This window comes from Triturus cristatus, chromosome 4_1, assembly GCF_964204655.1.
Source record: "Triturus cristatus chromosome 4_1, aTriCri1.1, whole genome shotgun sequence".
NCBI lineage: Eukaryota > Metazoa > Chordata > Amphibia > Caudata > Salamandridae > Triturus > Triturus cristatus.
In genome coordinates, this window is record NC_140585.1 from 292,542,303 (window position 1) to 292,686,481 (window position 144,179).

The following is a 144,179-nucleotide window of genomic DNA, read 5'->3' on the forward strand; positions in this document are numbered from 1 at the left end:
GGGCTCATTCATAAGGTAAGTATATGAACCATAGCTATCTAGGTAGATAATACCGTGGAAGTGGACCCCACCATTAATGGCAAACCTCGAGACAATGTTGTATTGATTTCTGCAAAATACATCATGTTTCTCACCCCTTAATATTCGGATCAGGACCTCATGAGATCAGTGAGGGCACTCGGGAACTGTGAATAAGAAGAGGCAAAGTCAATAGTGTAAAGAGGCTTCATTGTTCCTTACTGTTGTAGTTAATAAAGTTTTTGTTGAAAACAAAGCTGCTTTGTTTTGGAAACTATAGAACTAAAAAACTAATGAGCTAAAAAGCCGTTATGCAGAGTCCAGGGACGATCCCTCACATGTTTGGAAGGTTTTACACAGAGAACACCAGTACATGAATTGCTCAGGTTTTGTTTTTAAGAAGCAGTTGTTTTCACAGGCTAAGCACTTTAAAACCAGAGAGATGTTCCCTTGCATTGTGAAAGGTTTCCCCTTTCTCTTTTACTCACAGTTCTCCCGTAGTAGCAGGGCCAATCCACCTGTGTGCCTCTCCCGGTCTCCGCCGGTAATGTGAAGGTGGCCCTTGCCCCTTATATAGCGGAGGTGTGTTTCCAATCAGTGAGTTAATTACATGTTAATGAGAAAGTGTGTAACGTGATGCATGGGCGCCATCTTGTAGTGGGGTGTTTGAGTAATTTTTGTTATCAAGCTATTATTAACAGCGGTTGTCCTATAATGAATTTTTATTATTTATGTGTAATTCTTGTTATCAAGCTATTATTAACAGCAGGTGTCCTATAGTGATTTTTTCTTATTTAAGTGTGATTAAGGTGGTAAAGACTTAGGCAGATAGGTTGTTAGACCACGCGCGCCATTTTTGAGTGGTGTAGTTGGCAGGTCGATTGCTTGACCATGGGTGCCATCTTTGAGTGGTGTAGTTAGCAGGTTGATTGTTTGACCATGGGAGCTATCTTTGAGTGGTATCGCCATTTATTAACTATCACTATAAGGTGTGACTGGTCAAGCCCCATTTCTAATATTTAACATGTAGGATTTTATTCGCCAAGGGGTGTCTAAGATGGCAACATAAGGGTGTTTGTGTTCGTGTGTCTCTATGGTTTACACAACATTGTGGTAATTTTGTCTGAAAAGTTGCAAGGAGAAGAGGCTGATTGTCATTAGCCTACACTACCTCAATCCATGGTATTTCATCGTTTAGACCATGGGTATTTGTCCGTAGGCGGTAGACCCATCTTTGTTCTTTTTGAAATAATGTCCTATTAGACCATGAAGTATTGGATTCTATGACAGTCCAGGTCATATGATCTGGTGTATGTCCTGTTTCGATATAGTGTCTGCTCATTTTAGAGGTGTTTGAAAACAAAGATGGGTCTACCGCCTACGGACAAATACCCATGGTATGGCATGGTGAGCAAAGAATGATGGATTTAACCCAGATCTCTTGACTGGGGTGAATGTTTTGATTTGTTCTGCATTCCGTCCATCAATTGTGTGTCTTTTGCTTTCTCGCCCTATGTGCGCCAGGTATGCCCAGACGTGGGTCCTGGGCTCACTGTGCCACTGGAATCAAGCTATCCTGGCTGAAGAGGGGTAAAACCCCGAAACCAGTCCTAGGATGCTTGTTTCCGGTCCAGGAAGGCCCTGGCTTGGCAGTTCGGGCTGGACTGTTCCCATGAGGCACAGGGTCAAGACTGATTTGCATATGGCCAGGTCTAAACTGGGGTGGCATGGTGAGCAAAAGAATGATGGATTTAACCCAGATCTCTTGACTGGGGGTGGATTTTTTGATTTGCTCTGCATTCCATCGATCAATTGTGTCTATTTTGTTTTCCCGTGGTTGAGTTTATGTCGTGTTCTCGTTTACGGACTTCCTCCTGAGGGATGACTGGGGAATATGAGGCTACTAGTCTCTCCCACTCCTATGTTGTAAACTGAGAGATGTTGCCTGGTTTGGAGGTTTCCGTTTGATCGTGGTCAGGTTGAGTTGTCTGGTCTGGGGCCTGGTCTGTAACGGTGGTTGCCACCGACCTGTCGACATTGGATCCTAGGATTTCTGCTATTTGGTCAGAGGCGTCGAAGTCCTTGGTTAGTGGTTGTCTTAAGGCTTGTGGCTCAATATTGTTCTGCGAGCTAGATAAGACGGGTTTTTTGTGTTTGGTGAGCTCGTGATTGTTGTACTCAGCCCCTATTTCAGTGGATGTTGTTGGCCACGGAATTGGCAGGATTGCAATCTTCGGCTCAAGCGGGCAAACCCTATCATTAATGGCTCTATTACCAGTACTATAGTTTTCCCCACTGCAGTCAGTGTTCGTCATTCCTGCTTGGGTGGGGCTAGTCGTGGGTATAAGTGTGTTAGATCCGCCCACTGCCAGTTCCTTGCCCTCAATGCCATTTCTTTGGTCTTGTCCTTGTCCAGCCCTTATAAAAGTACCTCTTGCGTCTCTCGTCTTATCTTATATTGCATTATCAGTATTTTCGCCATCAGGGACAGTGTTATGCACTGAAGGTACGGTTCCTGTTGCATCCTCTCCTTCCCTTTGTGCTCATTTCTCGGGCTCCATAGGAGAGGGGAGTCCCTTGAGGTCGCTAATTGAAGCGCTTAAGAATGAACCAGTGTCTTTCAAGACAGAACATTTGGAGTAAATCTTTGGCTGGAAGCCCTTAATTGCTGTTCTGTGCAGGATAGCAGAGTCTGTCTCTACCAGTATCAAATGTTCCAATGGAGACTGCTCCTGTACCAATACTTTGTTTATTTTGGTTGGAGCGTTGCTTTTCATGTTTCCTTTCCTTTTAGCAGGCGCGTTGTTGGTTAATTTCCTCACTTTCACCGACTTCATAACTCACCTACGAGGGTTGCAGTTGTGTTATGTGGAACCCCCGAACAGTTGCTTGAATATCTTGCCCGAGTAGTTAATTGATTGATTTGTAGTGTTGTTTAGCTGATTTGCCTGATTGCATTTAAAGTAGGATCCCTGCGGCGTTCTGGTTGTTTCTGGCACCTATTCACCTTCTTCCAGTGCAGGGTGCGAAAATGCAATGCAGGCCACGAGAGAGCCTGTGTTTAGACGCTACGGGTGGACTGGATATATTTACCAGCCAGGCCTCCCACCCCAACCCCAGCCCCCTCTCCCCTGCTTCTCGCTATGCTGTTGCTGCCACCTGGGGGGGCTGAGCTGAGGAGCCCCGATAATTTGCCTGTGCAATCTCCTTTGCACTCTCCCTACTGCCACTTGCCTGTTTGGTTGCTTTTTCTCTGCTGTTTTCTGCTCTTCTTGCTTCCCTTGCTTCTCTTGCAATGACACTGAGCCGGTGTTTCTTAAGGCCCCTTCTCAGCTCCTCATTCCTAGGACTGGGAAGGGAGCCTAAGCCGCGGGTTATACAGCGAGCCTCCAAGCCGCCTCCTCAGACCGCCGAGACTCCCTTGTGCTGACCGTCTGTTAATGCTTTCCCCTTTCCGCTATTTTTTTTTTTTCTCGCCCCCGGAGCCTCACAAAACCTGATAGATTCAGGATTCAGGATACAGGACGGGTGCAGGCAGGTGCGGCTGGTGGGCGGGTGCGGGTGTAGGTGCGGGCAGGCTGACTGAACCAGCTGTACCTGCTAAGGCCTCCCAGTGATGCGGTAAACCAAAAGCGGCAAACTAAAACTATGACCGAAACCGGTTCCCTTATGATGTTCCCTTTGTCTCCTCCGTCTCTGTCTCAGGCACGTATCCGCAGCTTGTGCTCCGTAGCTCCGTAAACTTAAGCTACCCGCGGGCTTGCGGGGGCTAACGGGGGCTCGCGGGGGTCCTCACTGGGGCCGGGGACCAGCGATATCCGGGGCTCAGAGCTCAGAACGGAGCTCACTGCTGCTCCTTGCTCTCGTGACAACTGCAGCAGAGTTCTGTCTAGCAATCTTTGCAAAGGTAACACATGAGGACTGTGAAATGTAGTATTGATGACAAGATACTAATACCACTATACTTTTGTCCTACACTTTTCTCTTTTCAGAAACGCTACTCCTTTCTACAGATTTGGCATCACTGTTATTATACATGCACCTACGCCAACCTATAGCGATAATACTCACGCTAAGGGTAATGCGCACCAGGCCCTCCAATGGATGACCCGGACAATATGAACCTACCATGAAAAGATACTAATGCCACTACACATTTGTCCTACACTTTTCTCTTTTCAGAAACGCTAATCCTTTCTACAAATTTGGCGGCACTGGTTAGTTCAGGCCGCCACTTGATACTAAAATTGAACTTCCTTTGGTCCTGAAGAAGCCCTTTGGATCTCCTTCTGAGGCCGCATACAGAGCGAAACATGTTGACCGTTATATATGTCCATTAGGGACATATACCCAGCTGCAAAGGGACATAATATCCACTAGACCAGCACCACACACTTTGTTTTAACAATGACAGAGGGATCACCCTAATAAATAGTACCCACCCTCCCTCCAGTCATTTTTTAAATACACCACTTTAGACTTCACTGCCACTTACACCCTCACACCCAAACGGCTTCTCATCAAAAGATCTCCGATAAAGTGACCCTTCGGGGGACCCGTAGGGCATTGCAGCACCGGCCCGACGAGGAGCAAAGCCCAAATGATGAAGCATGACATCCTTCGGGGTGTGTGAGGGCATTATGATGAGGACACACTGTCCCCCACAGATAGAGTAGCACATGACAAAAGTTTCTTACTTTTACTTCCTCTACAAGGAACAGTGACTCCCTTTGTGCACTAGTTACAGGTGATTTTAGTCATAAGCGAACAAGAAGCGTGATTCTGACTCACAACTCTCACCATACAATAAATGAAGGTGTTCTTGGTCGTGTGCCCTTTCCTGACAGCAACAGCTTGTAGTGATCATGGTGAGCCGAGGGAATGCTATCTGCATTGCATAAACTCCCAAAGTCTAACAGGCTTTCCCCATTAATCAACCTCTACTGATAGAAGCCCCTTCTGCCCTGTTTTTTCCCCACAAAAGTGAAAAAGCTTGCATTTGGTTAAAACAAAATGGGGGGTGGGGGGAGTGAAATAGCAGCACACCTGTCTAGGAGCTCTGTGATCCTCTGAAGCTGCCCTGGTGATGCTCGGTGTCTAGACTCCGGAAACAAAATTTTCAAAGCAAGGGCAACATCTATGAGCGTAGAAATGTATACAAAATAAAACAAAAATCTTTTGATAGCCAGTACAATGTCCATTGCGGCCCACAACGGTGCTGTAGTGAAAACATGAGGGTGAGTGTGAGGTGCGTGTGAGAAGTGCAAATGAACAAGGGAAACAAAGATTGCTTCAGAAGTGTAATTTCATAGGCAGGTTTCTGGCTGTGAGCACTGAGTGGTCAAACAATGCCATATATCGGCAGCTTAGTTGATATCTGAGAGACCTAATACATTGGAGGCAAAAAAGCCCAAAGAAATAGCCTTCTGTAGACAATATACGTTTCCACCCCATAAGCCTAAATAAACAGGGTCTTCATCAGGACATACGGGACAGAATCATTGGGCCATAGCACCCCATACAAAGTACAAAGAAAAATACAGAACAGTGACCCAAAGAAATGCAACATGTGAGTATAAGCTGACATACCAACAACAACAAAAATCGAATTATGCCAGAGCAGTTAACTGCTAGGAACAAAAAATGGTCACATTGAGTAAAGGACCCCTGGCATAAGGCTGTTGATATGACCCTTCTACCAGTCAGCAAGGAGCTTCCTTTCACACTTTAGGTGGCAAGCTACTTTTGGAAGGGGGTATCATGTTCCTGGGTTTCCATCTTAGAAGAGATGGTTTGGAGGTGGGATACACATCTTTCCAGCTCAAAGTCAAATTTCTAAACAATATCTCCTTTAATAGTAACAAAGAATGCTGCAAACAGGTCCAGGGGAAGATGTGGAGTCCACAGAGCTGGTCCTCTGGTGAAGTCATGCATTCCTGAGACAGGGAGGGCATACATCTGTTAACTCAATCTATCAGAACAGCCGTGGGAGCAGAAGGCATGCTTATGGGAGCTCTGCGTGCATTTGGCATTGGAGGTATTGGCAGACCACCACATCATCAGAGATTGAGTAAAAGATAAGCATTTGAGATATTTGGTACCACCACCACCAGACCACCGTCATGGAGTTGCCCCAAAGTCAGGCATGCGCGAGGCGCAATTTGGGGCATGCGCATGGTGGAATTTGGGAGGGGGAGAGTTTTTTGGGGGGGGGGGGGGTTAAAAGCAGGAAGCCACATGAACTTCCACCAGCTATTATGAGTTTTGTTTCACTTTGATGGTCAGCATGTAAAGCTGGCACTTTTCAGTGTCTGACATGAGAGACCACCCGGTGAGGTTGGGGGAGGACAATCATGTTGGGTGGCGCAGCTGCAACATCTTTTGTCTTGACAACATCTGTGCATAAAGTGAGTTGCCCAACAGCCCTTGCTGCTCAAGGGCAGTGCCAGAAAGTCTTTCTGCTCAGAGACTTTAGTATAGAATAGAAGAGGGACATTGCAAGCCTCTGGAGAATGAGCACGGGGTTCACAGGCGGGGCCTGGACTGGGGCACTGTAGCAAACTGATGAGCGATGGGTTTTTCAGGTTATTTTCTATAGCTCAGCACTTACTCTGACCATTTGCTATTTTTGGCAAATGCCCCTTGTTTGTCATCAATCCTTTCACTGGCAGCGTTTGTTTGTAACTTCAATAGCGCGGAGAGAAGCACCACTAATCTTCCCTTGTGTCTTGTCAGTTATCTTTCTTTCTTTCTCTCTTTCTTTCTTTCTTTCTTCCCTTTTCTCTTTCAGTCTTTCTTTTTCTCTTTCTGTCTTTCTTTCTCTATTTTTCTTTATTTTTCCAGTTTTCTGTTTTTCTTTTTCCTTCATTGTTTTTCTTTTTCTCTTTGTCCCTTCTTTTTTCTCTTCCTCCCTCACTTTTCAGGTCTTATGCCGCAAGAGAACATACAAAGATGCACTTGTGCTAAAATAGTACATGCCTCGGAAATATGGAGGTTTGCAGGGTGAAATCAGGGGCAAAGGAAAGTCTGAGGGACAGCACAGTGTGGTGCTCTGATTGCAACCTCTCCTATGCCCCTAAAATAATGTCAGGACACACGAGTGGACTGACTGCGGCAACTTGTGTGTAATCAGCTGATCACATCTTTGTATTCTGTCTAGATCACCAATCCTTTCCATCTACTCTCCTTTTGTGAACAGATGAAGTATTCATCTGTGTAGAAGGGTGAGCAGGAGTGGGTGCTTTTGAGGGGAAGGACCTTTTTTAACAAACATTTTCCATAAAAAAGGTCTATGCAATTCGTTGTGTCCCGCCTTAAGCCTGGTTAACCGCTTTTGTGTCTCACTGGTATAGAATTTAACGTGTTTGCGTCTAATGTAATCAGAAGATGTGGACAACCAGTTGACCAAAGAATTATGAGTCGTGAATGCTAATCCAGTCTTCTCCGCTTGACCAAGTTGTGTGATCCTTGGCAAATCGCGACTGCCTGTTTCTCAACCCCTTTATCTGCCCAAAAAAATGATGTCTTCGAAGCAGGCTAAATGCCCTGCACTTTATGTCATATGCGTGATTAGTCCTTTGGGTCAGTAGTCCTCGCCTAGTTTAAACTTTCTGGGAGAGGAGTGCCACGACCTGCCTGAAATCCTTCAGGAGCTGCCTGTATGTAAGTGAGCTGCAAACAGGACCGGTTGCCGTGGCTGCGGATGCCTGCTCTTGACTTTGATCAGATGCGGTGTTGCAAATTTGAAATAACCCTACTTAAATCTTGGAATTGGGTTGTGGCTTCTTCCAGTGCTTAATTTGTTTTAAAAAAAAAAAAAGTGCCAGTGCTGTCGTCAGGAGGTCACTGCAGGTTGCACCACCCATTGCCGGCCTGCCAGCGCTGCCAATGACAGTGCCAGCACAACTACTAACCATCACACTACCTTCCATGCCATCGCCTGTGCCACCTCACAGATCCTAACATTACTGCAGCCTTTTGGGTGACAAAGAAACAGGATGCCCTCTTCTGCCCCCCACTCTAAACCCCTGCTAACCTCACCCCTCCCAGGTATCAGACTGCTCTTGACAAGCTGCCCCGCCGAGCCAAACATGCCGGAAGGAGAGTACGCGAGCTAATCTTAAACCCCCTCCTCATCTGTGCTCCCGGATTCTAAGTCGAGGTCACTGTCAGCCTCTGCTTCGTGCACTCACACCGCACACTGTCACAGCCCTGTGAGCAGGCAGGTAAAGGATGTGATTCAACCTCTTGCAAAGTTACCAGAGTGGAGCTTGTTGCGTTTCCTCACCTTTTCAACTGTCTCTGAGGAGAAGCAAAAGTGAAACACACCGACGACCAGAGAAAAAGAAACTATGAAGAAAGAAACGTTCTTAGCTGCTCCAGAACAGCGTGGCCATGTAAGACCAGCAACCCTTCAATAGAACGAAGGGATGATGTGAGAGGGAACTCATTAGACAAGATACTCAGTGGAAATCCGTCCTTGCCACCTGTTCTAGTGCAGAAGAGTTCTCGCTGAAGGCCTAGTTATCCCTTAGTGCCACTCTAGGTCTGCTGCCCTAGAACAGCCCCTCTCTATGGTATGAGCGCGAGCTTTGGAGCATATATGATCTATTGGCTGGGGCACTGCAGTGTGCTCTACAGTGTTATCATACATGGTAGGTTTATAGGGTTCAGAATTCTTGCTCTTGAAGGGAAAGAGCCTTTACCACGCAGGCCATTACCACGCCATGCCTCTGTCACGCATTGCCTTTACCACGCATGTTTTTTTACCACACATGCCTTTACAACGAAATGGTAAGTATATGTGGTAAGTATGTATATATCTATGTCTATCTATATATATGTGACCAAGACCAAGTGAAACGGTCAAAACGCGTAGACCAAGTGATACTGTTGAAAAGTGTTATCTGTTTCTGCCGGATTAATAGAAACCTTAAGAATATCAATTGGTGTGGCTCGTTAGAATGATATATATATATATATATATATATATATATATATATATATATATATATATATATATATATATATATATTTCAGTGTGGATATAATCCGAGCAATCTCAGTAAATAATCTAGCGGCACACCCAGGAGTTGCGACTGAGGCTGGCACCGGCGTCGATAGGAAGGAGAGCGGAGGTTCGCAACAATCTTCTCGTAAACATATATATATATATATATATATATATATAACACCAGGAATCGCCTCCTCCAACGCGCACCATCAAAGCGCAGAGACGAACACGGACCCAAAGTAAGTGCTGGAAGTCTTTATTTACGGACAAGAACTTTACACAGCCGCCATGACGCGTTTCGGCCTACAAGAGGCCTTGATCACATGACGCTGCTGTCAGAAGCCTGGCCTTTTAAAGTGCAAGTGCATGTCAATTTCAATGACGTAAAGGCAATGGACATAGAAAACAGCTTGGGGATAGCGCTGTAGGACAAATTAACATTGTAAAATGCCTACATCAAACAAACATGTATTTTCATTGTTTAAAAAAATCCAAATTATGTCTGTAAAATACACATGAATAAGGAATCAAACATTAATTTCAAAACACAAATTTCATTTTGAATGCATGATTATTCCCCTGCTGTTAATAAGTAAGCGGGGCAACCTGCTACAATGTCTGGTTAAATCCAGTGCCAAATAACCCGCAACTTGCCCCCAGGTTAACCTGACTGAACATCAAGGTTATCCAAAGTTGGTACATCCAATATGCCTCTAGTCAATTATCACGAAAATCCTTTTTTCTTAAAACTTTTTTTGTGCAGAAAAATGTGTATAAACTGTGAAAAGAGGAAGCAAAAAACATGAACGTAAACTAAAACTTTAAAGTAAAAGAGAAGACAATTCATCCTGTGTAGTTATCAATCACATCTTAATAGGTCATTCATTGTATTTTTATCTTTTCTGATCATTCTGCTTATAGGAGAAACCTGAGCCCCACTGTCTAGTTGATAGATGACAGGAAATTCTTAAATTGATCAAAACAGCAAGAACATATAGTACATGCGGACATCTAGAGCCAAGTAAAGAAGTCCTCACTAGAATTCAGTCTATTAGGGACCTTGGAGTCAAGCTCCAAAATATACCTGGTCTCTAACTTTCTAAGAGAGGCTTCCCTATCACCACCCCTCCTGAGTGGAGGCACTGCATCTATGACAAAGTAGCACAGATGTTCCAGGCTGCTGTTATGTTTGTCACTGAAGTGCCTAGCCACCGGATATGAAGCATCTTGATTGATGATGGCTCTCATGTGCTGGAGTATACGTTTGTGAGCCTGCAACTTGGTGCTCCCAACATATTGCAGGCCACATGTACACTCCAGCACATAGACTGCAAAGTCTGTCTTGCATGTGAGTTTCCTGTTGATCTTACATGGGGTACTGGAGAAGGGGGATGTATAGGATGTTGTGCTCCTCCCAAGAACACATGCCTTACAAGAGGAGCATTTAATGAACCCCTTGCTGGCCTGTAGCCAATTACTGGTATTACTGCTCAATTCTGGACTACTTTTGACCAGCATATCGCTCATCGAGCGTGCCTTGCGAAAGGTTATGGCAGGAGAATTGGACATATCATTGCCAATAACCGGGTCCTGTCGAATCAAGGACCAGTTTTTATTAAAAATTCTACGCAAGTTAGATTGCTGGCGACTAAAAGTAAGTATCAGTCTTGGTACTTCATTCTGCACAGAGGGAAGGCTAGGAATAGTTACAACCTTAGATGGACTCAAAATCTGATCTCTAGCCAGAGATCTGGTGCGAGAAATGGCCTTATCAATAATTGCCGGGGCATAGCCCCTTGCAAGAAATCTAAGCCTACTCTGCTCCTGTGCTTCCCAACAATGTAAATCAGTACTGCAAATGCGCCTTATACGCAGCATCTCCCCATAGGGAATACTGCGTATGAGATGACTGGGGTGGTGACTAAGAGCATGCAGTACAGTGTTCCCTGCAGTCGCTTTACGGAACAATTTGGTTTGAAGCTTGCCCTCAAAAACAAAGACCTCAACGTCCAGAAAATTCACGTGTTCCTGGCTTAATTCAGCTGTAAATTGTAAATTTAGCTGGTTCGCATTGATGGCCTGAATGAAGTCAGAGGCTGCTGTCTTAGACCCCCTCCAGATGACAAAAAGGTCATCTATATAACGATGCCAGGCAATGATGTTATTTGCCATGACATCGCTATAATCATCGCGGAGGACTTGCTCCTCCCACATGCCCATGTGTAAACACGCGTAGCTTGGGGAGAAGCAAGCCCCCATCGCCACGCCTCTTAATTGTTGGAACACAGTGTTCTGGAACAGAAAAAAGTTATTGTTGAGGCAGATAGTGATCATGGCTAGAATCATTTTACAATGGTCCATCATGTACATAGGTTCTTTTCTCAAAAAATGTTCCACTGCCTTAATCCCATCCTGGTGCTGGATACTAGTGTACAACGCAACAACGTCAAGAGTGATTAGCCAGTAATCTTCATGCCACTCCATACCATTTATCCTCCTCAAAAAGTCATTGGTGTCCTGTATGTAGGAAGAGAGACCCTGCACATGTTTCTGTAAAAAGAAGTCTATATACAATGATGTTTTCTCCAAGATGCTACCCCTGGCCGAAATAATTGGCCTCCCTGGGGGTTTAGCTAGGTTTTTATGTACCTTGGGGATAATGTAGAAGACTGGCATCACCGGGTGGTTTACTTTCAAAAATTTGAATTCATCTGAACTCAAAAGGCCTGCGCTTTTCCACGCAAGCAATTTGTTAAAGAAATCACCCCACGCCGCTTTCACTGCCTTCCATTCACTCCTTTTGTAGCATGCCCTGTCATTCAGGTGGGACAGGGCCTCTTCCACATACATTTGTTTGGGCCATAAGACAACATTGCCTCCCTTTTGACGCACAATTATGTTATCGTCTCCTTGGATCTTTTTCATCAAGTTGCCGTAGCCCTGATTCCAATGTAGCTGATTTCGCCGTGTGCTCTTGACGGTTTTACACAAGGTTTTTAATTGGCCGGTCACCATCTCATTATAGACCTCAATGTTGTCGTGAGCCATGACAGGACTGAAGGTGGACTTTGGTTTGAATGCCGTTGTTCCTGGTGTGTTGGTGATGGGAGCAACCTCGCTAATTGTGGAATCGCCAGTGTGGCGTGTATATATATATATATATTCACTTAAAAAACCATAGGTTTCACACATGTTATAGTTAGCTGGACATTTCACTCGTAAAAAAACAATGAAATTCCCCCGTTATAGTTAATGCAGGCAACTATAACTCACGCGACCGCAATCCTCTGCTGATGACATCAGATATTACATCACTGATGACATATGTGTCTTTATGAAAAATAAATATTTGTAATATATGTATAGCTAAAGATTAATGGAAGAAGACATGGGTAAATAAGTGTCTGAATACAGTGATGTAATATATGACGTCATCAGCAGAGGATTGCGGTCGCGTGAGTTATAGTTGCCTGCAGTAACTATAACGGGGGAATTTCATTGGTTTTTTACGAGTGAAATGTCCAGCTAACTATAACATGTGTGAAACCTATGGTTTTTTAAGTGAATTTGCAAGGTTTTTTAAATGCTAATTCGTAACTATAACGTGAATATATAAACATATAAATATAATCTGCATATCTATATAAATATAAATTCATGCAAACATATACATATATGCATACATATGCATGGTATGTACATGAAAGTTTGAAAAACTCTAATACAAGCAAAGCTAAAAAGCCACCTAATTACAAACAGAATTGCTTTAACTTAAACGAGGGCGAGACCTATTGCATTTTCAATGCTTGTTTACTTTGATTCCATCAAGAAGGCATTCAGATGTGTCCCACATTTTCCATAAATTCTGAATAGTAGCACTCTAGTTGCTCATTAGATCACTGTAGTAAAGCTACTGCTCACCAGGGAAGTCTGCTGCTGGTATTGAAAGTGCATGTTTCAGTCTGCATGTCAGAACTTTTTAATGAAATAGAAGAGGATTTGAGAAGTCAAAATGTGCCCTAAGTTTTCTTTCTGCAGCACTAGTCATAATTTCTATGGCAAAATGAACCCCCTCATTTTGTTCCTTTGCAAATTAAATGTTTTAAATGTTACCACTTTATTCCAATCAAGATGGCTGCAGGTGTGCCATACTTTTGTCATAAGTAAGACTGTTAGCGCTCTAGTTGTTCTTTAAAACACTCTGGGATTTCTGTCATTGGGCTATACTTGGGCTACATCTCGGTGATATTTGTGCTACATTTGGGCTCTTTTGTCTCTGGTGGCCATCTTGGGAGACTTGTTATGAAGTTTCCTAATTTCCTCATTTACTGCAGTCTCCTCAGTAGGCATACTGTCAGTTTTTTACTTTGATTCAATGAAGAAGGCATTCAGATGTGTCACACATTTGCCATAAATTCAGAATCTTAGCACTCTAGTTGCTCATTAGATCACTGTAGTAAAGCTACTGCTCACCAGGGAAGTCTGCTGCTGGTATTGAAAGTGCATGTTTCAGTCTGCATGTCAGAATTCTTTAATGAAATAGAAGAGGATTTGAGAAGTCACTCAAAATGTGCCCTAATTTTTCTTTCTGCAGCACTAATCATACATTCTATGGCAAAATGAACCCTCACATTTTGTTCCTTTTTAAATTAAATGTTTTAAATGTTACCACTTTATTCCAATCAAGATGGCTTCAGGTGTGCCATACCTTTGTCATAAGTAAGACTGTTAGCGCTCTAGTTGTTCTTTGGAACACTCTGGGAAGCTGCAGTAGAACACAAAGGAATCAACTGACAGTCTCTGCCCTTGTTGGATATACATGTTTTACTGAGAATGTCAGACTTCATTCTCACATGACTGAGAAAGATAATGTGAATTTACAGAAAATATGCTCTCAGTTTAGCTTATAGATCACCTTCCAAACCTCTGTGGGAAAAGCATGTGAAAATAGTTTTCTCTCAAACATGATTCATGATATCCCAGCAGAAGGCTTTTTCACATGGTAAAATCACCTTAGAACATACTACAATTCCTAAAATGAGTATGGTACCATCAACAAATGATTTATAATGTAACTAAGGTCTTAAAACCTTCTATTAACTGCAATGCTTTTTAATGAGGTGCTATCATGTATATTGATCCCAAGATGGCTGCCAACACTTCTTGGATGAAGTGCTGATAGCCAATCAGATCTCACAATGAGATGTGTGGTTAGGCTCCGCCCAGATATGTATATGATTTTACTTTTGATTTTCTCAGGAACTACTGAACGAATTTACACCATATATGCAAAAGGCACATGCCTGACCTGAGGACTACCTCTTTGCCAAATTTCAAGTAATTCTGTTCAGCCGTTCTGGCTGTAGCTGTGTCTAAAGGTCCTATGGAAAAATGCATGGGGAAAACGTGTTTTGGGACCCCCCTTTTTTCTCGCCCCCCCGCTTGACGAATCACCCCGAGACTTTCAGGGTAGGAGCTGAACGGAGCGCCCCATTAGTTTTGAAAATTTCGCGAGGATTCGTCAACCGGCGCCAAAGTTATTCAAAATAGAATTTTGAGATTTCCCATGGAAACTAGGTTGTAACTATAACTATCTACTGGCGACCGCCAGTAGATAATATATATATATGTATATATATACATATTTATATTACCTACTGGCGGTCGCCAGTAGGTAGTTATAGTTAGGACCCCTTTTCCATAGGAAAACCTCAACATTCTATTTTGAATAACTTTGGCGCCGGTCGATGAATCCTCGCGAATTTCTCAAAATAGGTGGGGCGCTACGCTCCGCTCCTACCCTGAAAGTCTCGGGGGGATTCGTCAAGCGGGGGCTGAGATAAAAGGGGGGTCCCAAAACGCGTTTTTCCCATGCATTTTTCCATAGGACCTTTAGAACGAGCTACAGCCCGAACGGCTGAATAGAATTACTAGAAATTTGGCAGAGAGGTAGTCCCTAGGTCAAGGAAGTGCCTTTTGTAGGTTTGGTGTAAATCTGTTCAGTAGATTCTGAGAAAATAGCCTTTAAATCAATATATATATCTGAGCCCGCTTACGGTACGCTTACCGTACGCTTACCGTAAGCGTACGGTGGCGTGCGCGAGCGCGATTCTGATTGGCTCTTAGATCTTAGTAAACATTCGAATCGGCCGAAACCAGGAAGCGGCGGCCGCCATTTTGTCTCTCGCACTGAGTGTTGTTTATCAAACAAGATGGCCAAAAACATGTTACGGGGCTGTTTTGACAACTCCCTCCCACATAGTCATGTTGAGGGAGTCCCCAAACATCCCCCAAGAGCAAAAACGGTTTTATTTTTTTTTCGGCAATTTCGCCGAGTACGCTTACCGTAAGCGTACTGTAATAAAAAAAAAAAAAAACAAACACTATCCACACTTACCCCACCCCCTGTGCTTTTGGTGGCCGTAGGCCACCAAATGTACAGGGCTTATTAATAGGTAAAAAAAACTAAATTTTGGCAACATGAAATTATAAAATCGAAATAAAAAAAAAAATATCCACATTGACCCCACCCCCTGTGCTTTTGGTGGCCGAAGGCCACCAAATGTACAGGGCTTATTAAAGTTGATAAAAACCGTGCACGGAACGAACTGCGTTAAGTGGGCGCGCACGCCTCGAATGGCGTAAAGTAACTTAGCATTTAAAAAACCGTACAAATTCACTGAAAAAACCATAGGTTTCACACACGTTATAGTTAGGAATTAGCATTTAAAAAACCTTGCAAATTCACTGAAAAAACCATAGGTTTCACACATGTTATAGTTAGCGGAAATTTTACTGATAAAAAACCAGTGAAATTGCCCCGTTATAGTTAGTGCTGGCAACTATAACTCACGCGACCGCAATCTTCTGCTGATGACATATGTGTCTTTATGAAAAAAAAATATTTGTAATATATGTATAGCTAAAAATGTATGGAAGAAGACATGGGCAAATAAGTGTCTAAATACAGTATTAGCATCAGCAGAGGATTGCGGTCGCGTGAGTTATAGTTGCCAGCACTAACTATAACGGGGCAATTTCACTGGTTTTTTATCAGTAAAATTTCCGCTAACTATAACATGTGTGAAACCTATGGTTTTTTCAGTGAATATATATATCTATATACACGCACACATAAACACACACAGCCAGACACGCACACAAACACCAAGACACATTTATTACCCAATGACGTTTGCCACGGGGTAGTTCAGCGTTTCCATCAAACATTCATTTTTTGTGATGCCTCATAACTTTGGCATTGTTTAACGAATCTCCACAAATGTTTGCAAAAAAATGCTTTTGTCCCCCCGCTTCATAGCATTGCCAACTGCACGTGTGGCATCACCCCACACCCTGCCATGACCTCATTCCCCTACCACTCTGCACATGTTTCTGCTGCTAGGCTCACCCAGGCTGACCCCATCTAATCTCTCCAAACACCACTGCTCATGTGACTCACTTTGACAGCTCTACGGCCGCCCTCATATCCTTCCCACCGTGGCATGATCCACTCCTGCCTTAAATCCCTGGACTACCCTGATCACGAGCACAAGGTGTTCCGCCTGCACTTCTGATGCCCTCAGCCTCACCTGTACAGGGACTGAAGACACCCCAATGCATACATGGCCGGTCCCAGACCCCTAGAGCAGACATGTGGCACCACCCACCTGCCCTCCACTGTGCTGCGTTGGGTGGCTCAGAGGCCTCGCCAGTGACTTCCCTGTGGTCTCCAGTCCCCCTAGTCCGGTGGGAGCTGTGCACAGCAGGAGTTGGTAGCCAACCCACCTGGAGGCAACCAATCCCCCCCTACAGGCAGCCAATGCCACAATGTCATCAGTGATGACATTTGAGATGCCATCAGTGATGACATTTGAGATGCCATCAGTGATGTCATGAGTGATGTCACTGACCATGTAATGAGTGATGTAATATGTGAGGTCATAGGCAGTGCATTACGGAGGCATAAGGTATAGTTAGCGCAGGTAACTATAACTTCTGAATTTTAATGGTTTTGTATGAGTGAAATTTGAGCCTAACTATAATGTCCCTGTAACCTTTGATTTTTTTCACTGCATTTATAAGGTTTTCTAAAAAAGTTTTGTTTTTTTTTTTTCAAAGTTAGGTTTATTACATTTTTACAGCTTACAATCTGAGATAGCACCATCACATGGTCCCACGCAGGGGATCAGAAAACCTCAGCATGACCATAACAGTTGAATGAATTGCCTTGATCAACACAAAACCAGCTCCTCTTCTCAGTAAGTAGGCCGAATGGTGGATACAGATTCTAAACATAATGGAGCTTAAAACGAGTCTTTGCAGAGGTACAAAGCAAGCAGGCAGGTCTATAGAAAGTTTAACTTCCTTCTGCGATGGTAGCTTTCCCAAGTTGCGCAGTTGAAGTGCTATACATAGAATGAACAAAAAGCATGTACAGATTTATCCCAACGTGGGATAATTGAAATATAAGACCAAAAGGAAAAACCCCCACCCCCCCAATGCCCACCCCCACCCTAGCCGTGGCGGTGGCAAAACACAAACAGTCGAGATGGTGTTCGACACAGGGACTCTAATCAAAATTGAAAGAGGTGGAGGCCTCTTATGGAAGAGGGACAAGCAGCGGCTGGGAGGCCTCTGGAAAGGAAGGAAACAAGGGGTCCCCATTTAAATTCAAAGTTCTTATAGTTATCCCTGAAAATATCAGACGTACGCTCTAAGCTAAGCAGTCTCCAGAGGCGGGAGTGCCAGAGGGAAACAGCAGGAGCCTCCCTCCTCTTCCAAGCGGCTGCCAAGGTGACTTTAGCCGCTCCAATACAAAGCAACATAATCATTTTATCAGCTTGAGTCTGATGTTCTAGGGAGGAGTCACGAAGCCCCAAAAGCACTCCCGCCATGGTAGTGGGGATGGGGTAACCCAGCATATCTTTTATATGTGCCAGGATTTCTTCCCAAAAGGGGCGGATAGCTGGGCAATCCCACCACATATGTTGGAAGTCCCCAAGCTAACCACACCCTCTCCAACATCTATCCGAGGTGGTGGGGAAGATCTGCCGGAGTTTGGATGGGTGCAAATACCAGTCCATCATGGTCTTCAGGTGTGCTTCCCTGAGTTCTGTGGAATGATTGAATCGCGCAATGTCGGACCAAAGGTGCGTCCATTCCTCGTCGGAGATAGGACGGTGAATCAAGTCCTCCCACATAGACATATATCTGGGGCGTGGGGATGAAGCTGTTTTCAGTAGGAAGCTATATATGAACGAGATCACCCCTTTCACACTAGTAGTCTTGGTGAGGTAGGCCTCACATTTTGTGAGGGGCCGAGAAGCAGCGTCCCGCACTTGAGGAGAGAGGGCCCAATGCATCAATTGTGTATAATGGTATTGTTCCGTGTTCTCTGGTTTATAGTCTCGCTTGCACTGATCGAATGTGAGCGGATCAAAGTTATGGAACAAATGTGTTAGAGCTAAGCAGCCTCCCTTTCTCCAGGCATCAAAAGGTCCCTCATGCTGGGCCGGAGTGAATGCTGGATTAAAATGGATCGGAGTAAATGGGGACGGGAATGTGGTCCACCTATCGTCACCCCAGATCGAATCCCATATTTTAAGAGTTGTGCGTGTGGGGGTGCTAATGTATGTGTTCCGAGGTCTGTCCTGTCGAGAGCGCCACACCAGGTCCCAAACGGTTCGCCCCGTCACACAGCGGTCCATATGTAACCAGTGTTTCTCGGAGTCCTGTTGGGACCATTCAGTCAGGACTCTCAGCTGCGCCGCTTTGTAGTATAAGAGGATGTCTGGTAGGCCCACGTCCCCATCAGAGCGGGAGCGGCGCAGCAGAGAGTAAGAGAAGCTTGCTCGACCTCCCTGCCAGATAAAACGCAGGATCATGGCCTTCACTTTTCGAAAGAAATAGTTCTCCAGTTCGATGGGTAAGGCCTGAAATAAGTAGAGAAGTTTGGGCAGGAGAGTCATTTTGATCGCATGAATGCAGCCCAGCCATGACAAGAAAAGAGGCTTCCATTTCGTGAGTTCTGTTTGAATACGCGCTAGAATGGGAGGGAAGTTGGCAGCATGTAGCCCCCCAATTCTCGGCGTCAGTTGAACCCCCAGGTATTGGATGGAGGAGGTAGCCCATGACAGCGGGGTAAGAGATTGAAGCCGAAGAACATCCATGGGTGAGAGGGTAAGATTAAGTATATACGATTTGCCTAGGTTTATTTTGAACCCTGACACTAGTTCAAAACGCTCGAGTTTCACCTGCAAGGGCGGGAGAGACGTCGCCGGCTCAGACAGGGATAAAAGAACATCGTCCGCGAACAGCGATATTTTATGGGATTCTCCTGTAAATGGTATTCCCTGGATGGCAGGGTTATTCCTGATCGCTAGAGTTAAGGGTTCAATGCTGAGCGCAAAAAGTAGAGGTGAGAGGGGACACACCTGGCGCGTGCCTCTCGAGTGGAGAAAGGTAGATGAGTGTATCCCGTTAATCACCGCTCTAGAGCGGGGGAGACGGTAGTAAGCTCTTATCATATTGAGAAATTTAGGCGCAAAACCAAATGCCCCAAGTGTGCAAAATAGGAAACCCCAGTCTACCATATCGAAGGCCTTCTCGGCGTCCAGGCCCACTAAGACAGCAGGGATCTGGCGCTTATTGGCCTTTTCAATCAGGTGTATGATTCTACGGGTATTGTTGTGCGTCTGGCGTCCTTTGATAAAACCCGACTGGTCCGGGTGAATGAGGGCGGGCATGAGGTAATTTAGGCGTTTGGCAATAATTGAGGAATACAGTTTAGTATCAAGATTCAATAAGGCAATCGGCCTATAGGAGGCGCAACGCTGGGGGTCCTTCCCCGATTTGGGAATCACTGAGATCACGGCCTCAGACATGGTGCCGGAAGCTGCACCTTCTTCCGCCATTTTGTTAAAAAGCCGGACAAGGTAGGGAGAAATATCGGAGGCAAATGTCTTATAGAAAAGAGCCGTATAGCCGTCTGTCCCTGGGGCTTTGTGAGATTTCAGGCTGTTAATAGCCATGGTGACATCCTCTATGGTAATAGGAGCGGTGAGTATATCATTCCAAGAATCCGACACCTGGGGCAGAGGCAGCGACTTGAGGTATTCCTGCTGAGCATCCATGTCTAAGGAATCCCCAGAATATAGGTTCCCATAAAAAGTCCCAAATAATTCCGCCTTGTCCCCGTCCCTATGTGTAATTTCCCCCGACGGATCCAAAATGCCGCCTATGTATTCCTTCTCCCGTTTGCCTTTCAATTGTCTGGCAAGGTGTTTACCAATTGTATTGCCCTGGATGTACGATAGGTGCCGTAGCTTAAGAAGTGTGAATTCTGCCCTGTTGTTGTAAATGGCTTAGAGTTTACCTCGGAGGGCCGTGAGACCGCGTAGCGTTTGCCTTGTGGGGTTAGCTTTGTAGGTACGTTCAAGAGCCGTCAGTTCGGTCTCTAGTAGCTCTCTCTCGTGAGCACGCTGCTTATTCAGTGCCGCGTTGAGAGCTATACACTCCCCTCGAATAACAGCCTTCAATGTATCCCAGGTGATAAACTCCGAGGTATCTTCTGGCCTGTTATTATTGAAGAATTCCGTAATGGCGTTTCTAATTTTGGAACAGGATTCCTTGTCACTAGTAAGCGACAGAGGGAAATACAATCTGGGAGTGGTCGGGGCAGTCCCTAGCCAATTAAGACAAACAGAGAACAGGCTATGATCAGATACCGAGAGGGGAAAGATCTTGGCATCCTGTAATGCACCTTGCAGAGACTGGCTGACAAAGATGTAGTCCAACCGAGAGTATGTATGGTGGACATGTGAGTAAAACGTATAGTCTCGTGATTGTGGGAAAAGAGTGCGCCAGGTATCAAGTATGTGTTGTTGTGTCTCCCCGGAGAAAGAGCCCAGGCCTGCCCGTTGAGCGTATGAACTGTCCAGCTCTTTTTGCCATATCAAATTAAAATCGCCCATAAGAACTAGCGGGCCTTCCGCAAAGTCTGTCAATTTCCCCAAAAATGCGTTTAGGAAACCCGTCTGACCGGTATTAGGGGCATATAACGCCGCAAAAGTGCAAACTTTCCCTCTAAGGCGACCTTTAGTCATGACCCAACGCCCTTCTCTATCGCTCTGAACCACCAGTGGTTGCAAATGTGTAGAAGAGCGAAATATAATAGCCAGCCCTCGATGTTTTGTGTGGGCCGAGGACTTATAAATTAGAGGAAAGAGTTTGTGTCTGAGACGTGAGTCTTTGGCTCTAGCTAAGTGTGTCTCTTGCAGGGCCACGATGTCAAGATGATGATCAATAATATATTTCCATACCTTGTGGTGCTTTTGGGGTGAGTTGAGACCCCTAACATTCCAAGTTCCAATTGAGATCGGCATCACATCACATGGAGAAAACTACATCCCTTCCCCAGCCTGGATAGTCCCATCGCGCCTCCTCCCCCAATCTGCCCCTCTGGGGAAGCATAAGATCAGAGCCCACTGAATGTGCCTTCCCGAAATCGTGGAAATCCCCCCAAAACAATGTTAAAAAGCCGCCATCACCACCCACCCCCACCCACCCATACACCCCTAGAGAAATATGAACAAATATGAACATGAAAACAATTCGCACATGACTTTTGGTCCCTCTGTGGGGCCAAGATGGCCCCTCTGAGACCACGAGGGACAACAGGTCCGAGGACCCAGTCCACGCCCACCTCGGCGGGGAAGTTGACCAGAGGCATATGTGTGCGGTTCTCAAGAAGGCAACAGAAACAAAAACGGCCAAACTTAATGTTAGCCCAAGCCTAGAGAATCGCAATAGGAAGGCAACCACATTGGTAAATAGAACAATCATCAACAGTGTGACTCACAGAGTGTATCCGAAAGCTAGCAAAAAAAGAAAAAAACCCTGGATTGATAGGACCACTGTGCTAGAATCAAAAGGAAACAACATCAGTCTTACTTATGAAGTCTGCAACGACCATGACCCCACTTTCTCGATAGGAAGGACCCGCAGCCCCAGAGGCAGATGTCGCAGCAGGGCACAGGGCTCCCCTGGCAGATGCCAGCCCCTGTTGTGTATCATCGGAGGTTCCTAGGGACATCAGCCAATTCTGCAAGTAGACCAGGAGCCGCTTTGTATAGCCCATGGGGCTTCCAGCAGACGTTCAGCGCCTCCCCCTGCGCGACCAGCCAGAGGATGATGAAGCTCCTCGGGTGGGTTCGCTAGCTGCGCCCTGGGCGGTGGCATCCCCTCCAGAAGGAATGCCTAGCAAATCCAAGCCTTCCTGGAGGGCGGTGATATGGCGTCGTTTATTCTGAAATTCAAAACTGAGCCCAAAGGGATAAGTCCATCTGTATCTGATCTTGTCGTCCCGCAATTTAGTGGTAACGGGTCAGAGCAATTGTCTCCGAGCCAACGTCGATGGTGCGACATCTTGGTAGATGGTGCAGGAATGATCTTGGAATGCGATGGACTCCCTAGCCCTGGCCACCTGAAGAACAGCCTCCTTGACCTTATAGGAGTGGAATTTTGCCAGGACATCGCGCGGCCGTTTCTTCTCCCCCTGTTGTAGAGACCCCACCCGATGGACTCTGTCCAGTTTTATTTTGAGAGTCTGTGGAGACAAGATCTCCGAGAAGAGACCTACCACAAAGGCCTTTAGATCAGGCCCCTCTGCGCCCTCCTCCAGGTCCCTAATGCGTATGTTCTCCCTCCGAGCCCTATTCTCGAGGTCTTCTGCCCGAAGCTGCGACTGATGGAGTTGCTCCTTAAGGAAGCGGACATCGTCCCGGAGGCAGGTAGAAAGCTGCTCTTGTTCCTGGTGAACGGCTTCGAGGTCCAGGACTCTAGTGCCGACTGAGTCCACATCCCGTTGTAGGGAGGACAGACGATCTGTCAGGTCTGCTCGCAGTTGGTCAATGGAAGTTTTGATGTCTTGGCCAATGTCCTTGCGTAATTCAGATTGGAAGTCTTTAAACATAGTTAACAGATCCGCTTTCGTAAGAGCCATCTCTGCAGAGTCTGCGTCTCCCCGTTGCGTAGATCGCTTATCTGCAGTCGAGAAGAAATCAGAGACCTTGTTTGAAGTCCTGACCGTTGTCTTCTTAGGCGGCATAGAGCGAAACTGTCAGAGTCGTGCTGGCGTAAGTAGAGCTTAGCGCACCAACTTTGGACTGGTAAGTTATCGTAGGCAATGCTGGAAGGGTTAACCTCCTTGCCACGAGGCCTCGTACCTTGAATCCTGCGGGAGGCACCTCTCAGGAGCTCAGCCAGGAAATTCTCGGGTATATACGAGTGGCACCGTCGATATGTGAAAGCGTGAGGTTCAAGAGCGCACCAGAGCCCTTCGGGAAAACTTGACGTGTTGCTCCTGTGAACAACCACTGCGGTGGGGGCAGTAAGATGCTAGACTGTGAGGAGCAGGGTCACCAGCAGCGAGGTCTGCGGACAGTAAGCGCTGGCGGTTTGTGCAATTAAGAGGAGCTGTGTAAGCCTGACGGCACTGGGCAGCGGTGTGTGACAGGCCCCAACCCCTCAGGCATCATCCAGAGAAGCTCCCCAATGCCCAGTAAAACAGAGATTCTGGGCTCAGTGCTCAAAGGGGACCTCTTATGCGGAGCTGACAGTCGATTCCGGGCCGTAGGTCGGGAGCGCGAAGGACCGCCATGAAATGTCGTGCTGCTGCCATTTTAAAGTCAGGCACACGTGGGGAGTCGAAAGCCGGCCGATTTAACCAAGCGCATGAATTACCGCTGGTGCCCCCAGGCCATCCCGTACTTGCCGCGCATTCCGCTGATCCATCGGGGGTCCCGCATCCTCACAGCCGCCGTAGGACCAGGAAGGGCTCCGATCGCCGTTACGGACGCGCCGCCATGTTGATCCGGCGCGCCCCTCACTGTCCTGACGGCGAAGGCCAACGGAGCTGATCCGACGGTGATCAGCGCACGCCGATACACACCGCCGATGCCTCACAGCATTACACGCCAGCAGCCTTCATTTGCGATGGGCGCAAGTTGCCGCAGCCGCTTCTATCCCGTCCGAGACAGCGCGTGCACCGGGAGCCGTGACGGATTAAGTCCGGTCGGCCATCTTGCCCGGCCACGCCCCCTAAATAAATTTTATTTCTTAACTATAATGTCTTAGAAACCTTTGTTTTTTTCATTGAATTTCTACCATTTTTTAATGTCCTTTCCTAACTTTAATGTCCCTATAACCTTTGTTTTTTAAAGTGAATTTCTAAGGTTTTTCCATTTTATTTCCTAATTGTAACCTGTAACTTTTGAGAGTGAGAGTATGGGTGAGTGCATGAGTGTCTCAGTAGGTCTGTGAGTGGGTGTGAGAGTGTCTCAGTGGGTTTGTCAGTAGGCATGTATAGGAAGCTGGCTCTGTATATACTATACCAAAATGAGGTATAGTGTGCACAGAGTTCAGTGGGACCCCAAAGGTAGGTTAAAGTAGATACCACCTTACTCTCTATTTATGGTAGTGTGGGTGAGAAATAAGGCTTTATCAGAGGGTAGTGTTTAGCATTTGTTGTACACATTCAGGCAGAAAAATTATGTCACACACTCAAAGACTGAACTCAGACCAATTTGTTTGTATAAATGTTTTAATTTAGTTATATTTATTTTCTAGAACCAAGCAAGCCTGGTAAAGGTAAGGGTAAATTTTTGAAGGAAGGCTGAATATTACAAGCAAGCTGAATGAAAATTACTTTGTTACAGGTTTGTAAAGGCTTTCAATACTGTGGAAATTATGGTTAGATTACTTTTGATTACTTTTCAGATTACTTTATGGATTACTTTTTCTACTCAGTGTGATATGCCTCGATATCACACTGGAACATTTCCTAGCAAAAAGGTAAGCACAGCAGTTTTTAGTTATTTGCAGTTTTTTCAAGTTCTCATACAAAACCAAGTCCACACAGAACACTTTTCAATGTATTCCTATAGAGAAAATGTGGTTATTGATTAACAGGTAAATACTTGGTTGTGGGAGTTGGTTTTCTGGGGTTAGCACCAGGGTTCCCCCAGGGTCAAGGATGCACTCTTGAAACACCCTCAGCGGCACTAGAACGGCCTGATGCAGAGTGCTGAGGCCCAATGTTATCCAATGGGGATGGGAGCCTCCGGTTGGTGGCTGCTCACAAGCAGGCCTCAAAGTTGTGGGAGCAAAGCTCCTGGTGTTAGGCACAGGGCAAAGGGGATCCAAGTTAGCACCCAAAGTACACCTGCAGCTGCGCAGTGCTGTTTTGGCATCGGGAGCCCTGTTGATTTCAAAGAGGATTCTTCGGTTGCAACAAAGACTGCAGGCTCGGGGACGAAGATTTTCTGAAGGTGACCACCGGTTGGAGAGGTAAGTTGGGATGCTGGGACACAATCGGCTGGGCCACCCAAGGCTGTGGGATGTCGGGTGCAGGGGTGTCTTTAGGAGGCAGGTTTTCCCTTACCAGCTCCGGTCGTGGTCGGGGGGATCCTCCAGAAAGAGGCTGCAGGCTTTGCTTGGTGATTCAAGGCAGGTCAGAGATCACCAGATCTCAGGTCAGGATCGCCGGGGAGACCTCCTTGTGGTGTTGGGCCACTCGGACTCGGGCCATAGGCATCAGGTGCAGAGTGGTGCACACTCAGATTTGGCCGGAGCCAGAGTCTGTGACTGAGCAAATCTGGTGCTCACGCCAGACACAGTCTTTCTTTTGGAAGGCAGGGCAGGTCCTTGGGGTTCTTGAGGTTGCTGGCTGCAGGACACACCAGGATTTTGTTGGGGCAGGTTTGAGGTGGGGACAGGTCGGCAGGGCTGGGGCCAAGTCAGTGGGCTTCCTCCTCTTCTTAGTTTCAGCACGGCTCTTCGGTCCTTCTTCTTTTCTTATTGGTCAGTTCTTGTCTGAGGAGCCAAGGTTCAGGGTTGCCCCTAAATACTAGATTTAGGGGCGTTACAGATAGGTAAAAGTAGGGACCAAAGGGTCCCTTCCTTGGGTTGGGTCCAGCCCTAATTATGCCACCCTCCAGTGGGAGGGGGGCATATGCCTCACTCTGGTTGGCTGAGTCCCCCATCTGTAAGATGGCGGGGACTCAGAGTTGTGCTTCACCTCTCCTCCCCCACCTGAGGGGTGGGGTTGGCAAAGGTGGGTACACCTTCCTTCCTCACTTGGTTTTTCCGCTGATTCTCCCGCCCAAAGTGGGGGTCAGAACCGGTGGGTGCTAGTTGCTGGAAGCAGCAAAGGCCTGGGTTCGCTCACAAAGGCGGCAAGCCTTTGAAGTTTCCCCATCGTGGACCCTGCCCATCCTGGGGGAGGAGGCTTAGCACCTAGTCCCAGGATTTGCATTGTTGCAAGACCCCCGAGAGCACCCAGCTCTCGACCCAGGGGTCCAGAAACATGTCTGGTGGTGGCAGCTAGCGCCCACCCACTCAGCCTGCACACTAGTGTTAGGTTGTTTTTCAGGGGGCATCTCTAAGCTGCCCCCTGAGTGCATTTTTCATTAAATCCTACTTTGGCATCATTGTGGGTTTAATGTGCTGAAAGGTTTGATACCAAACTTCCTAGTTTTCAGTAAAGCCATTGTGATGGTGTGGAGTTCGTAATGACAAACTCCCATCACCATATACTCTGAATGGCAGTACAGCACTTACAATGTCTAAGAATTGGCTTAGACACTGTAGGGGTACAGGGTTCATGCATCTGTACCCTCACCACTGGTATAGTGCACCCAGCTAGAGGGGTTGCTGACCTATGCCAGGGCAGTGGGTTGTTGGCTTGGCACACAGGAATGTGTGCCATGTCGACTCTTCACCATGTTCTGCACCAAAACACTCAGTCTGCAATGGCAGTGTGTGTGAGTAAAGGTACAGGGCCTCTAAGAATGGCACAATAAGTGCTGCAGCCCTTAGAGGTTTTCCCTGGCCACAGTGCCTTTGGTACCCATGGTACCTTTTACAAGGGACTAACATGTGGCCAGAGAGGTGCCAATTAGGGGTAGAAGGTACAGTTTTGGGAAAGAACACCGGCCCTTGGAATCTGATTGGCAGGGATCCAGGGCACATCAAGTCAAAGTGGGGGGGGGGGGTTACTGCAACAGATACCCAGCCTCCTACAGCATGTGTGAGTGTCTCAGTGGATTAGCGAGTGCCTCCATGAGTGTGTGAGTGGGTGCATGAGACTAAGTGGGTGTTATGTCTGTGAACAGGTACATGAGTCTCTGTGTAGGCCTGTGAGTGAGTAGATGAGTATCTGAGTGGGCCTCTGAGTGAGTGCATGAGTCCCTGGGTCTGTGAGTGGGTCTGTGAGTCTGTGAGTGGGTATATGAGTCTCTGTGAGTGGTTGTGTGAGTCTCTTAGTGGGTGTGTGAGTGTCTAAATTGGTCTGTTAGTGATGTGTGAGTGTCTCATTGCTCTCTGTTTTACCCCCTTCTGCTTTCTTTTGACTTTTCTGCTTGTTTTTCTGCTCTATGTTGTGCCTTTTCTGCTATTTTTTCTGTCTTTTGTTTTCCCTTTTTCTGCTTTTTTCTCCCTCTAAAATGGGAGACGTTGGCAGCTGTAATTTCAAAGGGGGAGGGGCTGCATGGCCTCCCTCTCCGGGCTGAATTTGGACCCAGAGACCCCATCTCCTGGGGCCCAGCCATGTGTCCTTGGGTGCCCTGGTCCCAACCATGGCACCCAAAGTGCAGGATGGAGACACAGGGGGAGCCTCAAGGCCCACGCGGTCCCAGTCGGCTCCCCGCCTCCTGCAGGAGCCGGAATTGCTGCTGCACACAGGGAGCTACTGGTAATGCAGCTCCCTGTGTGCAGAATCAATAGTTTCAGCTCTTTCCCTGCCCGCATGTCTGTGGGCAGGGAAAGAGATTAAACCTCCACTTTCAGCAAGTGGGAGCATTTTGACAGCTCCCATTTGCTGGAAGTGGAGCGTTGGCATTTGCTTGGCGGGAGCTGTCAGCTCCCGTCATGCAAAAGTAAACAGCTATGTCACGGGGGTGGGCACCCAGGGACATAGCAGGAGCCGATCATGGGGTGGGTGGCCGTCCCCAGGGCCATTAAAGGTTCCAGGAGGGGGGAAACACGGCCCACCTCCTTTCCTTTTCACAGGCCGGCCTCGGGGAGGTTGCCCACTGTGGTATGTGAAAATACAATTATGGAGAAAATTGCGGCTCCCATGAGGGAACACTTTTGCTTTATAGAACTGTGATAACCATAATGCAAAGCATGCAGACGCTCGTATGGGTGGGACTATATAAATCCACTGTGAGTGTGATGGAAAAGATTGCTGCCTTCTCTCCAGACAAGCCGACACCAGTGATAAAGGGCGGGACAACGCCCGAAACGCGTTTGGTAATATTGGCATAACTGAAGCAGGAACAAGCGATGTTGTTACCCTGCATGACCCGCAAAATAAAAGGAAGAAAAACACGACCGTGTGTGGCGCCTTCAATTGTGGGTGCTTTTCGTTTGGATATATTGGCGGCCTACCCAGGTTGCGAGGGCGCCCCGCTGCTGATGGCGCGGCTCCAGCGCCTTGATTGCATCGGCGCATTCGGAACGGCGTATCCGTTTTGCTTGGACTTGAATGTTGCAGAGCGACGACATTGTTTGTGGACAGCTGCCCACTGTGGTATGTGAAAATACAATTATGGAGAAAATGACGGCTCCTATGAGGGAACACTTTTGCTTTAAAGAACTGTGATAACCATAATGCAAAGCGTGCAGACGCTCGTATGGGCGGGACTATATAAATCCACTGTGAGTGTGATGGAAATGACTGCTGCCTTCTCTCCAGACAAGCCGACACCAGTGATAAAGGGCGAGACAACACCCGAAACGCGTTTGGTAATATTGGCATAACTGAAGCTGGAACAAGCGATGTTGTGACCCTGCATGTCCCGCAAAATAAAAGGAGGAAAAACACGACCGTGTGTGGCACCTTCAATTGTGGGTGCTTTTCGTTTGGATATATATATATATATATATATACATATATATATATATATTCACTGAAAAAAACAAAGGTTACAGAGACGTTATAGTTAGGCTCAGATTTCACTCTTAAAAAAACAGTGCTTATGACCTTGCATATCACATCCCTCATGACATGCTCAATGACAGATCGTCAGTAACATCACTTATGACATCACTAGTGACATCTCAAATGACATCACTCATGACATCATCCACAGAACCACTCACACATCCACTCACTCGCTCATGCTACGTCATACATCCACTCAAACACCCACACAACCCCACTCATGTACTCATTCACAGACACATACAAATACTTATAAAAATACTCATTTACCCATAGAGCCCCTCACACACCCACTCACTCACTCATAGAGCCTGATCATACAACCAGTTACTCACCCATACAGCCATTCACACAGCCACACACTCAACCATACAGCTACTGACAGTCCCAGTAATTCACTTATACAGCCACTCATGCACCTACTCACTCACCCATACAGCCTCAACAGAGCCACTCACTCACCTATACAACCACTTACATACCCATCCACACATCCATACAACCACTCTCACAGCCACTCACTCTTCCATACAGCCACTCACCAGCTCACTTAACCAAACACTCACTCAAACAGCCACTCAGACACCCACTCACTCACCCATACTGTCACTGCCACACCAACTCACCCGCCCATACAGCCACTCACACTGCCACTCACTCTCCCACTCATAGACCACTAATAGACCTACTCACTCATCAATACAGCCACTCACTCAGTCACTAAGTCATCCACACAGCTACTCAGATACCCACATATAGACCCATACAGACACTCACACACCTGTACAGTCACTCAGACATGCACTCACACACGGATACACACAGTTCCACACATAAACTATGTTGAAAAAAGGAAACACTCATCAGTAGTACATAATGTATACTAATTTAACTTTTGTGGTACCTTAGTGTATACGTTTAACACACAAAAGCTTTTAGAAAACACTCACAATCACTGGATGATGTTATTTGAGATGTCATCAGTAATGTCACTGACCATGTCATGAGTGTTGTAATATGTGAAGTCATTGCAGTGATGTATGTTATATTTAGCTCGGGTAACTATAACTGCTGGATTTCACTGGTTTTGTATAAGTAAAATCTGAGCCTAACTATAACGTCCCTGTAACCTTTGTGTTTTTTCAGTGGAAAAAAAATATTTATCTATATGTATATATATATATATATATATATATATATATATATATATATATATATATATATATATATATATATATATATATATATATATATATATATATATATATATATATATATATATATATATATATATGTATATATAGGTTTCACTTACCAGCTTCTTGAGCCCACACTCCATGTAAAGGCATGTGTGGTAAAGGTATCTGCTTGGTAAAGGTTTGCTTGGTAAAGGCAGGGCGTGGTAAAGCCACTTTGTAAATGCATGCGTAGTAATGTCATACAACCCACTTGAAAAGGGCACAGGACTAACCGTAACGCACATGTCCACAAAAGCAGGAAAAAAATACCTTAGTGTGCCAGGTGCAAGGGATGGAACAAAAGTGCGCTTGACTGGAACATTGAGGGCCAAGCAGAAAATAGAAAGTTCACACTTTGAGCTTTGACGATGACTAAAATGCAGGTGAAACTGAATGATTTATTGGTCAATACACTTGAGACATGAACCCAAGCGGGGGGTCAGGCACTAAAGCTTTCAGGCTGTACGACAGGTTGGCACGTAGTTTCACCACACTCCCTACACTCTGGTGGGAGCAGCATGACTGCACCAAATGTTTTGGGGACATGAGAGGAGCTTAGGCGTGGAGAAATTATGAAAATTGATCTCAGGCCTAGACAATGAATGGGTTAAATATACAAATGTGTCACCATATCAACTGGTCAATTTCTCCGGGCTCAAAATGTATATATACAAATTGTGTGTGCTAAGTCATAGCTTGGTGGAGACCAGGGAGAATTTAGCCTTGCAGTGGCAAATAGCATTAAATAATTTAATGAACCAAATGAGGCAGGTTGTTTCTAGCTCCCTGGACACGAGGAGAGCTGTCCCACTGGGAGCACCACAACACACATCCATACCTATCACATTAGGCCACCAAACAGACGAAAGGTTGTTATTTACTAAGACAGGCACGTGGTGCAAAGCGATGCAAAGCATTGCGTTGATATATAGTTACCATTATACAAGCCTGCAGATTTAGCGCATAATTGTGCGCCAGTGCGCAATGAGCCGCTCACCCCAAGTAAGTAACCCCGAAGTTTCTAAAGCGGACTACAGACCTTGTCAGAAGATCAAAACTGTCTTCAGGGTGAAGTCACTTTTAAATCTGGTATTTTTAATTATATGATGTGAAGTTGGCTGCTGACGGATGTGTCTAGGTAGTTTGCGGAGGGGAAAGTCACAAAACATTTTGTAGTATATAAAACAGATATCAAATATATTTCTACTTATTTTGTCCAGGAATTATACGTATAACAATAGTGTTAATAATAAAAAAAAAGTGTTAGCCCATTACTATTTTTTACCATTGTCCATAGAATGTTAATTTGCAAGTACATTACTTTACTCTTTTCCTCAATTACTGAGTGGGCGTTCCCTATGCCTAAACCTGGCTGCTGTGGTATCGCTGGTTGTTCATATAAAGGCGCCATTCGTGATGCGTGCGTTCCAGAGCTCGTGCACAATCACCTCAGCCCGTAAAGGGCATCCATTCATTGCGGTCATGCTCAACGGAAATGCATTAGAACTTCCGGGACAGCTTCCAACCAGGGTCACTCTTCATTGCCTGTTATCATAGTCAATCGTTCCCGGAGAAACGTGCACACTCTGTCTAGGTCTGTTGCCCCCCTTTTGGTAATCCCCCAAAAATTACAGTTTTGCTGAGTTACCCTGTTGTGCTAAAACACATTTCTACATTCAGGGGGGAGGGTGGCTATTATTGGTGCAGCAAGTGCAGTAGCACCAGAGTCCTTAGGACTGACAATTGCTGAATTTTCCCACCCCAGCAGCAGTCAAGGGGTCCATTTTCCTTGCTTGCACCAGAGCCCATTGCCTCCTTGCTACGCTGCTCTCTGGGTGTATTTCATTAACGTTGTAACTAGAATGGATGGGGGGGTTGAAGCATCCTTCTTGTACGGAAGATGTTGTAAATATTCAATATTTCATGCTCTGAAAGAGTGAAGTGACTTCTAATCAAAGAAAATCCGCAAGGTTAACGAAAAAAAAATAAGCAAGGTTAACGGAACAGAACTGCAAGGTTACAGCCATTCCCGACTCCCAGATTAGATATTTTACATCGAGGACCCCCCCCCCCCCCCCCCCGCAGCCCCCGCCCCACCCGCTTCTTTGTAAGCACGCCCTTTGACACCGGCACGCCCTTGCAGCTGTGCAGGATGTTGTGCTGTCTCTCTTGCAAATAAGCCCGATGCTGGTCGTGTTTCCTTACCTTTCTACGGTCTGGTAAGGAAATGAAACGAAACTGAGTGCTCTCACAAAACAAGCACTGGCAAAGGCAATACGGCTCGCTTTAGTATGTCAACGCATACAAACATACACAGATGATGTTTGGTTGTGATAGCAAATTGAGGCGGCCATCCGATGAATGTTGCCACAATGCACCCCCACCCTCAATTGACATAATCAGTGACACGAATATTCTAGAACTACTATTGTTGCCGATTGATACAGGTGTAGAACGGCGCAAAGAGAACTTTTTTTATCTACACTCTGTGGCCTCTTTACGAGCAGGCAGAAGTGTTTGGGATTAATACGTTTCTACGAGTTCCAGCCAAGTCCAGGCACACGTAGGGCAGCTACACATCACATCACATCACCAGAATGAGTGAATTAAAAGAAAAAACACATGGAACGTTCCTTGTTGAAGTTTGGAGTCTTTCCTATCTCAAGTGATAGCCACACCCATACAAATGGGGTATCATTTCAATGGGTGAAGTGTGGAAACACATACAATAGAACATTTGTGCATATCAACTGACTGGTTCTCCGATTTTTACTTCCACATGTAAACGAATGTGCAAGAAAACACATTTTGCAAAACGTCCTCTGAATCTCAATAATTGGGGAGAGGATGTGTTCTGAGGGCTAGACTGCCGACTTTGGAGCTGTGAAACCAAGGTTCGAGCCTCGGGGTCGACTTCACATCCTGTGATTCTTGGCAAATCACTTAGGGCCAGATGTAGGTAACATACTATTTACCGATTCATAAATACAGAATTTTACCGATTCGGTATTTAAGAATCGGTAAATAGTATGTAGGTAAAAAATCGGTAAATTTTACCGATTCGGAAAGATTCGGTATTACTGATTCGGTATTTACCGAATCGGTAATGAGGCATACCTTCCCATTGATTCCTATTGGCCCGGAGGCCCATAGGAATCAATGGGAAGCCATTCACCATTACCGATTCGGTAAATACCGAATCGGTAATTGGGGGAGCATATTAAAGGGTGGCAGGGTGTCACATTGACACCCTGTTGCACCCCTGAATCGTGCATGTGTGCACATGTGGCGAACATACATGCCCTAAGGGCATGTCAAAACAGCAAAAAATAGATTTTTGAAAGGTATTCGATATTTATCACCAACCTGTATTTGGTGGTAAATACCGAATCCTGAATACAATAAAACACTCACTTGAGTGCTCCCTACATATGATTTAAGGATTCGGCAATTTACCGAATCTGTATTTTACCGATTCGGTATTTTACCGATCCATTACCGATTCGGTAAATTACCGAATCCTTAAATTATGCCTCCTACATCTCAAATGCCTAAATACCGGTCGGTAACGGGATATTTACCGAATTTCGGCCGTTACCGACCGGTATTTAGCTACCTACATATGGCCCTTAATCTCCCCGTGCCTACAGAAAAAATGAATATGTCCGTTGTGTAATGTAACTTGTGCGCATGTAAAGCGCTCCAATACCTTCGGGTCGAGTTTGCGCTGTATAAATCTGCAAAAAAAAAAAAAAAATTTAGCAAAGCCAAATTCAGAGGATTTAAAATAGCTACTATTCCTAAACTCATGATCTTGGGCACATTTAAAAAATGCAAAGGTTTACTTTATACCCATTTTTTATTCATTAGGTGTTACCATTTGTATTGATGCATTGTCGATACACAATAAAAAATTATTTTATGCTGCAGCTCAGCTGATGGCTCTAGGTATCGTGTTTTTGGCAACCAACACTCTAAATCCCTGCGGCCAGGAGACTCTGACAAACATAATGGTAAGTAAGTTTTGTAAAAATTACAGATGAGCATAACCTCACCTATTTCTACTTTTTCTACTCATTGTCGTTACATTTTGATTTTATGATTAATTTATTTTGGAAAGCCATATGTGATCTACGCAAATGATGCCTTGATGAATTCAGAATCTAGTCTATTTAGCAATAATATAGAGCTTTTTGGGCTCACCTATGGATGATACCTGTATTCACCACAAAATGCAAGTCAGCAGGAACCACGAAAATAGGAAAAATTGATTACTACTTAAAAAATGACAAAAACTGTGGTCTTTTTTTAACACCTCTGCCTGCTTCCTAAAGCTGGGAAGAAGGGTGATGTTAGCCCATCAGGTGCCAGTCTTATGAAACACACATACGTTCTTGCATAGCACATTGTTCCATTTCAAAGAAAATTACATTTTGCTTATTTTTGGCTATTTTCTCAGTTTCCTCAAGGGGGAATCCACAAGCCATGGGAACCTTAGAATCACCAACATATGGAAAAAAAAAACACAGGGTGCAATTTTTCCTGCACAAGCTGAGAGGTAACAAATGAAGACTTAAGCGCAAATTGCCCCAAACATCAACAATTGACTCAGCACTTAAGGGGTAGACAAGAAGGCAGAGTTGACACCTGTTGTGCCAGGGGAGCAGGCGCGCAACACCCATTGGGCTGAAATGGCATACCCCCATTGTCTGCCATAGCCGGGGCTGTGGAGTACACAGGCAGTTCTTGGACTGTCCAGGACTGGGCAGGGGCTGATGTCTAGACCTCCTCCAAAGTATTCTGCAGGTCTTCAAAAGACCATTTACCAGTCCATGAGCCTCTGTGTGCTTTAAGTTCTTACGCCCTCCCTGATGCCCACGCTCTTGTTATGGGCTGTTGCTGCCAGAGTTGGAGACAGAATGAACAATACAGTGTAGGCAAGCAGCACATTCATAGGGATTGCTGAGCCAGAGCCCAGCAAATGTTCTAGTTTGACTCTAAGCTTCAAAAAATAGGAACTGGGCCCTCTGTGTGGTATACAATTTGTCATTTAAAATGTGCTAAAGACCCACATTTCAAAAAGTACATTTCTTTAACTTGGAAGTCTTTCACTTCTGTTCACTTGTATGACTTTCTGCAGACTGCAACATTTATTAGAAGCCACAGCTCCTAAACGTAAACTTTGAAACATTCATGCCTGCGATGACGATGCTATTAGCAGCGCCTCTGGAATTATGCGAATTCTGGGACTGCAGCATTTTTCATATAATAATGGCTTTACAGCATTTGCCACATAATCCTTTGTCTGCTGCATAATCTGTAGATTTCAACAAAAAGAAAATAGTTTCTAGCTCAAACAGATCAAAAGTTACTAAAAACATGGCGATACATGATCCTGCGCTCTGTAAGGCCCGTCGAAAAGGGTAAGTAGTCATATTTTAGTCGCTGGTGGTTGTATTCAGGTGTTACATTGGTACTATTAAGGTGAAATATTTCCAGAGACAGTGTTACCATGTGTAAAATTACAAAATAATGAAGTAATACTATCACAAAATGCACCCTATTAGGCCGCATAATTGGCCTTTTCTTACCTCATAATTTAATCAAAACTGCTGCATAATTTGGTCCTCCTCTGCCACACAATTCCAGTGGCTCTGGCTATTACTGAACCGAGAGGCAAGTCAGCTGTCATGTGAACCCTGTTTACATTTTTATTATAGAATATGAGCAACATTATAAAGTCTCTTGAAACAAAAAAAAAGTGGAGTTTTTGCTGAGGACACATCATCAAGTGAGGTTCTCTAAAGGTACTCTGAAAAGGACAATAAAAGAAAAACGCTTGATTTTGATGCAATTTTTACTGGTGTATTGGGTGGGAAGTAGCCTTAACTACTCCGCTTAAACTACGTGAAGCTGAACCATGCAGACGGTACCAAGCATGTCTAAACCATGAATATGTCTTTACCATGCATATGCATGGTTTAGACGTTAGTGGTTGTTAGCGATCTAGACTTTGAGCGGAGAGTTGGAGGTGTTGCAGACTGGGCGGAGGGTCGGAGGTGAATTTCTGGAATGGCTTGGTGAGTACGATTTCTCTATTTTATTGTTATTTATTCTTTTTTATTTTATTTTCTCAGGGGTTTTAGGCTTCAGGGCGGGGGGCTGGGGAGTTTTTTAAGTCTGGGGTCAAGGTTTTAGGGCTCAGGAAAGGGGGGTCGGGGTCGATTTAAAGGCTGGGGTTACAGTTTTAGGGCTCAGGATGGGGGCTTGGGTGTTTATTAAATCTGGGGTCAAGGTTGTAGGGCCCAGGGCAGGGGTGTCTGAGTGGATTTTCAAGGCTTGGGCCGGGTTTTAGGGCTCAGGGCACGGGGGCTGGGGTGTTATTAGGGCAGGCGGCTGGGCTGTTTTTAGGGCAGGAGTCAGGGTAGAAATCGGGGAAGGTGGCTGGATTTTTAGGACTCAGGGCGTGGGCTAGGGCATAATCTTAACCACACATATGCCTTTACCAATTATGCCATTCCAACAAAATTCATTGTAAAGGCATGCGTGGTAAAGGCATGCGTGCCTAAGATGAAGTCGTTGTTAAGACCGTTTTGTTGAGTCATACGTGGTTGGGGATTACGTGATTCAGACATACAACCATATTGGATTCCTGCTAACCAGTTTCCCAGTACCAGTGTTCTTTCCTTAAAACTGTACCACAATTGGCACAACTTCAGCAACCCCTATAAGTCCCTAGTAAATGGTCCCCCTGGTACGTAGGGCATTAGGACTGAAGAGGGTCCACCAGGGCTGCAGCACAAATTGTGCCACCCTAGGGACCCCTCATCAAGACCATGCAAACTGCCATTGCAGGCTGCATGTCTTGGTGCAGAGAAAACTGAAGAGTAGACATGGCACACATCCCTGTGTGCCATTCCCCCCTACATTGCATGAGGTATGAATAAGTCACTCCTACTGCAGGCCTTACATCCCTAAGGCAGAGTGCACTATATCCTATTTGTGGACATATCTACCCAATATTGTAAGTGCACAGAAAAGCCATAGAGAGTACATGGGCCAGATACTTGTCATTACGACTTTCCTAGCTCCATGATGGCTTCACTGTACCCCAAGATGTTTGGTCTTAATAAATCCTCACTGATGTCAGAGTTGGAGTTATTAATAAATGCACAAAGGAGGCCCTTAGAGGGTCCCCTGAAAACCTGCCAAGCACTGGTGCGGCCTCTGACCAGCCTTAGCCAGCCTGCCACCACTAGACAAGTTTCTGACCTCATGGGCTGAAAGCCAGCGCACTCGGAGGCCAGAAACAAAGACTGCTTTGGGCAGTGGTGCCTCACACCTCCCCCAGGCCAGAATGGCCTTCCAAGGCAGGAAGCTTCAAAGGCAATGCTACCTTTGAAATGCTAGCCAGGCAGCTCCAGCTAATGGAGGATGCCACCCCCCTTTCCTGTTCCACATTTGGTGGGAGGACAGTCGGTACTCAGCCTGCCCGGCCTGGGTACCACCAAACCAGCTGTGCTCCTATGGTCCTGAGGCCCTTGCGACATGCTTGGACTTACCTTTAAGTCCCCCTTGTGCAGTGTGTTTTCAAGTGGCCCCTTTTATCATAGCGCAATAGCTACCAACGACCTCAGCAACCTGCTCCCGGCCGAATCCGGGACGCTCCCGGGAACCTGCTGTTGGAACTTTGGGACTGGCCTTGCCACTTACCTAAATCCTGAAAATGAACTTTGAGAGCCAACTGTATGATTTTATATGCATTTTCTTATTTCTTCACATTGATTACAATGGTGTGTAATTGCACACAAAAGAAATTTGTATTGCGAACTTTGAAAATTCATATCCTAAAACTGACTTTTTGTAGAATGAAGTTCTTGGTCTGAAAAATGACATAAAAATCGATGTTATTTTTATAAATTGGTCTTGGATTTATTTTTGAGTGCGTGTCTCAATTATTGCCTCTGTGAGCACAACAAATGCTTAGCACTACCCTTTGATAAGCCTAACTGCTCGCCCACACTACCACAAATAGAGGGTTAGTATTATCACATTTGCCTCTGTATGCCAATCTGGGTCTCACTGGACTCTCTGCAGAGGGTGCTTATTTTTCGTGCACTATATAGAAAGCCGTCTCAACAGGTAAATCAAGCAGGGGGACTAGTAAAACAGTGTATCAATCACATAGCACAGGAAGGAAACAAGGGAGACCGAAGGAGGGTGAGAAGATTGTTATTTGCATATAGAGGCACAGAATTACAACTAAATTGCAGTTACCATAACAATCAGCTGTGCACTGAAAGTGTTGTGGTGAATAAACGGCGCAGTGACACAAGTGATTAAGGAACTGTTTAACCAGTCCCCCCGCATGATTTACCTGTTGAGACATTGTTCTATTGTTACAATAATTACCCAGTCTCAACTGGGTTAACGGGTTTACTCCTGTTCTCTTTCTGTCGTATATAGAAAGCCAGCCAACCTATAGCAGAACACATTTTGTCTAGCAGGTAAATCGTGTTTGATACCAGTTTTCTTGGTTTCAAGTGCACAATTTAGCCACTAGATAAAGAGGAAAGGGCTTGGTGACTGTTATAAGGGTATGGATGGCAGAAGCCACATGAAGTCTTGGCTCAAAGTCCCTAGAGGGCATCCGGCTTTGGCATCCGTCTCTGGCCTGCAATGGCTCTCCCACCTCTAGAAAAGTAACTTTCCGCATGTCCCAAAGCATGACATTTGGTGCAGGATCAGCTTCGATAATCAAAGTTCAAATTACACCTAAATCCCCAATTGCCAAATGACAAAGGCATGGTGAATTACTTAGAGTATCTAGGGATAAAGCATCCTGTATCCACACAGCTCACACTACACTCACACAGGTTCACTAGTCATCCCGCCCTCAAATGGGCTCACCTTTTACTCTCCCGATCCACTCACAAGAGCACCCTGGTCACTAAGTTCTCACATGGGCACCTCACTCACCAGGGCCGGCTTTAGCGCTGGTGGCGCCCAGTACGACAATGTTAGTTGGCGCCCCCCAGTGACCACCTCCACCACGGGTATCTCTCACTAGCACCCTTTAACAGTGACCAAGTCTCCATAACCACTCTCTTAGATTAATTGAATTAGTTATATAGCGCCACTCATACCAGTAAAGGGTGTCAGAGCTCTTTGCATCACACACATTACACAGAAACAATTAAACAAAGGTTTGTAAATGAGCTTTTAGGAACTGTTACATAAGCCAAAGGACTAAAAGTGTAGGAGTCACATGTCATCCATACTGGTAGGCCATATAATTTAGGAGTGCTTGGTGTGGAGAAGCACAAACTCAGAGTCGAAAAAGAAACAGCATAGTTGTGAGTTTTCTAAAAAGAATCGATTTCTACCAAAAGTAACCCATTTTGCAACATCAATTTATGCTCTAATGAATACTTTGCTGTGTATGCAGCTCTATGATGACAGTTAATACCTCATTGTGCTATATTAGGACTTTAAGTTATCAATTGCAAGGAACAAAATGATGTCTCTTTTAAAAGCAGTAACCTGCTGACCTATTTACATTATATGCACTCTTTAATCTACATGGTACATGTTTTTTGCAGCAGGCATATTAACCCTCTGCACTACCTACACAACAATCAAAACACCAACTATACAAAACTCCAATCTATCTCCACTAAGAACATTAATTACAAGTGTTAACTTTACATTTTTGTGAGGCCTGGTAATTGCCGAAGGAAAGGAACACGGCAGCAGGCGCTTTAAAAACATAATAAACTTGAAAGCACGGCGCCCCCAGGAAGCCAGCACCTGGTGCGGTGGCACCGGTCGCACCGCCTTAAAGCCGGCCCTGTCACTCACACCTCTCACCCTGCACTTAAATAGGCATTCCTTTAACCCTGCACACACACTGCTCACCCTGCACTCACTCCACTCATCGTTACTCAGCACTTACACACCACACTTGTACCACAGCCCACATTAAACTACCCAACACCTGTGAACATGCACACATGCCTCCAAATGCATCCATAGACTACCTGATCATCCTGCAGTATGAGATGCCAATTCAGTTCCATCTGTAACTACAGGTCCAGTGCAAGAGGAGGGAATCTACTACGGCTGTGTGATGATATGGGGAATGAGATTCAACTGAGGCTGGTTTGGGAGGCAGGATCAGTCTTAGGTTGTGGGGATTAGCCATGAGGAAGTGGTGAAAGCAGCCAAAGGCAGCAGGGGAGAGAGCACCACAACAGGCTAAAGATGAAACACTGCAACTGAGGCAGTAGTGGGGGTTGACTGGGACTGCAGGCCAAGGGTGTGGTGCAGCCGGTGTGCAGAAAGGTGGTGGGATCACCTGCGGCCAGACTTGCTGTTTTTGCAGGTTCTGAATCCACGATCTAGATCAGAGGCCTGTTGGCCTGCATTGCAGTAGCACTCTGCACGGGCTGGTACTTAGGCTGCAGCTGTTGTGTGAGATGGGGGCAGGCCATGGGCAACAGGTGAAGTTGGCAGAGTGAACTAAGGCTGTAGATTGGTGTAAGAGGAGGGGCTGGCATGAGGCTGTTGTGACAGGACCACAGGCTAAGGCTACAGTGAGCAGCACTTCTGGAGTGCCAGGAGAGTTGGACAAAACAAAAGTTTTTGTTCTGAATGTCACGAATGCAAATGGAGAAGAAAAACCAAACAGACTCAGATGCCACTGCATTATCATGGTGGATATAGCAACCATTTTGGATGGGGGAAATCCCTTATTTGGAAGCTCTTTTCACCAATCCCAGGGTCGGATTGGTAACGCCCCGAGGGGCCGGTGTCTAGTTGCAGCTGTGGGCTGCTTTTTTGAGCAGTCTGGGGGGCTGATTTGGGTGGTTTATTCGTTGTTCGGATACCACCAGCGGCCCAGTGGGTGCCTGAGTGGCCTTTCTGGAGGCAGATGGGCATCCATTACCTCCCTTTTATCAAAGGGCAGAGGTGTCACTCCCTTTCTCTCGCTGGGCCGGCCCATTAATGTATGTATATTGAGCGGGGGCATGGGGCCTGAGCAGAAGTTGCCTCTCTTGTTTTCAGGTGTATTTCACCAGTATAAACTACTCCGTGCCCCCCCCCCTTTTTTTAAATAACATTTCACCAAATCAGTGTTTTGCGAAAGGCAATATGCAAATGTGGGCCACTTTTTTTAGCGTGCCCGGGCCTATTTTTAATCCCAATCCAACCCTGACTAATACGTCTACCAATTAAACTGGAGCTTTCTCACAGAGCAGAGCAATATTCGTAGCCAGTTATATTACATCGTTGTGGAGGGTCTTTTTCTTGCACACTGCCACATTATTGTGTTTTAATGGGGCAGCCATTTAGGGAGAGAAATACCACTCAGGCATCAATAGGAGTGCACTCTTTCTCAACAGCACCGCACAAGTTCTGCCCAATCGAATGCTGTAATCAAGGTAAACATTGTGGGTGGAGCCAAAGTCTCTCTGACAGTTATGTTTCATTCAAGCTTTTATTCTGTTGATCACAAAATGTATGGCGACAGCTGTACTGTCAAGCCAGACTTAAAAAGTGCATCTCAGAAGTATTGAAACACATCCAGTAAGGTGCTTAAAACACACATGGTAGCACTATACATTAATTTAAGTACATTAACAATTCAAGAATCACAAATGGATTTATGGCATGTGATGTGTACTGGTGATTATCCAAAGGTAGTGAGGTGGGTTTTATAACAGTATTAGTTTCATTCAAAACATTCTGTTTTCATTTGATTCCTTTAATGTCTTTAGTGCCAAGACTCTTGCACCGTTCATGGCTGCACTCATTGTGCCCTTGACTCCCTTTGAAAACGGAATATTAAGTGAATGACGCTGACTACATAGATGTATGTAGCTTACAGTGTATAGTCAGATTCAGTTCAGGGGGCATGGGGCAAGCAGGAGCTACTGGGCCTCAGCTGTAGGGGCAGGGGTAGTTTGCCGCGGATGACCAAGAGACTGACCTATTGTGGCTTTACAAGGAGGGCCACGTACAACCCCTTCAGCAATTGACTCTCAGTGGTAGCATTTTGGAGCAGTCATACGCTTCTCAGGGCGGTAGTGTAGGCATATGGAAACTCAGACCACTCAGCAGAGCAATATCAGTTTGCCCAAACCACTGCTTTATTTAGATAAGAAACATACTTTAAAAGACAAACTTAAAACAGTATACTGCTGTATGTACAATAATCTGCACTGCCACTTGCCCTAATGCATACTGTCTTTACTATCTTCCTCTTCTCTCTTTTACATGAGTCCCTCCTCTTGTGAGTCTAGGCAGGTCCACGTTAGGTTCGTTTTGTGAGACATTAATCAAGGCTCAGGTGCAGTTACCCCAGTTCGATTATGGTTGTGCTCAGTTCAGTACAGTCTCCTAGATACAGTCTAACCACAATGAAGGTCTCAATCTTGCTTGCTTCTCGGATGAAACAGCATGGTTGCTGGAGTGGCCGTCGATCTAAGTAGACAACAGCAGGATGGGGCAGCCAGAGCCGCACCCATGAGTCCTCCTGTGAATGAAGGTGATGGGAGTCAGTGAGGGCACATGGTAGGCATCAGAGTCCCATTTCTGGATCCCTGGGCAGCAACTTACACGGGTTTCACAGCAGCATGCTAGCAGTCTCGGAATGCACTTTGTCGATACTCCAGCGGTGACCTCCATGTAAACAAGTCTTGGCTTCGATGGCGACATCCACCACAAGCACAATTCTTGACTTCTGTGGCAATGTCAGCTCAAGGTTTTAGTTGATACATTCACCATGGGCACAGCTCTTGATTCATGCAGCAAGGTAAACCATGATTGTTCCTATTGCATAATGGCAAGCTTGGCTGTCTGCCTCCGATTCCCTCTTGGACCTGCACTTCTGGAGAGACTCTACTCACCCTCTTCAGACTTGCAGATCACTCTCTGCTGTCTTCTTTCTCCTGGGTGATGCTCCACACTAGACTCTGGTGGTTTGTGGCATTCCCTGGACAGTCACACCTCCTGCGACTTGACTAGCTCGTTCACTCTCTAAGCAGGCCGGCTCACCACCAGGCGCTCCAGGTCAGCGGTACAGCTCTTCCAGCAAGTAATGACTCCAGGTGATGTGCCGTCTCTTCTGGGAAGCTAGCTTTCACACAGACACCAGATCTGGTTGTACAGCAGTTCTCAGAGTATGCTGCGGAATACTCCCTTCCTTGGGGCAAGGATTTGGAACTGGAGCGACAAGGATGTAAGTAGCTCCCACTATTATGCAATCAATGCAGATAAGGAATGTTGATTCTCTGTATGCAATCTCAAAGCAGGTTTGAGGCAGTTCTTCTCTCAAAGTGTCCGCTCTAGGCTGTTCTCCAGACACAACTTTTGTGTAAAGTAATGCTCTTCACAGCAGGGTAGTCTCCAGTCTGGAGTGCCTACAACAGATGCACAAAGAGGCGTGAGGTATCCGCAACTGTCTTTTCACCAGCGATGCTTAATTTTGATCCGGATGAAGACAAAAGGCTAGCCTCACCTAAAAGATCTCTCACCCCAAACAACAGAGACAAGAGTGCCATCCCGGCCAGCTACCAAATGGCGGTACCATAGGAAAACTAATCAGCAGCTCCACTCGGCAGGAGCTGCTTAAGTGAATTTCTAAAGGATACTTGTCTCTTCCCTCTATTTTCAGGACTGACAATACAACTTTGCCATCTATGTTCCCTCTAGGCTGCGCGCGTGTGCGCACATGCAACCTTGCTTTTACAGCGCCCAGACACTCTGTGGAAGCACGCTCTCCCCTCAAGGAGCACAATACATAATAAAAGGGCAGCGTAAAAACACCCCTTTTAAGGCAGGCGGCGCACCAGGAGGCCAAGTAAATCAATTAAATGACAAAGGGGCTGCTTCCAGAGGCTCTTAGCAGACAGTGTGAAACAAAACATTTGTAAATGTGTTTCACAATGCAATGAGTGGGTGTGGATGCGTCATTACGCCAGTGCTGCTGACATTGGAACTGGGAGAACATTGCAGGTCCGGCTCAAGGGCAAGTATATTAAAGTTTAAAGAGCACCTGCTGCCTCGTTCCTGTTAATGTTAAGAAATCCCCAGTGATTGATGTTCTTACTGGAGTGAGATGGAGTCTTGTCTCGTGGAAGTTTTAACTCACTGTAGGGCAGCGCAGAGGGTTAATATGCCTGATGTAAAAGACGAGTACCATGCAAATCACAGAACTGTATTTATAAAGATAGCTCAGTGGGTTACTGCTTAAGTTAGAGAGACCTTTAGTTACTTGCAGTTTATAAGTTAAAATCCTAAAATAGAACAGCTTGCTATTAACTGTTAGCAAAGAGCTGCATGCAAACTGCAAGGTATACATTAGAGTGTTATGATTTTTTTCCCAGTCTTTCATTTTCGTAATGTTGCAAAATAGATATATTTGGGGACAAAACAATTGTAATTATTAAAGCGAACCCCCAGCCCTGGTATTACGTTTCAAATCCTGAGTTTGCACTTCTACACACCAAGCACTCTTAAATTATGCTGCCTTCCAGTATGGATGACTTGTAACTGGTACACCTTGTACTCTGTCTTATGTACCATTTCCTATACACATGATTGTTTGTCTCTGTGTAATGTGTGTGTGATGGAAAGTGCTCTTGACAACCTTCACTGATATGAGTGGCACTATGAAATTAAATGCATCAGAGAGTGGGTGGTTATGGAGGCTTGAGGAGCACTGGTAAAGGGTGGTAGTGAGGGAATCTGTGGCAGAGGTGGTAATTGGGGGGCGCCACAAACAGTGTCACACTAGGCACCATCAGCTATAAAACTGGCCCTGGAAACAGGTTCCAGTCTTGATACTCAAGCAAAGAGCTCCAATACATTCCAGTCATGGTTGCTCAAAAAACTGTTAAAAAAACCATTAAACTTTAATCTTAAAGAATAGCAAATACTTTTAAACCAATCCTCTTTATTTTTCATCACAAAGAATGCACCTTCAAATACATGAATTCAGTCTTCGCCACTGAAGCATGAGAGAAAAATGTTTTGCATCTGGCATTGAGCATGGCAAATTTCTACAGACTGGTTTCGGATTGGCAGAGAATGGGGATTGGAAAGTAAGAAAAGCAGGAAGGACAGAAATAATAGAGAGATGGAGTGGAAAGACGATTTGAGAGTGTGTGGAAGAGGGGAGATTTGAGTTTAGAGAGAAAAGGAAACATGTATGGAGAGAATGAGATATGGAAGTGAGATAGAAAGCAAGGAAGGAAGAGGAAAAGAAAGAAAGGGGAGTGAAACATAGAAAGAAAAGGAAAATGGTAGGGTAAGGATAAAACAAAGTAAAGGGGGTAGGTAGACAAAGAGGTGGCATACAAGAAGGTCGGAGCCGAGGAAGGAACAAGATGAGAGAGAAGCATAGTCAAGATATAGATTTGACAGTGTAAGGGTGGATTGAGCGATAACAGGGAGATTAAAAAGACTTTGTGGGAGAGAGAAGAATAGGACAGAGATTGAAGAGAGGAGAAAGAATAAGGGAAAAGAGGAGCAGAGCGGAAATAGAAAAAGAAAAGTAGGATTGTAAGGAAGAGCAAAGAGAGAAAATAAAGCTAAAAAAGGGAGGAAGGCGATAAGGACAAGCTAGAAGATCATGTGGAAGTGGACAGAGATAAGAAAAGGTGCGAGGCGGAGATAATAGTGGCACGGAGATAGCAATTAGAGAGGATTTATAGGTAGAATGATTAGGACACAAGATGCAGTGGCACCTATGCCCAGAGGTGCAAGGAGCCCTTTGCGCCCTGGTAATGGGTGTCTTTTAATACCAACCCAGAGGAGTGTGTGAGTGTTTGGGGGGTGTTCTTTTTTTACTGGTTTGCATTAGGGCCCATGGCACACTTCCTATGCCACCAATTTTGGTAGCTTGCACAAGTTTTTGCTTATCTTCAGTGTACGCAGCCTTAGCTGCAGTGCACAAAGCACCTATATTGCTTCACACAGAGAAAGGAAATTAGAGGGAACATTGTTTGCCACTGACTGTAAAAACAATCTCACCTACAGCTTTTGCACAAAAGATGGCTAGGGGCTTCCAAAATGGGACCTGCAGGCCTCCAATACTCTGGCTCACTCTTGCACGTATAGCACGGACTACACAAGCCACAAACACACATAATCCACTTGGGATGTTTGTACTAGAATCTATGTTACACATTGATGCAGAACTTTACACAAGAAGGGTTGGCAACACAGATAAAAGGTCTGGTCATGACTGTGGATTCACAAAACATGGTATGTTGCAACCACCACAGTACATGCTAAACCCATGACAGGGGTGGTAGTCCACTGTCAGCAATATGAGGGCATGCTTGGTGCACTCCTCTTGGCCACAAGACCGTTCCAGGACTTTGTTTGTGTCAGGTACAGGTGTAAGTCTCTGTTTCTGTTATAGTAGCGTAAGCCTAGAGCCAAAATTAAAAAACGGCACACACAAAAAGTCGCAGTTGAGCACTCAGAACATGGCACCATGACTGCACACCTCACAGAGAACATTCCCAGTACAACAGCATGTTTAGGCAATGTTATGTTTCTCCTAAACTGAATGGCTTATCTTATGGTCTTCTCACTACATGTATGTTTATATGCTATTTTGTGGGTACTAAACAAGTACATATTTGTTCCTCAATGGTGACTAGCTTGGAAGTTTTGTTTTCTTCTCTTCACAAGACAGATGAAATGGTATCAACGAAAGCTGACAGGAGCCAGTAAAGTGAACGACCCTTACCACTTTGTGTCTGCCTTGCTCAGGGGAGAACTGTCCTATGCCCTGGATAGCCTACCTACTCCCTGAAGAGCCGAGAGTGGCCAAAAGCCCTTGCCATGGGGCAGAAGATATTAATAAAGAGAGCTGGTAAGGGGCCTGCAGACCCAATTGTAGCGTTTACCCCAGCCTGGGTACCTAACAATGACAACGCCACACGCGGAGCTTAACATTACAACTCTTTATTCTGCTGTGTGCAACTGCAAAATCAACATTCTAAACCAAGCTTTTATTGTGTTCCGCTCTAACAATGACGTCATTTCTCTATGGAGTATGGTAGGAACCAAAAGAGTTCCGTCATAAAACATGCAAGACACTACGTCTCCCCCTCTGATAAATAAAAACGTACACGTTTTCTTTACAGATCAGTTTACATTGTACATACACTTAAATTTCTTCAATTAGTATTTTTGGCATTCTAATCATATGACCTGATCTGGTTACTGGAAGCTGAGAGCTGTTGTCTTCAGCATCAATGGTCTTCAAAGACATTGAAGAAATGACAAGAGTTAGGCTTTTCAAACTCAGTCTTCTGTTCATCATTTTGATCAGGAGACCGATGAGTTAAATGCCTAAAGTGAGAAAGTCTCTGTTTATAGACTTCACAGAATGCTGGGCAGTCACCCTATATCCCTTGGTGGATACCACACAAAAGGGTTCAATGCTATAGGGAGCATCATTCTTCCGACGGCGCATCTGCCGGGCGATCACGGTATATCCTTCATGGAACAGGAGGTTCTTTACCCGTCGCCTCTTGTCTGCATAGTTTTTCATTTTCTGCTGGTTACCCAAACTTTCATATGTGTGGTGCTTTCACTGCTTGCTCATTGGTTGGTCCATTGAGGTAACTTTCATGTTCAGGAGTGCTATGACAACCAAGTCACAGGAGTTTCCCCAGTGGTCGAATGTGGCGTTGAATGATAGACTCGTAGGGTAGAATTCAGGACTATTTTCAACTTGAGCCCTTCTAGAGTTGCGTGATGTACCATTTTCTTTAGTGTACTCATAAAAGGCTTAATGAGTCTGTTGGCCTCCGGCCACTGAGGTGTACTACTCTGATGCTTTAAGCTCAGATGCTGTAGGAAATCCATAAACTCCCGACTATTAAAGGGCTGGCTATTATCAGACTTCACAATGGCTGGAATGACCCAAGTTGCAAAGATGTTATCCAGTTTCACAATGACTCGTTCTTGCATAATAAATGAAAGATCTTCTATGAGCGGGAAATTAGAATACTCATCCAAGATTACCAGTAAATGATGCCCGTTATCAAGTGGACCAAAGAAATCAATGGATATTCTCTCCCATGCATGTTTAGGGAGTTCAGACATATTCAACATTTGCTGAGTCACATTTATAGATAGGCAGTTGCATAGATGACAATCCTTGACTTATTTTTTGACTCGTTCATCTAGGAATGAGAAACAAACTTGATCTCGAAGAGCTCTCTTTGTGGCAACTATACCATGATGACCTTTGTGAGCCATTTCAATCATTCTCTGTCGCAGACTCTCCAGAATTAGGATTCTCGACCCTCGTAGTGTGACTCCTTCCTAAGTTATAAACAGTTCATCTTTAACATTCTTGTATTTTTGATATTCAGTCTCATTGGGGAGAGGTCAAATGAGTCAGCTCCATGACTGATGTGCAATTATCTCTTTCAATTTAAGCATGTCACCATCATGACTTGTGGCAGTGATAATCTGGGTTAACGATATGGCAGCTGGTGTATTTGTTCTGACAATGAAATTGATATAGGCCTCAGTCATCTTGGATGACGTACCTTGACCTTGAATAGGAACTCCTAAAAAGTAGTCAGCAGGATTTTGATCCTTTCCTGGACGATGCAAAATGGTATAATTGTATTCTTGCATTCGTAACCCCCATCTTTCAAGGCAAGGAGGCATGTTGGCTTTTTGATTGCCAAATATAGATAGTAAAGCTTGATGATCAGTTACCAATGTGAAAGGTTTTCCACACAGCAACACATGGAAGTATTAACAAATCCATACCACAGCCAAACTCTCTTTCTCAGGTTGTGATACAGCACGCACTGTCTGGGATAAACTTCTACAGGCATATGCCTCAATATGCCTTTGTGCATTTGGATGTCCACTATGCTGTGCAAGAATAGCGCCTAACCCAACAGGCTATCATCAACAACAACTTCTGGATGAAGCTTTGGATTAAAGTAAGCCATTTCAGTAGCACTTTCGATGGCTTGTTTGATTTTCTTAAAGCTTCTCGCGCATTCTTGCCAACATTCAAATTATATATTTTTATTTGTCAACTCTCGTAATGGAGCACTTACAGTACAAAAGTCTTTTATGTATTGTGAACAGTAAATGGGCATGCCAAGAAATTACCGTAGCATAGAAACATCTTGTGGGGGATCAACGTTTCACAGTGCTTGTACGTTTGCAGAATCAGGTGTCATGCCCCATCTGAAAAAATATGGCCAAAGTCCTTCAACTTTGACTTGTGGAACCCACATTTGTCTGCATTTAATGTCAAACCTGCATCTATAAGTAAACGATAAACTTGTGTGAGAGCTTTATCAAGGTCCTTTTGGGTAGCTCAAAAATCAATGTCATCACTATAAGTTAATGCATTCACAACAGGCTATATGATACGTCGGATGACGTTTTGGAAATGTTCTGTGGCTGATGACATGCCAAAACTGGGTCTCTTGAAATGAAACAAGCCAACAATTGTAGAAAATGTTTTAATGTACCAGCAACTCCCATCAAGTTCCAACTGATGAAAACCTTTGTTTAAATCAAGGCAAGAGAACCTTAAGGAACCATTTAACTGTCTTATTACGTCATTATGTGGACTTGGATGTTGTTCTCTTTCAGTGGCCATGTTTGCCTGACGCATGTCAACTTATATGCGTAAAGCTCCTTCACTGTCCTTTTTGGGCATGACCACTATGAGAGAAACCCATGGCACTAAATAATGTCTTGCTTTAGTAACGATTGAAGTTTCTTTTTCAACAGCTTCTTGTAAGTGTAAAACAATTTGTTTATGTCTCTGAGCAACAGGGCAGACATCTTCATTATAATGCATTTTCACTTTCATAGTCTTAAGCTTTCCTAACCCATGAACCAATGAAGGGAATTGACTTACTATTTCATGATGAGCATTCATCTTGTAATTCACGAAGATCAATCCCATTCCAGCAGCTGTGCTGAAGCTAAGTAGATAGGCACTTGACGCTGTACCTTGAAGCACATGGATGGGTGCCTGCACCTTAGTTTTCTTGTGTTTCATCGTCGCGACAAATGAACCTTGACTTTTTATCGGCACCAATGCGGCCCATGTATACACTTTTGTTTTCGATGGTGTGAGTCGCGGTAATTGAGACAGTTCACTATTGTATTGTATTGTAATTGCATTTATATAGCTATGTATCGCTACTATATTTCTCTTCAGGCATTATGTTTATTGAGGCACCACTGTCAATGATAAAAGATATCAACATCCATTTAATTTCAATGTAATCTTTGGACAATGTTTGTATGACTTTTGTGCTTTGTATGTGAATGAAATTTTTTTCCACATGCGGCCAGTCCAACATGTGCACGTTTCTCTGAGGTAAGCATCAACATGGCACAACTATCTTCTTCACTTTCACTCGATGTCAAGGCATATAAACAGTTTGACGATGATGCAGATGACAAACAACTTCATCCAGTGTCGATTTGACTCAACTGATGTTGCCGCTTGGCCTTGTGGGTGTGCGTCGAACGTTGCTTCTGGAAAGTTCTGGCAGCCATTTTGCCTTAGCGCCGCTATGCTCTTGCTTTTTACTTCACTTTGCAAGATGTCACAAAATGGTTCTCCTTCCCACAGCCTTTACATATCTGTTCAATGGCGGGATATTTATCTTCATGTGGAAACGAATATCCACATAAAAAACACAACTAGTTTTTATGTGTAGACATCCCTTTGTGTCCTTCTGTCTCTTGTTTGGACTTAATTTTTACGTTCATGACTGATTCACTTGGTGCACCTCTGGGCTCCATATCGGCAGTTTATCGTTCAGCACACTTTTCAGCTCTGGCAGCCATCAACACTCGCTCCAGACTAAGAGTTTCTCTCAGCATTCGTCGGCTGAATGAGTCTGACAAGCATCCACTTATAACTCTAAGACACATAGCTTCTTCATCATTGAATTAAGTAAACTTACAGTGTCTGATGAGCGTCTCAAGTCTCTTCACAAAGTCATCAATGGTTTCCCCAACTCGTTATCATTCTTGACTGAAAATATATCTTTTGTAATCAACATTTTGTACTGGATTAAATTTGAGATTCAATGTTTCTCTAATCTGACAGTATGTCATTGTCTTTATAACTTTTTTTCACACTATCACCAGCAAGATTTTTGAGATTCTTAATAATGTTTTTGTTATCAGTCTCTTCAAGAGCATCAATGAAATCATCAAATGTCTTTAACCAAGCAGTCCATCTAACAACAATATTTTTCTTTTCGGTAGTATCGAAAGGTGGTGGTTGTTTTGGAATGTAGCAGCATTGTAGACTGGTGTGAATTTACTGACACTGCAGGTGGATTACTGGAACATGGTGTGGATAATGGATCAGTGAGGCTTTGCAACGTGCTGATCTCTTAACTCATCTTTAATGATAGCGAGAAATGTGACTTTCTTCGCAGATATGTGAGAAATTGCACTATTTTCAGGGCTCTCTCTGCTCTTTATTTCTTTAAGACCTATGGAGTTGTTTTGAGCCCCACTCTGCACGTTTGTGGACCCCCACTTCGGGTATGGATGGCTCCGTAATCACAGCTCTGGGCACTTCTCCCTGAGCCACTTCACGGCTTGCTGTGGTATGATGACTCTCTTTAAAGAATTCGGTAAGTCACTTCTTTTATTTGGAATGTCAGTTTGTATTTTTTTCCATCTGATTGAATCGGCTTTCTGCGTTAAACTTCATATAATGTACAATTCTATCTTGTGTGCCTGTGCGGTACCTTTAGTTATAGCCTGACCGGTAGGTTCATGGACAATGACGTGTAGATTCTTTACACTGTTTTCATAATCTTCAGCTGCTTTGCAGCGGCTGCAGCTGCGCTTTGACTCCACATGCATGAAGCATTGATTCCGTACTTCGACAGCGACATACTGGCACACACGAGCAGTCTACCTGGACCACGGCAAACTCTCTGAGAGAACACAGTCGTTCTTCGCCTTACTTATTCCCTATCTCTTCACCAGTTGTAGCGTCTACCCCAGCCCGCCAATAACCACGTCACACACAGAGCTTAATATTGCACATCTTTATTGTGCCATGTGTAAGTGGGAACTCAACATTATAAACCAAGCTTTCATTGCGTTCCACTATAACACTGATGTCACATCGCTACAGGGGGACTGTAGGAACCAAAAAAGTACCGTCATGTGAATCACAACAGAAGAAAGTCAGTATCTTCTTTTTTTTTTAACACACTTTATTGGTGACCGCTGTATGCCATGTACTTCCAAAATATAAGCATTCAAAAACAGTCTTTTGTTTTTCTCCCACCATATACATCCCCATGCATTTGTACATAGCAATCTGGTTTCTCACATCTTGCGTTAGAGGGGAGTCTTACAAAGGGCATTTATAGTCTGTTCCCTTTTCCTAACCACTAATGTACAGGCAGTGTTGCATCCATAATTCAAAATAGTGCATTTTTTAAGTTCAACTAATGACAATAGAAAAAAAAAAACTATTCCCCCTCCCGCTCTCCTATCCCACCCTAACCCTCTCCTGGTCAGTCGTCTGCCACTTTGACAATGATAGCAGGGAGTCACTATATGAGCGTCTTCTCATGGGTACCGTGTACAGGGCAGAATCACAGCATCTCTGTTCCACGGGCCGTTCAGGCACGGATGAACTCACACTCTTCGCTTTACAGTGACGTGGTATCTTGTGTGGGGACCAGGTCCAGTGTTTCCAGCGCAATCAGCGTGGCCTCCCAGTCTAGGGAGATATGTTGCTTCCTCAGCCCTCTCTCCTCCTCCCTCCGGAGAGCAGCACCCTCCGCCCTTCTCCATTGGAGCACGTCAGCCTGCCACACCGTGACCGCCGGGCATCTGGGGGACTTCCACCTCATAGTAATCACCCTAATTGCTAAGATGAGGGCAAGATCCACAAACCTTAGCCGCACCTTCTGCACTTTGGAGCGCCTGCAAAGGCCCACCAGGCAAGTCAGGGCGTCGTCTGGGACCGGTAGTTGTGTCACTGTAGCTAGGGAGTGTCGCACCCCCTCCCAGTAGCCCTGCAGTCGAGGACAGGACCATAGCATGTGGATGAAGCCCGCCTCATCTCCTCTACATCTGGGGCAGCTATGGGGGGAGTCCAGGAACATACGGTGTATTCGCTTCGGCATAAGGTACGATCTATGCAACACCATCGCCTGTATGAATTTAAGCCGTGCATTACGCGACACTTTTTTGGGATGCTCCAGAATACATTGCCATGCGTGGTCTGTAATCTCCACCCCGGAGTCTGTCGCCCATTGCTCCCTAAGGGAGGAAAGAGCGATTCCTGCATGTGCCCGTACTCCAGTGTATAACCAACGCACTAGATGTCCCCCAGGTCCCAAGTAGTATAGGAGGTGTACTAGGGTGTGCTGTGGGGGTTCAGTCCTCTGTGGGGCCCAAGTGGCTCTAATGTAGTGCGTGATAGTGGCATGTAGAAGATAGAGGAGTGGCGGCGCCCCAGTGGCCTGCAAGAAGGAATCATGGTCCATCAGTGTGCCATCCCCAAAAAAGGCTCCCACCTCTTCTATCCCGCTGTCTGTCCAAGCCTGGTTTCTAGTCTGTGTGAGTCTCCCTTGTGGTGTGGGCATGCCTAATAAAGGTATATTCCCAGCATATGGGGTTGCCACAGATGTATAAGCCAAGGCCTTCTTCCAACATAGCAGGGCAGTCCGCAGTAGGGGGGGGGCAATCGGGAGGAACACGGGCCCTCGGCAATAACAGGGTGTGTAGTTCCCCTCTATCCAGCCTCTGCGATGTGAACCCAATCTCCCCTAAGTTCCTCCCCGCGGTCCAATAGGACAGCCACTGGAGTTGACTAGCGTAGTAGTAACCTCGGAAGTCGGGGACCCCCAGGCCGCCACTCTGCGTCCCCAGCTGAAGCTTCCGGAGACTTATCCGTCTCCGACCCGTGCCCCAAATAAGGGTTGTCAACATTCTGTCCAGCGTATTAAAAATGGATTGTGGGAGAACCACCGGCAAATTCACAAAATAGTATAGCAGACGAGGCAGCATCACCATCTTAGTGATGGTAACCCGCCCCATTACTGAGAGGGGCAAAGAAGACCAGAAGACCACACTGGCCTGGAGCCCCGTTATTGCCCGTTGGATATTGCCTTCTATCTGGTCCTCCTGCGTTCTATAAACATGAATACCGAGGTATTTAAAGGTAGTTGGAGCCACCGAAAAGGAGTAAGTGCCAAATTGTAAATGAGTAATGTGTGCTGTTTCTTGGAAAAAGTAACTGGTCGATTTGTCTGGGTTTATGGCCAGACCCGATAGACTTTCAAAAATAGCAAATATATCCGGGGGGGGGGCCGCATCAGCCGTGAGGTCTCGCAAGTATAAAAGCATGTCATCTGCATAGATAGATAGTAAATGGTACACACCATCGACGCAGATACCAAGCTGGGCCACCGATCTTCGAAGAGCCAGGGCCAACGGTTCTAATGCCAGCACAAACAACAAGGGGGACAGAGGGCATCCCTGTCTTGTGCCACGATGGATACTATATGCATCAGAGATATAGCAGCCCGTGCGGGCCCTGGCCGTCGGGGACGTGTACAATAAGCGGACCCATTTTAAATATGTGTCCGGAAACCCAAAGCATCACAACGTCGCAAACATGAAATCCCATGATAGGGAATCAAATGCCTGCCTTAGGTCCAGTGCAATACATCCGGCATGGCGGTGGGCCTTTGGGGTAGCCACCATTACTGCGTGCAACCGTCTAGTGTTAAGTGAAGTGCTGCGGTTTGGAAGAAAACCGCACTGATCACTGTGGATAAGTGCGGGGAGGTGCGGTTGTATACGGTTGGCGAGGGCCTTACTCAGTATTTTGTATTCAGTGGCTAATATAGAGAGGGGTTTATAATTTGACATGTCCAAACCGTCCCGTCCCGGCTTGGGTATAGACATGACCAGCGCCTGCATCGTAGAATCCGGTAATCGGCCCGTCTCCAGAGCCGTCTTATAGACGGTCTCTAGGGTAGGCACCAAGGACTCTGCGTATGTAAGGTAGAACTCAACAGGGAGTCCGTCCAAACCCGGTGTTTTATTACGATTTAAACCTTTAATCGCGGCACGGATCTCCTGTTGAGTAATTGGACCGTCTATGTTTTTCTGTACTTCCTCCGAGAGGGTCGGGAAGGGGAGGTCTTGAAAGAAGTCGGCAATGAGAGAGCCGTCCACCAACGGGGAGAGAGGGGGGTGCATAGAGTTTTTCCAAGTGATCACGAAAGGCGGTATTTATTTCGGCTTGTGTGCAGACTACATGGCCCGCCATAGTACGGATACTAGATATGATCAGCGGGTCGGGTCTGTCTCTGACAATGCGGGCAAGCAGGGTACCAGCCCTGTCCGCCTCCACATGTTTACGCTGCAGGAATGCTCTGTAGTCTATTGTCCGCAACGTCTTCAGGGTTTCCGCGTGGTCTATGTGAGTGGATTGTAACCGCTCTCGCTTGGCAGGGTCTAATACCACATCCCTCTCCAGTATGTGTAACCTGCTTTCAATATCCAGCAGCCTCTGGTGTGTTTCTTGTCGAGCCCCCACCAACTGTCCTATTGTCGCCCCTCTGACCACTACCTTCAGCGCATCCCATTCAACCAGGCGCGATGTTACAGTGTTCCAATTTTCGGCTAGGTAATTGGCAACGGTGTCGGAGAGTGTTGCGCGAAATGGGGCATCTTCGAGCAGGTGTGGGTGCAACTTCCAGGTGGGCACTGGAGTAGGTACTATGCCCCATTGAAGTATGAGCTCTAGGGGACTATGGTCGGAAAAGGACTTAGCCAAATATGTGGAGCTGTGTATCTTCGCGAGAAGTGAACTGGAACAGAGGAACCTGTCAAGTCTGGTATGAAGGCCATGCACTGGGGAATAGAAGGAGTAATCCTTATGTGTTGGGTAGAGACAGCGCCACGCGTCCGAGAGTGTCCACCCACTTGCCCATGTAGTGAATTGGTCCGCGATCTTACCAGCGGTTGTACCGTGTAGAGGGGGATGTGATCTATCCAGGCCAACATCCAGCACCGCATTCCAATCCCTTCCCAGCACACATGGAATCCCGTCCCAGTCAGCCAAGACCCCACTCAGCCTACCTAGAAAATGGTCTTGATCAAAATTAGGGGCATAGATACTCCCAAGGACCACCATAGAGCCATCAAGTGTGCCCTTCACCAGTATGTACCGTCCCTGATCATCTATCCGGCATTCAAGTGCAACAAAGGGAACCCCATGTCGTACCCAGATAGTCGCCCCTCTAGCGAAAGCGGAATAATCAGTGGAATAGATGGTACCCCTCCATTTTTTCCTCATTTTCTGCTTTTCGGAGTCAGTGAGGTGAGACTCTTGAAGGAATGCTATTTGTGTCTTACGTCTGAGGAGGAATGCGTGTATGCGATGTCTTTTCTGTATTTCCCCCTGGCACGTTCCATGCAAGCAAGTTGTACGACCCTATTATGGCAGCAGTCCCCGTCATGGTCCCATGCAGAAGTGGAGCTCAACTCCGCGTGACACTAGCGAGGCAGTACCGACCAGGAGTCCCTTTTCCCCAACAACTTGAACAAAACTCGGCACAACGCCTAAACCGCGTTGGGCCCAACAATGGTGCACAAATGGTACATAACAAATAACGGTGCATACGCCATGAGGGAGGTAGCCAACCCTATATCCAAAGATGGTCCTCAAGTGGCCTAAGACTCAATGGCTCAACGGTACTCTGTCTCCCGTTTCCGAATCCTGGGAGGAGCCCTCCGGGAGACCAGCTTGGCTAGAACCGATGCACATGACCTCCATCCACTCTTCCACGTCTGCCGGGCTTTCGAAGAAATGGGTCTTCTTGTCATGCATCACCTTCAGTCGGGCGGGATATAGGAGGGCATACTTGAGTTGTGCAGCCTGTAGCTTTATCTTTACCGCCTGATAGGAAGACCTCTGTCTTTGCACCATCACAGTGTAGTCCGGGTATAGAGAGACACAGTGGTTTTTGTACTGGATTAGTGTCTGTTCTCTAGCCTTCTGCAAGAGCATGGTGCGGTCTCTGTAATTGAGTATTTTGACGATCAGAGGTCGGGGTGGCGCTCCAGGTCTGGGTTGTCCTGTCGGTATTCTGTGTGCCCTTTCAACGCAGAAGTAGGGAGAGAGCCCCTCCTGGGCCACATGTTCCCGGAACCATGTTTCCATGAAGTCAGCCGCCCTACTCCCCTCACAGCGGTCCGGCAGGCCTATAACGCGGATGTTGTTGCGTCGGTTTCTGCCCTCCGCATCCTCCACTCGGTCCATGAGCGAGGTGACCTGCTGCTGGAGCTGCTGTAGGGAGGAGGAGTGGTCCGCCACCGTAGGGACGAGGTCTGCAAGGGATTGGCCGTGGTCTTTAACTGTACCAGTCAGTTTGGCATGGTCCACCTTCAGCAATGTCAGTCCCGTAGTCAGCGTACCCATTTGCAGTTCCATTGCGGCCCTTGAGTGCCGTATCTCCTGCAGGATGAGGTCCAGTTTATCTGGCGTGCCATCCTTGTGGTGAGTCAGGGTCGTCCCCTGCGAGGGGGGTCCGCTAGCCTGGTCTGGCATTATGGAGGGGGGGGTCGATACTCTGTTGTCCCTCCACTGCCTTAGTCCCGTTCCTCCCCATTGCCCAACGTCACCACCTGGCCTCCCGGCAGGGCGTCCCGGCAGTTGGTCATATAGGGGTTACAATCCCGCTCCTAGGATTAGTTCTGCACGACTATACACTTCAAGTATGCACCAGTGGGGGGCAGTCCTTCCTCTAGAGTGTTCAGGGCCCCAGCCAGGCAGCGGGGTGCAGCGCCAGCGGATATCAACTCCCTCAGCCGAGTAATAAAGCACAGTGGCTCCTAGGGCCAACCGAATCACCATCCACTCGCCCCTCCCTCCTCACAGGTCTCCCCACGTCAAACTCGTGTCTCCTACAGTGGTCTCCAGTCGGGTCTCCGGGGCTTAATGAGTGTCCCTCAATCCTCTGCACCACGTGAGAAGGGCCTCCGGTGGTTATGGTCTCGGAGGGGGGGAAATAGGGGGGAGCCGAGCAGCCAGCCCCCAAGTCACAGACGGGGTTCGGCCAACTCCCGCAACGCTAGTCAGCTAGGCAGCCTTGTCCTTCGCGCTTCACCCTCCACCACCAGCCCGACTCTGCTACCGGGGCCAATGGCAGGAAAAGTCTCAAATCGCCCCAGTTGCGGCTCCGGCAGGCTCCGCACACTCAGACCCAGGGGGGGTCACACATATAGAGGAGCAGGGCCGAGCAGCCTTCCAGCCCGCCGCGTCCGGCCCCAACGCGCTCCTCAGTACCTCGTCTCCTCTCCTGCTCCGCCCCCCAGCCGCTCACCAGCAGATCGTTTCTCCTCCATGGAGCCCGCCGTCGCCAGGCAGGTCACCCGGGTCCTCGGCAGCCACTCCGTGCCTCACAGAGGGGGTCGGCACTCGGAGCAGGGATCCAGGAAGAGGAGCCACCGCTCCTCGGGTTATAGCGAGGCCCGGTCCAGTAGCCCCACCCGCCGGCGCACTGCGCAATCCAGCTCCCTCCATCGTCACAGGACAGGTAGGCCCAAGGTCGCACCAGCCACTCGGTCACTCCCCAGCAGCCTACGAGCCTCCAACACCACCACTGGGGACTAAGGGCATCCACACCAGCAAGCCCCCTTCAAATGTAGCCGTGAAAACGGCGTATAAATGCAAATTCCCCCCGGGCTCTACTGAGCCACGACCGCCATCGCCGGCGGCTAGCCACGCCCCCGAAAGTCATTCTCTTCTACAGAGACTTGACAACTTCAGAATGCAGGGTGCATATTTGAAGCAGATTGCACCCCTTCTATCACACAGATCATCGTCTCACTCTTCTCTTCAAGTCAGCTCCATTCAATTCACAACTAATGTACCAAACATTATTAACCCCTCTTTAATATTTCCTTTAACTCTCTCTTGCACCCAATCTTCTCCTTCAATCTCAAGTGTTACTGTTAAGCAGATAATAAACAAATCATACTTAATTATGAAAACCTGTCTAACTTTGACTGCTACTCAATCGGACAATGTCTCTGTCAAATAATGGATGAAAACTATCCACAGCAAAATAAACACATCATAAATCAAAGTATCCATATGCAGTAAATTGATCAAACACCACACATCTACAATATGGCCTCAGCAAGCAGGTCCAACACCAAACAACTGAGCCCAAGAAAAGAATCTAGGGATAAATACAGACTCCAGTCTGTCAATCATATTAGGATTGTGTTTGTCCGATTCGTTTAAACTGAAGTTTGGCACTTCTTTCCCTCATGTTGGCTATAAAGTTATCTCCACCTACATTGCTGGAAATGCTTGCCCCACCTCATTCGACTGGAAGAGTCAGCCCCCTCCTGAAAGTCGAGTCTATTTGTGCCCTTGCTGGGGAGGCAGCCAGGGCAGAATACATCTGTTAGAAATGGGGGTCTCTAGTTGGCAATGGCTGGCCACTGTCCAAGTAGGGACCCTTCTTCTTAGTCAGAGTAAGCAGCCTACACCCTTTGACAACCCCTGCTCAACCCTGTGGTAATGTAGCACGAGCAACTAGGCTTATCTCAGAGGCAGTGTGTGAAGCATTTATGACCATACACAGTAATATAATGAGGAACACTACAAATGGACACCACTCAAGTAGTTATAAAAAATAGGTATTTTTATATAGACTTAATCACAAGACCAATAACAGTAAAAATCCACAATACTAGAAAAATATAGTTACTCTAGAAATGCTGCAAAAATAGTTCACGATGCACAAAATGATGTTCAGTTCAATGCAGTGGTCTCTGCGACCCTTTTACTCACAAAGTATCTGATTCCTGGGGTAAAGCAACAAAAATGTCGCTAAGGAGTTGTAGCGATAAATTTCCTCACGCTAACCAGCGATGCGTTGAATCCTTACTGCAAGGGAGGATGATGCGCTGGGTTGCGGGCAGGACAAAGCGACAAACTTCCTCACGCTAAGCCGGTGATGCGATAAAATCCTTGCCGCGAAGGGGGGATGATGCACCGAGCCTGTTGCGTGTGCGATTCTGCTGCGTTGAAGAAAATGGCGCTCCGCGAGGGAGCGACGATCTGGATACGATGCGGGGAAAATGGCGAACGCTCGGCGTCTGCGCTGCGGTGAGCTTGATGCGATGATTTGGGGTTAGCGAGCGCTTTGGGGCCCGCTAACAAACAATGCGACAATCCTCGGATAGCGGGCGTTTTCAGGCCCGCAGACAGGTGCGGCGACAGCGGAGCGGCGATTTTCCTCACGCTCACCAGCTGCAGCGGCTCGCTAACGGGGGTTAGCGACGATTTTCAGCGCTCTCTTCTCAACAGTAAACTAGAGGCCCTGGAACTCACAGGAGCCTCACCTGCCGATAGAAATCCTCGCTGGGAGGAAACAGGAGGCTGATGGTGGAGTCTGATGTGCCTGAGACTCCAGCAGGAGGCTAGCTCTCTTCTAGCCCTTGGGTAGTTGCTGTAGCAAAATTAAAGTTCAATCCAAGTTTCTTTCCTCTTCTCTTGAGTCCAGTAGTAACAACTGCAGGCCAGTCCCAGAAACAGCACACAAGCACAAGGACAGTCCTTCTCCTGCAGATTCCTGTAGTCACACGGGCAGAGGTTCTTCTTCTTGTTGTCCAGGAGCAATACAAATTGTAGGGGTTGGTGCACAAATATTTATACCCCCAAAGTCTTTGTTCTTAGGGGTCCCAAGTCTCTGAACCCAGCCAGAATCAGTTCTGCCCAGCCCTGGATCAGGCTGCATCCTTCCTTTCAGAAAGAGGGGGTCTGCCTCAGACGCACAGTGGGAGGTGGAGCCAGCATTCACCTTGCCAGGCACATCCCTATTCAAGTGCAGGAGCTACCTCTCCCCTCACACCAAGGCAGGACGCTCTATTCAACCCAGGTCTGACTCAGCCTGCCCTGTCCCTCCAAAACCAGACAGCCTATACACATAATAGCAGAGCACACTGGAAGGCTTAGGCAAGAAAGTACCTATCCTCTAAAAGTGGTAGTTTCAAACACAGAATATAAAAATAACCTTCACTAAAAGATGTATTTTAATATTCTGAGCTCAGGCATACTAAATTCGTTTTTCTACCATGTTCTGTGGGTCAGTTAGGATTATAGAATGTAATAGCCCAGACCTCCCATTCTGGCCTAGGGAGAACAGGTAGCCTTACAGTAGTGAAAAACGAAATTGGGTGTAATTCACTACTAGGACATGCTACACACATCAGGGCATGTCCTACCTTACACATACAATGCGCCCTATCATAAGGGGGGCTTACAGGATGCCAAGGGAAGGTTTAGGGGCTGGGAAGTGGGTGCACTTCACAGCCAAGATGGCAGTTCTGGACTGCACGCAGACACTGCAGTGGCAGGTCTGTGACACACTTTACAAGCTGCTTCTGTGGGTGGCACAAACCAGTGCTGCAGGCCCACCAGCAGCATTCGGTTTACCAGTCCTGGGCACACACAGGCCACGCTACTAGGGACTAACAGGTAAACCAAATAAGCCAATCATGGATGTACCAATTCATATGTCATCTTTACAAAGGGAGCATTCGCGCTGTGGCACTGAATGGCAGTGGCACAGCGCCCAGAGCATCTATAACCAGCAAAAACAGAGGAGACACAGCAAAAAAATGGAAGGGAGGCTCACGCCAATGGTGCCAGGTCTAACACACGTCCCCTCCAGCTGAAATGTGGGGAGAACTACCCATCCCCTGGGAAGTTCTCTTCACTAAGGCGGAAAAATCTGGACAGACCATCAGCATTGGCGTGTTCTGTACCAGGGCGATGTTCCACCGTAAAGTCCATACCCTGTAGGGAAATGGACCACCTTAACAACTTGGGATTCTCACCCCTCATCTGCATCAACCATCTGAGGGGCCTGTGGTCTGTCTGAACCCGGAAGTGAGTCCCAAACAGGTATGGTCTCAGCTTCTTCAGTGCCCAGACCACAGCAAATGCCTCACGCTCAATTGCACTCCACCTCTGTTCCCGTGGAAGTAACCTCCTACTGATGAAGGCTACAGGTTGGTCTAGTCCCTCCTCATTCATCTGTGACAGAACAGCCCCCACCCCATGCTCTGAAGCGTCTGTCTGGACAATAAATTCCTTAGCAAAGTTGGGCGCCTGGAGTACGGGTGCTGTACACATGGCAGTCTTGAGGGCATCAAAAGCTTACTGACAGGTGTCAGTCCAGTTCACAATCTTGGGCTGCTTCTTGGAAGTCAGCTCAGTCAAGGGGGCAACAATGCTGCCATACCCCTTGACAAACCTCCTGTAATAACCCGTGAGTCCTAAGAAGGCCCTCACCTGGGTCTGGGTCCTTGGGGGCTCCCAAGCCAGGATGGTCTCAATCTTGGGCTGTAGAGGGGCCACCTGGCCACTCCCTACCTGGTGTCCTAAGTACACCACAGAACCCTGCCCAATCTGGCACTTACTGGCCTTGATTGTGAGGCCTGCTCTGCGCAGCGCCATCAACACTTCCCACAGGTGGCGTAAGTGGTCTTCCCACGAGGAACTAAATACGGCAATGTCGTCCAGGTAGGCGGCACTGAAATCATCCAGCCCAGCCAACACCTGGTTGACCAACCTCTGAAAGGTGGCAGGGGCATTCTTCATCCCAAAGGGCATCACATGGAACTGGTAGTGCCCATCTGGGGTGGAGAATGCGGACCTCTCCTTTGCCCCATCAGTTAAGGCGATCTGCCAGGGCCCAGACGTTAGATCAAACGTGCTGAGGTACCGGGCAGCCCCTAACCGATCTATGAGCTCATCAGCTCTGGGGATGGGGTGCGCGTCGGTCCTCGTGACCGAATTGAGACCTCAGTAGTCCACACAGAACCTAAGTTCTGGAGTGTCACCAGGCGCTGCAGCCTTTGGTACCAAGACCACGGGGCTGAACCAAGGGCTGCTAGAGGACTCAATCACCCCCAGGGCAAACATTTTGGAGACCTCCTCCTTAATGCAGGCCCTTACCCTGTCGGTCACCCTGTAAGCCTTGTGCTTGACAGGAGGACTGTCCCCGGTGTCTACCTCATGGACGCACCAGTCAGTGACACCAGGTACCAGGGAAAATAAATCTGGAAATTGCCCCAGCAGCTGGTGGCAATCTCTCTGCTGCTCTGGGGTCAGTGTGGTGGAGAGGACCACACCCTCCACTGACCCATCCTTCTCTCCTGCACACAGGAGGTCAGGAAGAGGCTCACTCTCCTCCTCCATCCCTGCATCTGTGGCAAGAAGCATGCCCACTTCAGACCTCTCAAAGTGGGGCTTTAGGCGATTCACATGCAGGACCCGCAGGGGGTTCCTGGGAGATTTAAAGTCCACCAAATAGGTAACTTGACTTTTTCGCTCCACCGCCTCAAATGGACCGGTCCACTTATCTTGGAGCGCACAGGGCTCCACTGGGGCTAGTACCCAGACCTTCTGACCAGGTTGAAACTCGACCAGAGTGGCCTTCTGGTCGTGCCAACGTTTCATCTCCTCCTGGCTGGCTTCCAGATTTGCCTCAGCAATGTTTCTGAAACGCCGAGTCTGGTTCCTGAAGGCCAGGATGTAGCTAAACACATCCTGGGGAGGTTTCCTGGGAGATTGCTCCCAGCCTTCCTTGACCAGACTCAGAGGCCCTCGTACCAGATGGCCATAGAGCAGTTCAAAGGGACTGAACCCTAAGGACTTATGTGGCACTTCACGGTATGCAAACAACAGGCATGGCGAGAGGACGGCTCACTTACGCCTCAGGGGCTCTTCTAGGCCCATGATCATGCCCTTCAAGGTCCGGTTGAACCTCTCAACCAGACCGTTACCTTGGGGGTGGTAAGGAGTGGTGAACTTGTAAGTCACCCCACACTCCTTCCACAGAGACTTCATATACTGGGAGAGGAAGTTGGTCCCCCTGTCGCTCACCACCTCTCTGGGGAACCCCACACGGGAGAAGATCCCCATCAGTGCACGTCCCACCACGGGGGCCGTCACTGTCCTGAGCGGGATGGCTTCAGGGCACCGGGTGGCATGGTCCACCAAGACCAGGATGTACCTGTTGCCCATGGCTGTCTTGGGGTCCAGAGGCCCCACAATGTCAATGCCCACTCGCTCGAATGGGGTGCTAACAACTGGAAAGGGCTGGAGTGGGGCTTTGAGCTTCCCCCCACTCTTCCCACTTGCCTGGCAAGTCTCACAGGTTCTACAATACGTATCTGAACTCTTGCGCATCTGGGGCCAATAAAAGTGGGTGACCAGCCTCTCAAAGGTCTTAGTCTGCCCCAGATGTCCTGCCAACGGAATGTCATGAGTCAACCCCAGTAGGAAGGCTCTGAAGCACTCGGGTACCACCAGCACACGGGCTGACCCCGGCTCAGCAGCCTTAGGCTCGCTATACAGGAGACTGTTCGCCCAATAAATCAGATGTGAACCGGACATATCACCTGCTGCCTGGGCTGCAGCCTGTTGCCGCATACCCTCAAGAGAAGGGCAAGTTCTCTGCTGCTCACAAAACTCCCCCTTCTTGCTGCCACTGGGTCAGCTCAGACAGGTCCCCCAGGTCGGTACTCTGCTCCCCGATAGGCTCCAGGGCATCCCCCTCAGGGTCTGCTCCCTCCTGGGCCGTGGGAACCAAGGGGGCCGGCTTCCCGCGCCCCCTGCCCTCTCTCTCAAAGGCAGGGACCTGGGCCATATTCTCAGGCTCCAGGTCTTCCTCAACTCCCTCTTTGGCTGCCATGGACCGAGTGGTAGCACATGCCCACTCAGGCAGTCCCAACATTTGTAAGTGAGCTCTCCTCTCCACTGTAGCCCATGGTAAGTTCTCTAAATCATTGCCCAACAGACAGTCCACAGGCATGGCGGACCTCACAGCTACCTGAAGAGTTCCTGAGACCCCCCCCACTCAAAGGGAACCTGAGCCACCTCACATTGGCTCTCTGTGTTGTCTGCAGACACTACTGGGTAGAATGCATGGGGCACAACCTGCTCTTTGGACACCAACCGGGAGCTGACAGCAGTTACACTGGCTCCTGTGTCCCTCAGAGCCTCCACTCTATGGCCATTGATGGTTACCCACTGCCTGTATTTTTTAGTGTTATCAGGCAGTGCAGGCTTAGGAACCATTTCAAAGTCTCCTAGTGAGACAAGGGTCAATTCTACGGGATCCCACCCACCTTGGGCACCCATCTCCTCCTCCCCCAAGGCTACACTAGCAAGCTGGTGGGGTGGTGCACGGGGTGGTGCAGGAGTATCCCTTTGGGGACACTAGGGATCAAAGTACCTGTGGCCCACCTGGCCACACCTAAAACAAGTAGGGGGCCCCCTTGGAACAGGCCTACCTGTTGGGGGCATTGGCTTCTTATCTTGGGGAGGCTGGGACACCACTGCCTGGTTCCCTTTGGAATTATCTTGGGGCCCTCGGTGGAACTCCCTTGGTTTACCCCTGTCCCCCCCACCTCTCTGCTGGGGACCCTGCCCACATTTGGCGAAGTCTCCCACTGGACCCTTGCGAACCCGGGTGCTCACCCAGCGGTCCGCCTCCTCAGCAAGCTTCCTAGGGTTATTCAGCTTGCAATCTATCAGATGCTGGCGTAGCTCAGGAAAACAGATACTAGAAAAATGCTCCCATGCAATCAAGTCATACAGTTGCTCAAAAGTTTCGACTTTGCTGCCTTTTACCCAGCGCTCCATTGCTCTGCCAAAAAAAGACACATATTCAACCCACGTGGTACCCTCTATCTTCTTGCAGGTTCTAAATCTCTACCTGTACATTTCAGGGGTCAAACCATAGCGGGTAATCAAAGCTTCCTTCATGTGGGCATAAATCATCCTACTTTCTGGGGGTAGGTCCAACAAGGTATCCCTCCCCTCACTCACAAAGCATCCCCACAACCCCGCTCCCCAATCCTTCTCAGGGACCCGGTGGGACACCATGGCTAATTCATAAGCGGCAAACCATTGCCCAATATCCTCACTTTTATGATAATCCTTAATAACCTCTTTAGGTATATACACTCTACTCTCAGTATGCACTACTGGTATGCTGCCACCAGAGGGGGAGATCTCAATACTCTTGGCCTTAATCTCCAACTCCCTCAAAATTCTCTCATGTTCAAATTTCATCTTCATTATCTCAACTTCCAACTTCTTATTCTCTAGGTCTCTCTGACCATCCAATTTAAGCTTAGCCATCTCCATATTATGCCGCCTATCTCTCTCCCTGTCCTCCATCTCTTCTGGAGTCAGGCCCCTTGAGGACACACTAGTGCCCGGGCTGGAAACTGCTTTATCCCCTACCAAATCTACAATTTCGTCCTGCTGCTCTCCTGCATTCTCTCCCCCCTCCACAGGCCCTTCCATATTCCTAGGGGCATCCCTGGCTTCTAACCAGGCCTTCAGCGCCTTGTAATACTCTTCCCTTCTAGTGAGACCTGTGATAGGGACTGTGAAGCGTTTGCAAAAATATTTGAGCTGCTTGGCATTGTAGGTTTCTAATTTCTCTTCTTCCCAGGAGAGATCCTCAGAGGCATTGGATCTGGGCTTGCCCATTGTAGCAATAACTGGCAATAACGATCAAAAATAGAAAAAAAATCTCAAAAACGTATGTGGTTATGTTATGGTCTGCACTCACTAGTAGTGTACACTATAATTACTGTATGCAATCATAAATGCAAGTCCAGATCCTCACCGCTGACCACCAATGTTAGAAATGGGGGTCTCTAGTTGGCAATGGCTGGCCACTGTCCAAGTAGGGACCCTTCTTCCTAAGTCAGAGTAAGCAGCCTACACCCTTTGACAACCCCTGCTCAACCCTGTGGTTACGTAGCACGAGCAGCTAGGCTTATCTCAGAGGCAGTGTGTGAAGCATTTATGACCATACACAGTAATATAATGAGGAACACTACAAATGGACACCACTCAAGTAGTTATAAAAAATAGGTATTTTTATATAGACTTAATCACAAGACCAATAACAGTAAAAATCCACAATACTAGAAAAATATAGTTACTCTAGAAATGCTGCAAAAATAGTTCACGATGCACAAAATGATGTTCAGTTCAATGCAGTGGTCTCTGCGACCCTTTTACTCACAAAGTATCTGATTCCTGGGGCAAAGCAACAAAAATGTCGCTAAGGAGTTGTAGCGATAAATTTCCTCACGCTAACCAGCGATGCATTGAACCCTTACCGCAAGGGAGGATGATGCGCTGGGTTGCGGGCAGGACAAAGCGACAAACTTCCTCACGCTAAGCCGGTGATGCGATAAAATCCTTGCCGCGAAGGGAGGATGATGCACCGAGCCTGTTGCGTGTGCGATTCTGCTGCGTTGAAGAAAATGGTGCTCCGCGAGGGAGCGACGATCTGGATACGATGCGGGGAAAATGGCGAACGCTCGGCGTCCACGCTGCGATAAGCTTGATGCGATGATTTGGGGTTAGCGAGCGCTTTGGGGCCCGCTAACAAACAATGCGACAATCCTCGGATAGCGGGCATTTTCAGGCCCGCAGACAGGTGCTGCGACGATCTTCGGATAGCGGGCGTTTTCAGGCCCGCAGACAGGTGCGGCGACAGCTGAGCGGCGATTTTCCTCACGCTGACCAGCTGCAGCGGCTCGCTAACGGGGGTTAGCGACGATTTTCAGTGCTCTCTTCTCAACAGTAAACTAGAGGCCCTGGAACTCACAGGAGCCTCACCTGCCGATAGAAATCCTCGCTGGGAGGAAACAGGAGGCTGATGGTGGAGTCTGATGTGCCTGAGACTCCAGCAGGAGGCTAGCTCTCTTCTAGCCCTTGGGTAGTTGCTGTAGCCAAAATAAAAGTTCAATCCAAGTTTCTTTCCTCTTCTCTTGAGTCCAGTAGTAACAACTGCAGGCCAGTCCCAGAAACAGCACACAAGCACAAGGACAGTCCTTCTCCTGCAGATTCCTGTAGTCACACGGACAGAGGTTCTTCTTCTTGTTGTCCAGGAGCAATACAAATTGTAGGGGTTGGTGCACAAATATTTATACCCCCAAAGTCTTTGTTCTTAGGGGTCCCAAGTCTCTGAACCCAGCCAGAACCAGTTCTGCCCAGCCCTGGAGCACTTTGTTGATCAGGCTGCATCCTTCCTTTCAGAAAGAGGGGGGTCTGCCTCAGACGCACAGTGGGAGGTGGAGCCAGCATTCACCTTGCCAGGCACAGCCCTATTCAAGTGCAGGAGCTACCCCTCCCCTCACACCAAGGCAGGACGCTTTATTCAACCCAGGTCTGACTCAGCCTGCCCTGTCCCTCCAAAACCAGACAGCCAATACACATAATAGCAGAGCACACTAGAAGGCTTAGGCAAGAAAGTACCTATACTCTAAAAGTGGTAGTTTCAAACACAGAATATAAAAATAACCTTCACTAAAAGATGTATTTTAATATTCTGAGCTCAGGCATACTAAATTCGTTTTTCTACCATGTTCTGTGGGTCAGTTAGGATTATAGAATGTAATAGCCCAGACCTCCCTTTCTGGCCTAGGGAGAACAGGTAGCCTTACAGTAGTGAAAAACGAAATTGGGTGTAATTCACTACTAGGACATGCTACACACATCAGGGCATGTCCTACCTTACACATACAATGCGCCCTCTCATAAGGGGGGATTACAGGATGCCAAGGGAAGGTTTAGGGGCTGGGAAGTGGGTGCACTTCACAGCCAAGATGGCAGTTCTGGACTGCACGCAGACACTGCAGTGGCAGGTCTGAGACACGCTTTACAAGCTGCTTCTGTGGGTGGCACAAACCAGTGCTGCAGGCCCACCAGCAGCATTCGGTTTACCAGCCCTGGGCACACACAGGCCACGCTACTAGGGACTAACAGGTAAACCAAATAAGCCAATCATGGATGTACCAATTCATATGTCATCTTTACAAAGGGAGCATTCGCGCTGTGGCACTGAATGGCAGTGGCACAGCGCCCAGAGCATCTATAACCAGCAAAAACAGAGGAGACACAGCAAAAAAAAGGAAGGGAGACTCACGCCAATGGTGCCAGGTCTAACAGCATCTTTATAGCGGCCTTTTTTTATCAGAAACGTGGCACTCCTAATGGCAATGCTTTCACTCAGTGCAATTTTCTCTCTCAATCCCGAACTTGGGAGCGATTCCGATGTATTGCCCAGAGAGCTGGCTATTAAAATGGTGAGTAGGCCTGAAATATCCTTGATGGGGGGCGTGGCTACGACAGCCACAATGGCAGACGTGTCTCCCTAGAGCTCCGGCAGGCGGTTCACAAATTAGCAATTATCGGTGTCGGTGGGCCCTGTTGGGGATATGAGAGGAGTCTGGTGGCAGCGGTGACCCCAATGCTGAACAGACAAAAGTCCCGCAGGCTCCAACAACTGCAACGAACCAGAAGATCGGCGGACGAGCCGGAGAACGGCAGCAAAATGGCGGCATCCGGAGCCTAGCCGCTGATCAAGAGAGCAGCGGAGATCAGGGTGTGGTATCGGGGTTCCGTGCCAAGGACTGGAGAGGTGACATTCGGCCACAGCGGACCCAGTGTTGAGTGCCGGGGGGCAAAAACAAGGTGAGTAGGCGAGAGTAAAGACACCGGAGGCTACCTTCCTCAAGATGGTCTACTATACACGAAACACTGAGGGACCTCACGGGCCTATCGGAAATGAACACCTGGGAAGCCTGCGCACTTGGAGTATTCCGACGATGGAAACAGCACAAAGTGCAGATTTGTTTTATATCACTGGCAATATTAATAGCTAAAAGAGGAATAGCCATGCCCTGGCGGGCCCCAACAGCACCCCCAAAAGCAGCATGGGTGGGAGCAGTAAACAAATGGGGGGCGGCTGAAGAGGAAGCCATTAGGGATGAGGAATTAAAAGGAATACACAAACATCGCATATCCATGGAGTGGACTTTACTCTTACACCATTTCAAACAGCAGACAACCTGAGCCGACTGGAGCGCTCCATCTCAAACCCCCCCAACCCCACAGACACAGACCTCGATCATAGACACAAACAGTAATTCCCAAGGTGCCACAATAACGTAACATCTCGCGACAATTCACTAAGCCTGAGAGTTAGAAACACTAAGACGGACATAAATGCCCTGAACACAAGAAGTCAAAATACGCCTATTGGCAAAATGTCATATATTCACAGTATCCCACCTGAACAAAATCTGTAGACCTTACAAAAACTGTCCCGGTTAAATTCCCCAGTTGACAGTTGAGACCGACACCAGTAGTTACCAAATCGGTCGTTATTGGGAAGGAGATACATTATCATATGTAACTGAGCACATGATTTAATTACATGCACATGCACAATTATGTCGAGTACAAAGTAGATGTCATTCCAGGAATGCGACTATAATTATAAATGATGTAAAAGTATACAAGAATGGATGTTACAAACTGAACGAGTGTGTATCAATGCTCCATATGTTAAAATATGAAAAATGCTAATAAAAATATTTGACAAAAAAAGATATATATAGCCTTGATAGGCAGTTATGAAATACCTTATGAGCCTGCAAATGATCGTATAAATGCAGAGGGAGCGTGCCACAGTAAGCTTGGCTCAAACACAGGGTGTAGCTACCCACGGTGCAGCAGGTGCAGTGGCACCGGGGCCAAGAGTCGCTAAGGAGTGCATTGTACCCTGATAATTGATGTATTTTAGTGCCCCAACAGCTGTCAAAGGGCCAATTTTTCTTGTTTGCATCAGGGCCCATGGCATCCTTGAAATGTTACTGCCCAAATCCAGAGAGGCACCTAGGGTATAAGGAGTTCTAATTTGAAGCTTGGAGTTGGGGGATGTGTGAAGTTTCTATGACACAAGCAAAGTTCACTGTAGGTCTTGATTATTGGCCTTCGAGTAATTTCGAGCAGTGCTTAATTTGAGCCAGCGGTTGCCCGTGGGGGGCACTGGCACTCTTTTTTTTGTGGACTGTCATTTTTTTTTTCAACAGTCTTTGATCTAGAGCAAGAGAGAGGAAAACATAAAACATGGAAAGAAAGAGCAACAGAAAGACTGAAAACAGTGAGAGAGAGAAAGACGTGATGAAAAGGAACCTGCAAGAGCGAGATAAGGTGACAGGGAGTGTCCGGCAGTGCGTTAAAGAGGCATGAGGTGGAATCACGACCACGCAGTCTTGGTATTTGACATCCCGCTCTTCGATAGTGCTTCACATGGGCACCAGCACCTATTGTTTTACAAATTAAGCACTGCTTTCCAGATGTTCTCACTTTCCCATCGCCTCACCCAAGCATAGTTTTCCTAACACAGGGGTCTCCAACCTTTTCTGTAATAAGAGCTACTGATGTTCAATCAGAAACATCCCGCGCTATAATATTATTAGTGTTGTAATAGTGACGACATCTGACAAGATGACATCACAGGCTGGGCTGCACAGAGGAGAGCAACTCACAGGGAGCTGGAGACCTCCCAGTAGCCCACGAGCTCTTGGTTGGGGAAGCCTGTGCTAACTCCAGCGTCGGCTGGCACTGACTTCCCCCGAGTACCGAGGGTCTTACCTTTCATCCCTTTTAATATGGGAAAAAGGGACCAGCGGCGCAAGGGGCTTGTAAATAAGCCCCTATGGATCCAAGTCGCTCTGGTAACTCGCTAGTTTTGGTGTCTGCGAGGGCCTGCCCTGCTTGGCATTCTCTCGTGTGAGGGAAAGGAATGCCACATTACAGTCCCCTAAAATGTTCAAAGTGGAGCCTCTGTAATATGAAAGTATTGCGAAAGTCCTGATTTCCACTCAGAAGCTGAATGGCGGAACCTCCTGACTGTCTCGTATATTTCCCAGTTTCGCTGGGAAAGGCACCACACGTGCAACCTTTCCAGCTTGAATAGTGAACAAGATGGAGGAGGGAGGGGCCTGAGTCTGAAGAATCCCGAGAGCCTTCGGGGCGGGGGGCTCTGGACACAGATCTCGAGGCGCCGCCAAAGGAGGATTTAAGGGTGAAATACGTCCGTGTCCTGCAGAAACGCATGGCAACTTTTCCAGACTCAAAATGTAAAATGACTACAAGTGCGGCTGGGAGGAAACTGAAAGTAACTTCAAACAGTCTATAAAGACTCAGAGTCTGATGGGAAGCAGGTTCCATCCTAGTTTGCAGCTGCTAAATCTATGAAACAAATACATCAATCACGTAAGGGAGCTTGTTTCTAGTTCCTAGAAACAGGGACATCTGTCCCGCTTGGCACACTGGATCAGGGAACTGTATGCGCTGCCCGAGAGCATTACGTTGACCCCGTTTTCACAGTCGACGTCAGATGAGCTCTGCAGACCGACACCCACCTCTTTGAGTTTTTGCCCCTCTTATAACGCTCTTTTTATGTTTAAACAGATGAATGAATAAATGAAGGAATGATGTGAATTGTGGAATATTACCTGAACTTTGAATTGCGTTTAGATACTCATCAGTCAGGTGTGTAGGGGATAACCAGTTCCACAGGTCAGATCTTGTAAGCCGGGTACTTTCCAACGTACCTGCCTTTTATTTACAAATGATATGAGTGTGTGGTGACATAAGAACAAAGGCCAGTCTGTAAACGCAACCAGTGCCAAGACTTCACAAAAAGCAGCCCTTCCTAGGGTTCAGAGCCAGGTACGCACATTCTGAGCTGAGTTTCCAATGCCATATGTAATATGCACACACCCATTTGGTAGTGCCTGGAAACGTTTGAAGCGCTTGATTCTGACCCAGCAATACCTGTGGCTGGAGACCTTTTGCATCATTCCAGCCCGGACATTCCCAGCGTCCCCCTTACAGAAAGTGATTTGCTTTCACTTCAGCTTCTGAATGCACGAGAGGGAGGCCCGTGAATGACACTTGAACACCCAGAACAGCGACCCCAGTCAGGTCGGCCACCTGTACCTGCCCTCGACCCCCTTTGGATATCCTTTGAGGCAGCAGTCACCCTGTGGGACACTCCTAGAACACTTGTATGATAACTTCCTATAGGACACCAGTCGAAGAATCAGAAACCAGGGCTTGTCCTAACATGAGCCACCCCCAAGGTTGGACATGATGGTTACCATTCCCACCCTAACCCTTTTCCTTCAGCCTATCAGGCTCAAGGCAGATGGAGCCACCATGCCACCCTGACCACGCCAGGGACACAGCGGCTGCCCACGTTCTCACACAAACATATCCAAGGGCTAAAAGGGTGGCGAGAAGTCTCTGGCGATCAGTGACCTCACAGACAGAATACAAAGCCCACAAACAAAACTGCCATTCAATTGGTTGATTGCGTTCCAAATGTCAGGTGGGAGTGGTGGGTGTGCACACCTACCCTGGACAGCCAACCTCCAGAGGCCCTCTTGAAATAGCATTGAGGCGGCTCGGCTCCGCATGGGCGCCCACCTGAGATGATCACAGTACGGCAAATACCAGCAAAGCGTTGAGTCGGCTTTAGACTCCAGAATATAGAGAGATGCAGATTTAGCTTATCATCTATTTTAACAATCAATCAAACGAGACTTGTAGAGTGCGGCTAATCACCTGTGAGGCGCTTGAGTAATACTCCTCGTTGCACCTAGTGCTATATTTGTGATTTAAGAAAATGAAATAAAACTAATAATCAGAAATATTGTTCAGAAATTGAGATGATTAAAAAAAAAAAACTAAATAAATAAATAAAAGAAATTGAGATGATTCAAGCCTAATGTAGTGGCTGGCAAAATATTTCATTTGGCCTCTCGGCATTGGCGGAATTTTGGCCACTCCACAATACTCTTTAATGCTAAGTTCTGGCCAAATACCAATGAGCGCGAGTGAGATGTGGCATCCCCAAGTGCGATTTTCTAACAAGGGCGGTCACTGGCATTGGCGAGTGGTCGCTGTCAGAAGGCTGCCATTCAAATATATTTGTTGCCTCTGAAGTAGCTTTCCTACTCGAGCGACAGCAAAATCAACTTGAATGGCTGCGCGCACTTGCATTGCGCATGGTGCTGTTTGTGCTGATTTTAACACAGCTCGCGCTACCAGCACTAAGCTGCAGCGCAAACTGCATATTTTCTCCCTGCTGGCAAAATTTGGTGGAATCTCACTGAGATTTTTGTAACTTTGCGAGCTCCGTTCACCGAGTCTTATGAATATCCTACACCTCCTGAAGTGAAAGATCAATATCTTACAGATATACACGTCTATTGGCAAAACCATGATCTTCTAGACATACTGCCAAATCACCAGCTCTAAAAGAACACTACATGAACTGCAACCCATAAACCTTTCAGATTACAGACAAGAAACAATGTTCAGCAAATCTCCTTTGTTCCTACTACACCTGTCTCTGGACCAGGAGAGCCTAGTGCCTACAGGACATGATCAAAGTGTTCTAAAAGACCAAACAGAGACAGACTTTAAAACAGCAGTCACCTCAGTTCTAAATATCACTCTAAAGGTACTATACTCTGCCCAGCAGAAAGTCAATGCAAACAAGATCTTCGGTTGCCTTTGAGTGGCCCCATAGATCTATTACTGAGGTGCCTTGCTGTGCTTGGGTTGCACCATTGCCACTTCTGGCCTTCACCCACCCATTCAACAGCACTCTCCCCACAGGTTCGCTGATGCATGCAGACTAACACTGGTTACGTAGAAACGTCAATTCATGTAGGCCAAATCACAGCCTCACTGGGTGGTCACACAGACCCATACACTTCAGCTCCTTAATATTGTGTCAGATTTCGCTTCTTCACCTCACTGTGTACTCTGCATGTGTTAAATAACCTGGCTATTTGACTTGCTTCCGGGTGTGGCCCACATGGTATGTAGCCTGGCTGCTTTCTGTCTCTCGTGCTCCTGGGTGGACTTCAGATAGTAAGCACCTTGGTGAACTCCACTGAACCACACATTGCTGGCCTAACACGCCAAGTTTGTAGTTGAATTCGAAAAAAACATTTTATTTCACAGAATACTGATTTTAGCAGCATATAACTCTGACAACGGTCCCAGAAGAAATCAAAAAGATTTTTTTTTAGAGTTTAGAGGGGCTGTCACCATTCACCAGTTGTTCAACAAAAAAATCTTCCTGTTATCAAACACCTATTAGAGACATCTCACAAGAAGTATGCCATATCAAATCATTCATTCATTTTGGTAATATTTTATCCAAATAAGCCAAAATGCCTTTTTTGTTACAGTCTTAGTAATGTCTTCCACCTCCAGTTTTTGTAATCTTATTAACCCGAATTTTGACATGAAAAATACAATGCAGCTGTGGTCAAACAGTGTCCCATCTATATATCAATTCAAAATATTTAATGTAAACGTCATAGCACGGTCTAAACATTGTGACTGCAAAAATATTGTGGGCAAAATATCAAGGTACGTACATCATTTTTTGCAATCATAGAAAAGTTTAAAATATTGTTTATTGTAAGATTGTTTTTATTTAAAATCTATTTTATGGTATGCTTTTTATTTAATTATTTATGTTATTGTGAAATTTATTTTTAATTAATTTTCAATAATATTATAGTAATGCATATTTTTTTTCAGGCTGGTGGATTCATTTGGGGTTTGAATGGGCAATGTTTTAAATTGCATATTCAATATTTTAATTGTGTTATTTGTATTTGTTATTTAATAGGTTTACATATATAATGCAGTTTTAAATTATTTATTACATTTTAATTTGCTGGTTCTACTTGGGGATTGTGCCGGTAGCGTTTTTATAATTCTATATTAACCAATGGTAACTGATTAATATGTACATTTCTTGATTGTTTTTAAAAAAAAACATATTTTCTTGTCTTTTGTAATCAACATTGCTCATAGTATTTCAACAATACATTCACATATTCCATAACATGTTCCTTTACCTCACCTTGCATATTTTTGGCAGCATGATATGCTCGTGCGCTCTGTAGCATATGCCAAGTAAGCCTAAGGTCCCTGCCTAATGTGCATCTGTGCAATCACTCCCCTCCCTCCCTGTCTGTCCCGAACAATCCCCCCACCCTCCCCTGCGCTGCTGTTCCCTAGAGTATTATGCTACAACCTTCTGAGTTACTCTGTGACCATGTGTCCTGTAAATCAGTATCATGTGGGCCCTCCCTGGCGAATTTGTAGATCTCCCATGGGCTCCTCTCTTCTGGCACTCACTCCCCACCCTCTCCTGTATGGATATTCCCACCGGGGTAGCAGGTTCAGTGACCTGATCGTCATTTTTCATTTCCTAAAATAATACCTCTCAAGCTCGCGCTCTCTCCACTCTGCCTATGCCTCTTCTTGCATTTCTGAGCAGAATTCTGCCTTCCTGCTTCAATCTTTTGAGGCTGGGGCCATTCGGTGCTTTCCATTTACTGGTTATTTATCTCTCTGCTAGTATGAATGCAAGGTCTTCAAATTTGGCGGTGACTTTAGTCTTGGCTGTGTGGGGAAACATATTTAGTAAGACATGTTCTGGCGTGCGTGGTACTTCTGGCTCTATGACTCGCGCCACTCCCCCTGTCACTTCCTGCCAGTAGTTCTCTAAAGATGGGCAACTCCACATCATGTGCATGAAATTTGCTCCCTTTTCTCTGCAGCGTGGGCATTACGCATCTTCCCTGTGGAAGAACTTGTTGATTCTATCTGGGGTAATGTATGTCCTATGTAGCATGTAAAAGCCAATCAAGCTGAACCTCGCATTGCGAGAGACGTTGGTGGCACGTTGTAGTATGTTCTCCCAACCTCTGTCCTCTAATGGTCTGCCCAGGCCTTCTACCCATTTAGTCCGCAGCTCCTCGAGCGGGCGTGTATAGTCGCGTCTGATGCCCCTGTATAGGCATGTGACAGCCTTTATGGTGCCCCTTGCGAGCCCTACATATTCGCCGGTAGCATGGGCCGGTGGCTCTATCGTCCCTGCCCCCCAATGTCTTCGCATTGCTCCTGTGAATGCCCCATGGAGTAAGAAGTGTCCCTGTGGGATATCCCATTCTGTGCTGAAGTCCTCAAAAGTGAGTAATTCTGTACATTTCTTGATTGTTATTTATGTGTTTACATTTTAATTATTTTAAAATTATTTGAATCACTTTAACATGTGGAGCTTACTAGGGTTTGGGTGGGTAGTGTTTAAATAAAATATATATAAATTGATATGAATTAGCATTTATCATGCAATTTCTTTATTTAGAAGTTATTTCTATATATTTTAAATAAATGTTATTTATAAACAAATGTGAAAAAAATGCCTAAGAATACTAGTTACTGACTTTTGCGGGAATATAAAGGTATTAATAATGATTTTGAAATACTTTTTTTTATTTTTTATGGATTGTGGGGTGTATTTGGATTTATGTAGGATTTCTTAATTTAGAGTGTTTATTGGGATAAGGTGTATATTGAGGGAATGGGTGGGCAGTGGTTTTGAAAAAGTAGTTAAATTATAATTAGGTAAAAAATAATGTTTTATCATGTCACATTTTAATACTTTTATGCTTGAGTGTTTACTTTAAAATGTATTTATTTAATAATTTTAATAAATGTAAATACATTTTTGTGCAATTCTGAAATTTTGGTTTTAAATCATTGTTTTTAATGTTTTACACATTGAAGATTTGTAAAGTTTTTATTTAAATGAATGCAATAATGTTTACTGTGAAGCAATATTATATAGGTTAGTGAATCTAAATCACCACCCCAACACACACACCATGTATACACTTTTCTTAATGAGTGTTAGACTGCAGTTACAATGGTAAGGTTGACCCTCTCCCTTAATGTTTGCACATTCCCCAGTGGAGTTAGTTAGATTAGTACATTCGACAACCCCAGGTATGCATATACTTTGATTTGTGTTAGAATGGAGTTACAATAGTAAATCTAGTTCCTCTCCCAATGTATGCACTTCCCCATAGTTATCAGAGGCTAGAACAGTAAACCCCTCCCATCCCCCTACAATGGGCCTGATTCCGATGTCGGATGGACCGGAGTCTGTCCGACATCGGTCAGGAACTGTGAACGAACGACCTCCTGTCGTCGGTTACAGACCTGCAAGTATGATGGGACCGGCATCCGAACCCTGTTCGGTCGCATGCCTATACCTTTCAATGAGAGCATGCATTCCGAACAGAAAAGTTTGAAAAAAGAGTGGGCAAATGGTGCATTTTCAAGCAAATTTGAGAAAGCAGGAAGATTAATAAAGCAATTGTTAATCTGTTCTAACAAAGACAGTGATTTCCTACATGTGACTCAGTCTGACACAGCCACTACAGACCTGCCGGTGACAGGTTCATGCGGCTAAATTGGAGAGTTCTACCTGAAGGCAGGGCTTGCCCCTGGTTGACCTTCTTCATGTCTGACGTGCACATGCCTACAAAATGACGTGGGAGCCGCGTAAACTTTTTGATTTTATTTAGCAATGCTGCATAGCATCGAGGATGCTGTGCAGGGAGGCTAAAAACCATTGGCAAGCCAATAGGTCACAAAGTTGGGACTTACCGGCTTTGAGAATACATGTTTAGAGAGGGTCGACTTATCTCCAAAGAGGCAGATTTTCATGTGTTCCAGTGCTGGATTAATTAACTGCCCCTTTTGCTAGGACCTGTAATACTGTTCCAAAAAACTGGCATTTAATTCCCCTCACTGCTAATTTATGTTTTCTATGTTGGTGACCTCTGTCACTTAAGTCATGGCGATGAAAAATTAAAGTCCCATTTCCAGGTTTGTAAAGTCCAGTTTTTTGCTTTTTAAAATTCCGGTCACTCTAGCACACAGGCCTGGTATCAGAAAGGACTACCCGGTAAACAGAGCTGGCATACCTACTTACATATTAGCTACACAATTATCGTTTTGCAGACAGACCAGAGGAACTACATGTCTGAGATTGTGCTTGAGCAAGCGTCCGCGATGCAGTGTGCTGGGAGGTGCGAGTCGGGGTGAGAAAACTGGGGGGTTGCCCCAGGGCCTTCTGTGGCAATGCTCTAGTTATTTGTGTGTGTGTGTTGGTGTTACAGTGTGAGCTATCGTGCTTTAGATTTGCTATGTGTTTAATACTGTATTGAAATGTGTGTGTGTGTGTGTGTGAGGGTTGTTTCCGGGGTTGAAAGGTTAAAAAATACAGATGAAATTTTTTTTAAACTGAAAAACCAATGCTCATTCTTCAATTTCCGGCCCCAGGCATGTCCTTTCCACTCTAAGACACCCCCTCAAGCCTCTTTAATGCCTGTTGTACAACCATCTGTGAAGGACAAAAAAAAACCTGCATTGTCTGATTCTCAGAATAAAAAAATCATGCCCTAAACACAGGAACATGATGCAGACAATTCATTGAGTTATAACCTTGTAGATTTAGACACCACTGGCAGCGTCTCTCTTTCAAATCCTCAAGGCGACTAATACAGACATGCTAAAGACAGTGTTCTACGCAGTCGCGGCCTGCAAGACGGACGGGCGGGGGAGAGGGGGGTTTGCACGGGTGTGGGGGGAGCGTGACAGTAAGCAAAATAAAATGTAAAACTTACCTTCCTCCCACTGGTTTCTCCAGGTCACGCGCCACCGCCTCAACTCCTGCTGCTCCCGGCTGGCGGTCTGGGACTGTGTTTAACCTAGGCAGCCTCCCTCCCGCTTCCCTAAACCAATCACAACGCTGCAATAGCAGCGTTGTGATTGGTGCAGCGCAGCAGACGGCACCAAGCCGGGCGCCTGCGGTCCAGGGAGCCATTTTCTCTATGTAGGTTGCATGCAGCCTACATAGAGAAAAAGAGAGAGTACACAACTGCACATGACTGGTTTGGTCGGCCCTGGGGCCGAACAAATATTCAGCACCAAAGACAGTGGGCTAGCCACGCCTCCCCTGCACTCGAGCAGGAACGCCCACCCACCTGCCCCTAACCAGGCACTCCAGGCACTTCTGCTTTCTCCCCGTGAGGGTAGTTTTACCATTTCATGTTTCTGCTTCTCGCACTGCGAGAAAGCAGTGGGTCGATGCCCCCAACCCCAATGAAGGAGCCGCCACTGACCCATGGAGGCCCTGCTGTGGCCCCCAAAGACAGTTTCCCACTGCCTTTTTGTGCAGCAAGACCGGCACAAAAAGGCAGTGGAAAACTGCCATTGTACTCTCCCTTATTTACGTTTTTTTAATGATTTTAAATTGAAGTAAGGTTTCTACATATGACTTTTCAGTTTAGAAGTTCTTTAAAAATATTTTGAGCATATGTAAATATATTTCTTATTGTGTGTTTTTTTAATAAATATTCACAAGTTTGCTATGTTTATGAGTCTTTTAAAAATATTACCTTTATTACATATTATTTATAATGATTCCATGAATTTAATGTTTCTAGATTTAAAAAAAAAGAATAACATGCATATATTTTTATATCATGCTTATTCTGTAACATAAATTACTAATATTATAGTCTTTGATTTAAAAAGAATTTATTTGTATGATGCATTTACTGTCATTCATAATTTGATATCATTTATTTTTTATTCAATGATACTTTGGTTTAAGTTATATGTATTTTAAAATAATATTTTAATATTTTTTGTTGCAAATTTTTAACTATATTGATATAAAAATACTTTTACTTTAAAGTATTACAATGTTAATTATAATTTAAAACATATTCCTACAATTGTAATGTCGAAATTTTGAACTGCAATATTTTGGTATGCATTATATGTATTTAAAGCCGATATTTGTGTGGTTGACATTTTGACCACTATAATTTTGTGCCACAATATTTTTGTGGCCGATATTTTGTCATGCAACCGGCTGGAACAATAGTGGGGCATAGCTGAACTATATGGATGCCATCATAATCAGAAATTGAATCATGATAGCTGACCCTATACAGCAATACCTGCCACCAATCAACAGAGAGAGATATGCCATGCATTATCTGAGCGGAGAGGGTTATTACCGCTGTTATCATCACTCTGCCTATTTACAATCATTCTAAACTCTGGTCACACAACTCTGGACCTGAATCTCCTATTAAATATCTTGCAAAATATATCTTTAGTGTAATAAGAGTAGAACAGTGTTGGAAACGGGTAGCGTGGTGCAGAGCGGGCGGGCCAAACTCCGGAGGAAATGTGCAAAGCATCCACGCAGTACACACAGGCGACACACAAGGCACACTACAAAAAGAGACACCACACCAGTTTAGGTAAAAAGAACTTTTGTATTGTCCAAAACCACAAGGTGTCAATAGGCAATCTCTGTACTGCGCCAACTGGCGCTCGGTTAACATTTATAGGGGGGGAATTATGTACAGGGCAGGGCCAAGCGGGCCCCTGCCGGAATCATTGCAATTTAGCAGATACTAAAAGTAAGTCCATTAGCTGCAACCTGCAATAAAATCAACTCAGGGCATAACCTTAGGCGTTAGTCCGGACCACCTGTAATAAAACACATCATGACCTGACAATATCCCTTAACAACCTGAAGGTCCCCTGAGGCAGGAATCAAAATAGGCAGTTCATTCACCTTAAAACCTGGCATCTAGACATAGCGCTGCATACAACACATGACTAGCACTTTAAATCATAGCCATTGACATAGCGCTTAAGAGCATGACATTTGAATATAGCGCCGCACATATCACGGCGAAAGCGCTTCAAAACATAGCCATTGACATAGCGCTTAAGAGCATGACATTTGAATATAGCGCAGCACATACCACGTCGAAAGCGCTTCAAAACATAGCCATTGACATAGCGCTTAAGAGCATGACATTTGAATATAGCGCTGCACATATCACGGCGAAAGCGCTTCAAAACATAGCCAGTGACATAGCGCTTAAGAGCATGACATTTGAATATAGCGCTGCACAACTAGCATTGACCATAGCGCTTTAAATATGGCATTATAGCATAGTGCTACACCTGGCAGATCAATGGCGCTTCAGATAGGGCCCTCACTGGGAGCATTCAGCATAGCAAGCTCTTGGGGCAGTAGACTTGGCAAGCTCTGGGAGCATCAACCATGGCCAGCCACTGCAGCGCTAGGCATTGCATTTAGTCCGGGCAGGTCCGTGGGCCCTCCAAGGTGTCCACCCCCTCCAGCATCCCTCTAGGCCGTTGCAGCTGCCCACTGTCCTGTGGGGCAGCTGTGCAGGCTCCTGGCACCAGGGGCGGGCACCGGCAATGTACCCCGTTGCCCCCCCTCCTCCACTACCAGTCCCACACGACGCCGGGGGCGGGCACCGACAATGTGCCCCGACACACCCTCCAAGTGCGCCCCCACAAGGTCCCAAAAATGTGAAGGGTCCCCGGGGCGGGCACCGATAATGTGCCCCGTTGCCCCCTCCACGCCACTGGTTCCCCCAATGCCCCACTCACCGGGCTCTCGGCTGCAGGCGTCTCGGCGTCCTCCCAGCAGCAGGCTGTCACTCTCTCCGGCTGCAGGCACAGCCACTTCAAAGATAGCGCTCACCAAATCCAGCGCTCTCCTTCCATGGGCAGCTTGGAAATAGCGCTCTCCTTTGTAAATAGCGCTCTCCTTCCAGGGGCAGCTGGTAAATAGCGCTCTCCTTTGTAAATAGCGCTCTCCTTCCAGGGGCAGCTTGGAAATAGCGCTCTCCTTTGTAAATTAGCGCTCTCCTTCCAGGGGCAGCTTGTAAATAGCGCTCTCCTTTGTAAATAGCGCTCTCCTTCCAGGGGCAGTTTGGAAATAGCGCTCTCCTTTGTAAATAGCGCTCTCCTTCCAGGGGCAGCTTGGAAATAGCGCTCTCCTTTGTAAATAGCGATCTCCGTCCAAGGGCAGCTTGGAAATAGCGCTCTCCTTTGTAAATAGTGCTCTCCTTCCAGGGGCAGCTTGGAAATAGCGCTCTCCTTTGTAAATAGCGCTCTCCTTCCAGGGGCAGCTTGTAAATAGCGCTCTCCTTTGTAAATAGCGCTCTCCTTCCAGGGACAGCTTGGAAATAGCGCTCTCCTTTGTAAATAGCGCTCTCCTTCCAGGGGTAGCTTGGAAATAGCGCTCTCCTTTGTAAATAGCGCTCTCCTTCCAGGGGCAGCTTGGAAATAGCGCTCTCCTTTGTAAATAGCGCTCTCCTTCCAGGGGCAGCTTGGAAATAGCGCTCTCCTTTGTAAATAGCGCTCTCCTTCCAGGGGCAGCTTGTAGATAGCGCTCTCCTTTGTAAATAGCGCTCTCCTTCCAGGGGCAGCTTGGAAATAGCGCTCTCCTTTGTAAATAGCGCTCTCCTTCCAGGGGCAGCTTGGAAATAGCGCTCTTTGGTTCCTGCCCCTTGCTTGAGGGTTTCTTGAGGGGGGGAAATTGCGTTGGTGGCTGAAGGCGGACTAATTAATCTCTGCCTGTCGTCCCTGGAGTCTCCTCTCGCCGGGCCAGATCAGTGGGTAGTTCAGGATCCCTCACTCACTTGAAAGGCAGCACCTAAGCCCTGTCACTTCCAGAGGCATAGGTCCCTGACTAATCCTACCGCCTAAACTCCTGCGAAGGCTTTTCCAGGTCTGAATGGCCACCACTATATCTTTCCCTCGCCCTGTGGACAGTAGGGGGGGGTAGGTAGGCTCAGGGCCCAGCACACAGGCCTATGTGGCGGTAACCCCTGGCAGCAGGTCCCCTCTCTCCCTAGTCCACCCTCTGACTGAGCACATGGCATCCCAGCTCCTCCCTTTAGACGCCCCTCACCCCACCTTCCAGACAGTGCCAGAAGCTTCTAGAAGCGTCTGGGGAAACTGGCTCTAACTGGCCTAGGGGGAGGGGTAGAGCACCCTGGGTGCCAGGCTTCCTTCCAAAAGCTGGGGCTGCTGGGAAATAACGCCTAGACTGTCAACCTAGCTCAGTCAAACGGCGCAACCACACAGCTTTGGCATCCATTTTAAATTACATTTTTAAAATGGGGAAACTCAGTCTGCACGCATTCATACAGCATTCAATACTTGCATTCATATGTCATTTAGTTTCCCAGAAAAGCGAAACATTTCTGGGGAAAAGGGCCAAGTCCAACAAACAGAAAGATGGCAGGAACTTTGGTGTCATTAGTAGAGTGACCTCATCCTAAAAGAAAACAGGGTACTGAACCCGCGGTTTCTGGAGTGGCTCTATTGCACGGTATCAACATATCCTAGCATAAAACAGAGTAGATCCACAGAGATAGGAGCAAGGGACATGTTTTCCTATGCACCCCCTCCTGGATGCCATGTACTAAAGGGCAAGGTCAAAACGGGTCTATGAAAACTGTACAAGCATGGCTAAATCTACAGAAATCATTTGTATAGTTTGAATCAATTCTCTGCAGCCAGGATCCCTAATGTATAGATGGACTGCATACTTGTGGTGTACACTGTGTAGTAAGAATACGTTTATAGTCAAGGCCATTATGGCAAACCAGTCTTTTGCAAATCTGCACTTCTAGCATCCTAAACTCAGGAGTCACCAGTTTGGTGCTGTCCTTAAGCTCTTGAGTATAGTAAAGACACCACAGCAGAGAGATCAGCAGCCTGTGCAATGGGAAACAACCATTACAACGCATGCGTTCTAATGCATGCTTTGACCCCGCATGCCATTACAATGAAAATGGCTTACTGTAGGGGGTACAATGCAAAATAAACTCCTAGGCAATCTAAGTGTAAGTCAAAACGATCTCTGTGTGTCTAAGAAAGAAACTTGGTGTAACAACAAATTAATATAAAAAATACAAATGTATTTAATAGATCAATGATCAGTATGATACATACTAAACAAACATCATAGTGTTGTAAGTCAACATCTAATTAATATGTTCATCATAAATAAATTAAAAAACTTGACAATATTGGTCAAGATTGATCCACAAAAACAATACAGGTGGCAAATTAATAAATCTTCGACGCGTGTTTCGGCGTGAAACACGCCTTCGTCAGGAAAAGCCACAGATCTAGTTCATGCACTGCCCGTTGTTTGCTGTGCTGTAGATAGATGTATTTCGGCAATAGAAGATATTTAGCAAGAACCTTATATTGGTCAATGTGGTCCGTAATATTTAAAAGGATAAATGAAAACCGATTGGTGGTCTCTTAAAAAATCTGAATAGACATTATGGAAGGCAACTTTGGTCAAATTTAAGATCTGATATTGTGTGTCTAGATCTTATTATAAATAGTAAGGGTTAATCGCATTGATGGCGGTTCACTAAGTAAGGTTATGCTCTCCGTAGTACGATATAGATGATATGGAGACACCGTATCGGCGGGTTCCGAATAGCAAGGTTGCTGAAAGATCGATATTCTAAACTCCAGTGCACCCCCGACAGCAAGTCGGGGTAAAAAATTGCGTTGCAACGGCATGCGGGGTAAAAGCATGCGTTGTAACGTCATACAACCCTGTGCAATATGACAGGAAACTCAGGCCATTTCAACCAGTGCGGGTCTAATTCTAAAATATTGAAAAAGAATAAGGGGCTTATTACGATGTCGGGCGGACTTGCGTCTGCTCGACACCGTCGTGGATACGGGTCCGACTGACCTCCGGTCGGCAGTCCTGATGACCTAATTACGATACAACCGCACATGGTACGGCATAAACTCACATTTCCGTATGGGAGTATGTATTACGGCCGTAAACCGGCCCTAGCACAAGCTCCCATAGGGAAATGGGAGGTTGTGTGCATCCTTGCTCTGCGTGGTAGGCACCTCAGGGTGCCTGCCACACGGTGCAGAGATCAACAAGGGGGCACTATAGGTGCCCCCTCGGCCCCAACCAGGAGCCCCCAAACATGCTTTCCGACAGGCTTTCTATGTCATAAAGGCCAGCATGGAAAGCCTGCCAGAAACTGTGCATCGTAATCCAGATGGCGTAAAACACCGTTCATATGGATTACGGGCCGGTTTCTGACTGACCGACGGGCTCGAATCTAGCTGAAATGACCGTCCGGTTTCACTTCCGACCACCTAACTTGTAATTACAACCGAGATCGTAATTGGTCCCTAAGTGTAGAGACACCAGCCCTATCAAATATTCTGGACATAGAAAAAAGCTCACTGTTCACTGGAATATCTTTCCACCAGTAGATCTCAATACACCTACAGCAGCATTCTAACGCTTTGTCAGTGTCAAACACATTGTAAAGGATGCCCCTAATACTAAGAATCTAGGGCCAGATGTACATACAATGCATTTGGTAAAAGTCGTCACAATTTGCTTACTTACCAAATGCATTGATATTTTGCGAACTGACCCATGTACAAATTGGTCGATCCACAAAATAGAAAATCTTAGTGTGTAGCAATTTGACCTACCTCAGTAATGTTAATGAAGTAAGTCATATATTGTGATCCACTATTATTCGTTGCCAACACAGGGATGCTGAGGTCAGCAACCACCATTTCTGTTACTGCTTATAAAAAATGTATTTTTTTTTTTTTAAACAATTAGCTCATTTTCCTTAAAATGAAACAGAATGCATTTAAAAGAAAGAAAGAAAAAGTTTCAAAAAGAGCAATGTATTTAAATATTTGTAGAAATAATGTAAAAAAAAGAATATAAATATTGTAACTTTAAATATTGACTCATTTCTGGTTGTCTGAAGTTATTGTGGTATTGGGTGGGTAGTCCTTTATAACACGTTTTTGTTTGTTTTTTGTATGATTTAATTCATAACTATAAACCAATTTTGAAATAACATTTTCAATTATTGTATTCATTTCTTACTTTATTACATTTCTTTAATGGGGTTGTAAGTTTTTATCGGGGAATAGGATGGGTTGTGTTTTCAAATAAAAACAAAGAACTATTGATAATTCTTTACATTTAAATATGTTTTAAATACTTGTAATAATTAAATGATTACAAATATTGATGTATTGTTTTAGATGAATTCATAAGCGATTTAAATAATGGTATAAATATGTGATTTACCATTATTTATTTCATGTACTTATATTGAATTGAATAAAGTTATATTTAGAAAAAATATTTTTATATATGTTTATAATATTTTTATTAATATGTAATTGCTTTTTAATTAGATTGGTTATAATTTCAAATAATTTCAAATAATCAATTTTTCACTTTTTATAAAAATGTTTTGGTCTTATTACTGTTTAAGGATGGCTTGACAGCGCAATTGGGTAAAAAACTCAGAACTGAATAACCGATTCTCTGTAATTCATCGTTTCTAAGAGGACTCTTATGGTCCCACTTGTCCTCACTATTATTTCTATCGGCACTACCCTCCCTGCAGTTACCAATGCCCCCAGTATTAGTAACTTTGCGGACCGATTTCCGGATGATATCAGGGACATCATGATAAGGCACTTAATGATGTGGAGCAAAACGATAAAGCTTACCTCTTTAGGGCATCAGTGGAAGCACTTTCAAGCATCTGATAGAATACTAACTTCTGTTTATGTATTTTGTAGCTTTGTTGCATTACTATTTGGGAGAAATGAGAACCACCCCACAAATGGAGTCATTTACAGAATGCCCATAAATATGTGCACTTTCTCCAAAGCTAGTTGAATTGGAGTTAAAATAGTAAATCTGATCCCCATAAAAATATGCATTTTAGTCAATTTTATTTGGATTGAAATTGAAAATCTGATACCCAAATACATGCACTCTACAATAACAGTTGGACTGTAATTAGAATTAGAATGTTACACCCTTAAATATATGTTTATTACCAATGACTGTTGGATTGTATACGTAAACTCCTGAAAATTAAGTTTCTTTTTTATACATTTTTATATTTCAGTGAATGATTATGTATTATATCTTGTTTTATGTTTCTTTTAGATTTTTAGTTTGGGTTTTACATTAGTTATGTTTATAGGGATGATTACGATGATAGCAGGATGGGGTCCACCTTCACTTTTCTGCGGTCCTACCACCCGCTTCCTTGGTGGTCCGACTGCCTGACCAGGAAGTAAGTGGGAACACTGCCTCAGGAACGCTGCCAATGCCGAAATTTCTGGTACAGAGGCGGCGAAAGGCGGCCCATGGAGGCGGTCCAGTGAATCTCATTGTCAGCGGGAAGGCAGGTAAGGAGCCGAAGTACTGCCTCGAGTGCGAATGTGCCCATGTGTAATGTAGCTGGTGCTCATGTAGTGCCCTCCAAGGCCTTCAGGTTGGGTGCAAGCAATGTTTCTGATGAACTCTGGGAACTGTAGTCAAAATTCCAAACTACAGAGGGAGTGCACACATGTGACCTTGGGGTGGAGTGCTCTAACCTATAAGAGCGAGGCAGGAGATCTAAAGGTGTGGGTGGAGCAGCAACGTGATTACAGTGGTATCTGGTGAAGGCGATGGAACGCCGAAATGCATTATGCCCGATGTCCGAGTAAAGGCTTCCAAAAGAAATCTCCCTGAGTGGCCTCTTACTTCTCTGCACAGGAGGGGCTTGGGTTTGATATATATACGCACCGGGACACTCCTCAGAGTAGCTGCGCGCGTTAGAAAACTAATTAACATATATATATATATATATCAATCCAAGATACTCCTATTAGTGCCTTCAATCTTTAAGGGGTGGCGCAAGACCGGTGGAGAAAAACTGGTAAACAAATATACTTCCAAAAACGAAATTCCACTTGCGCTCTCAGAATCTCCTGACGCAGATACAAACCAGACTTCGTTCAATCAAATTGGGGGTTTATTCCAATCATTAACTCGCCGGCGGGTTTATGATTGGAATAAACCCCCAATTTTGTATCTGCGTCAGGAGATTCTGAGAGCGCGAGTGGAATTTCGTTTTTGGAAGTATATATATATATATATTCTTCACCAAACGCCCGAAAGCATTGAGGACGCACTCGACAGTAAACCACCATCCGGTTTATTTTTGCAACAACCCACTACAGCCCTCCAGAAGTTACTTTCTTTTTTTGCCTGATGCGTTTCGAGGCTAACGCCTCTTACTCATAGGCTGCTTCAGTCACAGATGAATCATGGAGGGCTCTTTTTTGTCCATTCCCGGCATGCCGACCCCCAGTGGGTCTCGCTTCGTGCTTGTTAGTCTTTCAGTGCATGCTGGGACATGTAGTCTTGAAAGAGCAAGCAATCAAACCTTTAGTAGGTTCCATTGAACATCAGCATATATTAAGACATTTAGACATTTCTTGCTCCCTTGGTAGGGTCCAGAGTGCCAAGGTGGGCAGACTAATGCTGCTTACTGTGCTGCACCACCGGCCTGGACACAGTTCCAAGCCGCAGCCTCTCCTCACTGCGGAGATGGTGCCGTCCTATTACATTTTGGAATATTTTAAAACTGTTAAACTGTTTTATATATTAAAAAAATTAAACATGTATTTATTTGTGTAGATATTTTGTTATACTTATAAATACATGTTTACAAAGATCAATTTCATTTTTTATATTTGATCTTTTTTAATTATGCAGTTTTTAGTGTTAAAAATTATCTTTTTTGATTATTTGCAACATAAAATGTATTTTTATTAAATTCTAAATACAACATTATTTTAATTGTTATATATGTATAAACAACATTTTATATATATATATACATATATATATATATATATATAAACAACAGTTATTATTTATTTAAAAATTTAAATGAATATAAATTAAAAGCATTTAATATTGTTAAATACTATTTTTACAATATATTTTCATTTTTGATATTTTATGAATCCTGATGTAAATTTTAAAAGTCAATATTATTGTAATATATATTTGGTAGCAGCTATGTGTAAACTTTCAAGATTTTTGTGGGACAGTATTTTAGAATCAATATTTGGTATTTTAATTAAAAGTATAGGGCTCACTCTCTATATTTAGATCGGCAATATTTGACCTCAATATTACTGTAGGTCGATTTTGTTGAAGTCAGTGTTCAGGACTATAACATTGTCACCACTCCCAATTGGCAATTACACTTTTGGTCTATTTTAGGTCTAGGTTTCACAGTGCAGCCAGTCAAACAGACAGATTGCTAATAACATACAGTGTTCTTTGTGTCTGCCCCTTTAAGGCACTGGATTGCTTTAATCAGCATATACATTTCAGTAATTGGCTTGAAACCTTTTCAATCACATCTTGGCTAGGCTGAGTCTTCATCTCATCTAATGCTATTGGCTGTTTAAGTTTATCCTTCCACCTCCACTTAAATGCTGTCAGGAAGCACGCAGGGGCTTGCTTCCCTCTATGTGCCTGTCACACACGATGTGCTACTCTGAAGCCCCTGAAAATGCATGTGTTCAGGAGCAGAAAAGGTTACAGAGTTAAGCAGAGTATGTTATGTTACGTTATATTATTTGGGAACTTATATGAGCGCACATACACCAACAGGTCTCTTGGCGCTAGAGAGTCTAAGCAGAAAAAAAAAGGAACAAAGAGAGAAATAAACCTAATTATAAGCCAAGGAGAACAGCCGGGTTTTCAAAGCCTTCCTGAACCGCATACAATCTGTCTCCTGTCTGATAGGGTTAAGCAGAGAATTCCAAAACTGCGGGCCCAGATAAGAAAGCCGTGTCCCACCCATTCTTTTCCGTTTAATTCTGGGCACCTCCAAAAGATTCACCTTGATCGCAAATTGTGCTCAGGCCGGTGTTTTCCAATACAATTAATAATAAACCTAGGACCAGTTTCTAGAGTAGCTTTGAAAAGTATGCAGCCAGTTTTTAAACAGCACCCGCTGCTCAACTGGAAGCCAATGAAGATCTTTAAGAAGCGGGGTGATGTGACATCTCCTATCCTTAAGACAGATGATTCTAGCTGCCTGATTTTGAATCATCTGGAGCGGATGTCTAAGGTATAAAGGAATGCCAAGATAAAGGACATTTCCATAGTCTAACTTGGAAAGGATAAGAGAAATCACAATTTGAATGCAGGGCTCTCTACTGAAAAAACGTCTAATCATACGCAATTTTCGGAGCTGAATAAAACAAGAAGAGGTTACTGCATTAATTTGAGTCCTCATGGGCAGGTCGGAGTCTATATAAAGACCCAGGCTCTTAACCGATGATTTAGGGGTAGGGGCTGCAACTAAATCAGATGGCCAGTAGGAGGGTGCCCAGTGGATAATTTTATTGCACGGGGTGATTATTTCAGTTTTTTCCGAATTCAATTTTAATTGATTCTTATCCATCCAAGTTTTCATGAAGATCATAGAATTCCCAATAAAATTTTTACATTCGCGGGAGTCCTCCAAGGTAAAAATCAGCTGCATATCGTCAGCATAATTAAAGATTTTTACCCCCCTCTGCCGAAGGCTCAGAATAAGAGGACGTATGTAAATATTGAAAATAATCGGCGACAAGGAGGAGCCCTGTGGAACCCCACAGCTCATTTCAACAGTATTGGATTTATAGGGTGACAGCTACACCGATTGTTTTCGGTTTCCTAAAAAGGACCCAAACCAGTCAAGAACCGGTCCTCCAAGACCTGCCGCGGCGATGCGATCCAACAAAATGTTGGGGTTCACGGTGTCAAATGCCGCGGACAGGTCGAGGAGGATTAAAACCTGATTATGATCCGTGTCAGCCTGTCCTTTGAGATCATCCAGGACAGATATGATCACAGATTCTGTAGAGTGAGTGGAGCGGAAACCTGTCTGATAAATGTTCAGAAATTTTGAATCATCCAAAAAGGAACTGAGACAGGATGCCACATGAGTTTTCAGCAGTTTTGCTGGAAACTGAAGTAATGAAATAGGTCAGTAGTTTTCCAATTTATTAACATCTAAGCCTTGTTTTTTTTTAAGTGGAATAACTACTGCTTCCTTAAAGGCCGATGGTACGATACCTGCGACAATGAGAGATTGAGCAGCTCAAGGAAGAGGTCAGGGAAAGCTTGAAAAATTGCTTTCTTTATATTAATAGGGCATTCCTCTTTAGGAGAGCCAGATGTAACCTTAGTATGGGCGTTGTCTGGACATAAGTTACACATCTCCGAGGAACGCACTACGTTAAACATCTGAGTAGAGGCAAGAAGGACTATGTAGTAATCCAGGAGTCGTCATAAAGTTTAAGGAAAGCTTTAATCGTAGAAACAAGTTCCCACAGAAGGGCAAAAACGTGCGTGCAAGCACCTCACAGGCGGTGGCGTAAACTGACCACCGTTGATTCCAACTGTCATAATCAGAACAGGGTCTCGCGTGCCACAGGCAGTGCGAGACAGTAAGCATAACAATGCCCTCGTGCGGAGTGCGTGCGGGGGGCCTTTCCTAAAAGGAAGAAAAAGGAAAGACTGAAAGACCAGAAGAGAGAGTGAGAGAGAGAGAGAGAGAGAGAGAGAGAGAGAGAGAGAGAGAGAAAAAGAGGGAGAAAGAAAGAAACGCAGAAAAAGTAACAGGTTGGTCACCTGTACCTGGCCGGTAATCTGGCCACTCTGAAACTCCTGCTGGGGAAAACAAGAGGGTTATTTGAAACATCAACATCAGTTTTCAGATACAGAAGTACATGACAAGGCCGCATCAGAACTTGCACTTGGTCTCTCACGAACCTCCTCATTGACTTTTACAATCTTGTTCATGTTCCACCAGTTACGCCCATTGACACGTACCGCACTGCCACATACTTTGTCAATGGAGACTGGTTCGCTGAACTTGGACACTTCCTTTTTAACAAAGCCCTGTTTCTTTATTTTCACTTTGTCACCTACAACAAACTTCCGGTTGGAGGTGTGTTTTCTGTCATCAAAATACGTTTTTTGCTTAAGTTGTACATCACTAACCTTGTCCTAACCCTTACATCTAGCTCTTGCAATGTTGTGCTGCGTTTGAACCACTTGGACATCCACGCAGGTCTGAACTCCGTGGAGGGTTTCCTACCTTTAAGTAGTTCGAAAGGGGAGACACCCGTGGATGAGTGGGGTGTTGTCCTGTAAAACCATAACATTGTTCTCACACTAGCGGGTATCACTTTGTTGTGGTCAATGGCCCATCTTATACAATCCCCAATGACTCTGTTGAGTCTCTCCACAAGCCCATTAGTTTGGGGATGGTAAAGTGAGCTTTTGTGATGAGAGATGGAAGAATCTTTGAGGAAATCTTCAACGTCAGATGAGACAAACTGTACCGCATTGTCTGAAATAATGGTCTTAGGAAAACGCTCCCTCATGAAAATCTCTTTCATAAATTTGATAATTTCTTTTGAGTCAGCTTTGTGTACAAATCTGACTTCGGGCCATTTTGAATAGTAGTCTATTAGGACGATAGCAAACTTGGTCTGATGGGGCAAGGTGTGGAATGGTCCCAAAACATCAATACCCAATTTTTCCCATGGAGACTCGGGAAGGGGTATGGGAGTGAGGGGTGGATTGGTCGTGCGGAGGGTCTTATCGCAACTGGTGCACTCTAAAACTAAGCATCAATGTCTCTATCCATTTGGGGCCACCAAAAGTACTCACAAATTCTACGTTTGGTAAGTGTGGCTCCCAGGTGTCCCTCATGTGCCTTGGTTAACAGCGTTATTCTAATGTTGACAGGAGGAACTATTTTATCTACTCTGAAGACCAGGCCATCTTCTAACGATAGTTCATCACAGACTTTCACAAAAGGTTGTACCTCAGCATTTACATTTCTATCTTTGGGCCACCCATGGATAATGTATTGTTTAACAGCTTTCAATGTTTCATCCGAGTCCATAGTAGCATACCAGCTGCTTTCAACCACAGAGCACACATTTTGTAACTCTACCCCAGCAATTATGCAGTCCTCGTGCTCATCATCATCGCCAAGGACAGACTTGTTGGGGGCAGGAGGCAAACGTGATAGAGCATCCACTCGGACATTTTTCCCACCCGTGATGTGTATAACCTCAGAGTTGAATTGGAGAAGTTTGGATGCAAGACGGGCTATGCGTGGCGTGGTGTTGTGGTGGTTGGTGTTCCCCAATATGGCAACTACTGGTTTGTGGTCTGTTTGTAAAGTAAATTTCCTGCTCCATAAGTAACACTTGAACTTTTCAATGCCCCACCAGCAAGCAAGTAGTTCCTTTTCTATAACTGAATAGTGTGATTCTGTGTCCCTCAGCACCCTTGAAGCAAACCCAATGGTATGTTCCTGAGGCCCCACCTCCTGGGTCAGGACTGCACCCAGACCATAACAACTAGCATCCACTGTCAGGGTGCAAGGTACAGAGGGTTCAAATGGTTTTAAGGCTTTAACTGTGCTTAGTTGTACTTTGAGCCAGTAAAATGCTTGTTTACAGTCTTCATCCCACACAAATTCAGTTTGGTGTTTGAGCAATTTTGATATAGGGCGTACTCCGGTAGCATAATCAGGAATAAAACGAGAATAAAACTCAGCCAGACCTAACAGAGATTTCACAACAGCTTTGTCTTTAGGGGCAGTGGCATCCACAATGGGTTGGACGAGACTGGGTTTAGGCGTGACACCTGCGCTGGAGATGGTGTCACCTAGATATTCCACAGAGTCTTTTGAGAACACACATTTGTCGCGTTTGAGCACCACTCCATGATCTTGAAAAATAGATAGAATCTGCCTCAGGATTTCATCATGTTCTTCCTGGTCAGCAGCATATATGAGGACATTGTACTGGAAGATTGCCACATTTTTGATCTCTTTGAGCAGATTGACAATGAGCCGCTGAAAAACCAAAGCTGCCGAGGCCAGGCCAAACGGCATTCGACAGAATTGGAACATGCCAGATGGAGAGTTAAATGCTGTGAGATGGCGCGAGTCCCTGTCAAGTTCTACCTGGTGGTATGCTGACGCCAGGTCAAGTTTAGAGAATATTTTGGCTCCTGCTACGACGCCCAGCATTTCGGAGATGTTGGGTAAAGGATGCGAGTCCACCCAAATTACTTTGTTCAAGATACGCAAGTCAATGCAGATCCTCAACTCGTTTTTTTTTCGTGCTACGACTAAGGGGGACGTCCAGTCCGAGCATTCGATGAGCTCGATCACTCCTCTCTTGCGCATAGACACAAACTCTTTCTCCAGAACTTCCCATATACTGAATGGCACGCTTCTGAGTTTATGTTTCACAGGAGTAGCGTCATCTCTAACTTTTATTTCATGTTTGAACCCTTTGATTCGTCCTAATTCTCCTGAAAAGACTTTTGGATATTTGATAAGCAGTTCTTTAGCATGTGTGGAGTCGCGAATTGCCAACACCTGTTCTTTAGCACCTGGACATAGCATCATGTCAAACAAACCTTGGTGAAACCACCCTACTATTTTCAACCCGTGTATAGCGACATATATCTTGCCATGTATACGCCTATTCTTGAACTCCATGACATCCTCAAAATAGCCTAAGAGATCAATTTTTCGTCCTTCATAGGACACAGGTGCACGATTCAGGGGAATGAGAGACATTACACTCCAGTTATCATTAAAGAGGGATTCAGTGATCATGATGCTCCGCGCACCTGAGTCCACCAGAAGGCGTAATTTCTTTTCGCCAACAGCTATGCTGACATAGGGATCAACGCAATCATTGGGATCACCAGTTCTAATATCGCAGTCCTTCACAACGAGAACCATGTCTTTCAATTCTCCTAAAGGATCCTCATTTTCGCTGTCACTGCAGTCTTTGACACGTACTATCTGAACATTGTCTCTCTTGTGACTCTGACATACTTTATTAAAGTGGCCCACTTTACCACAGGATCGACATACAACATTTTTAGCTGGGCAAGGCCTACCATTTTTTGTATGAACCGAGTTGCCACACCTAAAACAAATGTCAGTTCTTCTAAAGAAACTACTTTGTATGGTTTCTTTTCTTTTCTTGAAATGTGAAATGCGCACAGGAGTGACTGTTTCAGTATTCTTGTTTACAAGTTCCTTCACGGAGGCTTGTGAAGTTTCTATACTTTTTGCGATGCGTATAGACGTATAGAGGGGTTGTCTAATGACAGGAGTTTTTGTCTGATTGATCTGTCTGAGCATTGGCTTATGAACTGGTCGCGGACTAGCTGTTCACTGAAATTCTCAAATTCACAGGCAGCGATCATTTTCCTGAGGGCGGTTATGTATGTATTGACATCCTCATCAGTATTTTGTGTACGTTTGAAGAATTTGTTTCTTAATACAACTATGCTAGCTTGGACATCATATCTCTTGGCTAATTTCCTGATGGTGCTCTGATATTCATCTGGTTCCTCCCCTCCCCCAGCTTCAGCCTCAGTTAATGTGTTTGAGTGTGTCCCTACCTTCGAATCCTAAGGAATTGAGCAGTAAAAACCTTTTCCTTTCTGGTCTGAACCTGTGTTCACCAATGGCCCCTAGATAATTCTTAAATGTGTCAAACCATTTGCGCCATTTTATGGGTGGTTCTCCTGGTGTGTCAAGGAGTGGAGGTGGAGGTTGGACAGCTTGCATTGCAAAACCAAAGAGGAAGATATGAGCAAATTGAAATATTAAATGTAAATATTTGTGATAGTTAAAAAAAGAAATACTTCTACAAAATAGTGAAATTTATCATTGAACCATGGCACTAGTATTGTTATTCATTTTTTTTGCATATAATAGAGTACAGGGTGGATTATGCTGACAGAAGGTAGAAAGAACCAGAGCGTAAGTCACCGATGAATAGACTTCTGAAAATGTAATAATGAATGGGCTGGTGTGCGTGTCACCGAGTAAGCCAGAGCACGCCTATGTCTCTGCGTTGTGGAGCAAAGGTGTGCATGCCACCGTTCTTTATAATGCTGAGTACATGTGAAGAAGAACAGGTGTGCGTGTCACCAATTAAGCCGATGCACGCTAGTTATTTACGTTATAGAAAGAGACGAGTGTTTCACATTAAACACTACTCCGACGTAAGAGCTCAATCTGATCCGCTGTGCGTGTCTCCGATATACATTAGTGCACGCTTTGTTTGCTTCAGAGCCTTTTTAAGGTGAGCGTGTCACCGATATCAGATGCACGCACAGAAGTGCTGGCTGTGCGGTTAATATGTAAAAAGAAATTCAGTACCTGCCGCAATGAACCACGAATGTGTAGAACTTGGGGAGTAACCAATCACTGAAACAGGATTTCGTCTTCAGAAGAGGGGAAGTACGTCAGTTTCAGACGATTTCCCAGTTGCCTGGTTCACTCAGCTGACACAGGAGGCGGTAGAGGCCGAAGCTGACTTGGCTGTTGAGGGATCCGCCGGCTTCTTTCGTGTGGAGGAGCTTCCAACCAGCGATGAATATGTCACTGGCAGGCGGGGATCAGGAGCGCTAGACCCGCAGATGTCCCGTCTTCTGTCTTGTGGAAGCTGTTCTCACGGAAATTCAACCCAGGGCTATGGCTACGTCGAAGCTAAACTTGTGCTTGCCTCACAGGATACTTGTTCAACCGTCACTCGCAGTCACGCTTCACATCTGCGCTGACGATATGGTGCCAAGATGAGGTGATAAACTCTGTGGTGTCTTCAGATGTCAAGCTAGAGTCCAAGTAATGCTGTAATTCCCTTGTCGTTGAACAACAGCTTCTTCCCAAAACTGTGTGGGTGCTGTGTGGGAAGTTGCTGGATCCTCGTTGCCACGAAGAATGTAGTAATCCAGGAGTCTTCATAAAATTTAAGGTAAGCTTTAATCATAGAAACAAGTTCCCACAGACGAGCAAAACCGTGCGTGCAAGCACCTCACAGGCGGTGGCGTAAACTGACCACCATTGATTCCAACTGTCATAATCAGAACAGGGTCTCGCGTGCCACAGGCAGTGCGAGACAGTAAGCATAACAATGTCCTCGCACGGAGTGCACGCGGGAGGCGAACACTACAGACTACATGTATGATGAAGCCACAGGACTCTCCCAAAACTTGCCAATGTTGTCGGCCATCTTGAATGCTTAGAGTATAAGCTCCTCATGATCCATAGTATCCTTGCTAGGCAATTGTGATACAGAGTTGCTACTTCTGGAGAAGTTAATGAAAAACATCATTGAAATCAAAGAAGTATTCTCCTGTCACACTTGCAAAGGATATAGAAATACTTTTTGTTGTTTTCCACGAGGCGTTATCCATTAGGTTCATGAACTCTACCTTATCCTATATTGTTTATAAATGACGTTTTCTGCTTTATTACGTACTTGAGGACTTGATAATGCAATGATTTCATAACAGAACTCGGGTCCTAATTACGATGGTTGTCGGCTGAACCGCCGACCGCCATCGTATCCAGCAGGTGACCACCTAACAATGAGTCGGCTGTCCCACCTGCTCTATTATGAAAGGACCACCGTGCAGGTGGTCGTAAAGTGCTCTGCGGCTTGTGCTTCGGCCCAGGAAAAGATCCGCATCACAAGGCGTAGTAGAAAAAGGCACTTTGTGCACATCCATGCACCGTGTGTCAGGCACCATGTGTTGCCTGGCACACGGTACATGGATATGTGGGGAGCACTACATGTGCCCCTAAAGCCACTTAACAGTGGCCTACAGGGGATATGGACCCTGCTTGAGGCACCCAAAGTTCCTTTCCTGCTGCCTTATCATGGTGGTTAGACCGCCATGAACAGGCAGTTGGAAAGGGATAGCCTAATGCCTACGTTGGTGCCTGCGCAGGCACCACCTCGATGGAAGGGTTAGGAATCCAACCGCCGTCCCGACAGGATCTTTAATCCTGTCATCGGCGTCTGTCCTACCCCTGACCTCTGCAGTCCGACCGGCTGCATTATAATGCAGCGGTCGGACCAGTGCCTTGGATGACGTGCGGACCGCCACCGAAGGCCTGTTAATGGAGGTCCGCCCACCATCGTAATGTGGGTCTCAGTGTTAATGTGTTGCCACTGACTTATTATTGGTAGACAAGTATGATATGAAGACATTGATAATAGCAATAGAGGAATACCAAGGGTATAGGACAACTATAAGACATTAACAAATGCAATTCATATTGCAGTGCTCAACCTAATATATTGAATGTAAGCAGAACCACAGAAAGTTTTTGCATACCACAGTAGCTTTATAAAGCAAACATCATACAGCAACTCAGAGTGTTGTTCACAGATACCCTCTCAACTTTAATTGCATTACAACCCAAAATAAACATTGTGTTTCATTTCTATTTAGACAAGCCTGTTCACAAACTGCATTTTGTAGTATGTGAAGTAGTACTATAGTAGAACTGCTTCACATACTACAATATGTTATTCGTTAACTTCCACTTCTCCAATTGTTTCTGTGCCGAGATCTCTGCCATGGTGGCAGAGATTGCCACACTCTTAAGCCGTTTAGTGTAAATGTGGCAAGGGGAAAGGCTGGAATATGGAGAATATTTATTGCGAAGTGGGAGGTGTTTAGGGAAAAGTAGGGAGAGGCTACTACAAACATTCATCCACAAAAGAGTATTCCTACTCATAAACTACACTTCTAAATTTACTATGACCTTAAAAGTGACAAAACAGTACGAACTGTACTACAGCCTAGCTTTGGAGTAAGCAAAGCACCAGATATGGCCACTTGCAGGTACTTCAAGACACTTCCATAGAATATAATGGAGGCAGGGGTGAACATAATATTAAATAAATACAATTATTTAGACTTTTAAAATGCATATATATGTTATAATTGTTAAAACATTATATATAATTATTAAATAACTATTTTTATTTTACAATGTAATAATATATTTAATTTAAAAAATAAAATTACATTAAGCTTTTAAATGCTTGGCAAACATTATTTAAAGTAATTCTACTTAAAACTTTTAACAAGATTGAATACATATTTTTTTTTAATGTTCCTGTCTGTGTGAATTAAAAAAAAATATATTATTTCTGAAATATCATGTATAAATGAAGCAATATATTGACATTAATTAATACACTTTAACTTAATGAGTTAACGTGCTGTAATATTTTATTTTAATAGTTTTAGATTTATACTAAATATTTTAGAACCTCGGCTTCAAAACCTCTGCCATAAGCAATTTACAAGCCACAAGTCGCAAGTAACTTTACCTTACATTACTTTCTCTTTTTTTTTTTTTTTCAGTAATCGACATCTGGCACTTGACATTTGGTATTCAGATGGTTCTTACAGTGAATCATGGAGAGGAATAGTGTGTTAGCTCATATCATTCGTGCTATTTGAGACTACGATTATCTCGCTGCTGCTGTCAATTATAGTGCTACAGTGTCTGCTTGTCCTCCGCGGCTTGGAGCCTCGTAAAAAAGCCTCGTAAAAAGCATTGACTTGCCTGCCTGACTTGCTTGCTTGATATCGACTTTCTTGTGCCTATTTCTCTGGCCGGTGCCGGTGCCTTTAGTGAAAACTGTGCTTCCACGCCTGGGGAAAAAATTCAATCATCCTCATGCCCAATCTGCTACTCGTAATACTTTCTATACCTTTTACCGTTTCTACCGTTTCTACAGTTTCTTCTATGCTGGTGCTCCTCCGTCTGTCCCCCTTCGCTCCCGGGTGTCATCTGCAGACAGGAGAGTGCTGATTTTTCAGCCTCACGCGTCTCACGTGACCTGTTGCCTAGGAGACACTCGGAGCCGGGTGATCAGAGGAGAAAAAAAAAAGAAGAAAAGGGAACTGGGAAAGTAAAATGCAGATGATGCCTAAGCGTGGTAGCAGCAGTAGCAGCAGTAGCAGCATTAGACACAACTTAAAAACGAAGGAGAGGCAGTGTTTTTCTCGACTGTTCTGCACAGTTGTAACTAGAGCTGGAGCTGGAGCTGGCACTCGGGGCTCTCCATTAGTTTCATTAGTTTCATCCGTCCCATATGCTTTATTGTCATTTTCGGGGATTGGAACAGCGATTAATACTGTTTCGCTATTGGTGTGGGTGTCTATATCTTTACCTGGCATATTAAATCAGGGAAAGCTTCAGAGAGGAGATCGGTGGGGTGTACTGACGCCTGCAATATATCCGGCACGGATTGCTACGCCTCTTAAGCCCTCTAAAGCCTATAAAGCCCATAAAGCCTCAGAAATGGGGGGAAAAAACACTGGAGAGAACTTGAAGGACAGTGAATTTAGAAGAGACGGAGGGGAAGGACTCACCCTGGAAAAAGGACAAACAGCAAAGAATGACACCATTAACAAGGAAAAAGGGGACGAAACAGGCGAACCCCTACAGGGAGAGACATCGTGCTCATCGAACCCACAAGATTTTGAGAATATAGTAATTGAGCTGACATCAGCTCACCATGCAACTAACAGACATAAGGGTCCTGAAACCAGAGGGATTAAAGCAAAGGGGAAAGAACTGGTAAAGGACTCAGTTAATGACCCGGCAAGAAATGAGGTTCAGGAAAAAAGCAAAATTGAAGATAAAAATATGGAAAAAAAACTGGAAAAAGAAAGAGAAAAGACCAAACGAAAGGAGAGAGAGAAGGAGAAAGAGAAAGCGAGAGAGAAAGAAAAGGAGAAAGAGGCTGCCAATTCGAAGGTGCAAGGGGCTGAAACAGTAGAAGATGCCAAATCGGAACTAATGGCTAAAAAAGCGCAGAGACTGCAAACGATAAAAAATCTAAAAGCAACAGCAAAAATCACTGGCTTAATTGAACCCTCACAACCAAGAATCTCTAATATATTTAGCCCTTTGCCAGAGCGATACAACTATGAAGGCTAACTCAAATATAACCCAGGAAGAAACAAGGACATCTATAGAGATAGACGCGGTAACATTAAAGCAGAGAGAGAAAATGGAGCAATGGGACCAAGAAAAAATAAACCAGGAAATGAAGAAATTGATCCCCTTCTCCAACTCTTCTAATCTACAAAATTCTCCAGCGGGGGAAGAAGTACACTCTCCCTTGGATGAAGACTCTGACTCAGAAATATACGAAACAGGGATGTCTATCTCTAGCGGCTCTAGTCAACTAAGTAATTCAAGAGAATCTAGTCCAAGTGCACAAAGGAGAGCCGTATCACTGGAGATCTCCGGTCCCAATGATTCAAGAGTATCTAGCGAAATCAACATCAGGAAAAAAAAAAAAGTGGGGAGGGGAAAAAAAGGTCAAAACACAAAAGAGAACGAAACGTGCTGAACGAGGAAACGACAGACCCTGGTAATAACACGGACTACGTCAGCAGTAGACCTAATCCCCCTCGGAGAAGCCCAAAGATTAAATTACCAGAAGAAATACCATGTCAAAACACGGGTGCACATGGAAATCAAGAAGAAACCACCGAACCCTCGTTATTCCAGGTGCTCTCCTCAATAAAAGACTTCCACGAGGATGTGAAAAAAGAGAGCCAAAAGAACCGCATGGCTATTGAAAAATTACAAGGCGCTGTGAAGAAAGTGGGCAGTATCTGCTCCGAGATTTCAGAAAGAATGGCCAGCGTAGAAACTCGTACTGAGAACCTTGAAACCGATGTTGCGATGCTTAAAAAAAAGAAACAGAACAAGACGGAATAATAAGGGATCTCATGGCCAAAGTGGAGGATCATGAAAATAGATCCAGAAGAAATAATTTAAGGTTTCTTGGAATCCCGGAGAATTTTGAGGGAAGTGATGCCCGGGGTGCAATGATCAACATACTCAAAACATCATTTCCGGAACTGGATGCTTGGGACATGGAAAGGGAAGTCCAGCGGGCACATCTTTTTCCCTAATGTCATCAAAAAATTTAACAAAAAAAATCAATATCCATGGGCAATGTTGGTCTGTTTTGGGAACTTTCTCCTCCGTGAAAAAATTTATGATCTTGCTAGACCTACCACCCAAAGAGAGCACAAGGGGTTTAAATTTTTCGCCAGGCCAGATTTCGCTCATACCACTGTGGAGCGAAGATGGAAAATGCGTCAGCTAATTGAACCATTTGAAAAAATCGGAGCAAAAGTATTCCTCCAAAATCCGGCACGCTTGAAAATTATATTCAAAGGTGTAACAAGAAACTTTAACAGTGAAATACAGGCGGAGGAATATCTTCGAGAAATTTCAGAGACAGCATCTCGAAAATCAGGGAAATAATCTAAATCAGATATAATTTACAGTAAAGAAAAGAATATATAAGAGTAATTAGCTATTACAATCTGTATTCTGTAGAAGGTATATCGTGGGGAATTTGTGGAATTATAGTCTGAAAGGCTGTAGGAATTTAAAAGTCTTAGGTAAAATAACCTTTGTAACAACTATAAAAGATAAGCATATTATTTATCTATATCAAATTAGCCTAGTTCACAGGACCTGTTTGCGCAGATGTCACACCCCTGGACCAGATTGGCCCAGGTAACCATCAAAAGTGGGGGTGGGTGGGGGGGGAAGGGGAAGGGGGAAGGCCGGACAGGTCAGACTGTGGAAATATGAATTTTCGTGATCCATTATGTCCCCTATCTTAGACCCCAACGGCTCCATGTATAAGCTACAAGTACATGTATGTTCCCTCCAGTTCCAGTTATGAAGACGCAAACATATGTGCGTCCACCGTCAACATGTCCTCTTTCAGATCCGCCATGAATGGGTCGGATATTCTATTCCTAAGTATGAAAGGCCACCGACTTTGTATGGCTCAGTTACTCTATTTTGCAGTTCAGGCGAATAGGCCCTGAATGCTGCCATCAAGCCTTTCCCTGCTTCCTACCTCTGACAGCTCCAGTCTGAGCCTGCATCTGTATCCATGAACTTTGTCCTACTCCCTGCGCGGCTAACAGTGCCTGACTTCGGCCTGTCTGCCTGCCAAAAAACTGTATTTCACCTTCAAAGATTATCTGCTCCGCTCCCCATCCAATGCATTCCTGTCTAGTAGTTTAAGTAAACATTCTTCCAGCTACCGAGCGAAGAGCCCGGCCTTGCTGTCCTTGTGCAAGTAATTCATAGCCCCTGTTACTATGGAAGATTTCTGCCCTCGCATCTCATGTAGACACTTAGACGCTTGTACACGCACTCACAGTCAGTATAGAATAGATTCTGTCCGAGAAACTTTCCTTTAGGATAACGTAGTTCTTTAAACATAGGATATTAGATATGATTCAGGATTAGGTTGACTTGACCCCTCAGACTTCTGTCTCCACATGTAGAGCTGAATGTCAAGTCCCCTTCACCCCCTAGTTGCACGTCAATCACACGTCATGCGGCTGCGCGCGCATCTCTGCCAAATATTTCTGCTGACATTGCAAGATTCTCTTATGGATCCACCCATTGCTGACATCATGCATAATGACGTCTTCTAGTTACACCCAGTTACGCCTATTTCTAGTTACGTATGTACCTTTTTATCTCTATTATCAGCTGTTACGCCTCCTGCATCTTTTTCACTGTAATGCCTTTTCTATAAAAATGATTATCTGTCAATAATGTATTGCCTTCACTTCCTGAACCTCCGTGGTGATGGAATATGATGCCTACAACTCGAGTTGTACAAGGAATAAAGCCCTTTCAGAACCTCTAATACCACGGATTCTGCCTCTCATTTTACTGAGTTATTCTTATTATATTTCCCGTATCAAAAATAGTACAGGTAATTAAATTATTTACCACATAAATTGGCGCCCGAACAGGGACACTTTCTCATCTCACGCGCCGGAGGTGCGTTGCAGGCCCGGTCTCCTGCCACAGCTGAACGGACAAAAACGCGTACCTGCAGGATTTCCTGTATCTCCCTCCGGCCAAGCGGGGGCGACTGAGGCTGCGATCAACACCCAGACGAGGCGGTGAGAAGTGCGAAGTATCCCGACCAGAGCCTAGCTGAGAGAGCAAGATCCGAGGTATACAGAGGCCCACCAGGTTCCGAAGTTCCGAAGTTCCGAAGTTCCGCGTCGAGTCCAGTCCGGTCCAGTCCAGTCCAGTTCAGTTCCGAGGCCTTCCGTTCCGAGCTACCTGGTGAGTACCATTGCCGGGGAGGCGTTTAGACGTGCACATAAGTCGTGCCGGTCAAGACGGGTTTGGGTACACAGATCCGGTCTGCACTGTTTTAGCAGTGTATCTGTACTGTTTAGCAGTATATCCAGTATGTCTCGTATATAATTCAGTATTATCTAGTATTAAGTATTATGCCGGTAACTAGTTTTCTTCTAATCATTATTGTTCGTCAAATGTTAAAAGTTAAATGTTAAATGTTTTAATATGTTTTAAAGATTGTGGTATGAATGACTGTTCATTATTGTGTTTATCGTATTAAGTGTGTTTCATATTAAGTAACCAGTTCTCAAAATGCCGCTCTTCTCGAAATTAAGACAGATCAAAACTAGAAAAGGGGTACTCGAAGAAGCTGTTCCCATTCCTCCTAGGGACACTCCAGGGTACTTCATGTATCATAAACATGGCCTAGACGCCGTATTATTTCTTGATTTATGGGTGGACTACACCAAAGAATTACCAGAGAGTCAGAGGTGGCCCGCAGCGGGGACCTGGGATGCGGATTGCATCATGAAAGTAGAAGAAGAATTATGGAAAAAGAAAGCTAGAGAATTACAGAAGGATGCCATTGAATTATGGCGTAAAGAATCATATAGACGTACAGAAAAAGCACTCAGACAGGAAGAGAAAAGGAAGGAGAATCCAAATAGAGTTCAAGAAAATCTCCTAATTGAGGAAGGTGCCCGAGTAAAATCAGAACAAGTAGATAGACAAAGAAACGCCCTTATGAACGGTATGTATCCTCTTCTGAGCGAGGGGTTACCTAAGGCTACCCCGGAAATACCAAAAGACTTGCCACCGCCATTATTTCCGATAAAAGTACATCCCAAAGGGCATCCCAAAACCGCAGAAGATGTTTTTCTTTCCTCCTATTTAGATGACGCAGCTCCCGAGTATGTTAACACCGCACCACATAGACCGCTTACAGATGATACACAACGCCAAGATCATCCGTCTGTACCTCCACAACAAACTCTGATACACATTCCGACATCCACATCTGTTTCTACCACTCTTCCCGCATCTACGGTTTCTGTCTTACATCCGACAAATCCTTTCACGCCCAGCACCTCAGATGGTGCTACAGGAGGTACAACAGACATTTTTTCTACACCACCCAGAGGAAATAAACTTTCGCTTAGAGAATTAGCACACCAACGTACGCCCAAATTAGCAACTCCCGACATGCTTAAGGAACTTCTAGTAGATTGTGGATATGATCCTGTGCCCGGTAAACGGGACGAAATGCTGCTATCATCATTACGTATCCGACGAGCTGCAATATATTTAACGAAGCTACCAGGAATGACTACACATTTAGAAAACATATATCGCTTTGTTCAGACAGGGCGAGGTCCTGAAAGTATTAGCAGAGCCATGGAGTACCAGAAAGCAGAGGTACAAGGGCAACTGTTACGTTTCCTTATCAACTGTGTAATCAGAAATCAAGATCGACCGGGGGTAAATCCGGAAGAAATGCAAAAACTTGTCACTTGGGGACAGAATATATCAGAAGGAAGACATGATAGACAGCCATGTATAGTAGCCATGTACCGAAAGATCCGCAAAGAAATAGAACGAATACACGAAGAAAGATTAGAGGTAGACGAGGTAGAACTAAACAGAGAGGAGGGGGAAGAATTAGGAATGACAACAGGACACGTAGACACGATGGCTTATGTAGGTAGAGGAAGATTTTCTAATAATACTAGATGCTTTAATGATTCAGTACGTCCGACACGTCCAGAAAATAATAGAAATTTCCAAACACCTATAATAAATATAAGATCTCCCGAACATTTGTTCCAAGCCGCCGACAACTTGCTCCGAGAACGGAGGGGATATCACATACTTGATTCAATGGACGAGCAAGAATTAGCTAGATCAGCAGTACTATGGGCTGACAGTCCCGGAAAATACAATGATGATGCACTAGCTCGCATGTTTCTGAACCTCACCCCAGACGAACAGCGTTTAGCCAGCATATACATGATCCAACATCTCCTTATATTATATAAAAGCCAACACTCCGATCCTGGTCCCTTACCTGATATATTGACTGAATTACTCACGAATAAATGGAGAGGTTCAGGTACTGATTTAATTAGAGAAATACTAGAATACAGAAACCAGTATATTCTTTTCGTATGCCCAGAACATGTCTCACTGCCCATCAAGGAAAGAACGACGTATTATATGGATAGACAGAATCCCTTACGTGAAGTGCACCCAATAAAAGGTGATGACAATGAGTTTAAACGTGTATTTGTATACACACCCATATCTAAAATGGAATTATTAGAAATGAAGAAAGTGGTACCCAGTCATGATAAAGACCCAGCGGGTTTCCACCGTGAGATTAAAGACATGTTACTCATGGGAGAATATACCTACCCCGACATTATGAAAATATTGAAAGTATTAATGCCTGCTGGCATTTACGAAAAACTCAAAGAGAAAGATTGGGAGGTGGGAGACCAAAAGATAGATTGGACAGCATTAGAAACAGAAGAAAGAGCCCGAGGTCCAGGTGCAGGACTTGGGGACAAGACTAAAACCTTACCAGGTTTACTAGTACAGGTATTGCCACGTTTATTAAGTACGAAAAAGGAAGACTGGGGTGCAATCTCAGCCTGTAAACAAAAGCAAGATGAAGACACTAGTGATTTCTATTCTCGATTCGAAAAATGTTTTGGTATTAATAGTGGCATAAAAGCAAGTAGCGAATCCTACCCACATCTGTTTTTGACAAAATTAGTTGAAAATTCCCTGCCCCAAGTTAGGAATAGAGTATTGAAGTTCGAGAGTACCTGGCAAGGTAACACCCCGTCACAAATGTTACAGATGTTACAATATCACCACAATAGAATTAGAGAGGAACAAGACCATGAACAAAGACGCATGAAAGACACAAAAATGAAAATGCTTGTTGCCCAGTCAGTTCCAGTTGACGGTCATAAAAAGGGTATGACACAGTCCAGTGATTCAGCAGGTCCTGTGAAAGGGACATGCAACTATTGTAAACAGCCAGGTCATTATATACACGATTGTCGAGTTTTAAAACACAATATCGCCACAGGTGCAACAAAGGAAAGACCACGTCCACCTAGACAGGATCAGAACCAAACGCAACTCCCTCAGCATTCACAATCTAGGCCAGCTCCGCAACAGGCAGCTCCACCACTGACCGTAGCTGCATCACAGCAACAGCCTATTGCTGCCACACAAGCAGCAACGCAACAGATGTACCAGTATGCACAATATGACTATCCTGATTATCAACGATACGCATGACATAGCCTAGAGAAGGAAGTTGGCTTACCCCTTATTGAGGTTCCTGTAGATCAGGAAGGTCCTTATGTACATAGTGAACTATTAGGTCAAGATAGAAATTTTTTACTTGATACAGGGGCAAGCAGAACAACAATACGACGTTGTGAAGTTCCAGGGGCACCCCTCTCAGGCTCACAGAATATTTCCCTTGGTTTTTCAGGAAAACCTATCGTTAATGAAGTATCGCAACCTCTTCCACTGACGATTGGTCCCTTGACACGAACTACAGATTTATTGCTTACTAAATCATGTCCGGAAAACCTGTTAGGTATAAAAACATTGAAAGCTCTAGGAGCTATATTATGTTGTTCTCCGGAAGGAGTAAGATTATTTTTACGTGATTTCAAAGGACACTATGTGTCCCGAGACATGGATCACCGACTGCAGAATTTACCTACGCACTTATGGGCACAAGGCCCCACTGATGTTGGTTGCATGAACATTACACCATATCGAGTCACACTTAAGACAGGAGTAGTATTACCATGAATACGACAATACAAGTTACCTCCGGATGCTGTGGTGGCTTTACAGCAAATCATTGACGAGCTTATTTCTCAAGGAGTGGTTGTGGAAACCAACTCCAATGTATGTAATTCCCCGATAATTCCGATTCTTAAACGAACTGATCCAAAAGCCCCGCCAGTATATCGATTAGTTATTGATCTGCGCGAATTAAATAAATGCATTGTACCACAATACCCCGTGGTCCCAGACATCTCTTCATTACTGACAGCCATTGACTCCAAAGCAACGTTCTTTACTGTAATTGATCTCAAGAATGCCTTTTTCAGCGTCCCAATAGATCCGGAAAGCCAATACTTGTTCGGATTCAGTTTGAATGGACGAAGTTTTAAATTCACACGCGCACCTCAAGGATTCACAGAAAGCCCCAGCATCTATAGCCAAGCACTAAAACGAGAACTTGACAGTATCCACATGCCAATCAACACTGCACTGCTTCAATATGTCGATGATCTGCTGATCACCGCTCGAAGCGAACCTGAATGTGAAAAAGCATCACTGACGGTTTTACAATTTCTGTCCGACAAGGGGCACAAGGTGTCCCCTTCTAAGCTGCAATTCTGTGTCCAGCGAGTTGTTTATCTAGGGCACTCGCTGTCCAAGGAGGGAAGGCAGCTTACACCCGACCGCATCCAGTTAATTGCTAACATGCCAATACCCAAGACACAGAAGGAGGTGCGGGCTTTTATAGGCCTCACTTCATACTGTAGACAGTGGATCCCTCAATATGCATTTCTAGCAAAACCACTCATTCAGTTGACAACACAGGAGGCAGCCACATTGACTGTCCTCCCTTGGATTCAAGAACATACACATGCCTTTGAAAGCTTAAAGAAAGCTTTATGCCAAGCACCTGTTTTAGCAACACCATGTTACAGTAAACAGTTTACACTCTTTGTTATGGAACGCGAAGGTACTGCCTTGTCAGTACTCACACAGGAACAAGCAGGATCGCATAAACCATGTGCTTACTTTTCTAGCACATTAGATCCCGTAGCTCAAGCTCTTCCTGCGTGCCTGAAATCAGTGGCAGCGACAGCTTTAGCAATAAGACAAAGCGATTCTATAGTATTAGGACATCAATTGACAGTACAAGTACCACATGCAGTAGAGGTTCTCTTGAACCGAACACAAACACAACACTTGACTATAGCGAGACTTACGGGTTACGAATTGACATTGTTTCAGCCACACATAGAAATCAGACGTTGTAATACATAGTCCAGCGCACCTAGGAGAAAAAGCTATGCTAGACAGTATTCAACACATTTGGTTCAACAAACATTTACGAGCAGCAGCTAAACAAAAAGTCCGTACCTGTATGATATGTTGTCAGTTTAATCCAGGTAAAAGCATCCCCGTAGAGCAGGGTGGATTTCAACCTCCTGATCACCCTTTTGAAGTCCTCCAGATGGATTATATCCAGATGGAACGTTGTCGAGGATTCAAATATGTCCTTGTAGTTGTATGCGCTCTTTCCCGTTGGACAGAGGCGTATCCCGTCTCAGATTACACTGCCCCGACTACTGCCAAACAATTAGTTCGAGAATTCTTCCCACGGTATGGTTTACCACGTGTTGTCTACTCAGATAATGGCCAGCCGTTCTCATCCGAATTAATGAAATACGTTTCACTTTTGTTAGGCTATCAATGGAAATTTCACTGTGTTCGACACCCCGAGGCAGCAGGTCTCGTGGAACGCCATAATCAAACTCTGAAAATTAGATTGTCCAAAATATGTAGAGAAAAAGGGGTTGATTGGGTAGTAGCCTTACCAGTTGCACTCTTTTACATGAGAATGGTAGCACATTCTCGAACAGAGCTATCCCCGTATGAGGTGATCTTCGGTAGACCACCAAATATGTGGGGGACGCCTATACCTCGCAAAATCACTGATGTTGACTGTAATATGCTGACAGATTACCTGGCTTCCTTGATGTCTGCACTACAATCTTGTCGTTCACAGGTAGCTGCAGCCTTTCCCGATAACACCGAGGTAAAACCCCATGACGTAGTTCCCGGGGACCTGGTGCTAGTGAGAAATTTTGACCGGAAGTCTCAGCTGGATCCTAGGTGGAAATCGCCGCAACTCGTGCTACTGACGACGAGGACAGCCGTGAAGATCGAAGGTCGAAAAGGCTGGTTACACTCGAGTCATATCAAGAAATTTTATGGACTACCGTCTGATGTAAAAAGTCAGTCCAGTATTCCCTCACAGACTGATTCAAAACTCCCTTTGGTTGAAAAGACTGAATTTACAAACTCTGAACTCTACAAACTAAAACTAAGGTCTAAAAAGTCAGACAATTTGATTGTTTAAGTCCTCTCCAAGGTGAAGCGGTTGAATTTGTCCCTGACATGTATCCTCTAGACCTGAATAGAGAAAGACAGTTGAAGAAACATGCGTATTGTAAATCACTGCGTAGTCATTGCACAGTAACGTTATTAATTTTGTTTTTTCTAAGTTTTCTGATCATCATTGTCAGCATACTATTGCACATGTATTACCCTATTCTCAAGCATGATCACAATGTAACTACAGAACATTCTTTTAGCGAATTACCTCCGCATGAATTGTCCTATAGATTTGCGCTGCGTAATAACACTTTCATTAGTATGTTACATCATTCCCATCAGACCAGCAATGCTACAAATTGTTGGATATGTGGCCGACTCCCTCCCTATCAGAACTATAAGGGAGTATTGCCTCTCTTTCCATATCCGTTCACACACAATGGCTCCTGTGGAGCATGGTTTAGTTTAATTAATTCCCTAGATTCAAATTCAGTAGTTTATCAAGACAACTGGGTATGGGGAAACCTGAACCTAGTTTTACTCAAAGTCTGCTACCCTAACAAGGAGGGACTTCCCAAAAGAACAGGAACTGATCTAGAAAATGAAGTATATGGATTAGGTAATTTTACACTTAACCTCATGATCCTGAACGTTGAATCCGAAGCTACACCAATCTTGCCCGCCATGTCAGTATTCCCAGTAAAAGGGGAATTGTGTGTAAGAAAGAATGGGTCCATACACATGGGCCATAGTAAATGCACCACTGTAATAAAATTCAGTGATCAAGGCAAGTCTACATTTAGAGCTTCCCGTCATTCCTATTTTATATGTGGCCAGACCGCATATACACGCTTACCTCTAGATTGGGATGGTACCTGTTATATAGCATTCCTTCTGCCACCTGTTTTCCTAGCCCCTCCTGATTATCATAGGAATATCCATTTAGTACACACTAGACAGCAGAGAGATCTCCCAATTGTCGATTACACTGAAACGGCATGGGAAAAATATACAGATTTCAATAAAGGTCTCTTTCCCTATATAGGCACAGTCACTAATAGTAAGCTGATACGTAGATTAACCAGGACCCTTGAAGCCGTAGTAAATGAAACTATTTCTGCCTTAGGCAACTTAACAGAGGAGCAGTCTGCGATGCGGATTGTTGTTCTTCAAAATCGTCTTGTCCTTGACGTCATCCTGGCCGATAGGGGCGGAGCTTGTAGGGTCATCGGATCAAGTTGCTGCATATTCATCCCAGAAAATTCGCCATCTGTATATAAAGCTATAACTCGCCTTCATAAGATTGTAAGCCAGATACACCAGAATCCAGGCACCTGGACTTGGTCCGGTTGGTTTTGGAGCGTGTTGTCAGCCTGGGGATGGAGAATACTATCCTTCCTAGGTATTGGCTTTCCCATACTATTCAGTTGCTGCTTATGTCTACAATGTGGGCCAGCGATTTGTGGTCTGTGCGCCACATCGTGTATCCCACATCCAAGTTTTCGTTCACAATGCCGGATGAAGAAAGAAGAACAGATGATGTTATATGAACAGATTGATGGATTAATGAAGATTGATATCTCCTGAGGTCAGTAGGGGACAAGGAGGGAATGTGGAAATATGAATTTTCGTGATCCATTATGTCCCCTATCTTAGACCCCAACGGCTCCATGTATAAGCTACAAGTACATGTATGTTCCCTCCAGTTCCAGTTATGAAGACGCAAACATATGTGCGTCCACCGTCAACATGTCCTCTTTCAGATCCGCCATGAATGGGTCGGATATTCTATTCCTAAGTATGAAAGGCCACCGACTTTGTATGGCTCAGTTACTCTATTTTGCAGTTCAGGCGAATAGGCCCTGAATGCTGCCATCAAGCCTTTCCCTGCTTCCTACCTCTGACAGCTCCAGTCTGAGCCTGCATCTGTATCCATGAACTTTGTCCTACTCCCTGCGCGGCTAACAGTGCCTGACTTCGGCCTGTCTGCCTGCCAAAAAACTGTATTTCACCTTCAAAGATTATCTGCTCCGCTCCCCATCCAATGCATTCCTGTCTAGTAGTTTAAGTAAACATTCTTCCAGCTACCGAGCGAAGAGCCCGGCCTTGCTGTCCTTGTGCAAGTAATTCATAGCCCCTGTTACTATGGAAGATTTCTGCCCTCGCATCTCATGTAGACACTTAGACGCTTGTACACGCACTCACAGTCAGTATAGAATAGATTCTGTCCGAGAAACTTTCCTTTAGGATAACGTAGTTCTTTAAACATAGGATATTAGATATGATTCAGGATTAGGTTGACTTGACCCCTCAGACTTCTGTCTCCACATGTAGAGCTGAATGTCAAGTCCCCTTCACCCCCTAGTTGCACGTCAATCACACGTCATGCGGCTGCGCGCGCATCTCTGCCAAATATTTCTGCTGACATTGCAAGATTCTCTTATGGATCCACCCATTGCTGACATCATGCATAATGACGTCTTCTAGTTACACCCAGTTACGCCTATTTCTAGTTACGTATGTACCTTTTTATCTCTATTATCAGCTGTTACGCCTCCTGCATCTTTTTCACTGTAATGCCTTTTCTATAAAAATGATTATCTGTCAATAATGTATTGCCTTCACTTCCTGAACCTCCGTGGTGATGGAATATGATGCCTACAACTCGAGTTGTACAAGGAATAAAGCCCTTTCAGAACCTCTAATACCACGGATTCTGCCTCTCATTTTACTGAGTTATTCTTATTATATTTCCCGTATCAAAAATAGTACAGGTAATTAAATTATTTACCACAAGACACAAAGGGTGGCAAATCTATGTCAAAAAAGAATAGGGATACAATAGCAGGGACTACAGGAAACCAGAACGTCTGGGATACCAAATATGGCACTTTTATTATAGCAGCATGGCTGGGATAAAAGTATTATCTTTGAATATTGGCGGCCTGAATGATCTTAAGAAAAGGCAAATGGTTGCTATTGGGTTACAAAACTGGGGAGCTAATATCGTATGCATGCAGGAGACGCATATTGAAGGGTCCCAGAGCCTGCTGTTAAATACACTAGGATATAAATTGGTGTGTGCTACCTCACAAGGTGCTAAAAATCGGGGTGTTGCTATCCTGGCTATAGGGAGGGGATTGATGTTCAAGAATTTCAAAACTGATAAACATGGCCGTTGGGCTATCACTGATTGCTGCTATGAAACTGGACAAAATATAACAATTTGTGCTATTTATGGGAGCAATAAAGATGACCCCGGGGTCTTCGACGAGGTCTCTAACGAATTATCACACTGGCCTCTTCCGGCTTTGATCTGTGGGGACTTCAATATAAACCTTCCGATCAACTGGTCCTTAAAAGATGACTGGGTCTATAAAGGACGTAAGCCTAAAGTATATCGCTCTCTTAAAGATATGTGTCTTGTACATGGACTTGTGGATAGCTGGCAGACGTCTAATATTAACACTGGTGACCTTGGCTATACCTTTTATTCAAACCCACATCGCACGCATACCAGAATCGACTATATCTTACTTTCAAGCTCACTAATCAAGAACTCCCAAACTGTCAAATTGCCCCGGGTACTATCTGACCATAACCCTCTTTTCTGTACATTGACTATTAGCTTAGCTAAATCAGAGCCTACTTTGTGGTCATTTGAAAAAGCATTACTGAATGACCCTCAGTATCGTATCCATATGAAAGATTGGATACCCAAGTTCTTAGCAGAAAACATTAATAGCACATCAATAGAGGTTGTTTGGGATACGTTGAAAGCAGGGGTCCGGGGTGAAACTATCTCATATTCATTCAGAGTCAACAGACAAGAGAAAGAGGAGCTACGGAGGTTACAAGATGAACTTAAGTTAGCAGAAGTAGGACTGATTAGTGCTACTAGCAACATAGACATATCTGGGGATATTTCTAGTACTTTAGCTCAAGTAGCAGTCGCCAAGGCAGCAATTACTAATATATTTTCAGATAAGGCAATTCGGAAAGCCACGGCTCGAAAATAATTAATTTATGAAGTTAATGAGCAAGTGGGACATCAATTGGCAATGCGATTACGACAACAGGCCAATGTTAATCTAATAAGGGAGATTGTAGATCCAGTAGAAGGCCAGCTAAAAGACTCAGAACAGATTAAACAAGCATTTTGGCGGTTCTATAAAGAACTATATACGGATAATGGTAATGGAGACATCTTAGAAATAGAAAGATACCTAGAGAATTGTGAAACCGTAAAACTTGAGGTAAATACACAGCAGGCTCTAGAGGAAACTCCAAACATGGAAGAGATTTTGATTGCAGTCAAGAGTCTCCCTAAAGGAAAGGCAACAGGACTGGACTGTATTCCATCAGAATTCTATAGCATATTCATAGAAGAAATTAAACATATACTTAGGGACTTAATTATACATATCTTCTCTGGGGGAGAACCTCCAGGCTCTTGGTCCAAAGCCAAAATTGTCATCTTTGCCAAAAAGGGGAAACCCCCAGAACAGCTAGGATCATACCGTCCAATAACCCTTATAAATGCTGATTCAAAAATATATTCCAAAATCTTGGCAAATCGAATAGCACCTATAATACATAAAGTCATCGTTAAAAGTCAACATGGCTTTGTTCCTGGAAGGTCAACGATAAATCATATCCAGAGGGTCATTACACTTTTTGATGGAACAGAAGCTACCGGAGACCCTATGGCCCTGATACTTCTGGATGCAGAGAAGGACTTTGATAGGGTCTCCTGGCAGTTTCTCTGGAAAGCTATGGCGATGGTGGGATTTCAAACTAAATTCATACAGGCGTTACAAAAAATGTATAATAATCCTAGGGCTGTTGTATCTGTTAATGGAAGTTTAACCAAGGAAATTGCAGTCTCCAGGGGAACTCGCCAGGGATGTCCTTGTTCGCCATTGCTTTTTGCAATATATATTGATTCCTTCATTCGTTACTTGGAGAAAAATAATCTTATAACCCCATTATATCACAGGGATATGCAACAAAAACATTAGCATATGCTGACGATATTGCTATAGTTACTGCTGACCCCGGAGTAGCAATGCTGACCATAGAGGCCGAAGCCAAGAAATTCGGGTTGGTCTCTGGCTATGCATTAAATCAAGGAAAGACACAAATTGTTCTAAATCAAAAAATAACTTTGGACGATCCTAGGGTGGTGAATGGAGCGACATATCTGGGTGTTACAATTTCTTCCAATTTAGAGGAAGTTGTGGACTTAAATCTTAAGCCATTACTAAATACGATACAAAAGGATCTACGACGGTTAAACAATCTCCACCTTTCTATTATCGGAAGAGCTAATGCAATCAAAATGGTGTACTTTCCTAAGATATTGTATCTATTCAGGGCAGTTTGCCTAGAAATCTCTAATCAGTGGTTTACAGTAATGGAACGTACTTTTTCTAGATTTGTATGGTCATATGCTCAACCCCGGCGGGCATATAAATATCTTACCCTTCCTAAGGATAGAGGAGGGCTCGCACTCCCCAACGTAAGGGGATACTATTGGTCATGTGTATTACTATACAGCAAGGAATTATTACAAAGTCCAAATAATACAGAGGAACATACCGCTTCAATCTTTCAGCTATTGGTGGGGAATTCGTGCTATGGCTATTTTTGGAAATACATACATGACAGTCACCATAAAAAGGTCAAATTTAAGACTCTCTACAGCTGTTTTAAGGTATGGAAGGCTGTAAAAAAAGTACTAGGAATTGGACGATTCTCATATTACACCCCAGTATTAAATAACCCAATACTTCCAGCAATTATCTTTAAAGATAACTGCGTTAATAAATGGTCTAACTTGGGAATAACACAACTAGGTGATTTTTACACTAACCAGGGTATTAAATCTTTCGAAGTTTTGAAGGGAGAATTTGGCTTAGACTGGCGGGACTTTTTTAAATATCTTCAGATTAGGGCCTTCCTAACTCACAAATCTGGACTAAAAACATTATGGGAAGAATCTACTGTAGTAGAGACAGTTATACATTCTAGGAAACACTCGATTGGTGGAATTTATGAGTTATTGTTGGACAAGCTCCCTGATGATCTAAATAAAATGGCAATAAGGTGGCAAAGTAAACTTGATATATCTAAAAAAGGATTTTTGGGCTCTTACCAGTTAGCACAAACGCTTCTTATCTCTACCAAACTTCTGGCACAATTTTATAAAACCTGTTTTTTCTTTATTATACACCTAACAAGATTGCAAAATGGGGAACTGGTATTGGGACTTGCTGTCCGAGATGCAATCTATTTAAAGCAAACTCCATCCATATCTTCGCCTCTTGCCCAGTGCTAATACCTCTGGTACAAGATATAGAGAGGTTTTTAACTGCTGTTCTTTATAGAAAGGTTGTCTTGTCACCAGAGGTAATGGTACTTGGGGTGGAAGACTCAGATAAATCTGAAAACGGCTATGATTTTATTTTTGTTGCTATGGCCGTCTGGCGTCTATGTCTAGCCTCGGCTTGGCTAGACCCGTTACCACCCACTTTTCAACAGTGGCTAGCTAGGCTATTAGCGGTGCATAACATCGAGATAGCTATATATAAGCGGAAAGGCAAAAGGCGACGTGAAAGGGGCATGAACTTCTGGACTCCTCTCACATCTTGGCGAGAGCAACAAATCTGATTTATTATCAATGCTACAATGTATTTATGTTATTGTTTGGATTGGGTGTTTTTCTTTCCCTGTGAAGCATTGAATATATCTTGTAAAATTTCCTTTAATGCTTATTTAAGTTTGACCTACATAAATTTCATGATATTAATGTACAGAATGTTTATCTGTCCGGGGGGGGGGGGAATAAATATGTTAAAACCAATAAAAAAATATTTTTAAAAAAATATATATATTTTAGATTATTTTACTTTTTATATTAATTAAAATAGTTTAATATTTTTATAAAATATTAAATTTTAATATTTTTCCCCATACGTTCCCTTAGGGAGCTCCTCACCACAGAGGCTGATATTGCCACTTATAAATTAAAAGTTACTACACTCCCAAATACTGTTGTAGGAGGCTCCACCACAGAGTGGAGACATGTAAGCCTACATTTAGGTGTCAATTTACACTTTGAAATGGTAAATAGGAAAAAAGTGTAGATTTACACCTAGGTACAGTTGTAGATTTACAATCTAGATGTGTGAATTTATCTTTGAGAATCAGGCCCAGAGAGTGGGAGATACAAAGAGTGCCAACAGGTACATTAAATGCGAGATCAGAAGTTAACTTCTAAATTCTACTCGATAGCTAGACTAAGGGCCCGATTACGAGTTTGGTGGCCTCATAGTCCTACTGCGGCGGCAGCAGTCCCAAGAAGACTGCTGAGCCGGCTGTCTTCCGCCCCCGTATAACATGCATGCAGTCTGAATCGCTGATCACCATTGATGGAGTGTGTCCCTCCTGGGCCGCGGTAGACTGCAATGTTGGCGATGTGTACTCCATCGCAGTCAGGGTCGCAGCTTCCCACCAAGCCGATTATGAAAACACAGTTGTACTGGTGGTCCCCTTGCGGAAGTTCCTCGAAAGCGGTAGGCCGTCGCAGTGTGCTCTCAGCAAAGCACCAGAACAGTGCCAATTGGATGGATACAAAAACATCACAGCAGATATCCATTGGCCAAGTGGACGGACAGACCTGCAAATCACACTATAAAACACACCCCATCCCAGACCATGATCCTTTGCCTCTCCACTGCAGCACAGCAAGACAGAGACCACACTTGTTTGTTGAGATAAGGCAGCTCTTTTTTCTATCCCCTTTAACACTCTCCACACACTTTTGTTGTTTTATTTTTCTATTAACCCTTGGTGTTGTTTTTAATGATTGTCACTCATTTTAATTTAGAGTTATGTCTCGTCAAAAAAATCCATATTTTTCAGAGGCTGAGTCATGGTGGAAGAAATCATAAGAGTAGAGACACCATTAACATCTTCATGACTCCACTGGCGGTACTTGCGGAGTCCATGGGTGCCCAGATCATATCATACGCTGACGACACCCAGCTTCTCTTCACCTGCAAGAAGGGCATGGAGTTTGACGGGGAGAGCATCCGGGGTTGCCTGGGGGCTGTTTTCGACTGGTTTCAGCGAAGCAGCCTCAAATGCAACCCTGATAAATCTGAGGTGCTTTTCTTCGGCTGTCAAGCAGATCCACCGTGGCAGGAATGGTGGCCGGTGTGTATGTCACCCCCTTCCTCTTCCTCTGTGGTTGCAAAAAACTTGGGGATCAAAATCGACAACACCCTTTCGCTGAAAACACAGATCACAGGTCTTTCCAGCACCTGTTTTGGTCTGTTAAAAATGCTGCGAAAATGTCTTCCTCTGCTCCCTTTAGTCCACAGGAAGCTGACGGTACAGGCTTTGATTTGCTCCAGGATTGATTACTCAAATGTCCTCTACCTGGGTTTACCGGACTACCTCCTGCACCAACTTCAGGTAGTTCAAAACTCCGCAGCAAGGGCGATCTTTGGCCTACCTCGACAAGCTCGGGCTTCAGAGCTGCTTTCTTCCCTTCATTGGCTCCCAGTTAAGAAGCGGATTACTTTCAAGGCTCTCACTTTAGCCCACAAGGCACTCCATTTGGTTGGGGCCTCGTACATTCAGAAACGGCTTCTTTTCTATAAACCCACCAGATCTCTCCGATCTGAATGTCTTGGCCTGGCAACGGTTCCTCCCATTAGAAGGGTCAGGATAGGTGGTCGTTCCTTTACACATCTTGCCCCAAAACTATGGAACTCCTTGCCTGTGGATCTGCGCCGTACTTCTAATCTGCTTGCCTTTAGAAAGGCCCTGAAAACTTGGCTTTACAAGCAGTAACTTGTTATGTTTGTGTTTTCTTCCATCTTCTTTCTCAGTTTGGGGTCAGAAAGCGCCGGGACACTCCCTGGAGTAGCCGTGCGCTATATAAGCAACCCCAATAACATAACATAACATCAATTGGAGGCCAAGTCCAACATACTCGTCTCAGTAGGAAAAGGGAAATGTGGGACACAATTGTTGACGTGAATGCTGAAGGTACCACCCTGAGCACAAAGGAGTAAATAAGGAAGGGATGGAACAATCTGAGGGGGAAGGTGTGTTCCCTGGCCTCTAAGCAACACATGGAGGCCCAGAAGACTGGTGATCGTCCTCCCAGCAACAACTATTTCCCTGGGAGCAGAAGTTCTTGGCCATTCTGCATTCTGGGGGCTTGACAGGAATAACTGGGGGAATGGATTCTGGTAAGTTGCACTCACTAACTGTCCCAACACTTCAATGCCCCGAATGCTCTCATCTCATCTGTTGCTATTGTGTTGTCTATCTACTTTCCTAGCATGGAATACTAAAAGCATCAGAAATGTTCAATTGTCAGTGTCAATGTGTGTTGTTGCATATAAGATCACATGTATCAATCTCCATTACATGCCACATTTTGGAAATGCTGTCTGTAAGTGTATTACTATTGAATCATCATCCCAGGACCCATAATATGTGTCAATATGTAAATGTATGGTTCAGCCCAACTGCATTTTGACAACAGGTATGTAACACTAACCATTTGTCAAGTGTTGAAAAGTAGATGTTGAAATGACTACAACTACCTAGAGTCCCTGTTTCTGTAACAGAACACAAGAAGCAATAGTGAATTTTCCCATTTTGACTCACCAGACATGTTACAACTGATGTTCACATTTGTCAAGTCTTGGGAAGCAGAGATTGAAATGACTACAACTACCATGAGCCCCTGTTTTTGGAACAGAAAACAAGATGCCATAGTGAATTCTCCCATTTTCACTTGTCTGACATGTTACAACTGATGTTCACTCCTCATGGAGTAAACCATTTGTCAAGGGTTTCGAAAGAAAATATTGAAATAACTACAGCTACCATGAGGCCCTGTTCCTGTAGCAGAAAACAAGATGCAATAGCGAATTTGCCCATTTTCACTTGTCTGACATGTTACAACTGATTTTCATTTCTCATGGACTGAGCAATCTACATACAATGCGCTACTCAGAGACATGTCTGTATACTTAGCTTGATGTTCTCTGGGTCTCCTCAACTGAAACTATTAGTGACATGAGTGACACCATACCAAGTGTGTACCTCAAATATTTGTAAGGCATTAAGCTAAGACAGCTGATCAGAAGTGGCAGGCGACCAGTGACTTTGCACTACCCACATGATGACTGATGCTAAATATAGAACTAAGCCGTATGTTCGCCTGTATTGTACACAACTAGGCCTTGGAATGGTCAAACACTTTACTTCTCCACTGTGTTGCCTTAAATGTTTGTGATATGCCATGTTAATTCTTTAATCCAAAATGCAACATGTTATGTTATGTTATTGCAGTTTGTAACGAGCACAGCTACTCTGAGGAGTGTCCCGGTGCGAGTCTTGAGGTATGAAGAAGTGTTAATTAGTTAAAGAGAAATGTTTTAAGCTGTTTTTTTCAACGAACATGATCCTGAATAATGCGCAGAGTGTAAGGAAGAGAGTTTCAGGCTGTGGCAGCCCCAAAGGCAAGAGAGCTGCCCCCCATTCTTTGGAGGTGAACAAGAGGTATCTCGGCAAGAAGCTGGGACGCTGACCCCAGCTGTCTAACTGGGGTATAAAACATGAAACGCTTCCTTAAATAGACTGGGCCAGAAGCGTATAGGGTACGATGTGCTAAGACCAGGGCTTTGAACTTAACACGTTCGAAAACAGGCAGCCAGTGAAGTGTGCGCAGATGTTGTCTAACACTGCTTCTAATTGGAATATTAAAAAGAAGCCTAGTCGCAGCATTCTGGACTACTCACAATTTTTTGAGAATGTAGTACGGTACGCCAATGTACAAAGCATTGGCATACTCGATACATGATAGAATCAGCGCTCGAATTACCGTCTCCTTGGCGGCCCGTAGCAGCTCCCGGCAAGCTTTTTAATCTGGGTAGAAAAAGATACATTCTCTTCAAACCAGACTCCCAGGTTCTTGACAGGTAGACCTGAGGAAGATGGCAGGGGATACTCCGGTGGCCCAAATATTTCTCTGAACTGGGGAGGGAAATTCCCATACAATCGGATTTCGGATTTGTGCTCATTGCATTTAGCTGAGCTGCAGGGAGCCAACGAAAGACAGCTGTTAGACAGTTTTTCGCCTCCAAAGTAGAATACTCTGATTTGCCCCAAGTGAACAAGAGCTGGATATCATCGGCGTACGCCACAATCTTGGCTCCAAGATCCTCCACCAGCCGGACGTAAATGTTAAAGAGAAGAGGGCTCAGAGACAACCCTTGCGGCACTCCAGTGGTCATCAACTGAGGCGGGGATGCAAAAGGAGGGAGCCAGACCTGTTGGGTGTGACCCTTCAAAAAGGACTTCGGCCAACCCCAGGCCGTACCTGAAATACCTATGTCCGCCAAGCGAGCAGGAAATGGGGAACAGTATTGAACGCTGCCGAAAGGTCCAACAATATCAAGGCAACCCTTCTGCCAGCATCCAAGCGATCCCGGATAACTTCAGAAACTTCAACTAAAGCAGACTCCGTGCTATGTGCTGCTCTGAACCCAAGTTGGGCTGGATGGAGTAAGCCTGAGCTTTCAATATATTCGGTAAGTTGTTTGGTGACAGCCTTCTCACAGATTTTGGCCACACTAGGTAGAAGGGAGATAGGACGATAGCTCCCAGGGTCCCGTGGGTCCAGTGACTTTTTTTTAACAGTGGCAGAATCTTTGCCTGTTTCCACGCCACCAGGACAAGAGCCTCGTGGAGAGACAAATTAATGAGCCTATTGACTTCAGGGTTGACTGTCCCTGCTACCGAGGCCAGAAGCCTGGCAGCGCAGGGGTCAGATGGAGAGCCTGATTTCATGGCCATGCGAATCTTGAGTGAATCCGACAGGTCAATAGATGTAAAAGCCGCTAACGAGGGCGATACAACCGTAAAAGCCTCTAGGGACTCTCCTGCAGCAGTACCCTGGCTCTGACCAGTAAACGTTGACTGTATAGAGCGAATCATATCAATAAAAAAGTTGGAGAGTTTCTCACACCAGGCGTCTAAAGCAGGGAGCCTAATAGACTCCGCTCTAGGTGCCAAAAAGCTCTGAACAATAGAAAATATTTCCTTAGAGTTATTTTTGGCTGACTCAATGCGATCTGCATAATAAAGGCCTTTAGCCAGTACTATGGTAATATAATACATTTTCTGGGCTTCTCTGAGTGTTGTCTTTGCTAGCCGGCAGTAGTCCATTCACCAGCAGCGTGCCAGTTTTTTGCATTGCTGCTTCAATGCTTTCAGTTTAGGTGAGAACCAAGGTTTAGAGGGAGACTCCCTGGCCGGCCTATGCAGCGAAGGGGGAGAAAGAATATCCACCACCTGTGTGATCCAACCAGTAGAGCTAGCCAGAGTTCCCTCTAAGTCAGTAGGAAAAACTGTTCTTGACTCAGCCAAGGCATGGCTGAAAGTCATAGTATCAATTTTGGCAGAGGCCGGGCCATGTCTGACCTGTGCCGGAAAATCATTGCCCTTAGAGGCCCAAGAAAAATAAGACAGGAAATGGTAAGACCAGGGCGCCGGTAGAGGGTCTTCGATCGTAATGGGGAAGTTGGAACAAATGGGGTCAAGAATGTGACCGCCACAGTGGGTTGGTAGTCTGACCCACTGAGTAAGCTGAGCAAGGCTTAGAGAATCCAAGAATTCCCGAGTCGCCCCTAAATCAGTCTGGTCAAAATGAATATTGAGGTCCCCGAGAAGGAGATACTGGGAGAACCGTAGGGCCCGAGGGACGATAATGTCCGCCAGCGCTGTAAGAAAGGCCCATCTGCACATCTAATGAGCTGCTCATTTCTAGTACATGTATTGAATGTCCCCAAATGTCTTGTTAACAAGTTTAATACCATGGAAATATATTTCAATAGTAATCTCTACCTATGTTGTTTTTCATAGGTCTCTACTACTGTGACCAAAAACATTTGAATGTAGATACCACACTTCCACCGATAACAATGTTTTCTGTTTCATAACAGGGCAATCTGGCACAGCACCTGGGCAAAGCTTAGCAACCGAAAAGACACCCACTCCACCCCCGGATGAAGCTCTCAGTGATGACACATCTGATCAGCTTGGGCAGATGGCAACCATGAGTCTGACTGTGCCTACACCAATACCTCCCACTCCAGCTGCAAAACCTCAGCTAATCCCAGTTCACCCAACCTGTGTACCTAGCACAGTCACAACCATCCTGTTCCCCCAGTCCTAGATTCTGAGGTGAGAATCACCTATCCAGTCACAGAAGAACCAGGGCCCAGTGGGAGAGGACACCCTGGACCAAGGGCACAGGCCTGTGGGGGTAGGGTACGTGGGAGGGGTACTGTGGACTCGCTGAGTGAGGCCACTGGGGCCACTCACACCCAGGCCACTATCCATCAAGTCTTGCAAGCCTATCAGGACTCCCAAGACGTGATTTGCCAGGTATTTATGGAAATCTGAGAGATGAAGCAGCTGCTGAGGGACGTACACCAGGAGCTGGCCACCCTTAACACCAACACGGGTCTGCTTATTGGGGTGCTGCAGGACATCAACACAACCCTGTGCTGGGCTTTTCCACCACCATCTACCTTTTGTTGGAGCACATGATGGCACACATATTGGGACCACCACACAACAAGGAACAAGTCCAATGGATTCCTCTTAACTTCCATCCTATCGCTGTGCAAGCTGTCTTGGTATAGGTTTTTAACACTCAAAGTCTGTGACAGACTTTCTCAGAAAAAATCCATGTCCATTTTGGTATGTCCAAACAGCATCATATACCTGCTAATGTTACAACTCTGAAATGTCCAAATGAAGATGCCATGGTGAAGGTACCTAATACAGACCAAAACAAAGAGATTAGCTCTGAAACCATACATATGACACAATTAACAAATATCAACTTCTGGAGAACACAGTCCATGCTAAAAATCTAAGCTAAACAAAGAAACACTAACAAAATGATCATGTGTCAAAACATTTCTCCACAAACACCTTTCACCAGAAATTGGCAGAGCTTCCTAATATTTTCCTAAACATACGCCTCACATCATCACAAGAAGAGTTGCTTTAATAGGCAAAGTCATGACAGATCATAACATACATTCATGAGAAGAAGTTGTCAATAAGATCTTGATGCAAGTCAGCTCTTTCCTCTTCACCACTATCATTATCATTTAGCATTTCAGGATCCTCACCCAGTGGCTCTTCCTGCTCTCCAATCTCTACGATATAAAGGATGTTACATCTCAGGACAATGCTGTGGAGCATGCAGCAGGCCACGATGATTTGACCAAGCTTCCCGGCTGGGTAGAGGAGTGCTCCCCCAGTCTTAACCAGGCATCTGGATATGGCCTGCAGAAGCCCAAAAGCCCGCTTCAGTCGCCACCGTACTCTTCCATGGGCCTCGTTGAAGCGGGCTTCCCATGGCATTGTTGGATTCCTCTGCGGTGCCAACAACCATGGATGATTGGGATACGCTGACTCTCCTAGATGGAAGACAGATATTAGTTCAACAATAATTAATGCACTTTCTGATCATACTAACTGCCGTCACCCACACAAAATTGGGACAGATCAAACTTACCAACAAGCCTCTCTGGTTGTAGTAGTTGTGAAATCAACTGGGGTATAGTGCTGTTCTGTAATATGAAGGAATCAAGGGCTGATCTTGGGACCCGGGTCCAGACATTTCAGGTGTACATATCTGGTAAGCAGACAACCTGCATGTTGACAGAAGGGAAGTGCTTCCTGTTACAGTAAACTTGTACTCTAGCTTGCGGTGACACTAAGGCAATATGGGTGCCGTTAAGGGCTCCAACCACACGTGGGATGCAACCAAATCCATAGAAGTCAACCCTCACATTTACTAAATCCTCACATTTGGTGAACTGGATGTATCCGTCAATGTATCTCATCATTGCTGAAAGCACGTCTTGTAGTACACCACTGATCATTGGTTGTGTCATACCACCAGATATAGCCACAGTGTATCGAAAGGAAGCTGTGGCCAGAAAATGCAATACTGACATAAGTCTCACAATAGGTGGAATACATGTGCGATTAGTGTTTTGAGGAAGAAGATCAGGCTCCAACTGATGACATAAATCCTGTATTGTTTGCCCATTCAAACAAAACTTCTTGATGACATCCCTTTCTTCCATGGTCTGAAGGACTGGAAATGAGCCGTACACTGGGGGCTGTCGTCTCCTCCCTCTCCAAGGTACCTATGTGTGGAGTGAAAATAATTTTGAACATCCGACACAGTGTCCACCGTAACATATATGAAGAGTAAGCCAAAAGTAATGTGACAAAACATAACTGCTTGAGAAAGCATTACACATAATTCACATAATAATGTTCTACTGTCCAGCATCCACCTATAATCCCCATTGTGGTCTTCACATGTGTCTGTAACAGAAATGCGCACATTTTACATCCAAAAATGTATCATGAGCACCTTCATATTGTCAAGTTTGAATTGTTCTCACACAATACCGTCACCGGTGGTATACAGTGCACCGTGGTAATATAGCGTTTATTCACAGTAATGCACTATACTGATTTTTGTGTAAAGGAAATTCCAGAGCAATGGAGTTATACATCTGACACAACACAGTGGTGTTGACGCACATAACAATCACGAGTACTGTAGATCCAACCGCTAAAATGACAGATACCTGACCTAACATATAGGACAATCAGAATCTACCATCGCTGACGGAAGTTGACCGCACAGTGAGCATGTTTTTTCAAGGCAGACACCGCCATAGGCTAACGTTGGTGATTGTGACAGTCACACCCCAATGGCTGTATATGACCGTATATGTGGTGTACATGTTAGCCCTGGTTTAAAAAATAACTCACTTGCCTCCTGACACTGCTGCTATCAACACCTCGGCCACTTTAGCTGCTGTTTGCCACCTCTGGGAGCAATCAAGCCAGGCCAAGCAGGTGAGAGGGCCCCTGCTTTCTCTCCAGAGGAGCTGGAGAAACTGGTAGAAGAGGTCCTTCCCTTGTATGGCCAGCTCTGTGACTCACAAGAGGAACAGGTAACTAGCTCACATACATGGTTTACTCTGTTCAACTTTATCCTTTCCATTCCCACAGGCTACAATGTGTCTCTGAGTCCCACAGTGAATTCAGATGACTGTAGTAAGATTTTGTGGTCCCTACATAGGACAATCATGTCAAGGATTGTAGAGCACTGTACTTTGTATAAGCCCTATATCCTACTTGTGTTGCATGCACATATCTATACATGTATACATTTCATTGTGCCTGTGATATATTTCTCCAGGCGCCCCCCCCCCCCCCCCTCAGCACAGTACCCTGGTCTGAGGCTCCTGAGTGAGTCCGGAGGGGGGCCCCTCTATGTACTTTGCTAAGGGCCCCCCTCAAGGTTTATTACTGCACTGCCCCACCGACGTCCATTAGGACAAGCTGCTTCTGATCCTCACACTGATTCTGCCACTGCTGGTGCTAGGGTCGCAAAGGCAGTGCCAGGTGTCACAAGGTGCATGCCAGGGGTCACAGCAGCGACCCCTGGCAACCCCTAAATTACGTCCATGCTCACAGTTGTACATTGGGTCCTCTTTCACAAGCCAATGGTGAAGGCAGGTGGAACGAGCAGCTGACAGCTGGGATGCTGCTACCCCCCTCCCCAAAAGTGGCAGGGGTTGTGCAGACCAGCCATACTGCAGATCTTTGCTGCAGAAAGTTATGCAGGAACAACTGATGCTCATTGTTGTCTTGGAGTACACCGTACTGGACCAGTCGATACGTGCAGGGGTCTCCACCCTTTTCTAGTATGGTAATAGTGGCCACCATATGCAAGATTACCAGCAGCGATGATCTCAGGGCATCAGCTTCGGTTGCCAGCAATTATGTATTAAAGGCGTTATCAATTTAACAGCCACAGATAATATGCCCTGGTGCCAAGGTATTAACATTAGTGCTAAGTTTATCAAATGCTGCATGATTTATCACTCAAATATCAGCTTTAAATATATTTTGGAAATTCTACCATTTTTCTCCAAATATTAACTCATGAGTTTTAAAACTACATGCACTTTTGTCTGGAATGTATGCTTTTTAATTTTGGCAAATGTATATTATTTCAACCAAGCAAAAGCTTCTAATTTAGTAGGCTTGACAGGGGACAGGAGAGCTATTTAAAGGTAGCCAGACAGCCACCATTAGCTCAAAAACTACAGGCTAGAGAATCCTGATGTAGAGTTTTTTCAGGTTTAATAAATACATTTAATTCTAATTCTCTTTATTAAATAAAACCCCGATTTTCATATATTTGAATATTTGCCAGGTAGGCCATGTGCCTCAAATGAGCCCGTGGCTCATCCAAGGCCCATTTACAAGAGAAAAGCCACCCTTTGTCTTTTTTGTAAAGCTTCATGTTAGGCCTGCAACCTGCTCACTTGGCCACATCACTTAGGGCCCGATTCACAGAACTAACTTAAGACAAAATCCTAAACTTACTACTTTTGGTATTCACAGAAGTTAGGATTTTGTCTTAAGTTTGTCTTAAGACAAACTTAAGATAGACTTAAGACAGACTTAAGATAAACTTAAGACAGACTTAAGACAAACTTAAGACAGACTTAAGACAGACTTAAGACAGACTTAAGACAGACTTAAGTTAGGATTTTGTCTTAAGTCTGTCTTAAGTCTGTCTTAAGTTTGTCTTAAGTCTATCTTAAGTCTGTCTTAAGTCTATCTTAAGTCTGTCTTAAGACAATCTTAAGACAAAATCCTAACTTCTGTGAATACCAAAAGTAGTAAGTTTAGGATTTTGTCTTAAGTTAGTTCTGTGAATCGGCCCCTTACATCTCAGAATAGTAAGCAATGACTGGGCACCTTCAGGTGTATTGGGGGCAGGTGTGGAATCTGAAAGGATAGAACCTGCTGACTTCACGCATAAACGAACATCAGGTGTGACCTGTCACACTACCATTATAGAAAAGAGACGGCAAGCTTTCCTCACAAGGGGGCTTATGCGTCACTTTCATTGACGCACAGGCAGTGCAATGGGCTTCCCCATATTTACACCGTCATGTAAAGTCACCCTGCATGATTTTTCATGGCCTTGTAAATATGTTTCCCTTTCACGCATAACTCTGCGTGAAAGGGGAATTCCATGGGTGTTCCCATGCGACATCCATGGAACTTGACACATTGCCAGATTTACAATATTTGGTAAACCTGGGAATGCGTCAGAATCCCACGCCTCTCCTGGGGAGGAGTAAGGAGGCGTAACAAGGAGATACCTTCATTTTTCCTTGTTTTTCCTCTTTCTATGCGTGCTGTATTCTGCATCATGCATAGAAGGAGGAAAATGCCTTTAATGATTGTTTATGTGCAGGAAGGTCTCCCTTGCACAAAAACAATAATCCCCTCAGCGCAGGCACCCTTGCAAAATGACTCAAGTGTGTCTGCGCTGGCGCATGGCTGCTGTTTGTGCGGCTGCTGTTTGTGTGCCAGTGCAGGGGAGAAGGACAGGTATGCGCTGTATCTTGTAGATGGGGTGCATTCCTGCCATTTTGCTTTGATGCACGGCAGGGCAGCAGGAAGGACTGCTGCGCTGCAGTGCGTCAAAAGTTTGTAAATGAGACCCAAGGTATTTAAGAGCTGCAAACAATGACATAAGAGTCTGGAATGGAGTTTGCCTCCCCAAGAAAACTACATTACTATCACCCAGTTTACCACTTTGCATGCATGAAAGGTAAGTCTGTAAAAGAAAAGCGTATATGTTCTGACATCTGGTAAACGAAAAAAGATGCTATGCTTCCACCTGATTCACATGGTTTCCGTGTGCAGATATAGGTACATGTACATGGGTATGTATATGTGCCAGTATTGTGACTTCTGCAGTGATCTGTGTGTAACTTGCAGGACACGGGTTAGAATGTCAGCAGTGGCATTTCAGCATTTCATCCTTCTGGGGTTGATAGAATGGCTATCACGGACTCAACTAACAGAAACACTTGTTATTTATAGTAGTACAAGACAGCAAAATACACTGTATGAAGGATCACATAAATAAAAGTTATATATATTTATTTCATGAAAAAAACCAAAAAAGGTGTCAATGAAAGTTAACGTTGCAACTGGCGCTGACGACAGCATGTACTAAATTCTCAAAAATACTAAAAAAGATCAAGTAGGGATTTTTTAAAAAGTAAAACACATTATATAAACTATTATTGTAACTATTCATGTCAAGTCAGATGTAGTCATGGCGTTGTATAGTACTATTTTGCGATTTTTTTCAAAAGACCTTAAGTCTTTTAGTTCAGCGTCTTTGAGAGAATAGACATTTTGAGGTCTGTAGGCTGCCCCTTTACATCCCTAACTCTGTTGACTTGCTTGAGTGGCGGCTTTGAAGCAGAGCTCCACAGAGCACAATGAGATGCCTTCCCATGTCTGCCCAGTCAAGGGCACCTGCATGTAGTATGGGTTTTCTGAATTAAGAAGGCTTGTTGGATGGTCAGTTCACTTGATATGTTAGCTTGAATACTGTAAATGTGATGTTGTATGAATACTGGACAAATGTATGTATCTATTTATGAGTTTTATATAGCGCTCTACAACAGTAAATGTTCACATCAAGGATAACAAGCCTTTGAGACCATCTGAGTCAGAGCGCTTTACAACAATAAATGTTCACAACACAGATAACATATTTGTGAATGTTGATTTATCAGTCTGAATGAACATTTTGGGCGCAATTGCACAACCGTAGCTACAGATGTACTTCGATGGTTCAAATGTACATTTGCAAACAAATCTGTACTTGTTTCTCTGAATGTGGACTTTGTACTAGCTCCTTCAAGGAGTGTGCGTTTCATTTGGATTAGATAACAAACAAACGAGTGGGAATGTGCATTGTTAATGGGCTTCGAGTACAGCCTACATCCTGTTTTTTTAAACTTGTGGAATATCATTTTTCTTTCTATGCACACGCATAGCAGCCGCACGTTTTAAAGTATTTTTTCTCATGGTGAAGATGCAGTTATAACAATGTATTAAGATGCACAGGGCCCAGTAGATTATGGGGCTTATTCACTGTATTAGGGATACTCAGATACTACAAAATGCTATTCATACACATGTGTGCACAGACCTCTCCTATTTTTTATTTGTGAGGTTCCTTCTTGCCCGGTTGCGAAGGTCCCTGCACAGGGCTGGACTGGCCATAGCGGGCACTGGCGTTTTCCCAGTGGGCCGGAAGGGCGGGGACTGGTTATCAACCTTTGGGGGCCAGTTTTGTTACTGGGGACCAGTTTTGCAGCAGTACTGCAATATCGGCCCCCTGTAACAAAAGCAGCAGCTTGACAGTAGCAGCAGTAGCAGTAGCAGCAACCCCGTGGCGTTTCACAGTTGCATCCCCCCCCCCCCCCAGGGGCCGGCAGAGCGGAATTGCCTGGGCTGGTTTTTGTTCCCAGTCCCGCCGTGTCTCTGCACACATGGGTATATATTTTAGTATTAAACGTGAGAAGAATCTTGAGTGCCTGGAAATTGACGAATACTTACAACTAAGGGGCCGATTCTGATGCGGTTTGGAAATCATTCTGACCAAAACGGTTTGTGAATGATTTCTGACCAACTCGGTTCGAGAGAGTCTGACCGACGGATTACGTTGCATCCGGATGCTTCCAGCTACGATTGGGTTGGACTCCCATTGACTTAAATGACAGCCTATGTTCCCACCGAATGCATAGGCTCCCATTGAAGAAATGGGTGGCTGGGGAAAATCGGGCACCCTGTGGCGGACACCACCTGGTGTCTACCACACTGTGCATGGCTGTTAAGGGGGACCCATGGGTACCCCTACGGGCCCGATTGGGAAGGCTCTGGGTGTAGGAGGGCCTGCTAGGGGCCCCCAAAGTCTGATTCCGACTGCTGATTCGAGTCAGAAGGCATGATTCGGAAAGGCTGTCCAAATCCAGCATTGTAATCGGTCATTCAGAAATGCGGCCCGTAGAGACGTACCAGTCTCATCCCTGCGGCTCGATCATTTTGAATGCAGTCGGGTTCGGATTAGGATATTCCTAATGCCTAACTTGCGTCATAATCGGTCGGGCAGAAACCTTTCCGATTCAGTCGGAAAGATACATTCCTGATCCGATTCAGATGGAGCAAATGCCGTTAGGAGGCCATTCAAACCACATCATAACTGGCCCCTAAATGGGAGGGGATTAGTGTAGGGTTATGAAGGGCTTAGGGAGGGTTAATGGGGGGTCTAGGGATACAAATACAAACACCCATCCACAAAAGGACACACCCATTGACATCTACAAATAGCACTTCTAAAGTGACTACAGCAAAAGAAGACCCAAAACTTTAGTAAATGTACTACAGCTCAGTGTTGGAGTAAGTCCAGCACTACACATGGCCACTCACAACTACTGCAACAAACGCCCATAGTTTAGATACTACACTCCGCCAGTCTCACAAGGTCCCCAGCCCTTTCGGCAGCGGTGAACCGGTCGGTGTGAGTGCTGAAAATAAAGAAAATAAATCAAAGTCCACAAATCTTGTGCAGCAGAAATGAAAGTGCACTACAAAGTATTGGCCTTCGATTTATTGTTCAAGGAAGTACTGCAACAGTACAGGTACGGAGGCACAGGCAAAACCCAACGCGTTTCAGCAAACAAGTCACCTTAGACATCGTTGGGAAATTACCAGCCCCCTATTCAAAACTTATAGGTTAGTGCAATGTGACTAAACATAAACATAAAAGAAGGGGTTTCAGTATGAAGACATAGAGTTCTGTCAAGATGACGGCCATCTTATAACATCGTAATTATCAAAACATAATGCATGTGATCAATACGAAAGCTTTTTCACAGATCAGCTGCTTAGTTTGCCAATAACTTTGGCGCCATTTGAAGAATCTCCATGAAACGGGTATATTAATTAAGGCCCCAGCAACACCATCCCCCAGGGCTGAAATCATAAAAAAGGGTAAGAGTCTGCACATCCCCTCTCTCTAAACCTTGAAAGGCCCTTGGAGCCCTTCCTGGAATTGTAGGCCCAGGTGACAACTTAACACGTGGCCAAAATAAAGTTTACAGGCTGTACAAAACTAGAGTGAGAAGTGATATGGTGGTTACCCGACTCTATGCAAACTATAAAACAAAATAACAAATTAATTGGATGAGGTCATCAGTGATGTTATAGTAATGTCCTCAATGATGTCCTTTGAGATGTTATCAGCGATGTCATAGAACATGTCATGAATGATGTAATATGAGAGGCCATAAGCAGGGCACAAGTTATAGTTAGCTCTATGGTTTTTGTTTTAGTTTAAAATGTTAAAGTTGTCACTGACATTTTGACCTAACTATAACGTCACTTTAACTTTTGTTTTTTGAGTGAAAAATAATATATATATATACATATATATAAACATATATATATATATATATATATTTATGTGTATATATATATTTGTGTTGGTACGTGTGTTTATTTTCAACTGTTAGGGGTATTTTCAGTTTAAAAGCAATGTAGTTAATTAAATAAATATTTACATTTTTGTTTGAAAATAAATGAAACTTTTAATTAAAAAAACGGAATTAATTAAAATTAATTAAACCGATAAGTTTTGATTATGAGGCTGCGATTTTTAACATTTTAAATATTAGAAATTATAAATCTAATTAATGTATTTTATTTATTTAATAAACATTTACTTGTTATGGGTTATTCTGCAACTTTTGTTTTAGTTCTGGGTTTTGCTGTTGCCATTGCCGCTCACCATAGCCATAGCCTGAGGAGCCTGGGGAGAACGAGCGTGTGTGTGTACTGACGTGCTCGTGCCCACCCATCCGCCCACTCGCAGGTTTATTGAGTTTGGAACAGCGAGCAGCGAAGACGCAGACAAGCAAAGATGCAGAAACTGTTGCCTGTGCTCGAATAAGGAAATCCGATTTACTTGGAAGAAAAAAAACAGAGAAAACTTTGCGTTGTTCTGCCACCACCAACTCCTAGCCCATTTCTCTAGGGCAACTGTAGTAGGGCAGCATTGCTGTAGCAGGGCTGAGCGGGGCTAAGAGGGGGGCTCTTAGCTCCCCCAGACGGGGGGGAGGGGGGGGCAGAAGGAAAAGTTGCACTTAACGGTGGATAGAACTCTGACCACCGGTTAAATCCATTAAAGCCAGCAAAATTTAAGCAGTGGTAGAAGTGGCCCAAAGCAAACTCAAAGAAAACTAGAAGAAGGCTGAAATAAGAACATAAAAAATAAAGACCAGAAGAATTTGAAAAAATTGGGCGGAGGCGGCATCAGGAGAGGACAAACGCTCAGGCATACAGACACAGGCTCCGGCACAGCCGGCACAGCAGAGGTAAGTGGAAGTGTGGTGACACGAGTTATCTTAAACACTGCAAACATGTAGTCGGTGCTCTGAGAGCGTAAGAGAGAGGAGAGACTGCATAGTGGGAATGGCACCAGGCAGAAGCAAACTGCAGAAAGATAAGGGCTCGTCAACGGATACTGTGATGGGAGTAGATCCAGGAGCAGAAATTAAAGCAATACCAAAGGGAAAAGTAAAAGTAAAAAAGACTACAGGCCAGTCTATTCGCAGGATATCTCAGGGAAGCCTACAACTAGATGAGATAGGAGGAGGGTTGGTTCCCTCAAATCCCATCAAGGACTTTGAAAGGAAACATTTTAAAAGAAAGGAGCATTCATCAAGCCCAGGAGCAAAGGCAGATGAGCAAAAGAAAGATGCCCTGCGTGAGGTTAGGCTGGACCATCTGACCCTACCAGACCCAGATCTACCCACCATTACCAACCAGTCTCTAACCAACCAAAGCGTTCATACTTTTACTCCAAGGTTTTACACCACGCCTATTCACCTCCCCTGAGAGATGAAAGTCCCGAGTAACAGATGAGGATGGTGGGTCAACCAGAGGAAAGCACCTCGGGATCGGTGGGCAATGAGACTGAACAGGGGGTGCAAATGGAGAGCCTTGTGCAAATGGACAGCCTTAAGCAAAATATGAAAAGTGCAAGTGAGGAAATTGCAAGCTTAGTATTTGACACTACTCCTAACATGGAGATCTCAGTGACCCAGTCATCAGCCATGTTGGATGTAATGGGGATTCTTCAAAAGACTTTACAAGGACTGTTGGAAGTATCTATGGTGAATAATGATATAATGAAAGCCCAAAAGGTACAGCTACAGTTCATTGTAGGTGAGCTGAAACAAATTGAAGAACATATGCCTTCTATAGTCAGACCAGTGAGATGTGAAAATGAAAATGTAACTAGGGAGTCAGGAGACCAAGATATATATATAGCAGGGGGTCATAGTGTACATGTCTCGAGATACCCAATGCTTGTAAAGAGATCAGGAAAAGCAACCAGCTACAGACAATGTATACCAAGATCGAGAATCGTGATCAAAAACTTAAAAGGGAGGGAGAGTTTACTGGGGAAAAAAGAACATCGCCAGCACTAGGGTCAGTGATTGTAAAAGTAAGGAGTTGGAAAGTTTGCATCTAAAAAATAAACCCCGGAAAACGCAGAAAACACAGAAAGAGCATATGCTGGGAACGAAAGATGCAAATAAGAAAAGAGGGGAAAAAATACAATCAAGACCAAAAAAAGATGAAAGGAGGGAGAAGGAGAATATTGGCCCAAGTAGACAACCAGCCGGAAAAAATAATGTGATGGTGCAGGGATTGATTACTGGGAGCTCAACTGTGAGGGAATGGGGAGTGGAAAGTAAAAATGTGGAAATAATGCAAGAGAAGAGGGAGGGGAGGAATTTATGGCTACTTCTCAAAGTATCACAATTTAAAAATAGGGGGAAAAAGGTTAAGGAGATTACAACCCCTGAATCGATCTCAGCTATTAATAACCTTCTCCAAATGCGGCAGCTTAAAGGAGATAGGGACAAATGGCCTACGACAAGTAGGGTTTGCACAAAACAAAAATGGGAAGGAGGAAGCCAAAGTCCTAATGTACTCTGGCTTAGTAAAACATACAATACTAAAAGCAGAAAAAGAGCTGCAGAGGGAAGCAATAACGATAGTCCCAGAATTAGAATTTACCCCCACGGAGAACCCAACATTAGTCTTTCTGTCCCATCATGCGGGTCTAGGGCAAAAACAAATAAAGCTGATTGGCCAGGAGCTGGATGGAAAGGAAGGCATGAAAATTACAGTATTAGGTGGTGGGATAGATAAGAGTTGGAGTAACGGAAATGGGGAAGATATACCCCTAAACTGTTGTTCGCCAACTCAGAGTAATGAGGGGTGGCTAAGTAAAATAGATCAGGATACTGGGTCATCGCACAGCCTTGGGGTTCTTTCATGAAACATAAATGGCTTCAGTAAAATTTTAAAATCAGAAACTTGAGGAAAAAAAATAGATATTCATGAGATTGTGTGCGTGCAAAAAACCTAGCTGTGCAATGAAACCTCCTCAATAGAAGGATTTGTGCCGGTCAATAAGCCCGCAACAAAGGGGCAGCTAGGGTGACCTACAGGAGGAATCTCTACCCTAATAGCAACTACAATAGCTAGAAAGGTAACACCCTTATCAGGAACTTGTAAATGGTTAGTAGCATGCAAGGTGGAGCCCCGAGACCTATACACTGTGAAGGAAAATCTAATGTATATATACAGGGGGGGCGGTCTGAGAATATAGGCTAGAAATGAAAAGGATGAAAGAAGACATTGATTGGTTATGTGAAAGCTATCCGAAAGATATCCTCATATTGATGGGGGACATGAACCACAGATTGAACCCAAATAAAATGGATAAATGGTCCAAAGAAATACTAAAATTATTTAATATAAAGGCGCCAACTTTACCATTAACTAAAGGATCTAAATGGGATATAGCGCTGGGAAATTATATGGGCTCGAAAGGCCTAGTTTGCTTAAATGGGCGGGTAGGCGAGGATTGACCAGCACATCAGACCTTTAAGATCGGCCAACAATTATGCCCAATTGATTATATTTATATGCACGCCTGGAATTTTGATAAAATAAGGGATTTTAAAGTGGGCTCTGAGCAAGGAAGTGATCACCATTCTCTGAAGTTAAAACTAAAAAGAGGGAATGTGGTACAAAGTCCAGCTGGAATACCCGTGTTGTGTTTCGATTTAGATGTCCGTATATAGGTTTTCCTAAATCATGTCCTTATATAGGCACAATTCGCATTGCCCTTATTTAGACATAGAATCCCAGTCCTTATTTAGGCATTAGCCATGCTATTCAAATACAGGCATGGTCACCTACATCCGTTCATCCCAACATCACAATGAGTTCTTAGAAACCAGACCCTTAAGACTTTGGGACTTTCCGTAGCTAGGATTATTGATTTCTCCAAGAACTCATCTATTATGCATGAACTACTATTCCTTAGGGGTTCATTCATGATGTCTTCCTCTGCCCGACTTTACGTCAATGCTAACATTCCTAAGCACCTTCCAGGTATAAACATACCTTCCCTTACCATGGCAAACCACGGCTCGGCTGCACAGCTCGATACGGCTCGCCACGGCAAGTTCGGAAGGAATTTGAGTCCCCGCCTGACGCACTGACCAAACGCTGTCATCCCTGCTCGCAGAGAATCCAGCCTCCAGTGTTCTGATTCCCTTCGCGGGGTGTTAAAGTTTGAGACCCGGAAAGAGATTCCCACCTCTCTCATTCTAATGTATGGAGTTGACTAGAACCTAGAGGGACTCTCGGCATATCAGACTTAGCATATGCAAACTATAGCATACCATACTATAGGATACAGCACATACTTCTTACCTTGTACTACACTTAGGTTAGGTACACTGGGGTAGAACTATTTAGAAGCATAAAACGAGCATCCACTTTTTAGCCTATGTTATTTATGTATGTGTATATGAATATATGTCATAACTAGAAGACAATGCTGTTGCAGTATTATTTATTCTTACTGCTTACGCTGTACGTATTATATCTCGCATACTGTCTTGCGATTGTAACAGCTCATATCTCTTACACGAGAAACAAGACTGTTTGATAAATCCTTTTATTGAAACGCCCGTCTATCTATTTCTGTGTAACTCTGAAGAAACTAAGCATGCACGATTGACTGAGTGAAACTGTTATCTGTTGATTCCACAATTCTGAGACATGTTCCGATTCTAAGGGAAACACAGTTGTCATGTTTATGCGGTTGACAGAAACTACTCCCTTCTTGTTTATTCAAGGAGTTTCTATTGGCCTCTGAGTGAGCTGGCACACAAAGTAATTAAGTTTAATGTACTCGATAGAGGCATACTGACCTCAGTCCTATGCCACAACTATAGTGTATATTATTCCAATGCGCAGAGCCTATAAGGGAAATAGGAACTACACTACACCCGAAAAGTCTGTCCACAAGACTAACAGAGGAGTATATGGAAAGATTGTCAACTTATCAGCAAAACTAGCCAATGGGTGATAGCTTAGAGCCCCACCCGAAAGGGTATGAGAAGATCATTGGGCAGGTTGTACAATGCTTAAGAGTAGCTTTAAATGGGAAAGGATCAAAAAATGTAGTAGCCTCAAACAACCAAAATAATAGAACCAATTGGTATACTAAGGAATGTAAGGCCCTTAAGGCAAAAATAAGGAAAAGGGAAAGAAATTAAGGTACGATAGTGAAAGCCATAATGAACTGATGAGGCTATGGCGCAGGTATAAAAACTTAATCAGAGACTAGAAAAGAGAGCTCAAAGAAAAGTGTTGGAGACATGATAGAGGCTATCGAAATTAAAAACACAAAAGACTTTTGGAAATTAGTACAAGAGGGGTCGGGAAAAACTCAGGGTCGGATGGTCTGAGTAGTGGAGGAGCTAGCTTGGGTGGACCATCTGGAGGAGATATGTGGTAAAGAAGGCGAGAAGGTGGAGGAACAGGCCGCACCTTGGGAGAGAGTAGGTGAGGATACCAGAAATATGTTTGCAATAAGAAACATTAGGAATACAATTGCAAGCCTTACCCGTGCTGCTGGTCCTGATAATATGCCCGCAATAATAATAAAAAATTGCCCGGATTGGTGGGCAGAGTCATTGCACAGTTTGTTTGATAGAATTCTGAGTACAGGGATTATTCCAGAAAGCTGAAGAGGGGCAATTATCAGACCGATCCATAAAAAGGGAGAGTAAAAAGCCAAAAAACCTATAGGTTGATCAACCTGCTAGACAAGGCCGGAAAGGTATTTGCTAAAATAATCCTGGGAATGTTAAAAGATTGGGCCGATGTAAATGGTATAGTACCACCGAAACAGGGGGGATTTAAGGAATGGCACTCGACAGTTGACCACTGTTTTGCACTCTGGTCCATTGCACGTAAGTTTGTGGAGCAGCGGAGAGCCTATTCTGTTGCTTTGTAGACTTCCGTGCAGCCTTTGATCTTGTTGATAGAATCCGCGTATGGGAGGCATTGAGAAAATTAGATATCCCTAAAGACCTCTCAAAGCTAATTCAAGAGCTGCACAGGAGGAATTGGGCCCAGGTTATTCTGGATACCATGGGGACGCTAACTCAGAAAATACAAGTAAACAATGGGTTGAGACAGGGATGTGTTTTAGCCCTGTTACTCTTCTCTATATTTGTTGATGATCTGCCAGAGACTCTAGCCGCCGCAAATGGATGTATAGCCCTAAGATGAATGGCAAACACGTGGCATGCCTATTGTATGCAGACGATCTTGTGATTTTAGATAAGACCGAATAGGCCTACAAAGGAAATTAGAGAAATTTGAGAATTATTGCAGGTGGAAAAAATTAGCGGTGAATATGGACAAAACTCGAGTGCTTTGCTTTGGGAAAACTAAAAGCAAATTTAACTTCCAATTAGGATCAGAGAGACTGGAAGTAGTTACTGATATATAAGTACCTTGGAATTTGGTTTGAGCGGTCTCTGAAATGGAATATCCACCTAGAGGCCCTAAAGATTAGGGCTATTGCCTCCGTGAGTGGGCTGAAAAAGTTTAATAAGTCCTTTGGAGATATGTCATGCAGACCGGTGCTAAAAGCCTATGAAGCAATGATCCCCCCACAACTCCTACATGGAGCTGAATTGCTTTGTATTAGCGGAAAAGACAAGTGGGATGCTGAGGAGGGAAAATGTTTGAAGTATTTACTGTCACTCCCCAGTTCTGCTATGATCCAAGCAATAAGACTGGAAACTGACATGATCTCATGGAATATGCTGGCCGCAAAAGCCCTAATAAGATTCTGGGGGAAACTGAATGGGGAAGAAAAAGAATTCTCAGCTGTGCAAGAATGAAATTGTGCACAGTGAATTAAAATGGGCAAAAAGGGCTAGGGCTAACCTGGCCACCGTCTGCATGGCTATGAAAGTTCAGCAGCTTCCGCAGTCCTCACATATTGATATTTCCAAGAGTGAGCTAAAAGGCAAAGGCAAAGAATGAAAATGACTACCAATATGTAAGAGAGAAAAAATCTGTAGATTTTATGTTAAATGCGTGGCGCTCTAAAGTGAGTTACCCATACGTGGACACTTTACCAAGTCCGTTGTTAAGAAATGAAGTGCTGAGAGTAAGAATTAGTCTCAACCCCTGTAAGATAAGTAATACGGCAAAAGGAAAAATTATTGGCATAGGAGGGAACACCAAGGGCCCGATTCACAGAACTAACTTAAGACAAAATCCTAAACTTACTACCATTTTCGTATTCACAGAAGGCACTTGCTCACTTCGGTATTCACAGAAGTTAGGAGTCCTAACTTTAGGACTCCTAAATGCCTTCTGTGAATACCGAAAGTCTTAAAATTAGGATTTTTCTTAGTTTAGGAGTCCTAAAGTTAGGACTCCTAACTTTACTACTACTAAACTGAGAAAAATCCTAATTTTAAGGCTTTCGGTAGTCACAGAAGGCATTTAGGAGTCCTAAAGTTAGGAGTCCTAACTATACTACTACTAAACAGAGAAAAATCCTGATTTTAAGACTTTCTGTATTCACAGAAGGCATTTAGGAGTCCTAAAGTTAGGACTCCTAACTTTACTACTACTAAATTGTGAAAAATCCTAATTTTAAGACTTTCGGTATTCACAGAAGGCATTTAGGAGTCCTAAAGTTAGGAGTCCTAACTATACTACTACTAAACTGCGAAAAATCCTAATTTTAAGACTTTCGGTATTCACAGAAGGCATTTAGGAGTCCAAAAGTTAGGACTCCTAACTTCTGTGAATACCGAAATGAGTAAGTGCCTTTTGTGAATACCAAAATGAGTAAGTGCCTTCTGTGAATACCAAAATGGTAGTAAGTTTAGGATTTGGTCTTAAGTTAGTTCTGTGAATCGGGCCCCAAATGTGATATGTTGGATTGCTTAAAACTCAGACAACAGCGGAGACAATGCTTATGCCCAATATTCTTGAAATATGGAATTATGACTCGAGGGCATGCCACAGAATTTTTAACTGAGATGCGTTTCTTGGATATAGTATGTGCTATTGGTAGATTTATGATGGCAGTTAATGGAGTGTTTATTGAAATTAGGTAGAGTTGTGATGTATTTTTAAGAATTGTATACCGATTTTGTTGAAATATAGGTTTTATCTGAACAACTTATTTATGGTTTTACTAGATGGAAATTACTATTATATATGTATTTGTTACCATACTTTAATGATGTACTCTTTAAAGGCCATTGGTCTAAATCCGTGGTACTCATAGTACGTCCAGCGGGCTGACAGCGGCCCAGCAGGTAACATTCCCATGGCCCCCCAGACAGAGAGAGAGAGAGTGGAGAGAAAGTGGAGAGAGAGTGGAGAGAGAAAGTGGAGAGAGAGAGAGAGAGAGTGGAGAGAGAGAGAGAGAGAGAGAGTATAGAGAGAAACTGACTGACTGAGAGAGAGACTGACTGACTGAGAGACTGACTGACTGAGAGAGACTGACTGACAGAGAGAGAGACTGACTGACAGAGAGAGAGACTGACTGACAGAGAGAGAGAGAGAGACTGACTGGCTGAGAGAGAGACTGACTGACTTGGAGAGAGAGAGACTGACTGACTGAGAGAGAGACTGACTGACTGAGAGAGAGACTGACTGACAGAGAGACTGACAGAGAGAGAGAGAGACTGACTGACTGACTGGGAGATAGACTGACTGACAGAAAGAGAGAGACTGACTGAGAGACTGACTGACAGAGAGACTGACTGACTGACTCAGAGAGACTGAGAGAGAGACTGACTGAGAGAGGGACTGGCTGAGAGAGAGAGAGCGAGAGAGAGAGACTGACTGACCAACTGAGAGAGAGACTGACAGAGAGAGACTGACTGACTGAGAGAGACTGACTGACAGAGAGAGAGACTGACTGACAGAGAGAGAGACTGACTGACAGAGAGAGAGACTGACTGACATAGAGAGAGAGAGAGAGAGACTGACTGGCTGAGAGAGAGACTGACTGACTTGGAGAGAGACTGACTGACTGAGAGAGAGACTGACTGACTGAGAGAGAGACTGACTAACTGAGAGAGAGACTGACTGAGAGAGAGAGAGAGAGAGAGAGAGAGAGAGAGAGAGGGAGAGAGAGAGAGAGAGAGAGAGAGAGAGACTGACTGACTGACTGACTGGGAGAGAGTCTGACTGACAGAAAAAGAGAGACTGACTGAGAGAATGACTGACTGACTGAGAGACTGACTGAGAGAGACTAGGAGAGAGACTGACTGTCTGAGAGGGAGACTGCCTGTTTTTTTAATTTTTTTATTTTTAAGACAAACTTTATTGGGTATTTCTGGTGCACATTACATATTTGAGCAATTATTCATACATGTTAGTTTTGTAAAGAAATAATTAGCAATTTATATACATATCATTTCACAACCTCATGTCACAAGCTGTTCATACGTACCTGTGCATAACCGATTTATTCAGACCAAGGAGAAATTCACGTATATTTTTGTTATAATATTACAACATACATGGCGTGCCTGAGGTATATGATGACTAGATCCCAGTGCATCCCAGCTACCCTAACCCACCCCTGTAAACCAAACCCAAAACAAGGAAACAATTGCCGCTGTGAAACTACTACATTTTATCTTGGTAGAAAGTACCAGGTGATAAGTACAACCGATAGTGTTAGGGAGGACAGGGGCGGGGAGGTAAGAACAATACAAGGGGCAAGGGAGAGGAGAGAGGGAGGGGAATGACAATCCACACAGAGGACATCTGCTAAGAGTCTAGCCGCTGTGTGAGGAGGGACCCAACAGCCACACAACCATTAGTTCGTGGAGTTTGAGAGTCCCTTGAGACCTCCTCCGTGTCTGTTCTAAAAAGCTCTACCGATTGCGCCCATTCTAAGGATATTGGATGTTTTCGTAGTCCCCTGTATTCTTCCCGCTGCAGCGCCTCCCTCTCTGCAGTAGCCCAACAGAGGACTTCCTCTTTCCATTTACCCGCACGTGGTTGCGTGCGAGACTGACTGACTTAGAGAGAGAGACTGACAGAGAGAAAGACAGAAAGACTGACTGACAGAGAGAGAGAGAGACTGACTGACTGAGAGACTGACTGACTGACAGAGAGAGAGAGACTGACTGACTGACAGAGACTGACTGAGAGAGAGACTGACAGAGAGAGAGAGACTGACTGACAGAGAGAGAGAGAGAGACTGACTGACAGAGAGAGAGAGACTGACTGACTGAAAGAGAGAGACTGACAGAGAGAGAGACTGGCTGACTGAGAGACTGACTGAGAGAGAGATTGACTGAGAGAGAGACTGACAGAGAGAGAGAGACTGACTGACTGAAAGAGAGAGAGAGAGAGAGAGAGAGAGAGAGAGAGAGACTGTGATGGAATTGGGGTCAAAGTGTGTATGAAGCTATGCCGTGCCTCTTAACCCCTTCGCTGTGGCGCGAATTCCGCCGCAGCGCTGGGGGGGTTTGGGGGCTTGACGGCGCCGCTGTGCTCATGATGGAACCAGGCCGTCATGAGTCACGGGTGAGCTGTGCTCATGACGGCGCGGTTCCGTCATGACTCCACCCACTGCGCTAATCGCCCGCACAGGCGGGGAATT